Raw genomic sequence first — 103,522 nt, 5'->3', positions numbered from 1 at the left:
AAGATGCAGTTCTTCGCAGAAGTTTGTTGGTTTGGAGGTGCAATCCAGTAACTGAAATAAAATGATCGTTGTGAATTCCTTTAAGTTTCACAGGATCTCAGAAGGATCCTGGGTCACTGAAGTGTCAGACAGTGCAGAACATGATTAAGAGAACGAACACTCAGCATGCCACACTGTCTAGTGGGTCTTTATGTATCTCAACTATTTCATGCACTTGGCTTCTGTGGAGCAAGAAAGCCAAAAAAAGAACTAAACTTCCTGGGGGAGAGGCACTGAAGTTGACTTCAGTGGAGCCCCACCAAAGCACAAGGAACAGCAAGGAGTCAGGGCTGTCCCAAGAGGGGCACAGAAACAGGCTTACAAGCAGGGGAACCAATGCAGCCAGTATCTCGTTCGTATGCCTGAAGGACATACCACATGGATTTTCTCATGTAAAAGACTGAGTAAATACCAGAGCCTTTCTGTTATGGATGTCTCACCTCCAAGCAGCTTTTTTTTTTTTTTTTTTTTTGCTTACTTTTAACAATTATGATTCCTTCCTTTGTGTCATATTGTTTCAGTTGCTTGATGAGTTCAAAAGTTTTCAGATGAGAGTCAGATAGAGGCATAACCCAAGCTCACTAACCACTTCTTTAAGACAATAACCAACAAAGCTAGAAAAAGAATTGTTCTTGGTATAGCACTCACCCTTGAGATAGCAACCCGCCAAAGGAGGCTGTTACTGAGAGGAATTCTTTTTACTCTGTAGTCTGAAGAGACTGATCAGGCAAGCAAACAAAAACAATCACAAGACTGGTTTTAAGAAACAAAAAATACTGTAGGAACAAACACAGGATCATTATAAGTTTGACAACAAATTACCACTGCTATTTTCTCATTAATTAATATGGAACTGGCATAGTTGCCAAGCCACTCTCCATGATATTTGAGAAGTCGTGGCAGTCAGGTGAAGTCCCCAGTGACTGAAAAAATTGAAGCATTGCACCTATTTGTAAAGGTAGAAAGGAGGACCCTGTGAACTACCAACCTGTCAGCCTCAACTCCGCGCCTGGGAAGTTCATGGAACAGACCCTCCTGGAAGCTTGGCTAAGGCACACGGAGGACAGGGAGGTGATTTGAGACAGCCAGCGTAACTCTACCAAGGGCAAGTCTTGCCTGCCCAACCTAGCGGCCTTCTATAATGGAGTGACTACATCAGTGGACGAGGGAAGAGCAATGGATGTCACCTGCGTGGTCTTCTGTCAGGCCTTTGATGCAGCCCCCCCCAACATTGTTCTCTCTGTAAATTGCAGAGACGGATTTGATGGGTGGGCTGTTCAGTGGATGAAGAATTGGCTGGATGCTTGCATCCAGAGGGTAGCGGTCAACAGCTCAATGTCTAGATGGAGATCAGTGTCAAGCGGTGTCCCTCAGTGGTCTGTACCGGAAACAGTGCTGTTTCATATCTTCAATGACACAGCAGGCTCTAGTACACACTCAGCAAGTTTGCAGGTGACTAAGTGGTGCAGTTGACACAGCTGAGGGAGGGGATGCCACCCAGAGGGACCTGGGCAAGCTCTAGAGAAGTAAGCCCATGTGAACCTCCTATTTAGCAGTGCAATTGTTTTAAACTAAGAGGGTAGATTCAGAGTAGATTTTTCCCAGTGAGGGTGGTGAAACACTGGAACAGGCTGCCCAGAGAGGTGGTAGATGCCCCACCCTTGGAAACATTCAGGACCAGGTTGATCTAGTTGAAGATGTCCCTGCTGTTTGTAGGAGGGTTGGACTAGGTGTCCTTTAAAGGTCCCTTCCAACCCAAACTATTCTGTGAGTCAAGACTAGGTCTAGTGTGGCTCATGTTTGACCCACTGTTGCATTTAGCTAGCAAAAAGAGAGGATGCACACTAACTGCTTCAGAGTACCGAAGAGGCTGTTTTTAAAGTCAATTAAAATATCTTGGGGATTAAAGTTTTATTCTTTAATTAAGCAGCCAGGAAGATAGGTCATTTCAACCCTACTTTCACCTCATTTTAACAAGAGTGGGCTAGCAGCAGTTGTTGAAAGTGTATTAGTGGCAGAAGAACAAACCACCACCCAAGAGTGAGGGAGTGAAGATGAAATAAATAATGTAACTGAAATTAAAAAAAAACAAACAACAACAAAAGGCTAAAGCACAAGTGAAGCTTTAATTGACAGTCAGCTGAGGAAGACTGAAATACATGCTTCACCTTTTTGAACTATGTTCAGGTGGCATTCAAGGGAACAGGCACCATCTCTAACCTCAAGTGGCTGCATGTATGCAAACTCGCACTAGAACACGAGTTGGGGATTTGAAGAAAACAATTATCAAGAGAGGGAGCTCTGGACTCCCAAATTCTGCTTAGAATTACGAATAAAAATAATTTACAGTTACATAAGCTTCTGAATAGCAAATATCAGCAGCAAAGCGTGTCATGGCATTTTGTAGTCTGACACATTTCCAACAAAAACTGAAAGGAAGGAAAAGCAACACAATCCTGTCTGTTTTCCATATGCAAGCTTGAAAATAGCATAATAGTTCGGGCTTTACACTTTGAGAACACTACTTTTCGCTTGTTGCATAAACCACTTCTGAGCATTACCAAGCATCATTTACAGTATGTTTACCTATTTTTAGTGCAAGTTCCTTAAAAAGCTACATTTGGCATCAGTACTTGAGATGCATGTCAAGCAATCACTTGAGTTTTCTCTGACTACCTTGGAAATTACCTATATTGTAACAGACAGGCATGATTGACAGTTTCCAAACCAAAAAACTAGCATTTCCAGAGTTAATCTGTCAGCCACCAGTGACTACTACTACGTGCAGTTTAATCTTCTATCATCTCTGTAAAACGCGTGACTATTCCTAGATAATGTCATTCAAAAAAGGCTTGTGAACTTCAAAGCTAGAAAGAAATCGCAGTTGTATGCCACTTCATAAGGTCTGTGTACTGTCTCTATAAAGTATTTCGGGTTTTTGTCCCTCCTGTTCTTAAGCATTCCTTTCCTTATTGGATCTTATTTTGTACCACAAATATTTTTATGCTTTTCTAAAAGTACAAAGTACACTAATGATTTTTTTTTTTTTTTTTTTTTTTTTTTTTGCAAAGTCAAGATCAGTAGCAGACTTCCAGGCTTAGGTTTGTAAAATCAGTAACTCAGTTTTACCATTTTGACATTAGTTTAAATAAAGTGGACGCATCTGCAGGAAGCAGAACTCATAATTGAGATTAATCCTATTTTACCTAACATGAACAACAAAATGTGGCCAGCAGATGCACAGACTAATAAATGAAGAAAGTAGGTGCATTCAAAATTGCTGCCATCACAAGCAACCACTCCAGGCGAGACAGTCTCTGAATAACATAAAATATCAAAGCAGCTTTAACTAGTAAGTACTTCCCACAAACAGCCATTTTTATTTGCAGATAAAAAGCATTCTTCTCAATAAAGTTAAAAAAAAAATAAATCCAAGTTTTGCTCAGGTAAAATTTTAATGTTTCTATTACACAAATGATGGACTTCATATTGGGAAAGATATCAAAAGCATCTATCTAAAAAAAAGTTTTAGAAAAATCTAGAATTATAAATGATCATAACGTAAGAAGTTAACTATGACTAACAAAACATCAGACTTGGAAAATAAGATTTGATTTGAACTACCAGCATTAGCAAAGATCACACTTTCTCTCCTTGTGTATTCATTCATCTGCTTCCTTACTCAGAAATGCTGAAAGATTCATTCTTGTTTTTTCAAGTGCCAATGTTTTTGCTCGTCTTGAAGGCCTTGAACTTGATATTGGGACCGCTTGTGGAATTTCATCACCACTGAAATGTGAAATATTTTAAAGTAAGGACAAAAAGTCTAAGCAAACCGAAGAATTTTTATATTAACAAACTTGAAACATGGTCTTATAGAGCAGAAGTACTACTTAGTAATTACAAGCTCTTTATTTTTTGAGAAGACTATATTAATGTTTTCTAAGTGACAAAGCAGTATCAGTAAAGATAACCAAGTGCTAGCAGTTGCAAAATAAGCAAAACTCCCGAAAGATTAAGTGGTATCAAAATAAACAGACCAAATGGGCAAATAGGAATGATTGACTCTGGTGACCCTGAAGTCCATGAATTACTTGCTTCAGAAAGAGTGAGCACAGCTGAAAATTACAGAGATAATGTCGTTTTAATGCTTGTATCCTATAAGATCATAATGGAAGGAATGCATTGTGTATACTCATCAGTCATTTCCAGAAGCTTATGAACTACATCTTGAAAAACAAGCCACAAAAACGTGGAGGGGGACGGGGAAAAAGTTTATATAAAAAAATTGATTCCTCCACAGAACAGCTGTTAAAAAAGCAGGTGACTGGAAGAAGAGTAATAATGCAAGCCAAAAAAAAAAAAAAAAAAAAAAAAAAAGGAAAAAACTAATCTGTTGGCTAGAAAGTATGTTAACTCTACACACAAAAGGTATGTTAAAAAAAATCCTCAGGCTCTTAGGCAACAATAACAAAATGTGAAGCTGTCAAACCTGCGAGGGTTTCAAAAGTACCAGTTCAAAGAAGATTTTTTCTCAAATATTTATCTGTGTATTAGGAATAGAGGATATTGAAGATACAGGTTTTGGGAAATAAAAACACTTGAATTACATGTCCTGGCTAGAACAAACATTATGGTTTTGATGGTGGAGAGAAAAGGATTTACCTTTCACTACCGCATTTTACAGTTGTGCCAGTTTTTCTTCTGCTCACAGACCTCACTTCTGCTGCTGCTTTCCGTTGTCCTAAGTATAAGCAAAAATCTCTTTTTTATATCATGGCACCATTTCTTTTCTTAAACTAGTTTTGTATCTCTTCAGTGTTTGATATTGGATTGAAACAGATAAATATGCAGTCACCACAGACACAATGTGGTGACAAAACAGAACCAACAACAAAAACCCACAATGTACCTGCCACTTCTTCCATAAACACCTGTACATTACCATAAATGACTGGCCAAATCACCTTGAAATCCTGCAGTCTGACTTTTTTTTCTTTTTTAAAACTGTGTTGTTGGGAGAGGCTAACAGCCTCTAAAAATTTCCACAAAACAGACTATTTTAACCTTTTAACAAAATTTTTTAAAACTATAAAGGAGCATGAGGACTGAATGGTTTTTGTATCTATATGTTCACAAGAGGTTAGCATGAAATTATTTTGTTAAAAACAACTAGTATTGTAGCCAGAAAAAGCTAATGCATACCTTTCCCAGCTCTGCTTCTGGTAGATCTCAGTTTTGCAGTTGATTTACTATTGTCTTCATTAACTGGAGTTTGAAAAGCATCTTTATTATTTTTTTAAACAGAATAGCACATGCAGAAGTCATAGATAATTAACTCTTAATTTATCTTAAGTCCTAATATTTTGAGGTTTTGCTGTTACATTAAAAAGCCACATAATTTTAACCCCCCATTTTCCTTAGACTAGAAATTAGATAATGAGGCTAGAAGGAAGCCTAAAATGTCAATCAGCTACAACCCTGCCCCAGCATAGGTCAATCACATCTAAATTATTCCTGACAATTGTTTAGCACCTTCCATTGTGTCAGAAGTCAAGCAGGCGGGGCAGAGACCAGTTTGGCTAAACAGGGAACTCCTCGTGGAGCTCAAAAGGAAAAAGAAATGGTACGATCTCTGGAAGCAAGGTCAGACTTCAGAGGAAGATTACAGAGCTGTGGTTCATATATGCAGGGAGAAGACCACAAATGCCAAAAAGCTCAGAGTTGAAACTGACCAGTGCTGTGGCAGATAGCAAGAAAGGCCTTTTCAAAGTGTGTTAAAAGCAAGACGAAGTCTAAAGAAAGCATTTGACCAATACTTGTTGAAGTGGTCACCTGACTAACAGGGATGAAGGGAAGCAGAGGCATTCAATGCTTTTTTGCCTCAGCCTTTAACAATACTGATAGACCTCGGGCCGCCCAGTGTCCTGAGTTGGAGGACCACGGGTGTGGGAGCAGTGACTTTCCATTTGAGGACACTGAACCTGCAAGGGACCAGCTGTATCAGGTGAATATGAGCATTAGGAAGCATTTCTTTGCTGAGAGGGTGGTCGAACACTGGAACAGGCTTCCTAGAGAGGCAGTCAATGCCCCAAGCCTGTCAGTGTTTGAGGCGTTTGGGCAATGCCCTTAACAACATGCTTTAACTTTTGCTCAGCCCTGAAATGGTCAGGCAGCTGGACTAGGTGATCATTGTAGATCATTTCCAACTGCAATATTCTAGTCTAGTCTTAACATTTCTAACAATTTTAGGAATTCTCTTTCTTCAGCAGTCTCTCTTATCGCTGGGAAGCTTGTTTCCTAACATCAAATCTAAATCTCCTTTGCAGCAATTGAAATAGAAAAATAGTATCTGCTGCCCTTTCTGCTCACAGCTATTATTTACAAATTTGTAGTAAATGCTGCTTTATTTTTAATGATCCCAAATGGATCATTGGGGAGGGATGGGAGAGGGAAAGGGAAAAATGCATTTCTCCTACAGCCTGCTTTCATAAAGTGTTCAAAAATCCTCCTTCATGAGAAATTCATACCAAAAAGTATTATCAGATGCTAGCAGAAAACAGTATAATTATTTTCTCAAAGCATACTTCCAACTTTCCATCCAATAAATATTTGGAGACATAAACATAGAAGATACGAGAAATTGAAGTATTTGACATTTCCAGAAACAACAGATTAAAGCCTGGAAATAATCCACTAGAAAAGATAAATAATTAAAAGGAATGCTGAAAGAAAGCATGATCTGCTGAAAACAGTTTCACGTCAGTATCTTTGCTTTACTGCTGCAAGCAAACCTAAACAAGTTTCATCCAATTGCTTTTCTGCTGAAAAATGTTAGACTTTTTGTGCCACCAGCACAATCTACCCTGCTAAAGCACATGCAGCTGCATAAGCTGTGCAGGTGGTGGAAAGTCTTCCGGCTTCTTCCACTTCAAGCTCTTAAATAGCCATAAAACCAAATCTGGCTCCAACATGTGAGCTCATAACAAGGACCGATGTGAACACCAAAGATATCAGCTATACACTGCTACAATACAGCCTGCAAGAAGCACAGGCATGGTAACTCCAGAATCTAAAAACTCCACAAAGCACTTGTTTCTCTCTCCAAGTTAGCAAGTCACATTCTAAAGATGAGTTAGTCAGGTATTTAGTAGACTCATGGGTGTGCCAAACAGTGGGGGGGTGGGGGGAAAGCACCTCATTTTATTACTGTCTTTGTTGGGAAGAATGAGCTACAGGGCGAGCTTGACACTCAAAATACAGCACTAGTTATACTGGAGTAATACTGAGAATAAGAAAATAAGAGTCTGATCAAAAAGCAACAAAAAAGGAAAAATACTTCAGTACAAATATTTTAAACTGTATACACATTTACTAGATGTTACCTTTTCCCATTTTTCAAGATTAATTTAATGGAGGAAAACTAAAACTTATTTTCATAACATCTAAAGAAGTCACTCTTCAAACACCTGTTACTAAACTACACCTCTCCTGAATTACCTTCTTCACTTTGAATAGTATTTTCAGGTAATGTGATGTCAGTTTCCTGTGCCCTTTCAGAGAGGCCCATCTCCTCAGTCCTTTCACAGTGGTCTTTGCTCACATTAGGATCTTTGGTCAAGTTCACCTTGATCTTCTGAATAGCTTTTTGACACCATTTATCTTTCACTTTCTGGAAAAGAGAAATTTAATGTTTAAATGCTACTTAATTTTACAACTATTTATTTTATTAATTAAATTTACCCACTAACAGGATTAGTTAAACTTACTGCACTACGATACAACGTGTGACATGAAGATAATCAAATTGAAAGGAGAAACACTTTCTCCATCAACACCAGGCACTGAAACCCCAAAATACTTTTTTGTTTGCTTGCTTTAAGGAAACCTAAAAATATTAAAGTGACTGGACCTTTCCAGCTGAGTCCTGGAACACAGCTACCATTGGATGACATGCCCATAGTGGATCAGCATTCTTTTCAGCATTTCTGTATACAACATTTTCTTCCTCTGTCACACTCAAATTTTACTTTATTTTTCCATATTAATAAAAGCAGCAAGGTAAAAACTTTCACATCAGTCTTGTAATCTGTTCCCACTTCACCTTAAATCAGGCACCCTTTTCATGTTGCCTAATGATCTTACAGTTACATCATAACTTTAGGTGTAACATTTCAACTGTTAATTATTAAACTAAAGGATAAACCACCCAAACTGTGAAAAAAAAAAACAATCCAACTTTGTTTAAATAAAATCCAGTATTAAGAAGTTAATTACACCATAGTTATCAAAATAACTTACTGTACTAAATGTATCAAGTTGGGCACACTTTCACACTGGTTTTACTATCTACAGTAGCTGAAATGTGTAAATTATGCAGTGATATCAGCTCAGATTTTTGTAAATGACTTACCAAAAGAATTTTCAAAGACTGGTTAAAAAGAGAAAATCTAATCGTATTGTCATAGTAAACAAAAGGTACTTTATTTTTAAATGATCAGATTATTAGATTGCTAATGATTACAAAAGTAAGAACCATATAACTTATGTACTACCTCTAGAATCTCATTGAGCAGAACCAGAAAATTCTCTGTGAAAGAACTACTGAGTTCTAGTGAACATAAAGCTTTTGCATGAAGACGAACATCTGGCGCAGTTGGGTCCATCAAGATTTCATTGCAAATTTTCATTGCTAAACTATCATGCACCGTTAAATCCTGTAAAGGAAAGAAATTAGGCATCAGAAATTTTGCTGGGGACTATTTACAAAAGACAGCAGTGAGATTCTGATTTAAGCTGCTAATGACTAATTTTACAGAGTGAACATTCCTAAAATGCAGTATTTTGAGTACATACACCAACTGGGTTTTTTATGAATCTTTTTCCCCAATATAGCCAACTAGCCACGGTGCAAGTTCCTATTAGCATTTTTTTAATTGTAAGAGTGAGGGGAAACTGGAGGGGGGGGGGGGGAGGGGGGGCAGGGAAGGGCATCAAGCTAAAAGATTTAATTAGCTGAACAGTTACTCATTTAATGTAGTTGCAGACACCAGGAATCTCAACGAAGTCCAGACAGCCCCAAGTGAAGGGGGTCAGTTCTTAAATCTCTAGATACAAAGACACTTTTTCTCCAGTTTAGCCACACTGTACCTGATAGTCCTGAGACTTTTTAGACTGAGCCATCAGTCCGCTTGGTCTGGTCAGGTCCACGAACAGTTCAGATACATTACTGATATCTATTTCAGCCAAGGGTGAAGTTGCAGGCGCATTTAACAGTGTTTGCAGAGTTGGAAGATAAGCTTCTTCAAAGCATTCCTGGTTAAACCTGTTTCAATTGAGTCAAACATTAGCAGTGTAATGAGAAAAATCAAACCTTAATTCACCCCTATATTTTCTCTTCTGTGATAAAAGTTCACAGACCCATTACAATGTATCAGTCAAAGTGAGAGCAGCCAAGCTCCGTAGACATCCAGCAGGATCAAGATATCAAAACTGCTTCACAGAACCAATTTCTTTTAAGTTTTTAGCACATGGTATTTTCAAGCAATTTTTAAGTAATACTTCCTGCCCCTGAACAGTTTGAAAGTTCATCCATACTACTGAAAACCTGATACATACAGAAATATTCTCACTTAAGGGACAGAAAAATTTAAAGATTTAGAGAAATGTGTATTTAGAGTAACCTGTCCCTGCTCATTCCTTCTTCCTGCTAGCAGTTTCCTTTGGGAATACTCATTGCATAAGAAAGCAAGAAAGCCTGGCAAAAAAATGCAGTGGTTAGCAAGATTTTTGGGAAAAATACTTGTGCTTTCTCTTCTCAGAAGGATTAGGAACTCCTGCCAAGTAAACCTAAAAATCATCTTGCACTTGGTTCTGCAGCAAGTTGTCTAAAAGCGTAGTTCCACGAGACAGGTCAAAACAATTTAAAGGTAAGGTGTCCAAAAGTACAAGGTATTAGTTGAAGTGAAACCCTTTTTGTTTCCAATACTTGTTAACCTACTATTTGAACCCAAATAACTACAGAAGAAAACTAAGAAAGTAAATAATTTTTAAAAAGCAGATTGTCTGCTGTTGGATTATTGAGCCAAATCAGCTGACAAAAAGATCTTTTGAGCTGCCAGAGGGTTCATTACTCTTTAGAAAATATTCCATGAATAAGAATTGTTCACTGGTTACAGTATCTTGTCCCTGTTGTAAGCATGCCATGCCACTCTATTGACATGACAGAATATCTGTAGATGGCAGCATCAACTTTTCTCTTCCTCACAGAAAGTTCAAATATTTAAATTCAAAAAAGTAAGTCTCTTGATTATATCTGTGACCAGATGGGGAGGTTAAGAGCAGCACCCAAAACCAAATCAAATTTTAAAGTTTAGTGCAAGATCAGTACCAAAATCAGGCATGAATCTCAGCCAAATCTCATTCGTTACCTGAGTTTTCCTTTTCTGCATGGCAATTTTGCCAACAGTTCTGAATTACATATGGTTAATTAGTATTTTTTTCCTAAAGATACAGTATTGGTAAGCAAAGACACTCCATTATTCATCTTAAAATGAATCATCTGAGATCCAGAGTGCAGATAATGTATTGAGACAGAAAGTTAATGAGGTTTCCTAACTAAACAGAGGTTCCAAATCAATGAGCCTGACTAAGATTTAGGAATTTTTCTCCACTTATTTTTCCAGTTTTTGCTTAAAGCATACACCATGTTTTCAAGAAAAAGATCATCTATGAGGTGTGTCATTTGCAAATGGCTTTGAAACACATAAAATTACTCAGGTGGGCAATCATTAGGACTCATTTCAAAGAAAACTAAAACATTGACACGGTCAGAAGACAACATTCACAGGTAAAATATTATCAATATTAACAGCTTAAATTCATTAGTCGGTATCAGAGATACTGGAAGCATATGGAATTAGGTTTTCCTGTTACCTTTTTTCAAAAGAATTGAAGTAGGGGAAATCCCATTCTGGGGAACACTAGGCATTTTTTCCTCTTTTTTTTGCTGACAACAGCAAAAATAAATTTGTTTGGATTGTTTTCCTCTCCAAACCAACTCCCCTTTATACTACTCTTAATGTGACAATTTATAGACCACAAAAATTTTGATTCAGTTTGGTTTGGGAAAATAGATAAGGTAATACACAGTATGCCCCGATTAAATCTTAACCATAACTGGGGAAAAAAAAAAAAAAAAAAAAAGGCAGCTAAAACCTCAGCTAGTTCAGACTGGCTAAAACCACTAGCAGCAACTGAAAAGTATTTTTTTCTTGGAGCAAAGAGATGAGAATTACTATTTAAGCTCCAACCTCCTTACATAAGCTCTCTACCTCCTTTGTCTACTACCAAAATAAACAGGAGATTTTGAATCTGCTGTGAATTTAGACTGGGATATTCTTTGGTTAAAAAACAAAACAAAAACAAAACCCAAACTACAACCAACCAGACTGCTGCTTTGATATCTGCTGGGCACCAATTATTACGCATTCCTGCTAGCTACTTTTTAGACACTTCAAAGTCTACCTGTAGTGCTCAACAGCATAAATAAGTAAAGTGCATCTTTTGAAATTAATCTTTTATTCAGTATCTTGAAGAACAGTTTCAATTACAGGCTTAGGAAAGAAAAAAAACAAATGGAAAGCCACAGGGGTAAAAGGGAATTAATGGAAGGTCTTCAGAATAGTCATAGGTTTGAGATTATGTATGTTCAGAAGTAATATGCATAGGAGGCTGAACTAGACCTTAAGGTCTAATTTGCATTTGTGCAAGATCAAAAGATTCCTAAAGCTGCTAGACCAATGTATTTAACAATGTAAGTAACAATTTACAAAGGCCATACCTATTTGCATACGCAAATAAAGGGAAGAACACTCCTAGACAGTGTCTAAGCTGAGTATCCTCTTCAGTCACAGGATTATACCACAACAAAATAAGACGAGAAAGAAGCTTGGCACTAACCAGCCTCCCAGAGAACATCAGTTTGGCTATGCCTTCTGCAGCTTCTGTCCTAAGTTCTGAAAACTGAAGAAAGAACTGATCATACACACAATACACCAACCACAGCAGTTTTCACTAATACTTTATAGTAATAGTCTACATCCTATTTTTCCAATCAATTTTTTACATCCACATATTTGCACCTGCACAAAATTCAAAGCTAGCTCAAGAGTAACATTAGTCTGTATCAGTGACAAAGTTGTGGTCGTTTTCTAGGACAACTATTACACATTAGACCATTCATTTCAATTATACATCATGTAACATTCACATGCAACCTAATGGCATTTTCTGCAAAAGTAATTTTAAAACAAAACTAAGGCAAATTTTATAGTATTTCTTACCTCACTGTCTAAGAAACCAGAAAGAAGTTGCAGGAGGCTCTGAACTGTAGCAGCCTTCTCCTCCTCCTCTGTTGTTTCACCTTCTCCCTCACAATTTTCAGTTCTAATGTTTGCATCTTCATTTTGAGAGTCATTGCCTCTTCTAGCTTTAAATGGCTCAATCCCAAACAGCATTAGTTGATCAAAGAGCACCTTTAAAGCACTGAGCTTTACCTTTATATTGTCTACTTGTAAAACCTAGGTTTAGTAAGGAAAATACATACATTATCTTACAGTAGACCACCAATGTTAACTTTTTTTTTACCTTAATAAGATTATTTACTTTGGGAAACTTTTTATAATACTTGGGACATATTTCAGGCTTTAGGAACATGTGATACAAATTTAAACCTGAATTTATAACACAACCTGGGAAATAAATTATCAAGTCACCTATGCAACTTCCATTACATAAAATCAATTTAATTTCATTCACTGAGTGAGCATGCATGTGTGAGATTTAATTTTACTGTTCAACTCTTAAAAAGGCACTGGACAAACAGACAGTCTATTTGCCTATAGTAGCTCCATAGTGTTAGGCTCTACAGAAAAAACAGCTTAATTAAAATAAACACTATGTAAAAGGACAGCATGAAGCAAGATGGTAATAAAAGTCCAGGTACTATAGTTCAAATTAACATTCAGATAAAACCATGTATCATGGGTTAGCCTAGAGATCCTAGCTCTGTTTAGCCAAATGCCCTGCTTTTGATGGCAGCCTACACAAAGAATATGGGCTTTAGTACCTACAGAAATTAATGATTTAGATCTAAAGTCTAAGTTGCTAAAACAACTAAATATCATTTTATTTGTTTAAGGAGGATTTAAATGAGACATACTCAGATTAAAAACAATAATATATGCTAACTTTTTAGGAACCCAAAGTTCTCCTACTATGGTGACAGAAGCTCTATCATCTTGTCTGAGCTGAGCATATCATCTCAACGCCTGCCTTAAGTGTGTACATGAACACACTCTTAATAAAGCGCTATGCCCACCTACACTTCTCAAAGCCAGGGTCTGAAAAGTTAACAGTAGTGTCACATGTTATATAAATTAGCTCAGCATCAGAACATTTACCACAAAGGAAGGAGATTTGGGTATTACGGCATCCAACAAGTTTCATAACCATAGATGTTTCACCGTGCTATCATTTGTTGGTTTGATTATTGCTTTATCTTCTAACAACTCTTCCTTAATCCATATAAAATTAATAATTCAGAAATTATATCAGATATCCAAGGTCACAGGTAAGTATGTAACAGAAATGTAAAAACACACACAGTCACATTTTCAGTTTGGTTTCCCAAGGAAGGAAGGCTTGCAGAATCCTACGGCTTCTCTTTTCTATATTGTAATAACATAAGTACATGACAGAGTTCATCCAGATTCAGAAAATAAAGTGAGATCTTCTAGATGAAGAATCCCTACAAATTTCAAGACAACAGATGCCCTTACAAAGGAACGGCATGCTACTACCAAGATACAACATAAGCTTGAATATTACTAGACGTCAGAAAAATCTACATGAAACCATGCTCTCCAGTTCCAAATCTTCAGGAAATCAGGAATTCCTGGTTCTCAAGTAACGTAATTATGTAGAACAGCTTTTTATAGCTAGAATACTACATTTGTTTACTAAATCACATAGCCCATCATTCCATTTCCCACCATTTTACCTGTAACAGCAATGCAAGCTGTTGTTGGGCAAATTCTTTGTTCTGAAGGGTACAGCAACCCAAACACAGAACTGCCATATTTCTCACAGCTGGATGGACATTAGTTATGCCAGGAAGTATCTGGAAACAATAACATTAGACTTTTCATTGAAATGCTTAAATTGAAGATAAAAAACCTGACTACTAAAACATGCTTACTATGAAACTCAAAATAATTCAGTCTGTATACCCTGTTTATCTAGGTATAAACAAACAGAAGCAGATCGAGTATGCTGTTTGAAATCAGCAATAAAATAATGGCAAAAATCACTTGGGTTTTGCTTTGTGTTTGTTTTTAGTAATATTTGTTCTCAAACAAAATTGACTTGACTACTCATTGTGAACAAAAACCAAAAAAACAAACCCACACACAACAACAAACCTACACCTTTCTTCATAAAAGACATGAGTATTCTTGCAGGGAAACAATATCTACTTCCAAGCTGCAAGACACAGATGCCACTTACACATACTTGCAATAGTTTAAAACTATAATGGTAAAAAAACACACAAAAAACCCCCAGACTAGATACAGGGTGAACGCTACAATGGCATCATTTCACATTTTTGGATTTACTAAAAAGTTCAAGTTTAAACAACAACAACAAGATATCCCAAATCATGTAATATGTGAAAATCTAGCAGGAACAATACAAAAGCAGGATCTTGAAGAAAGAAAAGTGGAATACACAAATGTGAAAATAAAAGAAAGACCTAATGAAAAATAAAAGGTTTCTGAGGGGCATATCAACACTAACTAGGATTTCTAAGAATACTTCTATACATTTGAAAGAAATCAGATGTGGTTCCACTCATTTAAGCTAATCTAAATTGTTTTTGCAATTGTCTTTGTAGTTTGAGTTCTAAGAATGCCCATACTGAGTCAGGTCATCTAGCCCATTGCCTCATTTTCAAAAAAAGATGAAAAGCAAATTCCTATAAAGTATTACATGAACAGACTAAGTAGATACTTCCAAGAATTCTTGTCAAGGTCCCAACAATTTGCAGCAGAGAGACACCAGAGCTGGCTGGCTGCTCCTATCTACCTAATATTTTTCTTGAACTTGCTCAGTCTTCCTTGAAATTTATGCAAGTGTTCACCATGCATACATCCTGCAACAACGAATTCCACAGATTACATGTTACGTGAAGAATGAACTCATTGCATTTGTTTTGAGCTTGCTAGTTGCCAGCTTTATGGGGCGGTCAACCAACCCTTATTCACTTTCTCCACGACGTGTCTTACAACTCATGTCTTACGACTTCCACCCTCTCTCAGACTACTGCTAAATCCTCCCTTCCAAGTTTCAAAGAGGTAACTTATTTAATCATTCTTCACACAGAAGCGACTCCATACTTTTCCTTGCCCTTCTCTTGACCACTTCCAATTCAAATATAAACCTTCTAGACAGATGGGATAAGAGTTGCCCAGAGTATTTAGATGCGGGTGCACCACCCATACAATGACCTATTACTGGTTTTCCATTTTGTTTGCACACTCAGTAGCAGTTAAGTCTGTGATTCCTAGAAACGTTAATCTTAAAAACTATACTTTCACAAAGAAAACTAGAAAGTATATCTTGTAGACTATAAGAGGCCTGTAATGCCACTGCCTTATTTCTCAATACAGAAATATTTTGCTCTTCAAAAGGTACTAAGAAAACAGAGGGGGGTGAGCGGGGAAATTCCCCCCAAACATCTTTCCTTATACATGGAAGGAATGAAAGAAAGTTTTACACAAGTTTAAGTCTTTCCTGACTAGGGAACAAAACAAACCAACCAGCCTTAAAAGTTCTCTATTAGAGATCTCATAACTTTGGCTGATAGAAAATCCAAGTAATTAAAGTACCAGCAAGGGTAGTAAACAGATGCTTAAGTACCACACTTGGCACAGTATAACTCAGCACTGTCTAACACTGTTATGTTACTCAAATATTTAGCGTATTCCTGTTTTATTTTAGTATGACTCTGCCACAACAAGTCCTGGCAGAGGAGCTCAGAACAGTGTTATCTGGACTGCACCTCCAAGACACTAGGTTCTGGGAAAGCTCAGAAGCACCACACACAGCATGACAGATACAGCAAAGTGATTGTGAAATAATCACAAACCATCCTGCCAGCATGTAAAGGCCAGCTATGATGCATCCATTTTTATTATAACGTAAACAGTATTTAATCCTACATACCAGAGATTCAATGATTTCATTAATGGTTGGATCAATTCCTTTAGAAAGGGACATGATCTTCAGAAGCTCATAACACATCATCAGACACTTCAACAGTGTTTCAGGATCATTCTTCAATTGGATCAGGGAAAAGAAAAAAACATTAATACAAATGGTGGCTGTGACAAGGAGTATGGGGACATTAAACAATTTTTCCCTACCCAAATAAGTATTTCCTGTCCACGTTTGTTGTGCAAGAATATTAACCAAAATCTGTCTATAAATGATAAGAGATTCAGGTTCATGTTTTCAGTAAGTTAAGAGTAAAAGCAATGAAAACTAGACCTTTTTCAGAATTCTTTAATTAGTCAAGGATAAAAGAGCAGTTTAACTGCACTTCTTTGTTTGCTAGAGCATATCATCAGCTTCTACACATGCAGGAGAATACTAATACCCTAAGTGTACCTTTCCAATTTAAAAAATTTACATGATACAAGGCCAAACTACACTTTCTTTTAAAGCTATGTATAAACATCAAAACATAAACAGCACTTGGGAATACGGGAAAGGAAGAGACCTTCTTCACATGCATTTCTTTAATTTCAGGTTGATCTGCTTCTTTTATCAGATCATTTTTAATGTGTTCCAACTCAGTTATTTTCTCTTTTAATACTGATGCTCTATTAAAATCTTGCAGACTAATGCATTCTTCCAAAGCTGCTTTTGCTTCAAAAAGTTTCACTTTTACTTCAGCCAACTGAAATACAAAATAAAAAGAAAATTAATGTAATACTATCACCTTTGTGGTATTAGCCAACAATACACTACTGACATGAGCCAATAACACACTACTATATAAAACTCTTAATAGATAACAAGAAAAATATTTCAAGCTCATTTAACTACAGTCTTGCTTACCTTAAGCTCCCGCTTTCTTATTTCAGCAGCATCAACAGGCTGGCTGACTGTAATAATTGGTTCATGAACTTCTGATACTATTTCTGCGATCTATTGTTACAAACAGTACATTAATGCCATTAATTTTAGCTCAAATGTCAGACACTAAGCATATAACTTTTCCAAATTTAAAATAGCCATCCTTCTGAAAAAGTATTGAACAGCTGCATAGTTCCCCTTAACAGCGAATTCACTGCAAATAAATCCTCATTTTGACAACAGTCTAAGCATGAAAGTCTACTGTTTCCTACCATTTACCTGGGCAAGCAAGAAAGCAGAAGACTGTATATGCATGAATAAGTTAAGCAGTTTCTATGCCAACAGTTAACAGGCACCATCTCCTCCACATCTGAACACATGCTTTAAAAAGAATTAGTGGTAACGAGAGTAAGGTTTTTCATCTGTTACTACTTCAAGCAAAATACAACTAAGAACACTCATTTAAAGATCTATAAACCACCATATGTAGTATAAGAAGCCACGTAAGCAATTTAATTTCAAGCCAAATACATCCATAGAACTAGAAGCAGAACTAGGCTAAGAGTTTTTCAGTTCGTTAGGCATTTCCTTTAAAGTCAGACCTATTATCTTAAAAACTGAAATGAAGCATGAGGAAAAACTTAAGACTGAATGAGATGGGACAGTCTTAATTTGATTTATCTTGTATCAGATGACCTCAGTTTAACTTCCTCTCAAGCTGTACCAAAATCAACAGGATGTACTGAATCAGTGTATTTCACTAAAATAACAGAAATGCACCCACTTACTATTACTGCTGCACTACAGTGTTACGATTACCATAGTTCTTCCATTGCAATTGTGTAACAAACCATATCCTAGCTTTACCCACTGGATTGAGGTAAATCCAGGGTTCATTTGAAATATTTGAGCAAAACCAAGAATCTATTTTTTAGGAGTCAATTTAAAATAATTATGCTATATATAAAGACTTTGGCATATAAAATACAACTTTTTTTAGTACTCATCCCAGCTAGAAGGAGGGAAGAGAAATTTGAATCCTCACTTTGAATGTTTTACTTAAAACTGTTTGGATCTAATATGATAAAGGATTCTGCAACAGGCTGTCAAATCCTAATTTAAGGATTACATTTACAACACCAGTCAAATCTTTTAAAGATAAAGATCTTTGAACAACCACTAAACACAACCACGCAAAGAAAAAAGTGGGGGGAGAACATACGTGTTTTCCCAAATTAAAAATATTTTAACTCCTGATATTTCTGTAACAATGCTTCATAAAGGCCATTTTATATACAGGAAAGTTAGAGCCTAGAAAACAGTAAGCCTTTAGAATTACTTACAACTTGAATCCTTCTGTCATCATCCTCAACAATAATGAGTAACCTTTCCACAAGCAGGGATATAAGAGCTGTTGAAGTTGCAGGTAGAATGAGAATTTTTTGTAAAGTTGCCAACAGATGATTTCTGCATCAAGGAGAAAAAAAACCAAAACCAATCTGTTTGCTTATTCAAGAAAATGGACGACATAAGAGTTAATATTCTACTCTGAGTTAGTGTGTTGAAGACTTCGTAATAGAAATTTCTCTATAGCTATATTAACTGCTGAACATATTTTCTCACTTAGCAATGTTTGTCTTTTCCTGATTTTGCCTAATTTCTCTCGATTAGAAAACGCTAAATTTTTTAATCAGGTATCACTACTGTCCAATGAAAGGTCATACCAGCAGAAAATAGTCAGAGTATCAATACTGTAGAATGTTTTCATAGAAATTACCTGGCTGGAAACTAGGGGGAAAAAAAATAATAAATTACAAGTTATACTATTTTGCCAGTCTGGCATACGTATAATAGATTACACAGAGAGTTTGGAATTATTGCTGTTTGTACTATCATAACTGCAATTTTTCATAAAATGCCTGTGATGGCATGAACTTCCAAATTTATTCACTTATTACTTCACATCAAAAGGCTGTTCAAATTATAGGAATGACTCAGTTAACACACTCCAATTCAGCTTGGCATTGAGAACATCTGTAACCTTTTAGGCATTAGTAGATTGGGCTTAAAAACATAAGAAACACATAGGCTACTTACTGTCATCTGCTGAGAAGCAATGCATTTGTCTCCTTTAATTTTTTATACTATGTTCCAAATGAACATTCTTGTAACTTCAGAATCTCAAGAATATGTTATGAAAACAACTGAATTTCTCTCCCCAAACAATGCTATATCTGTATTAAAACTCATTTTTACAGAAGAGTAACCAGACTGCATTTGGCACACTTTTGGAAACAATTCCATTAGAGCCCGGGCCTTTTTTCCAGCTAGCATTACAGCAGACTCTATGCCTGTCTACAGGCGTAAGTACCATAAGCTTAATAAGACAGATTTTATATTTAAGCTTACCTTCCTCCCTCCTCCATGATATCCATGCAGCCTATGATAAGAATCAGTTGCTGGCCTACAAATTCTTTTGTCATCAGGTTTTCAAAAGAAGTAAAGTCTTCTCTTTGTTCTTCACTAAGAACTGGCATATTTTGAAGGTAACTGAATCCAAATAGAAACAGACATAATTACATTCAGAATCACTGTTGGAAAGTTAAGAAAAAACCCAACAAAAACCAAACCCAAAAACCCAAACACAAACCACCTCCCCTCCAGAAAAAACAAAACCCCACCACTTTCCTGTCCTGTATAAACAAACAGCTACCTTAGTTACAAACCTTAAAAATTCATATTTGTGTCCTCCTTTTCACAGATTAATTTTAAAATACATTATATGGTATAAACTTTCTGAAACTATTAATGCACTTCATTAAGAAAATCCCTCAGTTGAGAATGCAAAATAGTGAGAAACAGAAAATGACAAGTTATATTTGTACATGTGATTTCAGTTCTGTACCCCTGCATAAAGACAACATCTTAGGAATAAATGTGTGTACCATTTTTCATGTATACAGCTATTACTTTTCTGCATATTTAGGTAGTCTGTATTCTCCTACATGTTCAGAAATATTTATGTTGCCTACAAGACAAAATACAAGAAAAAAATCACTAAAGTGTGGAGTGAATTTTAAGTTCTTTATCTGATCAAATATGCCATCACGGAAGAACAACAATGTTGTCAGATACACTCAGCCACATAGCATGGAAAGTGTAATCAGTTTGTTCTGTTTCTTTATTTTTCTAGAGTCATTGTCCTTTTATCAAAGTTTTTTCCATCAATTAGAGCATGCATGTTCAGAAAATCTGGAGTGAAACATATAATGTACAAAATTCAATACTGAATATAATGTAATACATAAAATTCAAATACTGGTAAGAGCTGTGAAAAAGCTTACTTTTACTACAGCTTTGCAGATACTTTTCAGCAACAGCTCATTAAATTTAGCAAATTTAAAAAATGTCTTCAAAGTTAGGACAGAAACTTTGCATGTAGCCACTACTTAAGGACATCTGAAATTACAACAATGTAGGCAGCTTTCTGATCATGTTACAATAATATTACCTGCACCACATAATAGTGAAGTATCTAAATAAAGCATAGAAACCTTCATCTTTTTCTTAAGTACTAATGACTTGCAGTTCCTTGCTCCTAACTAATACTTTCACAGTGCAAATAAAGACTTGGATTGTACAATTGCAAATCTACATGAAACAACTGGTGACACAGCTCACCAATGAGCAGTTTAACAGTTGATACTACAGACAAATACTAGTCTAGTTAATCTTACTCAGCCTCTTCCTGGACGGGAAGATAACTGAAGGCATTTTGAGTAAAATTAGATGGAAAAAAGGGAAAACCTTTTTCTGGAGAATAAATTATTTATGGGCTGTTAAATTAATTATGAATAAAAAAAATTTACATTCACCAAACAATCCACATTTCAAAATCAAGGAAGCACAGACACTTCATTTATTAAATGTTTATGAAATATGTTAGCACATTCCACATTGAAAAGTAGCAACAACTTCTATAAGTACTACTAGTATACTACACCCACTGATGTGAGAAAAGAATATGCATATTTTTAATTGGAAACATCTATCAAAACAATGCATTTTTCAGCAGATCCAACTTATAAGCATTCCAGGAAGCTTCACTCTACATTTTGCAAGTACAATACCTCAGTTAAGATTTCTCAGCATTCTCCATGCCTACAAACAAATTCTATTCGAATTTTATGTTAAGACTAGAGTAGCGATGCTAAGACAAAAATATAATTTACCTTTCTTCACTTTGGTAAAAAGATGGCCCTAAAACATTCCTTTTTCCCCTCCTAACTAAATATTCTGTAATTGGCTCACTTAGAAGCATTGTCCCTGCCTTCAAACATAAGTTTGAGTAGGGGAAGAAAAAAGGGAATGAACGCTCAGCTTCAAAAACCCTTCCCTTGAGTACAGCAGCCAAACTGTATTTTATTTTCACAAGTATTGGTTTCTGCAAGCTCTAAAAACCTCCTTCCACAAGCTTCTTGCAAACACAGCCACCTACATAACAGATGAACAAAGGATAGCTACGTATTACCGAACAATTATTCTATTATTTAAATGCTATTATTATTTAAATTATGCTATTGATCTAGCAGTCCATCTTGCCAATAATTCATAAGAAAGGACATTCCAAAAATTGTTTTCAAGTTATAAATCTGCTTTTCACAGTTTATTTTGTAAAAAAAGTAAATCCTCTCCAAAGTCTTCTAAAAAAAAAAAACACCAAAACTTTTAAAAATCACTGTTCAAGCACAACTTTGGCTTTAAGGAAACCTGAATAGCTGAATAAAAGAAATATTCTCCACTTTAAAAAATATATACATATATTTTAGTGGTAAGAGATTAATTTTTAAATGCAATGTACCTTAATAAATAATCTGCATATACAGCTGTTTCTGGCAACATCTGTTCTAGTAAATCTTCACATTCTTCACCTTTTGATTTTAGATATTCACAAAGACATCTCCAATATAACACATTCTCAGGTGTTAAGTCTTCCAGTGGAATCAGTTTTCTAAACAAAAATAAATACACAGGGATAAATAAAATAGGGTCAAAGACAACAAATGAACAGAAAAAAATTACTTCCTAAAATGAAAATAAAATCCTGTCAAAGGTATTTGCCACAGAAATACTTTAAGACTGACAAAAATAACTTCTTAGGTGAGGACACAGAGCTCCATCTCCACGAGCCTCTCGCTACACTGCCCTTCTCAGTATTTTAAATCAAGGCTGTTCATATCAGTTTGCAGGAATATTCTGCTCAGTCCTTCTGTCCTACTAGAGCAACCACCCAAGTACTATGAAACGTTGTTATCACTGTACAAGTCTGCAAAACTAAACTATTAATTATATTATTTTTTCAGCTTCTGTTCATGAAGACCTTCACAGTATTTGAGTAGCAATCATAGTATGTCAAATTCAAAAAGTAATAGAATTGCCTCTCAGCATCTCTGAAAGCTCATCCTGTTTACTAGCCATAGGACCCCCACTCCTTTTTATAAGCATAGTGTTTTCTATACTAAGCATGGCATATAATCTTTGTTTTCAGAAGCAGTACATTAAGTTGTGCATCAATTCTACCTCAAAACAGAAAAGACAGTGTCACTGTCAGTGGTATTTTTCACTCCCTTGAATCTCATTTTGCCTGCAAACTATGGATAACAACTTTGTTGTTCTTTTAGGCCACACATACAAATAAAAAAATCCACCAAAAAAACCCAACAACATGTTGATGAAAACTGACCATTTGATGGCTTCCCTTTAATCTGATAAGTGTCTTTATTTAAAAGTAAATTCAACAAAAAGTCAGACTTCAAAAATCTAAGCCTTTATCATATTGATACTGCATCAATCAAGCGGTACTCAGAAACATCATACAAGAAAAAGCCTAATATTTTCCATAAGTCAAATAATCTCATTACAAGCTGAATAATTTCACTCGCTTTCCAAAATGTCATTAGTCTACCTGATCTACTTAAAAAAATTCTCAGTTAGCCCAGTTTTTTAGAATGGAAGCCTTGTTTTGTACAGGATCAAAGTCAGACTGACAAGTCCATAACTACATAATTTTTTCCTTTGAACCTCTTAAGACATTGGCACGTTTCCAGAGGCTGTAAGAAAGTTATCTCATCATTATTGATGCTTTTTAAAGCTAGATAGGCCCACTTCTGTTGCTTTGGAGTGCAATGCATGTAGCTTCAGCTGATTTCAAAGCATCCGTCATAAGCTACTACTATAACGCAAGACACTTCATATGATGACATTACACATTTTCCCCCAAAAAGATGGAGTACAATTTTTGTTACCACTTTTTAATCAGTGACAATTTGCCATTTGATCATACGAGATTAGATTCCTATCACTGTTAATAATCATTCCACTCTGGTTGCCTCAACTCAAGCCTTTCTTCTCACCGCTTTTTGCCTCCCTTAGAAATTTCTTACAACTTCTTATTTCTTGTTTTCTTCACACATTCATTTTTGCTTTATGGATCTTAACATTCATCATGCCACCCTCTTCATAGCTTAGGAACTCGCTTAGTCAAATGCTACCAAACTTTAACACAGGAAAACAAGCCTCTAAGATACCAACTTCTGTCAAGCTCTGCTAATACAAATCAATACCTCCAAAAGAACACTGAAATACAAGCCAAATAATTCCATTCTGATTGATCCTCCAAACAGTTCATGGATAACTGAACCAGCCCCAAATTGTGCTGCCTCTAGCTCAGCAGAAAGGATGAAGGGAAACCAAAGAGGACAAGAAAAATCTGTGAGAAAGACCAGGAGAAAGACAGAGAGCGTAGGAACAGAAAAAGAGCTTTTAAGTACCACAGGTTAAAAGACGAGAGGAAATTACAGTTGTGGAGGTAAATTGGAGCATTGCCTTTGTTTTATTTCCTGTACTGTTTGTACAGCTTACCATAAATTAGACTAAGAAATACGAATACATAGAAAAACATGTTTAGTTGATTAATTTGCTGCCTCCTCTTAAATTCTAAGAGTGTGATTTTTGGGGTGTTCAGAAAGCAAGTAGTAAAAGACATTTTTCATCTTTTCCTCTTGCTTATCTGGCATAATCATTTTCAGCTGATGAACAGGGATATTTTAAAAAAGAAAAAAGCATACATACCCAAAAGACTTCAGTACACAAACACTGGAGAGACATCATGGCTTACAACCAGAATATCAGTCTTTTATCACAGGTAATAGTCTGCTCCTCATTTAGTTAACACCTGTAATTTAATATTCTTATACAAAATAGTCAACTTTTGGGAATGAAAATTGCATACCTGCTGTCAAGGTTTTTAAAGTTCTGAACAAAGTCATGAAGTGGAGATAATGAAAAAATAGCCTTTAGTGCTGAGATGGCCACTTCTGCGCAGTTTTCCACATCCAGTCGATGAAGCAATTCTAAAACATCCCCATCAGTAAATCGTAACCAGGCTTGAAGCAGCTTCTTCTTCATTACCTCCTTAACAGCATCTAATAATACAGGAATTTTAATGTTTTAAACCATTTAAGGTCAAAAAATATCAAGTTTTCCATATATTTTCACAAAACTTTTTTCTATAGAAGGCTTTCTGGAAAAAAGTTGTTACACAGTTGAACTTAGTGTTACCTCAAAAAAAAGAAAAAAGCCTAACAGTTAAGCAAGAACTACTTATGAAGCACTACTACACCTTTGACGCAACACATTTTCTCCCCCCACAGGGAATAAAAAAACCCACCTCTATCCAAAAACTGTTACATCTAAAGACAGCACCTCAACCCAGAAAATCTACAAACCCCAAACTCCTGTAGAGCAAGGAAATATTCTGGTGAACCAATGTTATACACTTGCCCTGTTTCATGCATTTCAGAATGGGCCACTTTTGGAAGCAGGATACTACTGTACAGACATTTAGGTCTGAGCTGCCACACAGAATTCTTGTGTTGAATAATTGAATGAATTGGATTATGACATTTACATAAAGATACTTTAAGTCCCTCCTTCCCATTGCCACAGTGAACAGAGTTTCTGGATCAGCAGAGTCCTATTTAATCAAGGAAAAAAGTATTTATGGGAACATCTAGAATGCATAAATCATTAATATGTACACACAGATTTAAGCAGGGAAGTAGAAAGGCTAATAGTCTGATGGAAGTAAAAACATAATAACCAGGGATCAATACAAGTATGCTCTTAGGACCTTTTAGAAAACAGTATCTAATGTAAGGGAAATTAAGTCCACACACACCGACAATACTCATTTTTCCTCTTAAACGTACCTTTACGATAACAGAAGACAGCACTTAAATATAGTTAAGATTTCAAAAAGAGCTGTAAAAAGGCCTTGAAAGAGCTAAATTAATGTTCTAAGAAAGAGAAATCTCTCCAAGAAGGTGAAAAGCATAAACTAGTAGAATGTGGCAGAATGAAAGAAAATGAGTGGAGAATTGACAGCTGAATGCACCCTGAAAAACAGAACAAAGCAGAATCTAGATTGTTTTCTAGGTCTTGTTTAATTATAAACCCTTGCTCTGAAGCAAATACAGGAAAACATCCAAAATTTCAACCCAGCAATCTTGAGCAAGCAAGTTCCTCTCCTGTTAGCTTAGAAGTTACTCAAATAAGCAAATTTGATAAAGCTATATATATATTTGAGATAATAGAATTTACAAAACAGATCAAAATGAGGGAATACTAGTGGACGTATATACAAATGCAGCCAGTTTGGAACATAAACTTCTTCTGCCCAGCAAAAAGCATTTGACGGTAATGGTATCAGTCACACTACATAGCCTAGCAGATACTTTCCCTTGTGATTCTAGATATCAAGAAAAAGAGCAAGTCCTCAATAGCTGGGATGAAGAATCATCCTAAGGAAGATACAGACACCAACAGAGAAAGTATCTGCTCTAGATCATAAAAGATAGCAGTTCTTTATGTTGAACATCTCAATGTCACTGAAATATAGGCTGTGTAGAAACACTGTACCTTCCCAGTGAGGGAATGTAACAAATCCTTGTTCCTGACAAATGAAGGATCACAGGAAAAAATAGCGAAGGTAGTTTCCCTCCCAGTTTTGAGAAATTACTACATCAAAAACTCATTTACCCTGAGTCAAAAGAAAGCATTACTGGGAGGGAAGGGGGAGGACAGCCAGCAGACAAGAAGCAGCTAGTTAGGTCAAACATCAAACTAGTATCCTGATAAACAGTAATTCACAACATGGATTTTTCAGTGCTGGACTTCAAAACCAAAACCTGACAAACTTCATTATGCTACTATAGAACAATTCAGGGTAGGTGGGGAAAAAATGCTTATTAAAGCTTATTATACAGGAGGAGGACTTCTTTTTAAGTGTAGTTCTATACAGCATAACAAAGCAGTCAGCTGATCCTCTCTTCCTTTGCTGTCAAGAACATAATAACATGGTCCCCAACTAGCCAAGGAAAAAGGTAAACCAATAAAAACATGCATTCATAACACACCTTTAAGAGCTCCAGTTACCAAGGGACACAGTACTTTTGTTCTTTAAGTTAATATCTATATAGGTCATTTCTCACCATTCACAAGCAACACTAATAAAGGAAATTTCTCAGAGTAAAATTCAACAGGGTTTAGTACAGACTTTCCAAACAAAGTACACTGATAACACAGTAGCACTTACTAAAACTAGCAGCTTTTATCCTCAAAGTCATGTATGTAATTGCCATTGTTGCAAAGAAAAAAAAAAAAAAAAAGAAAAAAGGCAAAAACCCCTGTGTTCTACATAGACTGGCCAAAATTGTCACGCTCTGATGCATGTTACCTTTTGATCTTTTGCAACACCACCACACACAATTATAGGTACGTTCTGAATGGCTCTTTATATAAAAATAATACAATACAGAAGACATCAAAAAGAATAAAGCTGCTTCATGATGAAATGAATGAGGGTCAATCAAAAGTTCATTAAAAAATATTAAAGCTAGTTAAATAGAAAATAACCAGTTGAGAAGATTTCTCTCGAAAAGCACATAGGAAATATTTCCAACAATTATCAATCTGATATTAATGTTTACATTTCAATTCTTTAATGTATTTGTTACAAAAATATCTGTAACGAAACATATTTCAAAATACACTGAATTAAATAATTACATTTTTCTACTTCTGTGCTTAATCACACTTGTTTTTTCATTTTAATAGCATTTGGTCCTATTTTAGAGCCCAGTGGCTTTCAAGTTCTTTTGAAAGTACAGTCCTTTTCTGCTTTGTCCACTATAAAGGGACTGGAAAACCAAAGCAGCAAGCAGAATTTCTTGTGCTTAAACATTTCCTGGTACCTCATGACTCCCTTTGCACTCATTATTATTGATATCACAGCTTCCACATGAATCATTCATAAAAGATTAGAAAGTATTCTTTCTTAAACATGTATTAAGATGTTGAAAAAGATAATCTCTTACCAGATCTGTCATTAAGTCCTTGTTGCAACAATTTTACTCTCTGTGCTATTGACAGAGCTCTCATGTGAACTTTTTCTGCCAAAACCTTAAAAAAATTAAGACATTAAAATGTATTTCTACAAATAAAAACTGAATTCATTAACTACCTGTGGGTTTCAACTCTGTCTTATCCATTCACAGAAATCATAAGTCAATAAAAGCCTGTAATACCTATGCCATCAGCATCGTACCAGTGCATTAACAAGCAGATTCTTGTGCATGGAAGAAAATGTAAAATAAAATAAGTTAAGAAATAGGTTAACAAATGGCTTTGAAGCTTGGCAGCTCCACTTAAATACAACACCAGGACACAAAAACTACTCTCTCTCCTTAAAGCTCTAAAAGCAATGAATATCTGCAATGGAATAACTGAAGCATGTACTTTTCTGAAGGCCTACTAACATAGGGATTCAGCTAAAAAACAGAATTTAATCTGATTGAGAAAGAGCAGAAAATGGTTCTGTATGAAAAAATTGAACATTTTACTTGAAGCTCTTGCATAAGGTGCCTACATAAGAAACACACATGGTAGCATACCTTCCCGCCCTTACCTCCACATGTAAACCTAAATAATGGTTGATAGTTCTCAAGTGTAATATCAAAATATGTAATTTTTTTACACTAGTATTGCTGTGAACCCAACTTTAATTAATTATCTATTATGTAATAACAGAAAAGAAAAATTGCTTCACAAACATCACAAAATGCATACATACAAAGTAAGAATACAATCTGTTGTTTTCTACTTTTACTGTCTGATCCTCAAAAGCCGAGTTCTATCAAGCAAGTTCTGCAATCAAGTTCAAGGGTTTTATGGGTTTTAACTTGAAAACTCACATTAAATCACTCCTCCTCATAATCTGGGTAAAGGAAAATAAATTATTTAACTGTTCTGAGTGTTTAACCAGTCAAATATAATAAACAATTTAAAGCTTTTCTCTGAAGTCAGTCTTTGAAATTAAAGCGATCTAATTCACCTCGTATGCCAGCTTCCTGACAGATTCCTTTACATCCATAGTGCGGCCTACAATTTTTGGCAAAGTCCTTGCTGATGGAGCAATACATGACAGCACTGCACGCCTCACTTCTGAATTTGAATCATTTTCAAGCAATGTGTTGTAGACTGGAAGTGAAACAGTCATAATAAGCTTTTCAGAAGAATTTGAAACGTCACAGGAAAACAGAGAATACCAAAAATAAATTTAAAAAATCAGCAGCTGTTATTAAAACACCTCCATCACCCCTGCCCAGCTCACACAAATTTAGGGAATAGTTTACAGTCCCAGCCCTAAGATTTTATGCATTCACATGCTGAACTATGACCTCAAAAGGAATTAATCTATGAAAATAATATTTGCAGTCATAAGTAGGATCTCCAGTTACTAACTCTGAAAATTGCTATTCTAGATCCCACCTACAAAAAAACCCCACTTTTTAATTTACGGGACAACAAAAAAAAAAATCCCACCATGCTTCCAAATGTTGGCTACTTATGACCTCTAGTCACTAGCTATACATCCTCATTTACCTTTGAGGTGGATCCTCAAATTTTCCTGTGAGTGGAAAACTTCAATATCCATTAAGTCTAATAAACTCTAACAGTATAACTCTCACATAATGCTTTTTGTTATATTCTTGACCATTCTTTAACATTGAAAGCAATGACAAAAGTAATTTACTCAGAGAACACTGAAATTAATCTTGCTCTGTGAGATGATTGACTATGAAATTTGTGAGCTCCTAAATAAGCAACTTGTAAACAAACACTTAGAAAATACCACTTCAGAAAAGATACCTTAATAACAAACAAACCCCAACTAACAAACTTACTCTTCACAAAAAACAATAGCCAAGTTTAATCAGGGCACAATTTACATAACAACTGTGCTGGTACAAACCTACAGTCCCTCTACCTTAAGGCAATGGAAGCAGAGGCTTAAGTGAAGAAAAAGAAACACACAGACACACAAAAACAGCATTAAGAAACCTGGGTTCCAGGGGTGGTGATCTCTTAAAGGAAGCGATCCATACATGAGACCAGATTCACACACACACAGAGACAAAAAAAAAGCAACTAAAAAAAGCATAGGTAAGCAATGTCAGTTACCAGTTAGCCACAACTTCAGACAAAATTAAGTTTTTCAATTATCTCTACAGCTACATTCAGTTCACAGAAGACCCTGAGCCCAATATGGTTTGTCTGTCATCTAATCCACAGTGGATCTCTCCTTCAAGCTGCTCTGTCTTTTCCCCTCGAACACACACAACTCTCCCGTCTACAACCTCCTCCAGCAGAGAGCTGCGCATTTTACAAATTATTACAAGAATACCCTCTAAGATTTGTTTACTTAAAAAAATGCTTTAAAATGTTTCAAAGTAATGTCAATCAACAAGTGTTCTTAAACAAAGGAAAAATCCCAGTAGTACTTACTATTAACAACAGGGCAGTTTTCATCCTTAGGATCTTGAAGTCTCGACAGGGCCAAGGCAGCTTGAATTCTAACACTTGAAAATTTATCTTTAAGTCTAATCAGCATAGCTTTGTTAATTTTATCAAATAAGTCATCATCAATCTGGGCATTTTCTGGCATAGTGCCCAAAATCTTATTAACAAGTTGACACGTTCGAAACCTAACCGCATGGCTGTTTGCACTGTGAGACTTAGGGAAGAAAAAAAAAAAAAAGTAGTACTCATAATCACACATTTCTTATTTCCAACAATATGCACATGCAAGTAGTTAATATTCTATACAGCACATGAAAGATGCACTTCTGTATTCCAAAAGCTTTTCCTATTTATTTTTAATAAGATTAAAAAGTCACAGAACTAGAAAACAATTATGATCCATCACCTGTATCAGTGGCACTTTACATAATTAGCAATTCACAAAGGAAGAAACATGCATACCACTCAATACAGACTACAGTACATGAGCTAATATACTGCTCTGTCTCCATAAAACATTATTAGGAAAAAAAATATTAGCAATGATGACTAGCGATCTTGGTCTGATTTTCCATGTCAAAACACTAGTTTAAGAAAATATGACAGTATTTGTGTTTGCATGCAGTTGGAACTGTTGATCTCTCTACATAAAAACTTGCAATAAGCAGAAAGGAATAATACGTATTCCAACCATACTTGTATGAAAGATATTTCAATATTTTTACTTATACTTACCAAAGCAACAGTATAATTTCGTTTCCATAACACATACACAATTTCACACTTAATGATGCACCTATAATAAGGCCTATCATGACACATCTAACAACAAATTAAGAAAACAGTTCTTATTTTCTCATGGCCCTAACGTTTGAAATCCAGTTTTTGGGTTATCCAGGGAGGAGAGGTTACTCAAAAGCACTAGCTTTGCCTTGCTTTCAGTTTTTTAGTTCTAGTTTGTAGGTGACATCTCAAGTGCCAGCAAGTTTTTTTCCCCCACTGCATTAAGTTTCCATTTGTTATGTTAAAGATTTAATAATAAGCGTTACTATACCTCAAGCAGAAAGTCAAACACATAATTCATAAGTAAATTATCTTCTTCTGCCTCCTCACTACCGTCCCCTTCCTCCATTTGATAAAATGAAGTAACAAATTTAGCCACAAAATCGATCACTTGTTCCACTGCTGGTTCCCGTCTGTAGATTATCATAGCATACTTAAGGAAATGAATGAATTTTTCATTAAAATCTTCCTTGTCTTTCGACTGAAAACAAACAAAAAAAAATATGAAACCACAACAGAAGGTAACTACCCAGTTCATCTTTCAAAAGCAGTATCAGAGAAAAATAAAATAAACGGGTTTATAATTGACAGCTTCCATTTAAATTTTTTAAGCGCCAAAGCCAGCAGTTGGGGCACACCCGCTTACATGCCCTCTTGGCTATTTTGCTTTTAACTCCACAGCAGGCATATGTCTGGACCCCGAGCTCCATTCTGGAGTTGAGGTTTACCTGCTAACAGGTTTCAGAACGGCAATACTCATTCAACGACACCCCAGTCCATTATTACACAGTCACACCTACTACTCGGGTATCCAAATACCTCTCAGCAACATCATTAATAAATAACAATACCTGCCGCGGGCGGCTCTCACAGCCATGTTCGCAGGAGACAACTGTGTACAACAGTTTAGTATGTGGCTTGTTTTGCGTTATTTGAGTTTTTTTTAATTCTTAGGGCTCTTCTTAGGCATACTGGCCGCAATGCTTGTTTTAGGGGAAAGGCGGCCGACAAGGGTCCCTGCCCCCTGACGGAGAAGCAAAGCAGCTTTTTCCTTCAGCCTAACAGGTCACCGCTCCGCCCAGCCGCCGGCACGCCCGAGGGCAGGCATACCTGATCGTAGGTGCTCTTCAATGCCACAACAAGTTTCTCACGGTTCTGATACGGCTTCTGGGCCAGCTGAAACGCTTCGTTGATTTGCAGAAGCTTCTTTTCCGCGCCCATGGCTGCAGAGAAAGGAGACGGTCACGGAGCGACTCCCTTGCCCCGGGCTCCCTTAGCGCAGCGCGGCTCCAGGAAGGCAGAGAGCTGGTCTACCCGCGCAGGCCCCGCAACGGCAAGGCCGCTCCTAACGGCGCAAGGAGCGCCCACCGCAAGCGGACCGAGGCTGCGGACCGAGGGTCCCGACCAACGGCCCGGCCCAGCCGCTAGGCCGCCACCGGAGACCGGCGCCGCGCGCGCACCAGCAACGGTAGCGGCGCCCGCGCCCCCAGCTTCAAACTCGGCGCGAGTACCGCTCCTAATCTCGCGAGAAGCTCAGTGGGCGGCCGGGGAGGCGCGTGCTCGTCTGCGCGCGCCGGAGGCAGGGCGGGGCCTGGCCGGGGCGGGGCTGTGCCGCGCAGCGCCGCGCCGTGTCGCCGAGGGGGCGGGCAACGGCGGGCGGCCTAGCGGAGCGGCCGTTGGTCGGGGAGCGCGCGCTCGCGCCGCCATCTTCTGGGGCGGGCTGGGAGGGAGAGGGGAGCGGCTGGGGCGGTGCGGCGCTGCGGCCGCCTTCGGCTGCGCCTTCCTGGCGGGCGCTGACGGTGGGAGCGGCTGTTTCAAAGCAGGCTGGGTAGCAGCTGTGCAGCGGCTGAGGAGAAGCGTCGGGTAAGAGGATTTCCAGTACGTATGTTGGTGCAGAATAGTTGAATAAACCTGACAAACTGGTGCAGCCCTCAGCCACTCTCCCAAAGGCCCCTCTGGACGTGATCATCTGGAAAAATGTGTATAGTTGTGTTTTGTAATGGGAGTCTTACACCGGAAGCACTTGGGGTACCAAATGAAGAAAGCTCGGCCTGCGTCGAAAAGTAATGAAAGCCCTTTAGCGAACGGCCATCCAATGAGACAAAAATTGCTCAGCTACTGTAGCTGAAGCAAGATATGTTTGCCTATTGTAACGATCGGTTTTGCCTATTATAAATATTTAGGTGACAACGGGGATTAAGTTCAGTAGGTAACCAGTTAAGTAGCTATTACCTGGTTCTCTCGGTGGACTACCTAAGCTGAATCCAACTTGCAGACGTGTGTTTCTTATTGAAACATACTTCTCTCTTATATCAGCTGTAAGGAGGATTGCCAAGATAGATAGCATGGATAACTGACTTGTTGGAACACATATTTGCATTCCTTTTGGATGGAATATTTTACTAGTGGAAATTTTCCCAAAATCAAGCATTTCAAGTGTTTGTTGTGAAGCTGATGTTTTCCCAGAAATCGTTTAACTTGAGAATAGTAGTAAATTCTGTATCTCATTAAAAACAGGAAAGATAATTAAGCTCAAACTCCAGAGACATGTTACAGGTTACAGAACATACTGTTAAGACAGGGACTGATACTAATGAGAAGGAAGGCAGGGGCAGGGAATGAGTAGCTGAGGGGAAAAAATCTGAGCATGTATTAATTACAGAGCTACAGAAGGCATTAAAAATGCGAACAGAAGTAGTTGATTGTAGACTCTCGGGAGTTAAGGTATATATAAGCTTAAAAAAAAATGTCTGATTACCTCGAATGATGAGTTACTCAGTAAGGACAGGTGACATACCAACAAATGACAGTTGGTCCAGTATGCAGAACCTGTCCTGAAGAAGGGTAATTTTTGGCCAAGAAAAAAACCCACCTAACAAATAAAAAAAATAAGCACTAGGGGTCAGTCTTGTTCCAGATCTGAGTTCTCCCAGTGTTTTCTTTAAGAAGCCGATTTTATCAACGAAGTAATGCAATTATTTTCGCTTTACAGTAGTGCCAAGGATTATGGAACAAGGCTGTATATGAATAATGAACAGAAACAGCAAGAGAAAAAGTGTTCTATAGATAAAAATAAATTTAAAAATCATTTATACACATAGCAGTTTTTTCCCTGACATATTGTAGTACTATACATTTGTGTGTGTTTAAAATGGATACCTGCTTTTTCTAAAGGTGAGTCGTTTGGATTTTGTATTAACGTTTAAAACATACAGATCTGGTCTATGCTTCTAGAAAGCAGGAAAGAGATTCTATATGCACAATAGTAACAAAGAATCTTATATGTAAACTTTATTTCTGAAAGTTTTTATTTTATGTTGGAGAAATAGTCACTCTACAAAAACCTATAATCAGCAAATCCTCAATGAGTTTTTTGTAAGGTTATGCTTTCTAGGGGAATATAATGTGTAACCATCTTTATGTTTAAGATACTTTTATTGTACAATTAGCTTCATGTAGTTTTTTTCTGCTACAGGAGTCTGTGGAGAAAAGGATGGAAATGGGAAGAGAAGAGCAGGTAAAACTTTGTGATTCTTGTGGCTTTAAAACACAGGATTTTTATTTTAAGTGAAACTAATAATGCAAACTGGATTATTTTTGATTCACATATGTTTGGCAGCCCATTTGTGCCTGCCTGCATCTCAGATCTACAGATGAGGATTTTCTCTGGTGTATACCTTGCAGTCCCTTATGATGGGTTTCATCTAGGATGTAAGATTTATTTCTTCCAGTCTCCTTTAAATATTTCTGCTAGGCTTTGTATTTCTAGGTAGAAATAGAAATCAGGCTTCTGTTATGGAAAACTGAAGTCTAACCCAGTTAGCCATACAGATCCAGATTCCCAGTATCCCAGCATATTGGTATTTCATGTGTAGGTGGTATATAACATGCTGAAGTAGGATCACAAATGTTGGCCATTTAGACATTGCTCCACATAAAGTATGTCTCCCTGTGATACCAGATACTTTGTTCAACTGATAGAGTTGTTTGCTGTCTATTTTTTACAAGTTACGTTTCAGGGCCTTGACTGTATTAATTAGCCTTAATGGCCCCTGACCAGCCACACCTGGGGCCTCCAGCCACACCCCTTGCCACACACCTTGCCCATGAGCCCAGGAACCCCGTGTCAGCTCAGCCTTGGGCCTTAGGTCCTTTTCTGAGCTAACTCTCAGAGCTCAGTAAAGGCTAGCTGCTTTCTGAGGAATGGCTACAAGGACTGACTGGGAGGCCAAGGGCCTCACCAGTAGCACAGGCCTAGAGGTTGTGGCTGGTGTGTTGCACAGTTCTATCAGAAAAAACAAAGGACTAATGAAAGTCAGAACCTTGGCTGGTGCTCCAGGCTCTGGAGGGAAGTGTGCTCTAATAATTCAAGCTTTTTTCCTTGTCCTTTGAAATGCTGACCTTACCTGCTATGGTCTATGTCTGGTTGTCTCTCTGCTTCTGACTCACTGTTCTAGGTCCTTTCTCTTCCCTTTGTTAAACCTGTTGTGTTGGCAAAGACGGAGTGCCACAGGGTAAGTCAAACTTGCTGCATACTGGTTACTTTGTTGTAATTTTAGATGTAGGTCACTGGGTAAAAAAAGGTTTTAAAAGGGAAGTTGTTGCTGTCCTCTTTAGTAGGTGTTCAGTGGCCTTTATAACAGATGCATCTGGTTGGTTCCAGTTTCTGTATTAAAAACATAAGCAGAATAGTATTTCATCCATAATTGGGCCATCATTATGCAGTAGTAATCAGAGGTTCTGTTCACCACATTCCTCCAAAATGTGTGTATGTAAATTGGCTATAAAATTGTATATACATTTTTTTAAAGTTACTGTTTTCAGTCAATAAGGCAATCAGTATCACTTCCGGTGGTTTTTGAATTGGACTGTCAAATCCTGTTTGCTTTATGAGGTGGGAAGAAGTAGAAATTATAAAGTAGTTCTATATAATACTATATATATATATATAGTATTGTCCAAGAGGTACCAGTAGCAGAACCACTTTATACTTGTTCTTTTTCTTACATTCAATCCCCAAACAAGCTTTATTTGAAGTAGGATAGCTCTTCTTGTGAGTCTTCTGACCTCTATCCTTACTTCCCTTTTTTTTCTTTTCTTATAAGAAGGAAGGAACAGTCCCTGAATTCTGTATTCTGCGTCAAAAAGCTACTCAGAGACCCAAATGAATTTAAGTGGAGATCAATAATGAGGATAGTGATTTATTAATTAAATTAGAATCTCACTTAGGGTTGCAGCTTCATTTGTTGAGACACTAACTTTAGAAGTTTTAAATCCATTTTTTATATGGCTTTGTCATTTGAAACATAACATGACAATGACTAGCTGTATTATTCTACCATTCTCAAGTACAAATTTTATTGGACTGCAAAACAGCAGTAGAGTGTAATGTGGGGGATCAGTTTAACTGTGTCCTCATGTATTAAAAAATAAATCACACTGACTTCAGTAGTACTGGTATTCAGACAAAGAGTGGAAGAATTGGGTTCTGTATTAATTGGGTTTTGGGAAAGCTGTTTGTAATATGTTAAACAAAGGTGCAAATTTATATATTAAATATTTGATATGGAAATATCTTCTTTATGTCTTAGAATTTATAGTAGCTAGTCTGAAAATCGAAGCTATACAGTCTGTGTATTCAACAAGCAGGAGGTACCAAAAATGCAAGGCTTATAGTCTTTTACTCATAGATGATTTGGGTTTTATGATAAAAAGGAAATCAGTTAATGAGTCTGAGCAGTAAAGGTACAAACATGTGTAGTTACTCATAGACTTACAAAGACTGTAGTGACCTTCTTCTCATAATTTACTTAAAATGAATGCTTCCATAATAATTCAAGCAGAAGTGTGTGTATGTGTTTTCTGTTGAGACTTGAAATTTTATTTAAACTGTGTGCCATATACTTCCCCAAGTTCATGAACATTCTGTAATCTACTTATGTGTTCCATGGGGTTCTCACAAAACCCACATATGTATAGTACACACTTGAATTATGCTTTGTGACATCCTTGCTTTGCTGCCTTGTCTGTAGGTGCTGTCTAGATCAATTAGAAGAAAAAAATAGGTGAAATTCTTGTTGAAAAGCTCTGGCATTATCTAGTGAAATCCTGTTATTGAAACAAAGTGGGGTTTTTTGAGTAGTGGAGCTAATTGACTTGAGTCACCTATGAATTTGTTCTGTAGTTGCATTTTCTGGTACATGATAACTGACTGAAGCTTTTCGAGTGTTACGTCTTCTGTGGACTCAGAATACTTTACCAGTGACAAATTATGTTTTGCTAAAACACCATCTTGTACCAAAGCCTCAAGTTTTTCCTTCTAACCCCCAAAGTACATACACAGCCTGCTTGAAAATACCACAGTGGTTTATTCCCTTCCCAGTGTACCTGAAGGTCTGTGCTCCTCTGCTCTCACTGTGCTTATCTAAGTGTCAAGTCTCTGTCCAGCCGTGCATTCAGGTGCAGTGTGTTCTCTGCTGTTCAATAGAAAAAGTACGAATGTTACCATCTGTCTAGTAGCGCAATAACACAGGTAACTTATTGTAAGTAGTTGTAAAACCTTTTGCAGTTTTCATGGAATTATAGAGTGGTTTGGTTTGGAAAGGACTTAAAAGATCACCTAGTTCCACCCCCCCTGCCATGGGCAGGGGCACCTTCCACTAGACCAGGCTGCTCAAAGCCCCATCCAGCCTGGCCTTGAGCACTTCCAGGGATGGGGCATCCACAGCTTCTCTGGGCAACCTGTGCCAGTGTCTCACCATCCTCACAGTGAAGAATTTCTTCCTAATACCCAATTTAAATGTACCCCTTTTACTTTAAAGCCAGTAGCCCTTGTCCTATCACTACGGGCCCTTGTAAAAAGCCCCTCTCCAGCTTTCTGGTAGGCCCCCTTTAGGTACTGGAAAACTGCTGTCTCCCCAGAGCCTTCTTATCTTCAGGCTGAACAACCCCAACTCTCTCAGCCTCTCTTCATAGCACAGGTGCTCCAGCCCTCTGATCATCTTTGTGGCCCTCCTCTGGACTTGGTCCAACAGGTCCGTGACCTTCTGCTGGGGGCCCCAGAGCTGAACGCAGCACTCCAGGTAGGGGTCTCATGAGAGTGGAGGGTGAGAATCACCTCCCTTAGTCTGGTGGCCGGGCTTCTTTTGATGCAGCCCAGGATATGGTTGACTTTCTGGGCTGCAGGCACGGATTACTGGGTCATGTTGAGCTTCTCATCCATCAGCACCTCAAGTCTTTTTCCTCAGGGTGGATCTCAATCCGTTCTCTGCCCAGCCTGTATTCGTGCTTGGGATTGTCCTGACCCAGGTGTAGAACCTTGCACTTGGCCTTGTTGAACATTGAGGTGTGCATGGGCCCACCTCTCAAGCCTGTCAAGGCCCCTCTGGATGGCATCCCTTCCCTCTAGTGTGTTGACTGCACCACACAGCTTGGTATAGTCAGCAAACTTGCTGAGGGTGCGCTTAGTCCCACTGCCCCATCACCAACACAGATGTTAAACAGCACCAGTCCTAGTACTGACCTGAGGAATGCCACACATCACATTTTTCTTAATTTGCTTTCTATTTTCACTAAGTTTTTTTCTTTTTTTGGGGAAAAATGTGCTAGGAAATTGCTTTTGCCCTTTGTGTTCTCTTGATTGTCCTAATAAGCTTGTCAATTTTATCATAAATGTACATATAATTAAGTTCCTACACTTTTTTCTCAAATTGATGACTGCGTAGAGGAGATGTTATAGCCATATCAACTAAGTTAGTGTGAGTACATGCCTTATTAGATACAGTTGACAATGGCACGTCCTTATGCCCTAGCCATAGAAAAAGTTTCAGTCACAGACAGCAGCATCTTTGACATTAACGACAGTGGATGGGGAAACCGTACTTAGTCACTCCTGGGTGCAAGGCTCTTTTCTTACTTTTTCTTAGTAATGTTCTGTCTGAACTCAACTATTCTCTGCTTAGCATCTCCTAACAGCTGTGATCATCTTCGTTTTCCTTTCTGCCCTTTCCCTTCTCCCATGCATCGTTTCTCTGTCAGTGTTCATTGCCTTTCACTCTGGAGTGAAGATTCTTTCTGTCTCTGCACATTTAAAGTCCCTCCTTTTCTCCTAGCAATTACAGGGTTTGGTTTCTCTGTCCCAAGGTCTTATCTTCTTATGCCTTCTCTTCGTGTATCTTCTCACTCCTACTTCTCCCCGCTGTCCGAAGGCATTCTTCTTCTCTTAGAGGGTCTGTTCTTAACGGTGCTTTGTGTCTTTTTGCCCTCACCAAGGATTTCCCTTTCTCACTGAGATTTTCCCTTTTCCTTTTGCCTTACCCTTAGTTGTCACTGGGTAAATCCTCCTTCCCATTTCTGATAGTCCTGAGGAAGCCCTTTTTCAAACCTACCACTAGCAAGTGGAAACTTCTTGCCCAAGACAAATGGAAAGCACTGCCAGGAGGTGTGATGGGAAGGTACCTTACCTGCATAGGGCAGGGGGAAAGCAGCCTCATGTCCCCTCTGGCTGGCTACAAGCCAGCACAAGCAGAGTGGGGCCCTCTTGTACCACCATGGGGTCTCTTGTACTAGCTGCAGTACAAATCAAACTATATCAAAGGGGTGTTGAGCAGCTTTCAGCTTCTCTTCCCTGTTCTTCCTCCCTTTTCTGCACCTCTGACTTCACCCTACTTTGCTGCCTTCTCCTTTCCTTTATTCTAGACTTGTTTAAACATGTCCACTGTTTTCCTTTTGCATAACATTTTACAGAAAAATTCTTCTTTAAAAATCACATTGTCTTGATAGCTGTCTTTATGCCCTTTCCCCTAATTTTTCTGTCCTCTTATTTATTTTTACATGCACAAGCCTGGTCTCTTTGAAGAGAGGGAAGGCTTGCAGATGAAAAAAAAATGACCTGTGATAGTGTCAGTTTTCTTCTGGCACCTTTCCAGTGCCTTTCGTGTAAGGGAGGGGAACTGATCAGTCTCTTTGGATAAGCCAAGTGGACCAGATTCGGGACGTGGCTCCTGGGCTCAGCAGTGCTCAAGTGTGCCTCATAGCTGGAAGAACTCCATTCAGCTTTCAGGACAGCACCAAAAACTGAGCAAGGTTTTCTTCATCACTTTATTGGTCTATCCGGAGTTAGGGAGGATCGCAAAATTAACTGAGATTATGAAAGATGCCAACACCATCTTCTATAACCACCTCTGCAATCCTTTGGCAGCTCAGGAAGGCAACATGATTTAATAGTCAGACGATCTCTGTAACAGATCCCCAGCAACGTCTGTGATGCTGCCTGTATGGCTGGCTCAGTGTCTCCTATGGGGAATGTGTAGCATCCAGCCGCTGGCATCTTCTCCTGGCGGAAGCTCAACCATTTGAAGAGAAGGGGAGGGAAAAAAAAAAACCAAGCAGGATGTTTGCACATGCTGTTCTCTGCCTTCTCGCCTGGGTGTTTTGCTGAAGGATTGGGACATCTGCACAGAAAGGGAGAGCAGCGGTGGCTGGAGGCTGCCCTGTTTGGGGCTGAAGTTCCTCCGGCGCTGTGGGGGTTTGAGCGCATGCAGCGCGCCGGGGGAGGCCAGCAGCAGGGACAGGATCTCACTACCCGGCGCGTACAGACAGACCTGATTAAAATTCAAGCCTGATGGCCTCTGGCATAAACAAGATTCATCAGCCCGGGACTTGCGATGGATCTAAAGCAGCTCGCAGTAGCTCGGCAGAGGAATGCAATTGGGAAATGCACGTGAAAATGTGCAAGAAGATTGCCCAGCTCACTAAGGTAAGTCGCTGTTGCAACCTTCCCAGGGAGGTGAGGTTCCCCTCGCCGGGGTGGCGGGGCTGATTCGGAGCTGCCTGCGATGGCCCCTGCCTAAGAGGAGGGAAGGGAAACCGGTCCTCTCTCGTAAGGGGGTTGTTGAAAACATCGGTGTGCACAAACTTCCTAACAATTTCCCCGCGGGTGCTACGGACCAAGCGTAGCGGGTTGCTTTTGTGGCTGACGGTCGACATCTCGCACTTAATTGCTCTAATTAGCATGCAACAACAGCGAGAACTCAAGCTCTGCGAACAGGGTCTCTCTGTGTGCTGCGCGGAGGGATTGAAGGTATCAGCTTTTTTTATTGAATGACAAAGCTGGCAATTAATTTGCATTTTATAGGTTCTCGACTAATATTGTTGTAAAGCTGCAGCCGAACTGTGGTACTAAAGTACAGTATTACTTGTTGTCTTGCACTTAATTGTTCCTGATGTGCATAAGTAGAGATGCTTTAAATGACATTCGTAAAAGACAGGAGTTGGAGGAGAGACAGGACTAAATTACGTAGTATAGTGTACTTGAACTTTTAGTCAATACTGAGCTACACTATGAAATGTTTTGAACAATTTCCACACCATATTAAGAAATAAGAGAAAATTTGTAGGAGGTGGGAGTTCTCTTTTAAGCTATTTTTTGTTGCATGTTTGTCAGTGAGAAAAACCTATTTCCTACCCTTGTTTACTCATCCAGCTTTTACATGCTCTGTAACCTCACTGCAATTGGTTTAGACATTTTAGCAATGAAAAAACGCTGACAATGAAAAACCACTGACTCAAAATGCAGGTGAAACAATAGGCAGTCGTTATGATGTTAAACTTAGAATGGGTTACTAATTACAGTGCCATTATTGTCATCTGATGATGACTGTATGTGATAATGTACATTATGTGTGTGAATATATACACAAGTGCTACCTAAATTTACACATATACTTGCTGTATTATACCTACTGTACTATATCAATATTTACTTTACCAGTGCTTTGATTGTGATCCTTACTTTTTGCCCATGAATGCACATCTTACTCTTCAAGGTACATTTTTATTCTGTAGTGATTTAAGAAAACCTACACAAATCAATTTTTGTTATTGTTTTGAACACATATGTTTGAGGAATGAGGGCTGTAAAACTACTTAAAGATAAGCACTTTCTGTTTATTGATAACATTCCTGATTGCTCAATCACATGAAAGTTGACTGCAAATTACATTAAGATGGGCTGAGGTGGTCCATTGTTTTCTGTCTGCTAGTCACTTGGGGACAAAAAGTCTTTTATCACTTTTGCACACTAAGTAAAATTTGTCTGTAAGTATAAAAAAAAAAATCACAGTATTACCTTTTCTAGTAGAAAAGCTATAGGTGGATCTCTTAATTGATAGCTTATACTTCACAGTAACAAGAGTTGGGGAATCCCCAGCTCCCTTTCTTGTTGATCTGTTTCTCAACAGCAGACAGAGCATATTGAGATCTGTGCAAAGAAACACGTGTTCAAAATTTTCAGCTCTCAAGCTAAACTCATTTTCTGTAGAGATTTCTGTGCCTTCCTTTTTACAGAATAAATGATTTTTTTTTAAGTCTCTCTAATCTCAACTAAATTTTAAGGGGAAAAAATATCATTCCTTTCTGAAAACTCTTATTACGTATATAAAGTTTGTCTTTGGGTTGGGGAAGAAAGTTCTGCTACTTCAGCAGAAAAAAGGGGGGGGAAGATCACCCCCTTGCAAAGGATCGTGGCAAAATTTCATTGCACTGTTTTTTTCAGAGCTTTGGTTAAATTTCTACTGTTAAAATGTGGGTGGGTGATTTCTTTACTTTTAATAGAATTTCCCCTCCAAATGCTTTTCAGTCATCCGAAATAAAAATGATTTATGCCTGAAGCTGAAAAAAGTACTTCTGAAAAGCATGTCATTCTGTTTTGGAATGTGGCCATTCCAAAATGGCCACAATAATAAGAACAATTTTTCTTTGCAATAACACTAGACTTACAGAGAACTCATGGCAGAATTGGAATTTTAATCATATGTTTTCCATTCTAAATTCTGGGTAGACTAACGCTGTACCAACAACAAGCATCTGAGAAGAAAAATCTGAGACAGGTTGGATGAGTAATGGCTGTATGGAAAATTTGTTGTCGTTTTTGGCCTGGGAACTTTGAGAGCTTTCTTTTGACTCACTGTTTTCTTGACTATATTACAGTCAGGATAATTATAATAAAATCCCTCCTAACTTTAAATTGCCTGTAGTGCTTTCGTTTCCTTTTTCTAACCTAGTGTGCAGTACTGCTGTCTGTTGTTACACAGCTGCAACTCCTTGTCCCAGTGATGTTAATTTTTCATTGATGGGGAGATAATGATATAATTACTCATCTACTCCTCATTGTGCCAGGAGAAATGAATTCAAGATGTTTAAATTAGGTGTAGGATACAGAGCTTGATTTACATTCTGTTCCTTTGTTACATGGTCAGTAATGGTCTCCTGCTCTCAAAGGCAAAGGAGGGGTGTATGAAGGCATCAACAGCAGAACTAAGCTGGGTGAGGTGGTGGAGTTTCCATCATTGCATGAAGAGCTGATTACGTTGTAAGAGATGAGTTGGTACAGGAATCCCCATAGGTGACCAGGAGTCCTGAAAGCTGCTCCCATTCTACTGTCCTGCTACTTCTGCTTTCAGAGAGGTACAATATAGTAAGTTTTTATACCTTCAGTGGTGCATTTATGTGTTCTGCACCTTTTTGGCTGTAGCAAAAAAAAATACAAACCTTTAGAAACATTCTGTTTGCTCTAGGCAGCAAACCAAGGTTTTTTGTACCCTATTTATCAGTATTTTTAGATTCCTGGCCCTTCTTACAAAGATTGACTTTTTTCACTGTTGATGTGTAGAAAATACATTGGTTTTCCACATCAAGCTATTACAATGAACAAAGCCAATGAGCGTATTTGTAAGCTCAGTCAGGCTCCCTGTTCAGTTCTCTGCCCTCTCTTTCCACAAAAGTAAGGTGGCCTTTGCATTTCAAGGCAGAATTGGCCCCATCCTTGTTTACCATTAGACATCTTTCTGCCCACATTTGAAGTACACTAATGAAAATATGGCAGAGGTTTATTATTAATTGTATGGTTTAGGTTTTGCATTTTAAAACCTCAGCTCACAGCACTAAATGAATATGTGGGACAACCAGATTTTGTTTGGAAAAAAATATATTAAAAAAGGAGTATATTAAAAAGTTCAAACTGAATTTTTTTGTTCCCATGGTGCAGGTAAAAAGTTTAAAAGCTCTGGTAAGATTAGTGAGTTTGGATGAGAGCTCCAAATAACATTGCAGCTATTTCCAAATAAGTTATGCTTTGATTTATGAACTTACAGCAATTAAAACAGAAACAGTGCTTGCAAATGGGAATGGCCATCTGTATTTGTCATTCACTTCTACAAATCACACCGTTGGTAGGTAGTTCATTCAAATTAATAGGGAATTGAAGTTAGTGTATTCTTAAGATTGTAGCAGTATGCACAACTCTGTACCAGTAATTAAGTTTAGACTTTTCCATTAGGCGCTGGACCCTTGACATGCTGTTTTGTGCTTGCTGGTTCTTTGTATTTCTGATCTGTTTAGCAACAACATGGAGGTTAAAATGCATGGTGACTTTTATAAGACACTTCAGGTGTCACTCCCTGCTGCCTCAAGCTACAGATTTCTAAAATCCCTTGGCTATTACAGGATTTTCATGTGCTTATGGATTCTCAGAACAGCCCTTTTTATTTGGGATAGGCTGAGAAATGCAAATGAACTCCTGAAGATGAGTGTTGAGGAAAGTGGATCAGCTTTCATTGAAAAGGCAGCTTGGGCAGGGCTGGCAAGGACTAGACTAGGTATACTGCTGATATCTGTGCTATTCGGGCTTCTTTTCAAACATCTGCTGGTGGGGCTCAAACCAAATTTGCTGTTCTGGACTGCAGCCTAATATGAATAAGTAGGATGGTGACATTACCTGGTGATCAGAGAGCCACAAAACAGTTCTGCTTCCTTCTTAGTGACAAATTTCGAGATACCGATGAAGAAGTATTTTTATTGAGAGTAGATACCCTCAAACTCATTTTCCCTAGGGGTTCATCTGACACTATATTGAGAATTTGGGAGTCTTGTTATAAGAAGCACGTTTTAAATTCCAGTATTTCTGGTCAAGTAGATTGTTAGTCAAAAAATCAAGCAGTCTAGCAAGAATTTTGTGTATGTATGATTGGATACTGTCTTGACAGAGGAAGAGAGTGCCATTGCAAGGAAAAATTAATTGCTGATAAAACACAATTATGAACCCTTTTTTTCCTTCAGGGGAAAGAAATGTTGAAGCAGAGCAAGTGTGCCTAGGCAGATGTTCCTTAATGACTATGTGGAACAGTTGAAAATGTTAAACATACTGGCTACTTACCACCATCAGTCACCAGGAAGTTTATTGCCCCTCAGATCAATCAGCAGGGTAGAAAATATGAACATTATTAAATAAGCTTCAGTGGAAAATCAGCCAGATAAGCAACACCCACTTTGATTTATGACTTGAGAAAGGGTGTCTGACTTTTGCACAGAAGTGTGTGCTCATATTTATTTCTATTATTTTAATTCTGCAGGTGGAAATTTACAGAAGAATTAGCAAGTGGCCTGGTCTGTGTGTGAGGGTATAGACAGTTTACACCACTCCAGTGTCTTTTGGGATGGCTATATATTAGATCTTTTAACCTCTCCTGGTTTATTTACTGTTTTAAAAAATGGCTGATATGTTTAGGAATGAAATGGGATCAAATTCTGATGGCTTATTCTGGAAGCACCTAACAGCTGAGCAACCGTAACAGAGCACTCCTGTTGTCTACTCATGTTCCTAATTGAAATAAGTTGCCTTTTCCACATTGTTTAAGCTAAGTTTATTGACCTTATTTATTGTGATGTGTTAACAGTACTCAGTAACCAATGCTTACAGTGGCTCAGATGATGTGCAGTTAGTTGTTATGCTGCCAGAGCTCTCCTGTGTGCTTGAGGCTTTTTGATCTCAGTTCTCTAGAGAGGTATTCAATATTCTACAGAAATGAAGCAAAATGGAACAGCATAAAAACTAGGATCGTGGTTTTGGAGCAACAGTGTTTTTCCTTTGGGCGAGGAATATAAAAACTGGTTTCCATGTAGGCAAAGAGAGAGAACCTTTTTATAAAGCTTTGTATAAAGCTGCTTAAATTATGTACTAACAAGACTAACAGTCAACTATCAGTATCCCCATCTACTTTATGTTGTATTTGTTTTCATGATTTTTTGGTAAGATTTTGTATCAGGATTTCAAAGTTAGCATTGTTTTTGCCTACCAGCTGACAAAAATGTGTGAACTAAGATTTCTTGTAATCACCATGTTTTCCTTACAGAACTATAAAAGGGAATTCCAGGATCATAAAATATGTGTGCAATGTCATATAATTGTGTTGTTCAACTAGTTGAAAGCAGTATTAAAGCCACTATTTCTAACCGCAAGGAATCTAGCATCTTATTATTTGGATGGCTAGAAATTGTCATTTAAATTAATTCAAGGGATGAAAATGACATCTGTGTATTGGAATTACCTTGTTACCATGAGAATTTACCATTGACTATACCAAGTTTGCAGATAATCTGATGGCTTTATTAACTGACAGCTACTTTTATAATGGAAACTGCATACTAAATTCACATCACTGTTTCAAGGAACCCTAGTAAATGTTTATATACAAAATATTGTGCATTTTATTAGTATGCACATTACAGACAATAGGTAATAGGACTATCTAGCAATCCATTAATTGCACAAAAGAAAATTGCAAGGTTATAATTTTTTCATGTCCTATCTTTTCTTCATGGGTAATGTATAAAACTACCCTTTTCAGTGACACTGTAACTGCATCTCTCTCCTAACATTTTCTTCAAGCAGTAAGCAGATGCCGTTATTTTACAATTAAGAAAATTATACCTGAGTTAGAAGTCAATGCCAACTCAGCTTGAGTTGTTCTTCCTTAAATATTATAAAGCTGTGTATTTAGGCTTTTGAGCACTTCAGCATTGTGTATGGTATATAAAATACTTTTTTAATGTGAAGTATCTTTTTTTCTTCCCCAAAGTCACGTACATCTTCATTAGGTAAAAGAGTGTTTGTGTTTTATTAAAACAGCTGTTACATTAAGGTAGAACTACCTCTGTTGCCACCTCTACAGTCAGATCTTAAGCACATTAGCTATCTCACTGTAACCATTCACTTGTTTTTCCTGCTTTTACACAACCAGACTGTCTCTGTGTGTGGTGCTAAAGACCACTTTGTGCTTTTAGTAGGAACAGATAGGCATGTGAGCTCGTCTTGCATAAAGCCATCCAGCACCGGCACTGACTTAATTTATCCTGCCTCCCAGTGGGGCACAGTAGCTCAGGCTTGGCTGTGCTGGTTCAGACTTGACATTTTACTTAATGTATATTCATTTGTCTTCCAAAGGTCTCGGAAGCAACAAAACACATATAACCCAATTACTGAGGAAATACTGCCTTTATTCATAAAGAAATTACAAACTGATTGTTTTCAAATAGGGATTTTTTTCTCAATGTTCTTGGTGAAATTCATCTGAAGTAAGATTGTACCTTTTTAATGTAGTTGTCATTCAGAACTTTGTATGACTTGGCCTTTAGGCACTTAAACACAGTTTTAACTTAAATCAGGTTACTGCCAGAGAAGTCTTCTGTTTTAATTATGTTTGGAAGCTACAGCATTTGGTTGTGACTATGCACTGACATTTAGAAGGTTCTATAAGAGCTACTTTGAGATGTAAATATAAGATTACATAATATTCTGCTTTTTTCATGCAGGAAGAGAGAACTACTAGAATCTGTTAACAGGGCTGTTAAGAACTATAGCTGGTACTTTTAAACGTTTTTACAGTGTTTAAATGTTGTTACTAGGATGATGATATAACTTAGTATTTCATGAGAATAGTAAACTGTCTCAAAACTACATGACTTTGCAATGTGTCTGCAGTGCATTGCCACTACACTCTTGGCAATACACCTTACAGTCCTTGTCCCCTCGTTTTTGGGGTGAGGCATGTGTATTGGAGAACAGCACAGCTCCCTGCCCACTTGTGCACCCAGAGGTGTGAATTCAGGCAACGTGTGGCCCAGGGAGTATAGTCAAGTGAGAGTAGTGACAGGTGCCTCTTCGCTATCCAGTGCACTCATTGTTCATGATATAAACACGATGCTGTCGGTTTTGTGGGGCTTAAAGCTTTAAACTCCAATGCTTAAAAATTTAACATTAAAACAATTAAAAATTAATGTAAGCATTAATATTTGGACTAGAATTATCATGGAATTATAGAATGGTTTGGGTTGGAAGAGACCTTTAAAGGCCATCTAGTCCAATACCCCTGCAATCAGTAGGGACATCTTCAGCTAAATTTGGTTGCTCAGAGACCTGCTGTGTTTTTTCAGACCAGTTTAAATTTTGCATACTGTTTCCACTTGTTCTGTCAATCAATGGTAGTTAAATTTTCTTGGTATTGTGATCGTCAGTGCAATCTCAGGAGGTGTCCAGTATGTGCTTAATATGCGTATTGATTCACAGGTCCAAAACCAGATTTTAGTGACTAAATATTCTTTATTGTCGGCGCCGGGTGTACAGGGGATCCTTCCACCAATCGTACACACCCAGAGGGGCAGATTATCTTATATTTATATAATGAAACAATGAATATTCAATTAACGCCTATACATATTCATTACCTGAACCTGCCTACCGTCACTTCATATGCTAATTAGCTTCACGCTTGCGCAGATTCTTCCAAAAATTGTGGGCCGGGGTCTTTAGAATGTGGGCAGTGGTCTATGGGAGGAAGGCCGTAGGTCTTCCTCATGGTGTACTTTTCACCTTAGGTCTCAAAAGTGATGAGTTGGCAGACTTGTAGAAATCTTTCCCAGGGTTTTACAATACCCCTCGTAATTTTACTCAAGGCCATCCTGCTGTCCCGTTATCTCCTTGGTAGGGCAGCTTGCTTTGCAGATAAGGAGGACAGCTCCCCTTGCAGAGATTTGCAACTTTCTTGCCAGAACAGTCTATATGATCTTTCAGACATTTTAACCCCTTTGTCGCTATACAATTACAAGCTTATTTATGCATTAAAATGAATATTGGTTTATGAATACAAACTTGACCATATTATTTACAGCTTATTCACATCAGTATGCTTAATGGAAGTGTGAGTAGTCGCTGTATTCAGTCTACCTCCATTTTGCTGTGATGAGTATTTGGGTAAAAATTACATGGGTACATGAGTAATAGTGTAGTGTTATGATGTGTATTATTATATAGCCCTTTACAGAATAATATGTTGATTCTGGCTCCTGCAATACTACTTTGAAAGGGAGGAGGGAAACTGCAAGAAAAATATCTTTGAAAAACCACTGTATGCTGAGGTCCGCCTGAGCCAGTAGCTTGTCTCTGGTGGTGCCCAGAGAGTTAGAGGAATATGCCGTGCCTCTAGTGCACTTGTGTAAAGTGCCACCTCCAAGCTGTTTTGTAGTTCATATGTTGGAAAAGGTGATGCGTGATCATTTGCTATTTGCCCTCCTCATTATACTTTTGACTGTAGGGATGTCACAGAGGAGATTCAGTTTGCGATTAAGATACTTTACCATTCACGTGTACTGTATGTCCAAGCTGCCAATGTAATCAGTAGAGCCTAGAGAGTAATTTAGTAGACCAACCATTAGGGGTTGAACTCAGTTTTATGACCTAGCTAAAAGTAGTGTCATTTGAGAACTGAGCATCATCTGCCTAGTTGCAGAAAAGCACAGTTATCCTGCAAAGCCTGTGGCATATTTGTAAACTCCTGTGTGGATGTTTATGTGCCTGTGGCATCCCAAAGGGCACCAGATCTCTGACATTAGGCAAGTGAGTCAGGACCTAGGTGTCTACCTCAGTGAGCTGAATCACTCTTTGGTCTCTGCAGCTTTACTGACTGGATCTCCGTTGATGGACTATAATGGGAGTTTACTTAAATGGAACACCAGTGAACACCTAAATCCCAGTATTTTAATCTCTAACAAAGTTACGTTCCCTTCTTAGCTGTGTCTCTTTCAGAGCTGGAGAGTCATGCTTTGTTGTGTTACTTCCATGCAAGAAGCTTTTATCATGGTTGATTATTCTTGTTGCTTTTTGGTATACCTTTTTTAAGTTCAATTAGACTCTGCTTAAGGGTGGGGGACAACCATAACTGCATGCTATATATGAAGTATGAATGAATTGTAGACTTACAGTTGTGATATAGGGAGGTTTTTTTTATTTGTTCTGCATTTCTTGCTTAGAAGTCCTATTACCTAGCTGAGTTCTGTCTTCATTGTCTGTTTTATAGCTTCAAAATTTCTTTTCTGAGCAGATTTAGATTCTGCCAGTGTGTATGGAAAATATAGATTTGCTCTGTTAAAGTACATTATATTACCTTAATCTGCACTGAAATTTATCTGTCTATCATGTATGTGCTTGTGAGGTTCTTCTGCAATTCCTGTAGTCAACTACCACTTTGATACTAAATTCTTTCTCAAAATTTCAGTGGATGTATTCAGTAGGATAGCTGCTAGTACAGCAGAGACTCTTTCCACAATCTCTGTTCTAAAAACAGACTACTCTCTCAAAGTAGACAATATCTTTTGTCATAACAAAGCAAGAGTATGAACTGCATACTGTTAGAATGAGAAAGGCAACTGAAATCTCCACAGCCCCTAGAATACTGTGCTTTTCTTTTTCTAAAGTGTATGCATAATAAACTGAGAAGAAAAAAATAACAACCCTTTTGTTAACAGAGTAGTGGCAGAGGCTCTGTGAAACTTTCATATATATTCCCACTGTTGAATTTGCTTACAGCAGCAAAGAACTTTAAATGTTGGTGCCTGCAGTAGTAGAAACTGGTATTATTAATTCATGGATACCTGAGGGGTTTGATAGCTTCTTTTCTTAATTAGCAAAGTATGTAGAACACGTAAAGACATCTTTTTACAGTTTAAAAAATCCTCTATCAGAATTTCACCTGTGAACTACTAGAAAGTAAGAAATTGATCCAATCTGTATAATGCTTTAGCCTGGCTTAGGAAGAAACAGAGCTCATTTTATCTATGCTTGTCACAGATCTACATGGAGGGGAAAACCTGCAGTAAACATTGTTTTTTAAAAATAATTTATAATATTTGTCTCCACAAAAAGATGTATGATGTATTTGGTCGGGAAAATCTGTTTAACCCTGGGCTGTAATTAATTGAACAGTTCTACAGCTTATATTTGCAAGATTACCAAATTCTACTGTATTTAAAGTAAGGAAATACTTTAATAAGAATCAAGTGAGAACTTGCTTTACAAATTTTTTTACTGCATTTATTGTAAAATAGGACAATGTTGCTTTGTCATAATCTGTAACAAGAATTTAAAAGATGTTTTGGCAGGATAAAGTTTCAGATAAATATCATTAGACACAAAGCAACTCTTTGATAGCCCTGAACATATGTCTGCATTTTAGACTCCGTAAAGATCTTTAAAAATCTGGGATGTAATGAAACATTTTCACAAACCTGAGTATTAATTTGGCAAATTCCATCACAACTGTATGTAGATCTGGTTAATGAGACTCATTAGCTCATATTTTTGAAGCACAATAGAGATCAAGCTTCTGGGATATAAACCTATAAAGGTCTTCTATCAAGTTCTTGATCTGTAACAAAAATCAGACAGCTAAATTACCAGTGAATTACATGGAAATAAAGACTTTTTATTCCTTCTATTGACACAGAATTGTTGACTTCACTGTCAGACAGACAGAGGGCATAGATATGAATGTGGCTTGTGTCAAACTTCTGTTTCTTGCATGTTATCTTATCTGAAACGGCTTCATAAGATGGAGTTGAACTCATCCAGGACTGTAAAAGCCTAAGAGATTTGTGGCGGTATTTGAGATCTTAAGGAGTTATGCAATAATTTTGCCAAGACATAGATTAGAAAAGGTGAACAGAAAGGACTCTAAAATCAAACAATTTGGTCTTTCTGATTGTCTACATATGTGTGTGTGTTGATGTACATTGACTTATCAATGAATAAGCATCATCTTTTAAAGTGTTTTCATCTAGTTCTGTGGGGTTTGACAGACATTTTACTTAATTTAACTTTTACTGAAAAGTAATGTGATTCTCACTGACAGCATTTGAATACAGCTTAACCTGATAAATACACTCAGGATGAATTTGATTGACCTCAGGGAGAACTAGAACTAGAAATGTATTTCGTGTAAATGTCATGCTGACTGATTTTATTTATTCTAGTTTTTAATTGCATACAAAATCTACAAAAAATAATAGTGCTTTTGCTATTAAAGCTTTGCAAAATTATGTCAAAGCTATGTAGAAAATGGTTTTGACAGATAAGATACAAAATGAGTAACTGTAAAAAAAGTTTGTAACATCATATTGTAGGGAGGCAGATACTACAAAGATCTGAGCTAGTTTGCATTATTTCATATGTTAATTAATGACCTAGAAGTAAAAAGAAACAACATATTAAAATTAACAGGTGATACTAATTTAGAGAGAGTCATAAGCACCTAAATAAGATGGAATGAAAAAAGGAATATAGATGGATGACAAAATAAACTGCATTCAGTTTGGAAAAAAGCTTGTTTTTCCAAAATCATGCATCAAAGCAGATGTGCATGGTATATGTGTGTTCAATATCTGTTTTGGTTTGTAAAGTGTTGGTAAAACAACATGAAGTGTGTATGCAGAAATGAAGTTGATGTGAAGTGAGACATTAGGGCAGGATGGAGAGAAACCCCAGAGAACATAGAAACAGAAGACAATGAATCTGTTTTGGCCTTTGAGAATTGAAACTTTTCTCTTCCCTTTGTACGGGACTCTGTCCCGGCTCTATAGAAAAAGGAAGAGCTGGGAAGTCAGGAAGGAACAATAACAAAACAACTGAACACCTGAAGCAATTCACTTCTATTACCTGCATTGCAAAGGGAAACGTTATCTTTTGGAGGCACCTGTCTCGCTCCTTTGGCTAACCTGTATTAGATGTGTAATGATTAAATGGATGATGTTAGGTGAGATGAATCCTGATTCTTGCATGCAGGAAAAGATTCTTCTGAGAATGAAATGCATAGGGGTTTTCTCATTGTTTCCTTGCAGTAATTACTAGTGGCCTCCTCTGCCCTTCCTCTGTTGTAGCTGTGTTTCAGAACAACCTTATTTCTCTCAGAGTGACCATGTCAGACTGGAGGAATCTTTAATCTTTCCATGACTGTCTAAGAAGACCTATTTCTTGAGGTGCTGAGGAGGCACTGCTTACAACCAGAGTCACAGCAGGTGGATTTGTGACCAGTGTAAAGAGAAGGGATTACTGAAATTTCTTCTGGAACTATTTTTAATAAACTGCATGTTAGTTTCCCAGCAGAGGAGTCTCTATCTAGAATTACCTTTTGTGATTCTACAGTATTTTTTTGCTTTGCTGAAATTTTTGAGATGTGGTATTCATGCCTTTTTTAGCACCTGCTCTGCTTGTTGGAAACGTTCTTGCAATATACTTTTATTTTCCTAATTCTTAAGTTGCCTGGCAATTATTCTTCTTAGCTTATTAGAAACTATAAAATACAAATGAGGGAGACCTGGATGTCTCTTTAGCAAAATTTAGGCCAGGGCTAAATTTATGTTTGATTGCACTTGAGAGATCAAGTGCAATACATAGGCGACTAAACTAAGGTTTTCTATGCTCAGTGTTGCACCCTACTAGACAGAAAAAAAATGAAGTAAAAAATGGGAACAAATAAATGTGCCTGTGGAATTTATTGCATAGAATTTAAACTAAAAGGGTGAAAAAACCCCGGAGAGGCAGAAAAAGGAAACAAAACACGCCCAAAGAGTTAAGAAAGATGTAGACATTTTATGCTGGTAGTTTCTTGATACATTTTAGTATCTCAGTGTAGTTTTTTGACTGACAGTAATACATGGTACATGTAGGAAAAAGGGCAATACATTCAAATTTTAAGAATGTAATATCAACTTTCCCTCTTCTGGTCTGAATCTCTAGATAAGGAAAACCACAAGTATTATGGATACTGCGGGACATTCAGGAGAGTGAGACATTGCACAGTGAGCTTCTGCCCAAAAGACATCAGATTTCATATGGAGCGCCCCCCACCCACCCCTCCAGAATCTGAAAGGCTTTATTACCATGGTTGGAGCAGTGGATGAAAGCATTTAGATTAACCCTGCACTAAAAGAGAATCTCCTGAAGCAAAGTCCTTTTTTAGTATAGTAATTAGGATTCATTCTGGTGCAGGGCACAAGTGATGCAGCTCTTCTGAAGCCTAAAGAGCTGTGGAAACCACCTTGGGTTGTTGTGGCCAACATAGGTGAGAGCTGGTGGCTGAACTCGAGCTAAGGCAATGTCAAGCCAGTTGCATATGTTTGCAGCATGACGCTGGGATATCTGGTCTGGCTTTTCATGGAAATTGCATCCTCAAAGCTCCTTAGTTTCCGAGTATAGCTTCCAGAGCTAAAAGCAGACATACTGTTTCCAGTCAGAGGCTGGCACTTTGAGCTGTAGCTGGATTCTCAGCTCTTACTTTGAGCTCATCAAGTCCACTGAACGTAAGTTGGCCCTGAAGTCTTTGCAGCTCTGACTCTTAATTTGTTGTCCATGCCCAGTCCACATGAATAGACAGAAGTTTGAGGGTTGGGAAATACTGGAAAAATACTTTTAATCACTTGACAGTGAAAGGCTTGAAAAAAGGTGTTTTTATTGTTTTGTAAATGAAAGTCAACACTGTTATGGTCTGTGTTGAGTCAAGGTAATTTTAATGTACTGCCACAGTTAGTGGATAAATGAACCATGAACTGTGTGTATTTCTTATAAAAAGAAATGTATTTCATAGCATTTTTCTAAAGAGTTGGATGGTAGTAAGCTATGTAATCAGAAAGCTCACAAAACAAACATTTGTTATTTCTCTCCACAAATCCAGCTTTGAAAACAAACTTATTCCAGCTGAAGCTGACCTTTCATTTGAGTGGAAAATAAATTACTTCAGCTTGTGTTTTTGCAAGATGCTGAAGTCAACTAAAAAATCATAAGGCAAATTAAAAAACACCCTTAAAAATATAAACAAAATTCCTTGTGTTTTAAAGATATTTTTGTAATTTTAGGTTCTGAAACACTTCTGGATGTTTGGAGTGCCGATTGTTTTAAATCTTCTCTCGTACTACACATTTATGTGTTAACTATTTCTGCAACTGTTTGGATGCGTCAAATTATTTGTGTGGTTTCAGGAAGCCACAGAGGACACAAGGAGAGATTTGAGACTTAGTTCATGAGTTCCCTGGTCATATGTTACAGCAGTATCATTCAGCTGCGTAGTGGGTTTGCATGGTAAGGTTTCAGTAGCAAGGGGGCTACAGGAGTGGCTTCTGTGAGAAGATGCCAGAAGTTTCTTCCATGTCCAATGGAGCCAATGTCAGCCAGTTCCCAGGCGGACCCACCACTGGCCAAGGCTGAGCTAAGTAGCAGCGGTGGTAGCACCTTGGGGGTAACATATTAAGAAGGTGTGAGGAAGGGGGGAACTGCAGCGGAAGAAAGGAGTGAGAATATGTGAGAGCAACAACTGCAGACACCCAGGTCAGTGCAGGAGGGGCTCCAGGCATCAGAGCCGAGATTCCCCGGCAGCCCATGGTGAAGCCCACAGTGAGACAGGCTGTGCCCCTCAGCCCTTGGAGGGTAACAGTGGAGCAGGTCCCCACCTGCAGCCCATGGAGGACCCCACACTGGAGCAGGTGGATGCCTGAAGGAGGCTGTGACCCTGTGGGTGGTCTGTGCTTGGAGCAGCCTCCTGGCACGACCTGTGGGGAGAGGAGCCCACACTGGAGCAGGTTTGCTGGCAGGACCTGTGACCCCACGGGGGAGCCAGGCTGGAGTAGTGTGTGGACTGCAGCTAGTGGTAAGGACTCACAGTGGAGAAATTCATGGAGAACTGCCTCCCATGGGAGGCACCCCACACGGGAGCAGGGAAGGAGTGTGAGGAGGAAGGAGCAGCAGAAACAACATGTGATGAACTGACCACAACCCCCATTCCCTGTTCCCCTGCGCCACTCAGGGGAAGGAGGTAGAGAAATTGGGAGTGGAGTTAAGCCTGGGAAGAAGGGAGGGGTGGGGGGAAGGTGTTTTTTTCTGATTTGAATGGTAATAAATTAAACTAATTTCCCCAAGTTGAGCCTGTTTGACCATGACAGTAATTACTGAGTGATCTCCCTGTCCTTATCTTGACCCACGAGCCTTTTGTTATATTTTCTCTCCCCTGTCTGGGTGAGGAGGAGAGTGAAAGAGCAGTTTCAGTGGACACCTGGCATTCAGCCAGGGTCAAACCACCACAAGCTGAAATCAGCATAGATGTAAAATTGGATCAGCACTGTAGATAGTCATAGCCTAGCAGAAAAGGCCTTACTCTGTGTAAGCACTGCTCAGCAGTAATGAAGACATGCCTGCGTTATCAAGTTTCCAGCACAAATCCAAAACGTAGCCCCATACTAGCTGCTAAGAAGAAAATTGACTCTCTCCCAGCCAAAACTAGTGCAGAGAATGAATGAATAAATTGTGGGAGTTTGTTTTATTTTCTAACCTGTATAGTTAATGACTAGAGAAGGCTAAGGGATAGAGAGCCATTTCTTTCAATAACTGAACTTACTTTTAATAATTTAGCTGTCCTTTGCTTTAAATTGGAGTCCCTTTCGAGGCTGACATGTTTGGATACCTCACTCTGCTTTGGTCTGCTTGGGAAGTAGACAAGACAGAGTTCATAGAAACAAATTCACCTTCTAGTGAAGGTAAGATACTACTGCTAGTGAGAAGGAGATGGTGCTGTCACCTGGCATCAGTGAGCCTCTGGCAAGTTAATTAGCAATGGAAATTTGTCTCCTTCCCTGCTTTGTTGAGGGTGCTGCCAGGAGTACCCTATTTGGCACTCCTTCCAGGGCCTTTTCTCATTCTTAAGTTTCTTTTTTTTATCTTCTTTTAGCCCTTTCTCTCTCAGGAGGGATTTGTGTCCACTATCTTGGGCCCGATGGAAGAACTCTTATAATCTTTTGATTTTCTCTGATTCTTCTTACCATCCTCACTCTTCATCTTCCATACCAAACTGTCTCACTTCTTATTCAGCTAGTATAGCAACCTGCTAGAAACATTTTTTTCATTATCTTAGTCAGGTTCCTACAAGAGTAGTGTTTAACACTACTGTAGGAAAACAGAACAGTCTTTTTTGGTTTGAATGCTTTAGCTTTGTCTTCACTGAGGAGGTGCATGTTTTCTGTTATTTTACATCACCATGAAGAAAGAAAACGCCATTTAGATTTACAGCATCTGGAGGATAAAATAGGACTAATAAGATGTATTCATATTCACTGCACTGTAAATGTTCAAGTATACGTTTGTAATAGTGTCTTATAACTCTCAGTTGCTTTAAATTCGGTACAGCATATCCCAGTACATGCAGTTTTGGAGAGCTGTAAGGAGGCAGTAGCCATTGGTATTATGTTGGTAACTAAGAGTAATGTATTGCTCTCTTCATTTGAAAGCAATTTTTTCTGTACTGTCAAACTGATCCATTTTAGAGCTGCTTTTAAAAAGCTGTTTATCAACACAACTGTTAAGAGGTTTATACCACAGTAGTCAGCAGTGTGTACACTCACAAGGTACAGATGCTGAAATAATTTTCCAGTATTTTTCCTTCAAGCACATAAAAGTCCCAGATTCATCTCACATAACTCCAGTATCTTAAATGAGGTATCTGGAATAGGAATATAGTAGCTCTATTTGGTAGGGAGTGAAAGGCATGTGTGAGGGGCTCAAGTACAGAGCAGCAGCCCTCTAAAAATTAAATCTCTTAAGAAGGTTAAGATACTGAGGAATCAATTTCAGCATTCGAAGATTGAATTTAAGGGCATACATTTTCAAGTCAAAATTCTTCATTGTGGTTCTAGCCACTATTGAAGAGAAGTGTAGGAATAATAGCGCAGGGAGGTCAGTTTCTTCCATTCTTTTAGATAACTCAGGATGTTGGTGATGCTGTAATGCTCAGCGGAATTTGGGAAATCTCTATGATTTATGAAGTCAGACTTCAGAGGAACCCAAATTCCACCATCAGCGTGAACACACCATAATATGAGACAGGCAGTGCTGATTTACCACATAAATTAATCATTAAGAGTGGAAGTCTGTAAGTCACAAAGGCCAGATGTTCATCTCTGTTTTGCTGGTGGAATGAAACAGAAATGTGATCATCAACATCTAATCTAGTTAATTGAAGAGTTGCCCAAACTAATTCTGGTCATTCTAAACCCATGGGCAAAATTGATCTTCTCCTTGTATTTTTTAAGTCTGTCTCCTGAATGATTAAGAGAGGTTCATAGAATGAGTTTAGTTAGTGGGAAGAGGGAATCTGCTTGGTATGCTGCAATTATTTCTGTTTCAAAGGAAAAATGGTTAAAAAATAACAAAGAATTAACAGCATGTAATCTAAAGCCCAAAAACGTACATATCTAAATGTAGACAGTGAGTTCTTGTCTGCTTTTCTTCTGGAATATGATGTTGTTGTTTTCTTTTGTCACATATTTATCCAGAAAAGTATCCAGACCATGTTTTGCATTTGTGATGTTTTAAGGCTTCTATACTTAATTCATTACTGCCAGGGAGGAAGTTGACTACACACAAGATGTATTTTTGTGTTTGCTTTCATTTATGGATGACTGCAATTCAATATGTTACTCATATACAGATAGCCCAAAAAAATGGTTAGACATAGCAAAGCAAATTGAATAATCCTGGAGACATCCTCAAGGTTTATGTAGCACAGACTACAGACTTGTGACACTTACTGTGGTCAAGGTGCCTTACTGGTCTCTCGGTTGAAGCTTTCCCTGAAGCAGGATTGAAGATTACAGGGCCAAAATTCTAGTATAAGAAAAGAATTAGTTGTGATCTTGTTTCTGTATTTATTTATGCACTCAGGACTATAATTTTTTTGAACATTATCTAGGAATCTTTTTCTTAACCACTATGGGCTCAGGCCAGACTGAAAGTTATCTGTCATAACTCATATACAAATTCCAAACCTAGCTTTGTAGAGCCGTAAGTTCTCTAAAAAACCACCAGCCAACCAAACAAGTGGAAAACCTTCACACATATTAATAGGTAATATATGGTTCTCCTTGAGTTAGATAGGTATGTCCAGTAGAAACTGGATTAGCCCCCATGTGTCCTAATGAGGGCCTGAAAAGACAAGCAGTCAAGTAATACCAATTTTGAAATGCTGACCAAGCTAACTTGCCAGGCATATGGCTTCCAGGAGTGCATCTTCAGTGGTGTTTTATTTTGAGTCAGGAGTGCAAAATTTAATCCTCCTTACAAACTTTTCTTTTGTTTACATCGCAGAGTGATTTTGGTCCACGTGAACTGCATGTCAGGACTTCAGGTTTCACTCTACAGATCTGCTACTACTGGTTTTTAGCACTTGCTAATGCTAAAGAGCATGTGAGAGGCAGTCCTCATGCACTGAAGGCTAGTTGAACTGGACTACAAATATTGAGTCAGTTACTAGAGAAGGTGCCCTATTTAATTTTTTGTGTTAGAGATCAAACTAGGGGCATGAATAACTTGCCAAGAGTAAAAAAGGAAATTTCTGACAAAAAGTGAAAAATAAATACTGTTTCTCACAGTATTGTCTTCCTTCCCTATAACACTTTGCAGTTTATAATTGTCCCTTCTGTTCCTAGAAAAAAACCAACAAAAAAAAAACCAAACAAAAAAAACCCCTAACACAAAGAAACAAGAGTATTAAACTGTAGCAGTAATTCTCTTACAGCATTTAACACCTTGATAAATATAGTAACTGAATTCATGGCAACCATTCATCAGATAATTTAATTTCCTATTATTTTTCTTGTTCAACAGGTGATATATGCCCTCAACACTAAGAATGATGAACATGAGGCTAGTATACAGGCTCTGAGAGAGGCTCATGAAGAAGAAATTCAGCACGTTCTTGCTGAGACAAGGGAAACGATTCTCCAGTGTAAAAGCAAAGCTGAAGAAGAACAATTGCTGAGGAAACACATTCAGGCCCTTGAAATTGCAGTAGAACACCACAGGAGACTAAAGGAAAAAGCCTTGGCAGAGTTAACGCTCTGCAAGAAGCAGGTGGAAGGGAGGGAGCCGAGAGCAGAAGCAAACCAAGCACAGACAGTCCTTTCTACAGACACAGTAGATACCAATGCAGACTTTGAAAACAAGCTTCTACATTTAAATCAGGAGTCTGGTGGACTGCTAAATGAATGCAAAGCATCTGGGAGAGAAAATCTAGATAAAAAAGTAAATTTAGATGAAAAATACAGTGTGGAAGGACAGGCTCTAATAAATAAGATGGAAGACCTGAAGAGTGAGAACCAGAGAGCAACTGAAGAATATACACTGAAAACAAGCAAACTGCAAGCCTCTTATGAGAGGGAAAAAGAGACTTTGAAAAGAGCTATGCACCAATCTATAACAGAAACAAACAATTATCAGCAAAGAGAAATGGAGCAAAGGAAGAGCTCAGAGGCTGAGGAAGGTTTTTTGCTGCAGCACGTAAAGAAGCTGGAGGCAGACCTCGAGGAGAAAAGCCAGAAGATAAATGAGAGGAAGAAGCATTCCCAGAAAATGAAGGAAAGAATACAGGTAGAGTATGAGACTGTGACCCCTACCTCTGCCTATAAAGGTGCAAATTATAATTCTTCAGGGGAAGAAAGGTCTTTTAAATTTCACACAGATTCAAATGCTTTGTAAGCAATAAAGCAGTTTCAGAGGCTTAGAAGACAAATAGGATGGACATAGTGCTGAAAGTTCTAGAGGAGGAGTTAAGATAATTAGTAACTCATTTGGTGAACTCTTTGAACACTAGACTTTGTATTCCCTGAGGGAGGACAGAGGTAAAATTTGCCTATTGACTGAACAGAGATTTACCTAACAGGGTTAGATGAGAGACCTGAGCTAGCAAGTTGGGAATCAAGTGGCTTTTATTGTCTGACTCTTGCAACAGTGTCTTGTACCAAGTGACATTTAATGAAGTGTTCTTTACAGCTGTGAAGTTTTATGTGCTGTACCATGAGACTTTCACCATCAGTTTTCACTTCACACTTTGCCTGTCTACCCTAGCTGGTGTATGTCTCACACATCTGCAGCACAGCTCTGCAGCCCCTTTCTGCTTAACTGCATCATGTATCAGATGCAGTTTCAGAGGTTATAGAATCATAGAATCATTTAGGTTGGAAAAGACCTTTGAGATCATAAAGTCCAACCATTAACCCACAACTTCCAAGTCCATCACTAAACCATGCCTCTAAGCACCGTATCTACACGTTTTTTGAACACCTCAAGGGATGGTAATTCCACCACCTCCCTGGGCAATGTTCCAATGCTTGACTGCCTTTTCAGTGAAGAAATATTTCCTAATATCCAATCTAAACTTCCCCTGGCATAACTTGAGGCCGTTTTGTCTTGTCCTATCGCTTGTTACTTGGGAGAAGACACTGGCCTCCACCTCGCTGCAACCTCCTTTCAGGTAGTTGTAGAGAGCAATAAGGTCTCCCCTGAGCCTCCTCCTCTCCAGGCTAAACAACCCCACTTCCTCAGCTGCTCCTCATAAGACTTTTGCTCCAGACCCTTCACCAGCCCCGTTGCCCTTCTCTGGACATGCTTCAGCACCTCAATGTCTTTCTTGGAGTGAGGGGCCCAAAACTGAGCAGAGGATTCAATGTGCGGTCTCACCAGTGCCGAGTACAAGGGAACAATCACTTCCCTTATCCTGCTGGCCACACTGTTTCTGATACAAGCCAGGATGTTGGTGGCCTCCTTGGCCCCCTGGGCACACCACTGGCTCATGTTCAGCTGGCTGTCAACCAGCACTCCTAGGTCCTTTTTCACTGGGCGGCTTTTCAGCCACTCTTCCCCAAGCCTGTAGTGCTGCGTGGGGTTGTTGTGACCCAGGTGCAGGCCCTGGCACTTCTTGTTGAACCTCATAAAATTGGCCTCAGCCCATCAGTCCAGGCTGGCACATCATGGGCATCAGGGAAATCCATAATACCTGTTTCAATAAGGAAAAGTGTCCTGGCTCTGTAGAAGTTAGAAGCGATAGAGGGGAAGAGGGAAAGTAAGATCCTGATTTCTTGTGGGTACTTGAAGTAACATTCAGGAGAAATGAAGAATGGTAACATGAAAATTTATGCACATGGTTTACTGTTCTGTTTTATCATATAAAAAATCCAGTCTTTTAGGAATAAATAATGTAAACCATGATAGGAACTAGAAAGAAGAAGGTGGTGTCATTAGCAATTTGATTTATAAATTCAGTGTCATCTGGATAAAAGTGAAGTATTTTCTGAGTGACATGCTCAACTTGTACATTTCAGATCCTCTAAGTCTCTGGAATGAGGCTGATTTACACACCACTGGAGAATATTGCCTTCTTGAATGTTAAAAGGGAGAGCCTCAGACTAGCATAAATCTGGAAGAAGGAAAATGGACACAATGTTATTTTCTGTTTCTCTTAAATAAAGTAGAAGTTTCTCCTTTCTAAATTGGCTACTTCTGATGCCCCCATTAAATACTACATTGGTTTCAGAATCCTGTGGACAATGGCAGACTGGGAAACAGAGATGTTTCATTAATCAGTAGTACCTCTGATCATTAGTAAATACTAGCGAGAATAGCTATTATAAGGCTTGAAAGATAAAACGACTGATGTTTAAGCAAGATGACTTTTCTGTTTTCCCCTTAGCGTATGCCAAGAGGTTCGAGATCTTTAGATGAAAGGTATCACATTAGTGCACATATGCAAAGATACAAAAGATGACAAGTTATTAAGTCTCATCTGTTCAGTCTGCTTTTGGAAGAATTTTGGCATATGCCAGAGGTGAAAGGATCAAGCTTACCTTTTAAGTTTTCAACTGTAGAGAGTGTTAAGTACAAGTTAGCTTTAACCCATGAGATTTTACTCAACATTCATATAGGAACAAATGGCAATTTTGTCCAAGTGAATATTGTAACATAACAGCATTATGTTAGACATCTGGCAACCAAGACTAGAACCTTCAGAAACAGAACATTAAATATGTTTCAAATTTTTGCTGTTAGTTATGGACAGACAATTCTCAGCAAAGTCTGTAGGAGCCAATTTTTCTGGTTTTAGGCATCTGTATTGTGGATTATGTTAACAAACTATTGTACTTCAGCAACTAGAAAAAAAATCAAACTAATATTCATTAACTTGTAGCGCAAGTTCTTGGGAAATTAATGGAAATATATCCTATTCCAAGTTCCGGATCATCTTGGACATCTGAGATTATCATATGGATTGTCTTAGTTACAGATGGTAACTCTTGATGAGCATTCGCTTTACAATGATACCTACTACATCTGAGGAAATGGCTCCACATTACAAATATTTTGGCAGCAGAGACATTTTAAGAGTATGGAAGAGCCAAAAATGCATTTCATCCAGCTCTGTAGGTGAAAGATTTATATCATGGAACTACACCAAGAGAAAAAATGACCATTTATTTCAGATGAGAAAAAAAGAACATATGTAATAAACATAGAAGTAATGTCATGTATATTTTAGGATTTGGAAGTGTAGCTTAAGGGAACACAAGAAAAAATTCTGGGATCAAAAGGTATAGTGAAAAAAGTGGAGGAAGATCTAAGTGTAGTCAAAGAGAACTTCAAGTTCTCTTCACGCACTTCAAGAGAAGGAAATAGTGGAAAAAAAGGTAGTGCGATGCTCATTAATGTCATTCTGAAGTATTTCCCTTGCTAGTAGTCACTCATGTTCGAAATTCCACAAGTTATGCTATTTGAAATGTAAATGTTGATACCACAGAAGATATGGAAACTATGTTGAATTCCCAAAACAAAGCTGTTAATGAAGTAGATGAACTGAAGCATCAAATAACACAACTGCAGCAAATGACTTGTACCAAACAGAGCCAGAACAGGAGTGGCTCTGAAGATGTGCAAAAGCTTAAACAGGTAGTTTGCTCTCAAATATGCTTCTGTAATGAAAACCTTAAAGAGAACAAGGTCCAAGACAGACTTCCTCTGTTGAGGTCAAGCTGGAATACTGATTTATGTTTTTTTTAAATATAGAAAACAGTTCTGAAAATCTATGCAGAAATAATACCAGGAATAAACTCAGTACAATGAGGAATGTATGTATCCTCAGAGTTCCCTCTGTGCAATTGTTCTGCTTAAACAGGTGTGCAGCCCTGAATCTTTTTTTGTATTTTTTTAGTTCTACTAGAATATTGTTATGCTAGCTTTCTGGGAGATTAGGCCTGGTATCAGAGACATAAAGGAAAACCAAACTGTCCTTTGTACTTTTTCACAGCACTAAGGTGGCCATTGAGGAAGTCTGTATACTTTTTCGTAGAACTAAGGTGGCTCTTGAGGAAGTCTGTATGGTTAGAAGTGTTACACATCCAAACTCAAACCAGAACAGCGAAAACCCCACATTCCTAGACTACAGAAGAGGCATACAGCCCTGAATCACTACCATTCTACATTGTTAACTAAAATAAAGCCAGTATTCTTCAATGGAGCATATCCACCTAAATAGCATATTCAGTACAAAATAGACTACTGTGACCCGAGAATCGTACCCTGGTTTTGTCATCTTATATAGGTAGTGTGTTTTATAGACTATGGGAACTGTAGCTATTTAAAAAGAGAGCATGAACAAGAGACACTTGCTTTGTAAAGGCAAGCATCAGTCCATAAGGAAAAGACTTGTCTGAAGGAATAGCTGTTCAAAGGGCTGGAAGATCTTGTAATGAAGCATACAGAGGAAATCGAGCCAGTCTAAAACCTCATGGAAGCTGAAAGAAAAAAAATGTGGAAGGTAGGAATGTTCTTCTAATTATAGATGCTTTAATTCATCTGGTTTTAATCTTATTGGTGACAGTGACATCATTTGAATTATCCTCACTGGAGGCACTTTGAATTAACATAAAATGCAAGGGATTTTCTCGCTATGGTCTTACTGAAAAAGAAAAAAAAAAGGAGAAAAAGTCAAACTGATGTATTTCTGTGAAAAGCTCCACAGGCAGGAAAGTGAATTTATCCTTGATGTGATAAACCGCCGCCTTAGCAACACTTATCCTTGCATGATTTGCATGTTAGAGTTGGAGTGATTAATGTAAGGCCTCTCTTGAAGAAAAATGTATTGTAGGTGTATTCCAATTTCTGGCTTAAATTTCCATGGATTACTGCTGTGAAAGATTCAGATACATTAATTTAATCAAAAGTTTGCATTGTTTAGGCAGAGGTTCTAATTCTGCACAGTGTTGGTAAATGGATTCAGAGTGCAGCTGTTATGATGACTAGTTACAGACAAATACATGCAAATATATGTCCTGTTGCGACGGAGGGAAGACACAGTCACTCAATATGAGCAGACTTCGTTTATTGTCCCTTACAGTCACCTTTTATGCCTTGTTATAATTAGCTCATACATATTACAAAAGTTAAGCTCATTATTGGTTAGTTGCCTAAATACCAAGCCTGCCCCTAGTTTCTCTTCTGTAGTTATCTGTTCCCACCTGCAACATTCTTTTCCCACCGCAATCTTCCTGTTATATTTTTGCTTTACTTCAGATAAGCTGAGAGCGATGTGCATTTTTGTCCAGCCAGCTGGACTATGTCTATGTGACCCTTTTCAGCTAGCCAGTTATCCACAATGTCCTTCTTTCAGCCAGAAAGAATGCTCATCTTGTGGACCCAGAGAAGTTACCTGAACAATACCTTTTCTCAATGTGTTTTAAGTGGCTAAGATGTAATTTTTGTTGTTAGTATGCTTTAGCAGTGATTGGCTTAAGGGATTCTTCAAAGAATTTGTTTCATGAGAACTGCTGTCTGTGGCTTCACAGACAAAATCCTTTGGCTTCAAGAAATTTGCAGTCTGTAATGTTTCTGTGCAGTAGCAACCTAAATGTTATAAGCACATGCTTTAATGCCTAGTGAAGCTTACAACTCACTGCATGCCCAAGTGGTTTGCCAAATTTGGGCATAAACTAAGGATTAATTTAGTTTCTGTCTCCTAATGTACTTGTGTGTTTGTCAGACATCTTGTAGACAGAAAAAAAAAATCTGTTAGGGTCTGTAGAATTGGACAATCAGACTACTAGTCAAGTGTTCTTTAGACCCTTCTTGGCACTAAGAACTTCTACCCAGTTTACCCAGTTTTAATGCTCCTATACCTTTCTGTGTTCAACATTTACTTGAGCATAGTCAAATCACTTGCTGACAAGTTGCGAAGTCATAAAAGGCGTGCATCTCCTATCGCTAAATGTTGAACTTCATAGTACCTTCTAGGTTTTGGAGACTAGGAATTGTGTTAAGTGCTCATCAGAAGAATTCATTTCTGCCTATGAAACTGCTGGAATTTATACTTTTATGCAATCTCATTTCTCAGAAAGGAACCTGTGTGAGTAAATTATTTTATCTGATTGTGAAAGTGCTCACATTTGATCAGTATGTGAAGATGCAGTGCTTCAAGATACGCAGTTAGGCTATGAAGTATAAGCCTTACGAAAAGAATCTTGCCTTTTATATTGTGTATTCTTTAATGTGAGTTTGTACAGGTGTACTTAAAATGATGCCAGGCTGAAACTCTTCATGTGAGTCAGATCAAATTTAAGTATTAAACATGAAAAAAGGCATTATAGTAGGCATTTATTGCTTATTGGCAATAAATATTATTGCTTATAACCATCTCTTCTTAGAGATTCATATTAATTAAATCAGAAGAATCTTGAGTTGTCAAAAAATACAATTACAATATTTTTCATTACTGCTATTTATATCCTCTGATGTAATTAAGGCCTGTAACAGCTGTTTGAAAATTATTATATTTATTTTCCAGACAGAAAAATTAAGATATAGAGAAGGAACCAGTTGGCAGCATTGCAGTGGGAATGGTGCAACACCTGATCTTCAGGTTTTAATCAGAAAGACCACTATATCCTCTCCTTTTCATATAGGCAGAACTAAAGCTAATTTCTCCTTTGCAATATTAATGTCTCTGTGTTTGATTCCATCCTCTTAATATCTACCTAACAGTACCTAAACTGTGAAATGCTAATGTATTCTCCTTGATTCAACTATGAATTGCAAGGAATATGTCACTATTTCCTGTGCTTCTGCTTACTAATATCATGGTATCCTCCCAATGATTATCACTTTCTTAGTTTTTAGGTACTTTCTCTGTCATATTGAATTCTGAAGTCATTGTGCTATAAAAATGGGGGTGGGGAGGGGCTGTGAGAAGGGGCTGTAGAGGATAGGACAGATGTTAAATTGCTATTTTTAATCTTCCTCCATTTGTAGTGTATGAAAATATGGTAGAATATTTTTTGAGTCAGCAAATCGGCAGAAATAGGAAGAGCAAGCACACTAATTAAAGTTTTTAATATATATTACTTCAGGACATTTCTAGAAGTTCCACATTCAGTCTTTCTACAGTAAATGCTCACATTTGCCACAAATGATTGCTACAAGCTCTTGGTCACTGTCCTGCATGCAGTATTACCACTGCTTTTTCAAAAACTATTTCAGCAATAAATGATTATGTAGTTTTCAGGGGGTTATTTTATTTTATTTTTACTTCCTCACTAGGATTTTCTTTATGGATGCTGTAAGATAGTAATCCCTTTGATTCCCTTTTCCAGTAATTGCCCATTAGTTAGTCATCTCATTAGGCATATGGTCAGTGTATATCTGTGTTTTTTCAGATCTTGTGGGTGATTCTTGCACAGTAAATTATTTTAGAACTCTTAACACCACTCAAGGGAAAACAATCTCACACTTCATGCTGTAGTTTTCCACCTCAGGGAAACTTTCCTTGAAAGATTGGGATTATGTGAGCTGTGTTGTCTAACACTAGTATTAACAATTTGGTTTGGTTCATTCTAATATTTGATTGAATAATACAGAATAAGACGGTAGCATGTATTAGTGTGTAACCTGCTCTATTATCTAGGTTGATGTAGAAGAAATGGTCTTTCTTTTTCATGCTGCATGTTTTGTCCCAGCTATTGCATGCTGCTCTTTTTCTTGTTTTTTTCTTTTTTTTTTCCTCTTTTTTTCTCTTTTTTTTTTTTTTTTTTACTTTAGGAGCTCCAGATGCAGCTGGAGGAATTTAAAAGAAAATCTGAGTGTGAACTAAAGCAACTAGAGAAAGAGAAAGATGTCCTAACTGGGAAACTTCAAAACTCTTCACTTGAGGTAAACTGGCCATAAATGTAACCCAGTAATAAAAAGGCTTTTCATTTTTCCTCTCATCTGACGATTTCTTGATTAGATTTTAATCGTATTTGCTGTGACTATAATTCAAGAAAATATGCGAGGACTTTAGATAGAAATAACAGAAATTACTGCTCCTGAACATCTATGAATATTTTGACAAGCCTATTTGTTTTGATAAATTTCATTTGTTTGCCAGAACAAAAGCAGAATGCCTACAAGGCAGTTATATACACAAGTAAACAATGCACCTTTAAAATTTCTGACAAATGTGAATACATGTTTTCTCCCTCTCAAGTGTTCCCCTTTTGTGTTGTTCAGTTCTTTTCAGCAAATGCTGGCTGCTTTAAAATGTTGTGCAGGATATTTCCTTTTCTTCAGTTTGATCATGTGAAGTTTTTGCCTATGAACATTTTGATACTTTATCTTGTGGATAAGTTACAAAAAACCCCACTTTAACAGAACTGAAATCAGTGCCCTAGTGAAAAGTTCTGATGATGCTCAGTGCTGCATTTATTTTTCTACCCCAAGTATAGCATTACATTTGGTACCTTTTTCAGAAAAACAATGAAATGATTTGTGATTGTCCATTCTGGGAGATTATGGATGAATGGACTTGTTTTCACCATGAGAATTTGTCATCCATTTCATTGGATTATTTCCGGTCAATCCAGGTTTTGAGGGTCCAAGATTTGGTTAAGCAAAAGGAGGATATTCACAAATATACAAAATGTCTTCAGTCTAGTTCAAGAAAAAATAATGAACAACAGGAACTAAGTAGCTTACATTGTGGAACTACTGATTTACAGATAGCCACTGTTGTTCTAAGTGACTGTATAATTTTGATTGCTTTGAATCCCTACTGATTCTAAACAGTTTCACTTCCAGCAAGTTCAGTGGGAGCTTGCATGGCAACAGCTCTGCAAAAGTTGAAGACCTAGATCTTTCTCAGCTGGCATTTGTAGACTGTAAGTGGCCATAATAAGCTCTCTTTGAGTGTTCAAAGACAGAAAAAGGACAGATAGGCTCATCAGGGGGCTAACAAGATGTTGGCCCCCCTCTCCTGCCTACTTCCGCTTTCCCACATGCCATTATTTCTGGTTGGTGCAGTGTGTTCCAGCAATCAGGGCATGTGTTGCGGTCATTTTCTCTCTCACACCTGCTCTTTCTCCCATTCATGCTATACTAGCTGTACAGGTTCTGAGCGCAGCGTGGTCTTTTTCCTTTCATAGCTCCTGTAAAATAGATTTGTACATTCTGGTACCAAACAGTTGCATTCTGACATTCTATCCATTTCCAAGTCTTAGAAGTACAGAATTTAAGTGTAGTTCTTAATGTTCTTAAAGTTCTGGCTAAATCCTGTTTTTAGGATTCATTACACATTTCTGCATGCCACTGTTTTTTACAGGTTCTTCTCTGAGAGAATTTCAGGTCAATCCAACCTGTCTTGAGCTATCCAGAGTGACTTCTTTGCATCTAATGCAAAATATGGGTTCTCAGTAATTAGTCGTCTTTATTCTTTTCCAAATTACCCTAAATGTACCTTTTCCTAAAAAAAATCTTAGTGCATTCAAATCTGAAATTTACTGTGATATTCTGGCATCCCTGGGTAATGCCTGAAATACTGTTTTTGACGTGTGAGGGGGAGAGATGGAAGGAAGGAGTAGTGGCACTGTCCAATCTCATAGTATTGTGTATTTGCATGCAGGTTGTGTATTCCACTGAAAGGTCTCAAAGAAGTCAAAAGGCTTATGACATGAAGCAATTATTCTTCAGATTTTGCAAATGGAAGAAGTAAGGCAGTGAGTCATCAAATTACTTTCCTTGAAGTCACACATTCAGGACAGAAAAATAGGAAAGAAGCCTGTGTTTCCTAACAGCTAGTCCTTTCATATCATGAGATCATGGTAAATACAGATAGTGGTGGGCAATTATTGCAACTGTAAATATAAACATAAGTAATTATGAAGTAGTATATATCATGCCATAAGTTATGTTTACAACACCATAGTAGGTATGAACAGATACATTAAGAAACATTTTGGTGTATCTTGGAATCTAACAGTGCTCCCAAAAAGGAGGAAATGCTCCCTCTGAAGAGAAATTTTGTATTTTAATTGGTAGTCTAAAAGTTACTTTCTGAACACCAATTACTTAGCAGTATTTCCAGGGAAGTGAAATAATACCAACTTATAATACTTTCCTTCTATAAATATGTGAATATTTACAGCCAAGTAACCACTATTTACTATGCAACATTATGTTTCACAGAGAGTATGATTCCTGGCTGGGAACCTTTGCAATGGCTCAGCCCAGATCTTCTGCTTCAGAGGTTAGGCAGTGTGCTGTCACTAATCCAGTTCTAACCTGGATACAATTTCAGATCTAAAAATAGCTTCCTTGGCTGCATAAGACACATTTTTGGTTGGGCTGACATAGACAGAGCACTATGCAGAGTAGGCGGAATCATGATAATTTCATATCTCTGGGGATGCACATCAAAGTGGCAGTATTTCTGTATTAATGAGTTTTTTCTGGATAGAGAAATCATACTCACACCTGTTTGGTCCTTTGGAAGGAAGAATGTGAGATCCTGTGTGGGTTGAATGCTAATTCATTAGAGTCCTCCAGTTCCTTGCTTTTACACTGTAAGATCTCTTCAGCATGTTAAAGGGGCTATTCTGAAATTGGAAGGTATGTAAAATGGAAGTGCAGGCATCACATTGTCATGATACATCTTTGAACAATGCCAGCACAGGAATGCCCAGGGCTTTGATGGATCTTGGAGGTACCACGTAGCAGCAGTAGAGGTGTGCATGATGTGTTCCTACCTGTCCCTCTGGTCAGGAATTGCCGTAAATTAGGAAGGCAGTTAACTCTGAACTTAACTGACGTAACTGTGAAATAAGCCTAAAGACAACAGTAAAATATAATCTCATTATTATGTTGTTACTTCTTATACCATGTTACTGTTTTGATGACATCATAGTATGTATAAAACCCTGTAGCATTTAGGTGCCTTATTTTGACTCTGAACAAATTCTCAATTGTTGTGACTCTTCTATAATACATCAAAAGTCACTTTAAAGTCTTTTATATAAATTCAACCCCTAGCAATGCATTGAGAAACTCAGATCTTTCTACTTAAAAGATATAGGAAGTCAAAATATTCTCTCTGATTCCAACTTTAGATGTTGCCTTTCAGATTTCACAGTTCTTACATACAATAAATAAAAGGAAAGAGCAGGCATAAGATAGACTTCAGGTATTCAAAATGCTTGCAAGCACAGTGAATTAAAATAATCAAAGTAGAAGTCAAATGGGGAAGCCAGCTGTGATGGCATGCACAGCCTTATACTTGCCCAGTATTTTTACCCATGGGCTGTCATAATCTGAGAGGTACTTCTTCAAAAGAATCAAGCCATCCTTCCCAGGAGAAAGACAGTAATTATGGTTAGAAAAGAATGAAACTTGAAAGACTTTTGAAATATTTCAAAACTTACCTGTCATCTTTTAGTAATAGTTGTTCACATTTTCTTTACTTGGAAGACAGTGGGAGGCAAAATCAGCTGTCATGAGAAAGGGCAAGTGCAAACATAACCCTGAAATTTGGAAAGAATTCAACAGAGCCTAGAAAAATACTGTTGCCTAGAGCTTACACTGAGGATTGCTATTGGTTGCATCTTTAAGACCACTTTATGCAATTCTGGTGGATAAAAATGAATTAGTAATGGTATCAGAGGTACAGGTTTTTTAAGAGGTTTTATTTTGCAGCAGGGAGACATTCTAAAACACAAAATTACACAAAGTTGCTGGTTTGCTAATAGTAAAAGATGCCAAATAGATTTTGGACTGATGTGAATTGGTATAGATTCATTAGCTTAAATGTTGCTTTACCAATTTAAACAAATTGAGGGTCTGGCTATCTGTTTTGAAGTAATGAAACAGAATAAAATGCCTAGGCACTGCAAAATAGTCCAGAGAAGGATTTGCAGTGGTGGATTTGAAAGCCCTTTTAATAGAAAGACTGGAGGAGGAAACATGATGGGATGGAAATGCTTGTTTCTTAACCTCTAGTATGTTAGAAATAGCAGGATTCTTGAGAAATTTGTGTTTGTATACCTAATATATTTATGTAGGTCTTTTTCCCTAAATCACTGAAAAATAATTTTTTAGAAATACTTTTCCATCTGATTTCTTACTACTATATATTCTCTGTTGCTACCAATTTACTGCTTAGCCTATTTGCAGTCAGTATGGTCTTATGTTTTATGTTAGTAGTGCTTTGAACCAATAATTGCCTATGAAGACAGTCTGAAAGGTTAATAATGTGAACACAGCTGAAGTTTATATATACCGCTTTTCATCTTTCCTGCCTGGATGAATATTAAATTTGCAAAAGAAATACTCCAAGCGACATTTTTCCCATTTCCAATTTTTCTATTAGAAAATATACTTGCTGCTCTTCTGGCACATCCTTTTCACTCATTGGCTTACTTTCAGGAAGCCCAGAAAAAAAATGCATGCCTGAGTGTAGTAATGCTAATGCATATTACACCAGCCAATACAGGGGACTGCATTAAGTGTTTAAAATCAAAGGTTAGTTTTATAAGGAACTACAGTACCTAAAAACTTCGGTATTTCCTTTCTTTATATAGGAAAACATTGGCTTGAGTTCAATAGGTGTTAAGACAAAGTACAGAAGCCAAAGAGCCCCTTTGGTTAGATCTTATGATTCACCACTTATTTTTCAAAAAAATAATAAAAATTGCAGCAGCTCTGGAAACAAAAGTATGGTTGGCAAGTGGCACTGGCATCTGCCTGTTCTTGGAGTGTATATAGGCCACAGATAGATCCAATCACACAGACACGATAAAGACAATTAATGTTTTTCATTAAGAATAATATTTAGCAACTATTCTTGACTAGTTTGTTCAGACAAATTTCTTTGTGTTTAATTGGATGACACAACAGAAGCCAGGAAACAACTGGATGGCTAGTTAAACTCAGTCTGGGGCAGCTGAAGCTAGGTGCTCTTTCAAATTTACTACTCAGATCAATTTGGTTGGATAGCATCAGTGAAATTAAAATGTGCCATGTTGGTCTGAAATTGTTTAAGGAGTGGTAAAACTAATCATTCATTTTCTGGCCCTTAAAAGAGAATAAAATAAAAAAACTGCTTGATTCACAAAACACTAGGTGAAGGAATGTTTGTTTTCTTATCTGCCAACCTAGCATTCCCATGATGTGTGGGAGACCTGGGCTTGATTTGGTTTTGGTTTTGGGGTTTTTTTTTTCTGTCAGCTTTCTCACTATTTAAAGAGCCTCCTTGTCACTGGGTTGTAGGATAAAACAAGGTGAGCTGCAGCGTGTCACCTGTTGCCACTTCTTCACTTGTATATTAAGTTGTCATTGGACAACCTAGGCCTTCATCACTTGGGTAACTGCCCTAGTTGCCTTTGTATGCACATGGACGTACTGTCTTGTTTTCTCAGGTTTTCTGTGCCTCCATGCTTCCTTTCTCTCTCACACACACAAAGTAGAACCACTGCTGCCACCTCATCTTCTCCAGTGTTCTGTGAATAAAGCCATTTGTCTTCTTGCAAATGATGAAATAATTTAAGTTTTAAAAACATTGAATTCAGTCTGGAGGAAATATTTTAATTTTTCATCTTGGTGTGTACATTCAAAAATATTTCCTTTGGATTATTTGACTAGAAGTTTTATTGATTGCTTGGTTTGGCCACCAGATAGGAGGAAGTCAACTGCCCAAGCTGGTAGCTTTGCTGAAGAGATTTTTAACAAAATTCACCTCTGCTTGCAGATTTCTGTCATGTCTAAATACAGTTCTAGATCTTAGAACATGGGAAATATCATTAATAAAGCTGAGGATCTTCGGAGTTCAAACATAGCACACTGTACCCCATCTAGTAAAGGAAATCCATGTTAATTGTCATAGTAGTATGGCCCTTTGTAAGCAAGCCATTGGAAGGGCTTCAGAGGGAAACTGAAGTACAAGATCAGTGATGATCAGTAATGACCTCCACCAATTAATTGGAGAAAAGGAACCTGACTTGTGGATTTGAAGTGAAGGACAAACTCTGGAGGGAGCACAGTAGTTCTGCAACCATAAGTCTACTAAAAAATGGAACTGGTTCTTTCTTGTAGCTGCTTACAAGGTACAGAAATCAGATTTAGTAAAGGAAGTTATGTAGTTCTCATGATATATGTGTATGTTCGAGTAACAGGTTTTGAGTTATCTCCACAGCACATGAAGTCCACGAACATTTGTGTTTCATATGAATAGTGTTTACACAGAAACAAATCATCTCCTGCTGACTTACTTTTCTGGAAGGTGGCTCAGCTGAAGCAAATACTAGACCAACAAGCAAATGATTTCAAGGAGTCACTGAAGAAACATAATGTACAGTCCAACAAGGAAAAAGAGAAGCTTTTGCAGGATCTTCAAAGCACCATTAAAGAAAACCAGAATGTTAAACTGCAGCTGGAGGCATCGCATCAAAAAGTCTTAAAAATGTTGGAGAAAAGCAAAAATCAGGAACTAAAGGTCAGTTTATGATATACTAGTGTAAAAACATATTTGTGGGATAAACCATATTAGCTAGAGCTGATTATCAAAACTCAGTTATCTCCAGTTATCTTAATGATGGGTTGCCATTGTTGCACATAATGAATTAATTCTGTGATTCTGAAACCTCATAATCTTCAGGTAGTTGGTTTATTTTTTAATTTCAACATTTGAACTTAGAACACAATGTGAATGAAGTAGTTTCACAAAATAATATAGCCTACCATCTACAGATAGGCTGCAATGAATACAAGCTCCTCTAGCTGTGTTTTTGTTTCAGAAATACAAGGGGATTCTTAAGTGTATTATTAACAAGACTTAGTTGTATTTTTTTCATCCATTTTTAATTTATACATAAACACTTCAAAAGAAGTATAATAGACATGTATAATGATATGTATTGCCTTACATACCTTCAAGAAGTCAGTTCTGTAAGTGGAAAACCAAAGCTTTTAAAGGTTCAAGTAGATTTATTTCAGTGACAAAATGTTAATGCAATACATTGAGGTTCTACAGAATGTTGTTGTTTGAGGGGGAAAAAAAACCACCTTAAAAAATGTACATGTGATTGTGACATGGAGTTCTGATATTCCTATTGATATCGCACACCTTAGAGGAAAACTGCTTATAAAACATAAGTGAACCCACTCTAAGTAGAGTTAAATATCTTGTTTATATATTCAGAATAAAATCCCAGCTTTAACAAAACCCAGCTGAAGTTAGTAAACTGGTAAAAATGAAACTAACCGTAGGAGTTTGCTTTCAGAGCAACTGCTCTGTCATTTTCAGTGTATCAGCAGCACTTCTAATGAAATGGAAGTTTTAACTAAGAACAATACAAGGAAAGAGAGAAGCCTTTGTCTGACACACTGTGATAAATAATTACATACAGGTCAGATCTGGGGGGCTTTGTATGTTTAATAATAAAATACCATTCTACTGTCAAATAGTGCAAAGATGTCAATGTTATTATTTCATGATGTACAACAAATCTAATAGATGGTATCTTGATAATTTCTCTTGTACCTATCAAGTGTTATTTTTTAACTTCAGCTCATTCTTGTGTTGATGAAATGTCATTCGAAGTGGTGATGCAAATAAAAGTTCTACAATGAAAGACCAGATTCACCCTGACATTACAAGTGAAACAAGAAGGTGATAAAGAGGCTCCAACTACTCTGGTGTTTTTTTTTGGGGGGGTACTCTTGCTTACAGGAGGCAGAAGAACGTTTGAAAAAGGAATTTAATGAGACTTTCAAGATCCAACATCAGTCTCATAAGCTGGAAATACAAACCTTGGAAGAGAAAGCAAAGAAAGAATTACATGGTGAACTTGAGCAGATACAGAAGCAGCAAAACCTGTTGCTAGGTATAATTGCTCATAACACACAGCTCCTACTGCTTGATTAGATCCTGAGAAGCACTGACTTTCCTCCCATTCACTGTCTTTCCCATCTTCTGGAAACTGGGGTCTTTGTGAATCTCCTTATCCATACCCTTCAGTTTCAGCAATGCAGACTTAATATTTGTTGTTAACCTAGCTCTCAACAGAATGTTGTTGGGAGAGTACTCTGGTGTACAACATTCAAGTATGCATTATCAGGTATATTAAATTGCAATATTGTAGTTAGTGTATATGACTTCCCTCTTTCTTTCTCTGATGCAAAGAGTTGCTGTATGTAGTTCAAGTCTGTTCTGTTGAGTCCAGTTGCTTCATATGTATTGTTCAGTCAGGTTAGAAAGTTCCCTGAACTGCCAAGAACTAAACAGAACACTGCATTACAAGGACCAGTAATATCTCCAGGTTTGAACTCAGCTTATTAAAACTTATGTATAAAAGGCTTTTTAATTAAAATAATAATAAATTGAAAGTACTTTTAAGTACAAACTGGATTTTCTTCTCGGGTTTTTTTCCAGTAATTCAAATTTGCTAGAAAGATCTGTTGCTCTTTAAAGTTTATATATTCAATAGATAAACTCAGTTCTTCAAGAAAAATTATAAGAACACAATAGAGAGTACTTTTCTCCTTGTACTTGATCCATCCCAAAACTTGTACCCGATATAAACAAAAACTGCAGTATATAATAGGTTTGCTTACGTAAGTGTTGTACTCTTAACACAACCAGAGCTCTCCTCCATCTGTCTTACGGCCCTTCATAAAACACCAATGGACTTAACAGGGAAGCTTAGGGTGCTCCAGTGAAGTTCAAGGTTAGAAGAAGCAACTATAGTGATTTAGTCTACAAAACAACTGCCACAGAATTACCTCTCTGGTTCTGACATTGAATAATTGCTATTGTAGCTCCATATCTTCCTACTATGGCTCAACTGAGTTACTTCTTTAATAGGAGGCCATTATTCTTAATGGCAAAGGAATTGAGGAACAAGGCAAACTGTAATTATTAAAGTTTTAATATATATTGTCTATATCTACTTTCCCCATCCAGCTGGCTTCTGACTGCCTTAATGATTGTCTGTCTGATTGTTACTAGGATCTCTAAGGGTGGAACTCTCTGAGCAACAAACATTGTGCAGTAATCTCAAGAAACAAATAGATGAACTCCAAATGGAGCTGAGGAGTGTGAGGACACTGAAGAAGCAACAGGCAAGATTGCAGTTCCTACTCCATTGCCATGTTGTGTTTTGCGAAAGCAATAGTATGAGATTCTGTCTTCAGAGACTGTAAAATTGTAGTCTCTTACAGAAATGGAATGGGTTTCCTTCCCTTATGTCCCACTTTAAAATGTTTGCATTGTTTATCATCTTTTCCCTATGGGCAGGCTTTTTTTCCATTTAAAGATTAGAATGTACAACATGAGTAAATGAATGTTACAAGAAAATAAATTTTGTAGAGATTATAAAATATGTTCAGGAAGTTTTGATCGCAGATTTTGTCTTCCGCGTAGGATTGCACATATAATTGAAAAATCAGTTCACAAAAATTCAATGCACACAATACCAGTGAGATCTTCATGTTAAATGATAAGAGGCTGTGAATAACTAAATTTGACCTTTTTCTTAGGAAGGAAGTAGCCAGAGCCAGATCAGATCTCTTCATGATGAACTGGAAAAATGTCAGAGTGAAATTTCCAAACTCAAGAAAGAGAATTTACTTTTGAAGGACACAATGGAGCTGCTCAGTGCTGAATTGGAGTTGCAGAAGCAAGAAGCTGCACAGCTTCAGGACAGGGAGAAACCGCACAGAAGGTTTGCTTTAAATTCTCACTTTATAGTGCTGCCTAGAGATTCAGTAAGAATGCCAGCATCAGAGGTGTTCTGAATGTGATGAGTGTCAGAATCTCTCCTTTCTAAAGCACTAATTTTAGAGGTTGGGAGTTTTGTGAAAGCTGTAGTTCATTTCACATTTCTCTCCAACCATAATAAAAGCATTTGAACTAATTGTTCGTTACATGACACAGAGAAATAGGTCCAGTGTAGCCCCACAGGAGTGACTTGAGAAAATCTGTGTAATGTCAGCCTTTGAAAGGCGCAGGAAGGCATAACTCCCAAACTCACCAGAGAGCTATTAAAAAAATACAGAAGTCTGAGAATAAATACAAGTTTTTTATACATACTTTTGGTAGGTGAAACCAACGGGTTGTTAACTCTAAAGGGGATACTTGAGAATTCTGTGTGTACTCTCCAAGACTTTTTTTTTTTGTTGTAATAGCCAGCTTTGCACTGGGGGAATAAGGGAGTGGTAGAGGACACTGACAGTGCCTCTGGGCTGATGGCAGCCTAGAGCTGTAATGTGCTGTCAGGGCACAGCTGACTGTCGTCTTGGCTGTCTTGTAGCAGGTGGGCCACATCCTTGTAGTGTAGCCACAGGCTTGGAACACATGTTGCATTGCAGAAATAACAGTCTTCCCATGTGCTTACACAAAAAAGTGCAGGACTTAACGTTTTTTACGTGGGAGACAAGGCTGGGGTTCACTGTCCAGTGCTGTTGAATCCTTTGAAATTGCTGGATGATCGTACTTAACACATTGGCTTTGCAAAGAGATTGAGGGATCTGGCGTGTGGGTATCTTTCAATTCATTTCTGCAATGTGTAGATGTAGAATGTATGCCCCTAACTACTCAAGCTGTATATATAAAAGGATTTCTGAGGAGTATACCCTTAAAGGAATCTTATGTCCTATATAGTCTAAAGAAAAGCACTCAGGGGATAGTGTCTTTTGGCAGGCTGTCAGAGTGGCCAGAGTAATTGTTGCTATCTACTAGTCAGCAGAGATTAAAGAATGAGAAAGAAACTTGTTTTTTTTCCTTTGCACTCTTTGGAGACTTACTTGAAAGTGACTTTCATTTCAAGGTTTTGAAACAAGATCAATAGAAAAAAATTGCAAACCAGAGTTTCATCAGTGCCGTCCAACTGCCTTGAAGGAATTTAGGGCCTCTGTTCATGAAGAGAATTATTCACATGTCAGTGATGAGGTCTAAAAAGCCTCAAATGATAAAGCTGCTGGGCTGGAGGATAATCTTTACAGGGGATAAATGGTGTAGCTCTACTACAGTAAGCATTTGAGAAGGAAGCATTAATGGAAATTATGTAAGGAGCAATCCTTCAAATAACAGGAGGTAGAACCAAAGAGGTCAAATTGTCCTAGGCACCTGATACAGGCTGCTCTGAAATTAACCCATGGAAGGTCTGGAACATTAACTTGCAGCTCCTGTTTTGCTTTTGCACAACCAATAATTTGTGTAGAGGAATAGTTAAATTGGTGAGTGCATATAAATAACAGCTTTTTTACTGTTACTTTAGCAACAGTGACCTTGTCTTATGCTATATAATTGTTTCTGATTTGAAAGCTGGTAGTGGGTTGTTACTTGCATGTATATGCATTTTATAACCAATTTTTTGAAATTACTATTCCTACTGTTGCCAAGCAAGTGAAAGGAATAATGTGCTTGAAGTAATTTCCATTTCCATTCTCTTGGATTGTGTGAATTCCACCATGAGTGGAATCCCTTTGCAAGGATTAGGGTGACAGCAGACAAAATTCTTTTTATGGGAAGAGAGGACAAGTCCAAAAATGTCTGCTCTAAAGAAGAGTTTATAATTCTACCCCTGGAGATCCATTTCAGGGATTCTGTGCCATTTTTACTCTTATTCTGCTTCTTATTTTCTGCCAAGTGTCAAATCAATGACTCCCATGGTTGTGCTCTAACTTCAAGGGCAGAAGCATTTCATGGGCCTTCTGGCCTTTTCTGAAGGATTTCACAAAAAAAGGGAAAGGGGCTTAGAAATACATTAAGAAGAAGGGGGAAAAAAAGGTCAACTGAATGTTTTGTGAAAATTATAATTGTTTACCTGCTGAGTTTGACATACTTGTTTAAATCAGTAAACAACAGAACAAAGGCTCTTCATTGAGTTAAGGAAAAAGTTTCTCCAAGGTTTAACAAAACAGCAAACAAAAGGCAACAAGCTAACAACAGTTCCTCAATATATGTCTCTTGATTTTGGGGTTGGTATCAGGAAGGAATGTTATGGCTAGGCTTGAAAAAATGTTAGGCACTTTTTAGTTTTCAGTTGATGGGGTTAATCAAATAGCAGTATCTTTCAAAATACATTGTCTGTTGAAGACAAATGTAGTTAAAGCCATTGTTACAATGTTTCTTACCTTCAATTTTTTTTAAAAAAAATATTTTTAGGATTCTGATAGGCACTATTAAATGTTTCTGATGCCATGGCATGATGAAATATGGCATCAAAGCCTCATGTTAAAATCCCAGAGATTTCAAAATAACTGTGGGGTTAAGTAGTTCTGTGGTGCTGCAGATTGTACAGGAGAGGCCCCTCAGAAATAATCCTTGTAATAATATATATCCCTTGAAGTCCTTTTCTCTTATCCCAACTGCATGCATAGGTCCAGAAGAGAGACCTTCTTGCATGTAAGCAGGTCTGAAACCATTCAGATGTTAAGATTTATCTTTATCTAAACTCTAAGATACACTAAATTAAGAGTGTAAGATTGAGGGGAGGGGTCCTCTCAAAAACGTTTACCCTTAACCAAAAAACCCCCACAAAAATGGTGGTTTGTATTCTGTAATACATTTCTCAGTATAGCAGGTGAACTTCATAGTACTCAGTTTCTCATGCAGCAAAATTAATTAACCTGGCTGATGAAATAATTTGTTTTCTCATGGGTCAATCAAATGTTGCCACACCATCTGTAAGACAGTGTAAGTTCTCATTTGAGTCTTTTCCCCTGACTAAGGCATTTAAAGAGCTGAACTCACACTACAAGATTAGATTTAGCATGTGTATCTAAGCCTCTCTTTTTGTGAAAGTTAGAGGAATTGAGTATTTCTGAGGCCTCTGTCAAATATGGTTGGAATTAGCCTGTGGATTCTGAAGTTACTGGGTCACAAAAGAGAACAAATAGGTGAATACAGACATGCATAGATACTGTGACAAACATTTTTTTCTTTAGGAAACTAGACTAGCAGTGTGGTGTGCAAGCTTGTTAGTATTTTACACCAGTAGTTGTATTTTACACTGGACAGGTGTAGTGGGTGGAACCCTGGTGGCGATTTATTTTGGAAATCCACATTATATACTTACGTCTAATCCATGTACAGATGCCAATTTTTTAAAAATGCTGTTATATCAGAAAGGCCTGACTATGTCCCTGTATTTTAGGTTTGGAATTTAGGGCAGAGTACAGCCCAGGTATCTCCTGAACCTGACTGGTCTGAGGAATGTTTTCTGGTCTGGATTTTTTTGGTACAGACTTAAAGAATTAGAAGAAAAATCAAGAAAGCGGGAGTCCAGATCACAAGATACACACCTTATAGGCTGCCTGCAAGATAAATTAAGCGGGAGAGAAGAGATTATCAAGCAGCTGGCAGTAAGATTTCCTTTTATATGTACATATACATTTTGAAATCTGTTGGAAGGCTCTGTTCAGTGTTTCACACATTGCTTCACACTGATTCTTTCTTTCTGTTCTGGAATACTTTGACAGATACATGTTTCCATGCACATAACTTTCTTTCCCCTCAGGAAGGAAGAAAATGTCAGTATTCACTTTTAGCCAGCACTCAAACTTACAGGACTCGATCATTTTCTTTCAACCCTAATACAGGATGCTTGACTCCTTCCGTGAAGGTAAGATGTGCAATGCAATTTAAATCACAAATGATGTTTTATTGCTATTTGAATCATTCAGATGGTCAGGACAATAAAGGTCCTATTAATTTTTTATGGTAGTTATTCAGTAGAATTTTTTCTAGTAAGTCAACTACAGTCAGGTGCTGATTATAACATAAATTCTGTGGAAGTATAAGCGCACACAGACACAGGCGTTCAACCAAATATAAACCACTAGAACCCCAAAGACATCGGTCTTCCACTGGCATAAGCAAAGCCATTGCTTGCAGATTTAGGAGCTGCTTGCAGATTTGGGAGTTGCTATCTGGGACATTGGATGCATCGAGGAAAATTATGAATCGTGTTTGGGCTGCTCAGGATTTGCCCTTTTGTCTTTCCAGCCCCTCTGTATGATAATTGTCTATAAATAGTCAGGGAAAGAAGGGAGGACAAGTTGGTGGCAAGCACCTGAGTTCTGCAAAACTGTTGGCTTTGATGTATCCAAAACATCAAAATCAAATACAGTTGTTTTAATTGGACTACTTAATCCATGGATCTTCACAGCATACCCTGAGAATTTATTTTAAATGCCTATAGAAAAAGAATTTTTCATTTTTTGGGTGCTCCTCACAAGGTATCTGGGAATGAGGTATTGTTGAGGTTTTATGGTATAAAGCGTAAAAAAAAAAAATACTTGTGTGTAATGAAGTTCTCTGTTACAATAAAAAGCAGCAGAAGAAAACGGTTCAGGTGCCCAGTCGTGTTGTCAGTGTTCCGAACTTAGCTTCCTACGCAAAGAGCTTTCTGAGCTGTGACTTGAGATCAAAAGGAAGTGCTCCTCAAATAACAAAATCTACAAGCTTAGACCGGAGTCCTGGCTGCCTCAGGGTGGGCTCTCCATCAGCACAGTCCTCAGACAGCAGTGCTGCCACAAGGTATTTGTCCATTTTGCAGTGACTTGTGAGATAAATGAATTGGTGTTCAGAATCTTGTAGGCAATTCAAACATGTTAGACATTTGGAAGTAAACAATGACATAACGTTCCTGTTGTGCAGTGAGCTCCATGTGTTCAATTCTCTGCAGATAGGTCCCAGACTTTACTGCAGAAGTAGGCTGTGATCACTGCCTAGCAGAGCTTATGCTTGCAACCCTTTCTGGTACAAAAAAAAGGAAGGAGTTGCAAGTATTTCACCAAGAATGTAATTAACAGTGAACATGGCCGTTTAAAACTTTGGGCAATGTGTTTTCCTTCTTAGTTGTGTCCCCTTGCTTTGCACTTGGTAGATGTAGATGGCATACTTTTATTTAGGAGATATCTGAATGCATCTAGGCTAATCATTTGGCAAACGGTTAAGAGACAAAAATTGATCTGCAGATACTTTACTAACAGCTTCTTAAATTGATGTTTTTTCTCTGGAAACCTTGAATTTTTCTTCAAACTTATGAGTTGTTATTTAAACATTTAGTGGTTTACAAACATCACTGAACTCTTGCTTCAAGGAATAGTTAAAAATGTATGTAGTTAACATTATACAGTTATAATGATAAATACTAAAAAGATGATCCTACCACTGTACTTCAGAACAAAAGCCAGCCTTCTCACCTGTCTCCCAGTGGAGATGTGTTATCCTGTGAACTGTGTGCTAGCGAGTTCTTTCCTTGAAGGCAGGTGGTGCTGACTGCTGCCAAAGACAATAACCCAGGACACAGGCGTGGATCCAGTTTGGCAATTACTACATCTTAAAAGCATTGTGTCATGCCAGATGACTGCCAAAGCAAATCAGATTTGTATCTTAAAGGGAAACATACAGGGAGACTGAGGGTAGGTTGGCTGCTCCTTACTTTTCTAAATTAATAAGTGAAGTTATATTTGCTACTAAAAGCTAACCAAAACCAATATACATGTTAAAAAAGCATCCTGAATGCTGAAAAATCAAGTGTAATAAGATTGCCAGTCAATATTCCCATCAGTCTTTCAGTTCCAGTTTTACCCAGCATTTTTAACAAATAAATTGTATTTCATATTTTTAAGAGTGAATTGCAGCTGCCATTCTCTGATTTTCAAGACTTCATATTCTTGAAGCATCTTTTTTTATTTTTTAGATGTCAAGAATTATGTTCAAACATTTCTACCTAGCTGTTTAGCTCTCCTTCAAGCTTCCCTTTGTGTTACTACTAGTGCTGTTAGCCCAGTTACCAGGCTAGCACACAGCGCACTAGAAATTGTAGCTGGCACCTTTTGGCCTCATCCAGTTCAAGTGAGCACAGATCCATTCATAAGATCATATGTTTTCACAGGACAAAAAAGTATTAAATATTGGTAAGATTGTAAGTGATGCTAATGCTTATTTGTTTGCACAGGACACATGGCAATGAACCACCGCAAACCAAAGATGACCAAAACCAAGACCCTCAGCATCAGGAATGGTTTACTAAATATTTTTCATTTTAAATTATACTATTTCCATGCTTCTCAGAATTACTAGAAAAGCCGTTCCTGTTTTCTTTTAGGGAATGATAATCCAATATATGATTCAGGGGAAAAAAAAATAATATGTAATTTCACAGTAAATAATTAGGAATGACTGCACTCTCCTAATTTAATAAATATGGAGTTATAGGCATGGATTTAAGAAAAATGCAATTTTTTTAACAAACGGTAAAAAATGAAGTAAAAAGCAAAATTCTGGATACTGTTATGTGAAGACACTTTTAAATCTAGAGACTGTACCACTCCACAATTATGTTACATATGCAATTTTATCTCCGATATGTCCTGTCAGTCTGGCTTCAGCTGAAAAAAGATCTTACTTCTGTAGGTGATTTCTGTAAGTTTGCTTCATCAGCTGCTTAGAATAATTTCTGCATACAATAATGTAATTTTTTAAGTTTTTAATAGGTTTTTGCTAAACTTCTTTTAAGCTGTACAGCATGCAGAATACCTACAAGAATAGCATGTTTATAGCAGGCTCGTTTAGAAAGACTTTCTGGTTTGCTTAATAAACTGTTCTGTATAGTCAGTGCTGCAATGTAATATTCCTGTTGCACTTCAATACATATTTCAACCTGATAAATTAGGATAATATGTAAGTATGAACATTAAAACTTGCTTGTAAATCATCCATTTCTGTTTTGCAAAATAGTGCTAAGTTACGGTGAAGTGTGGAGTCAAGACTGATGCACTCGAGTTCCAGGTAACTGTGTACTTGTATGTTTTATCTCAATATTGTTCCTATGCCTATGCAAAGTGGGCATATGACTACGTTTATCAGATCATGCTAGCTAACTCATTACTGGGAGGAAAGACACCCATGAGAAGTTAGCCCTCAGGGAATTGGGCCACCAGCAGTCTATAGAGTTTAAGATAGGATAGTTCATCTTCAGCTGCTGGACAATTTGAATCCCCATTTAATTTCAACCAGCAGAGCCCAGCTATGTAACAAATTCTGCGTGTGTGAAGAGGCACATCTCCAGCCTAACCTCCTCTTAAACAGCAAGAACTGTGCCAACAAATGCAAGAACTTAACTATAAAACACCACTCACAGGTGGTAAAAAGATGACAGAAGGGGCAGACTGCTTCTACAGACCAATACTTTCATCCCAGCCATCTAGTGTATTTTTCCTAGATGAATTGCTTGCTTTGGAAGATTCTGACATCAGATTTGCCAAAAAGATTCTTTTTATACATGTAATCAAGAAGGGGATAAAATGGTATACAGTGAGTAACACGAGTATCCATGAGAGGATCAGAAACGTATAGGGCTAAGTTTTTTGTTAAAGAGTTTTTATCCACTCTTGCCCCAAAAACTTTGAACCACGCTAGAAAGTTCAGTACACAATTACTAATTCTGATCTCCAGGGTTACAGTATTCTGATTAGTTAACTCCATCCCCTAAAAGATGTCCCTAGAAAGTAGCTTTCCTGGCTATATGGATGAATTAAGCTCATTGCCTAGTAATACAGAGACAGGACTCCTTTGCTATTTCTACCTCCAAAATCTTTTTTTTTTTTTCTACATTTAAATTACTAAATAGCGTACCCCACTACAAGCTAATTCTCTAGACTGGACAGTGCTGATGACCCAACATGTACACTAAGCGGTCTTTATTTTGGGGGTAGGTATGTTGGACAATCTCTACACTAGCCTGACAGAACACCACTAACATTGGGCCTGCAGTACCTAACCCCCAAGGGTGCATTTTGCAGTTTCATTTCATCCTACAAGAATCAAATTCTTATATCCCAAGACCCCTTCATAAAGTGAGCAAAACCCCAGTAGAGATGGACAATTCCCTTCAAAAAAACATACACTCTTGATCTGACCTAGATACAGACAAATCTAAAAGTGTTTCTACAGTGGTACTTATTGATAATTACTGGATCAGAAAACATTTAAATCTTCCAGCAAAATCAAACAGTAATCTTTGCAAGTATTTTCATCATACCAGCAAAGATATAGTTTGGGGAAAGCTAGGGCCACCCTTTCTGGAAGGAACAGGATGCATTCTGGAAAACACACTTCTACCAGAAAGCATCCTGAATAGCAACTCTGTATATTTTCCACTGAAGAATAAAACCAATCCATGTGTCTGGGGAAAGCAAAAAAAACCCGAAAAAAGGGTAATTTATTTTGCTTAACTATCTTAACTATTTATATTTGTAGTACAAATTACATTATACAAAAAGCATACAAAGTAAAAAGAACATCACTGCTTTGCATTGTTGAAAATACTCAGCTATGTAAAACCAAAGATCATGTTTGCTTCATTGGAGCAGGAATATTAGCAGATGCTTGTTCTAGGTAAGCTAATGGACCCTGAGGCATTTCTGCAGGCTTTTTGTGCTGTACACTGATATCTTCCAGGACCTGTTGCCATTGTCGCAATTTACTCAAATGCTTCTGAATTAATGCTTCTTTTCTCTGCAATTCATTTCTTAATTCTGAAACATCCTACGGATCAAAAAATCTGTATTAGTAAACAGACAATATTCATAAGAACAACCATCTCACATGAAGAGCATATAATTTTTTTTAGCTTGAGTTTTCAAACTGATCTTATAAGGATTCTAATACTGGAAAATTATCTAATGAAACAGAGGAAAAGCACTGCGAGTACACCAGTTCCATTCCCCTATGTCACATATTTCAGAAATCGTTACTTCCAGTAAAATTTGACTAACTAGTTTGTTTCTTCCAATGAAACTACCGTCTGTGTTCCAATACTCCACAGAGCAGCAGGCAACCAGCTTCTCCAGGTTCATGGTGAGAGCTATGTTAACAGTCAAGTTCTACCAACTTAAGATCAGCATCATGTTGAGAAACCCAAAATTAGCATGAATAAGGTGATCAGCTGCACTGGTACAGCTTATCTGATCTAGAACAACCGAGGTAAATTAATTTAAACGTACCTCTTTAATTACTTGCTCTGGTTTCTGGACTGACAGCTGCAGTCTTTTTTGTAGAAAAAAGCACTCTGTTTGTCTTGCAACATCCAGAAACTTCTGGATGCACTGATCAACACCTAAACATAAAATAACAAAACAGAAAAAATAGATTCCAAAGAACAAGCTGTCAGGCTGATACTGGTCTGAAAGAAAATCTTCAGATTTACTAAAATGATGTCTTTGTAAAACAAGGATGTGCAATAAAATGTTGCTTGGCAAACTTTCAGAACTTCTTTTAAAGATGCAAGACAACAACTCTTTTCCCCAAGTTTTATTACATTTTTTACTATGAAAAAGAGTGGTAAAATAAATTTGTGGAACTTGGTTGAACAGAGAAAACATTTCACTGCACACCCAAGCAACAAACTCAGTGTAAGATTCTAAAATATGGGCATATTTAGGAGAATATTCTGTGTTCGCCTATTATGCACTACTGTTTTGATAACAAAAACTGTCCCATTCCAGTATATGAATATGACCCAATATCCAGATAGCTGTTTTCAAAATAGCACTTAAGAATCAACTTCAAAAAATTTTCAGAGAAAAGTACACTTCTGAACAGTAGTCAATGGCTATTTTTTAACTTCCCGTTCAGTGTGAGTTACACCTCCCACAGAGGTGCCTGTCATACAAGTCTTAAAACTTCACTACTAAACCATCTAGGCTTTCCATTCCCACCATTTATTATTGGTTCATATAGCTTCCTAATGTATCACATTAGCTTCCTACTTTTTGAACCATTTATTTCACTGCACGTTAACGTAATCCCACACAACCCCAGGAGCCTGCTGGCACTCAGGCCTTTCCACAAGACCCTGATCATTCCTGGGTGGTTTTCCTTCCATGGGAGCCTCCCACTACTGTGAACAGTGTTCCACCTGGGAATCACGGAATGATAAAATCATTTAAGTTGGAAAAGACCCTTAGGATAGTCTAGTCCAACCATACACCCAACACTGCTAAACCTACCACTAAACCATGTCTGTTAAGTGTCACATCTACATGGCTTTCAAGTATCTCCCAGGATGGTGACTCAAGCACTTCCCTGGGCAGCCTGTTCCAGTGCTTGACTGCCCTTTCAGTGAAGAAATTTTTCCTAATATCCAATCTAAACCTCCCCTGGCGTGACTTGAGGCCACTTCCCCTTGTTCTACCACTTGTTACTTGGGAAAAGAGACCAAACCCTACCTTTCAGGAAGCTGCAGAGAGCAATGAAGTCTCCCCTGTGCCTCCTCCTCTCCAGGCTAAACCCCCATTCCCTCACCCGCTCCTCATCAGACTTGTGCTCCAGACCCTTCACCAGCTTCGCTGCCCTCCTCTGGACACGCTCCAGCACCTCCATGTCTTTCTTCTAGTGAGCGACCCAAAACTGAGCACAGTATTCAAGGTGCAAGCGACACCAAGTTATGCCAGAGTCATTATTCAAAGACCCTGAAGTAGTTTCTAAACCTCATTTGGCCTCAAATGACAAGGCACATACACCCCTGGCAAAGCCCAAATGCATCTGCAACACAAGTTTTACGGGAAGCAGAGCCCCCGATCTGCCACCCCAGCCGAGCCCCGCAGCACTCGAGGCCTGCAGAAAAAATGCGTGGCGCATGCAGGGCTCCGGGGAAAGCCGAGCCGCAGCACTGCCGAGCGGTCGGGCGAGCCCGGCACCCCCCGGGGCCTCACCGGTGCGGATCTCCTCCTGGTCCGTGCCGTTCACGTAGTCCTGGCTCACCAGCGAGGCGAAGCAGGCCTGCGAGAGAGGGCAGCGCGGCGGTCAGAGGGCCGCGGGGGCCGGCGCCGTGAGGGCAGCGCCCACCCGCGGCCTCCCCCGCCCCGGCCCGCGCACCTCGAACGACGCCTCCAGCTCGTCCACGAGCGTGTTGTTGGGGTTGCGCGGCCCTGTCGGAGGCGGGATGAGGCCAGGCGGGCCAGGCCCGCCGGGAGGCCCCGGCGGCGGCGGCGGCCCCGGAGGCTGGTTAGTGAACATGCCGCTCAGCGCGCCCGCCATGGCGTGCCCTGCCGGCCGAGCCGCGGCCGCGCCTGCGCCGGGAACCGAGGGCGGGAACCGAGGGCGGGAACCGAGGGCGGGAACCGAGGGCGGGCCCGCCCCCGCCGCCTCAGCGCCAGCCGCCCGCCCCGCCCGCCGCCGGCCGGTCCCTCAGCCTGCCGGGCAGCGCCTCCGCCCGAAGCGGCAAGGAGGCGCGGCGGGGCGAGCAGAGCCACCCTCTCCCGCCCGGGCCTCGCCGGTTTCCAGCCCTCCAGCCTGGGAAAGCACCGGCTCCGCAGCGTCGGTTACACAGCCGCCTTTAACACACCCACCCGCGGGCCTGGGTCCCCACCCTCTCCAGAAAACATCACCCCATGGCGTGTTAAATCTGTTTGACGTTCGAACTGATTCAGGGCCACATGTCCCTGCCTGGAGCCTGACAGCCGCACACCAGGAAAGGGGGGAAAGCAGCAGGGTGACAAATGATGGGAGATAGTGGCAGGTTCCCCCTCAAAAACCCACCAAACGCCGAATTCCCTTCATTAGTTTTTGTAAAACAGTTACAGATACACTCTTGCTGGCCCTTGTTGAAGACGCACTATGTAACATAGTGCTGAAGCCATGCTAATCGTACTAATTGCAACAGCTGAGAGAGTCTGATGGCACATCATTTCTACCCTGATACCAACAGCCATCTTACTTTTTCTAAGGAAAAATTTTAAAATGGTATTTTTATAAACAACATTGCCGAGTTACCTTTCACGTCACCTACAATTCATGCAAACCCAAGGCACAGCTGTGATCTCCATCTACCGTCAATACTCTGTCAATCAACACACACACCCAAGTAAGATTTATTGTCTGCAATAATTATACTTACTTTACATATAAAATAGAAGCTCAGATGTTTTCCATCATCGTGTTTTGGTACTAAGTATCTTAATAGTTGAAACAGAATATTTTTTATTTTAAATTGCATAATATGAGGTGACAAATCTCAAAGGTGAAATATTCTTACCGAGGTAATGATTTATAAAATGCATTTGGTAGTTCATTGCCATAGTGAAAATATGCTTGGGGCATTCATTTACAGATAGTACTTTAAGAATTTTTTTTCTTAAGGCAGAGTGGGTGATTTTAGAGTAAGTGTTTAATTTGGTATTGTGACTTTCTTGACTTAATCGAGCTGCAAACTCTACTAGTGTTCTTGTAGGCTGCCCTGCCATGCCTTTTCGAAGATAGGGCACCTCATCTTTATTCGACATCACACCAGCTATATCTAAATGAGCCCAGTGAGAGGCATTCACAAATTCCTTCAGGAATGCAGCAGCTGTGCATGCTCCTCCAGCTCTGTGGGAAGCAGAAAAATTGTATTGTTTCTAAAGCAACACCAACAGTGCAAACATTAAATAAATGCACTGAAAGAAAGGGGCACATGAAGGATACTGGCACACCTTACCTGCTATACTTTCCAATGTTACTCAGATCTGCAAGAGGACAGTCTGTTACTTGTTTTGCGTAATGTTCAAAGAGAGGCATTCTCCAAACTCTGTCTCCTGTCAAAATGCTGACCTGAAAAAGAAACATCAAAGAGATTTCTACAGGAGCTGTCCTTTTTTACTTGGTGCCCAAGCAACCCAAACACAGAATAATCTGTAGCGGGAGTAAACTCCTCCTCCTGTCATGCCCTTTATATGGGAATACTTTTATACAAGCAAATGATCTTAAAATCAGCTTCCCTTCTGTTTATTGAAACATTTGATCAGTATAAAACATATCAGTGTTTGAACTGGTAAAACAGATGGAACATAATTTAAAGCACTACTAGAGAAAATATAGAAAGCTAATTATTTTGTTTAGCATATTCATTAAGCAACACAGTGGACTCCTGTCGGAACTACTCTTCCATGTTTCTTCTCATTTCAGCTAGTGACTTCACCCATGACAGCTTGTTACTGCGGTTCATGAGATGCATACACAAGGCTGCTGGTTTTAAATTTAAAATTATAACCTCATTCATATACAACTGTAGAGATGAAACAATTGAAGCACATTTTATTATGCCTGAAAGTATGCAAACTGCACATAAAATAAAGAGATACTTCAGTCAAACAAACTCTTAGGAAGATGATAATGACTCTATTACCTAGTTTCAGGGAGACCTAAGTTAGCTCACATAACGGAAGAACTGGTGCTGGCTAGGTCAGAGCTCAGGCAGTCCAGAAGCCATTCACAAAGAAACTACTTTGGCTCCAGCACGGCCATTGCCATATGGACTTGGTAGGATACTTCCACAACCATGCCAGCATCTCTGCATCACTTAGCCCTGGGAGTTGGGAGGGCTTAGCTCAGAAATGGAAGCACTGGGAAGATCTGCAGAAACATCTGCAGGAAGTCTCTGTAGGTTTTCCTGCTCTTTTAGGTTCCAGCTCAGCTGGGCTGGCCCAACTTCGTTGACACTGCTGTACCCTGCATGCAATACCCTCCCTTGTCCTATAGACACAGTGCAGCTGTACAAGTTATTAGAGCATAAACTGTGCTACCTGTTGTCCCGCAACATGTAAAATCATCTCAGCCACTATTCAGGTTGGCTTTCGAAACAAAGTGCAACTAATCCACAGCCCAATTAATGACAGCAACAAAGAACTGACTTGCAAAGTGAGCTAGGGGGGAGACTGCTTACCTGTTAACGTTGCAGCATTCACAGTAGCCCTTGCATTAAAATTGTGGGCATAACAGAGAGCATCAGCTAACAGCAGTCTTCCTTCTGCATCTGTGTTATCTACCTTCAGGTGCAAAACCAGTAAAAACAGATTAACTACTCAAAATATCCCTTTCACTGACTAATTTCTTACTTACTATTTTAAATAGCTGTCAGGTTGTAAATGCATTGCCACAGGCCCTAGGAACTTCAAGTAATCAAATTTACTCAAACTACAAAAAAAAAAGGAAAAAAAGAAAAAAAGAAAGATACTGATATACAGTTACATTTATAAAATAAAATTTGTAACTGAGGTCAAGTCATCTTTCACCACTGCAACCTCCTCTGTATGCTGGGCCTCTGCACTGCTGACTCCTCAGAAGAGCCTGGAGGCTGGAGATGTGCCCCAGTGGAGCTCCAAATCTCCCAATTGGAGATTGTTACCCCAATGGAGTAACCATGCCCAGAGGGCCGGTTACCATTCCCAGCAAAGCCCCGGGAATCTCAGGGGTGGGTACTGAGCAAGCACAGTGATCTGGCAAATGGAAACTGCAAAGAAGGAGAGAGTTGTCTTACCAATGTCTACAAATATATTAAGGGCAAGTGTCAAGAGGATGGGGCCAGGCTCTTTTCAGCAGGCTCAGTGACAGGACAAGGGGCAACGGGCACAAACTGCAATGCAGATGGTGCCATCTGAATGTGAGGAGAAACTTCTTTGAGGGTGACAGAGCACTGGAACTGGCAGCCCAGAGAGGTTGTGGGGTCTCCTCCTCTGGAGACATTCAAAACCTGCCTGGATGGAATTCTGTGCAACCTGCTCTAGGAGAACCTGCTTTAGGGGGGGGATTGGACTAGATGATCCCCAGAAATCCCTTCCAACTCTGCCCATTCTGTGATTCTGTGCCACAAAGAAACACAGACGCAAGCCTGGAAACGGTTCTTTGTTGTACTGCTTTCTCTTTGGACCTTGAAACTTATTTCCTAAAAAAAAAAAATAATTAAAAAAAAATCAATAGCCTCTTTGCTGCTTTCCCCATTCAGGGAAAGCTCAGGATAAATTCTGCAAGATTAATTGCATGATGTGCTCTGAGCTACTAGCACCGTCTTGCTAATTTCTTCCTGGTGGGGGGATGTGTGCCCAGTCTTTTCCCTCAAAGCAGAGGGTGACTGAACTCAGTTTTGGGAGAAGAACCTCAAGGAACTAGAAGGCTCCGCAAGTCAAAGGTGGCAGAACCACAGAAATCCAGACAGACTGAAATATTATGCCATCTACTTCTGCACAAAATCAGTCATCTACAGCACAGTGACTTTCAGTACCATTTAATCTATTATATGAATATGGAACAGTTTGGATTAAATATTAAATATGTATTTTGGATACTGATTTGGAAAGCTCCTTTGAACCAACAGCCCCTATGACTCAGACCTGATCGTACAGAGCAGCTTGGCAGTGTAAAGCCCTTGGTTACGTCAGCGGGAAACTAATACTCTTATGTCTTACTCCAGATAGCGGGGAAGTGTCCTGAAGGGTCTGCTGGAAGCAATTAGTAAGCTACTCATTCTGACTGAGGATCTGTGTTTATAAGCATTGTAACCACCACTTGTGCTAAAACAAAGGCTGTCTAGCATGTTCAGTAAATGCTCATACTTTTCAGCTTTTCCTAGCAATTTATAAAACATGTCTAATCTCTTCAATCTATATTTATATTTGAAAGAATCTTATGATAGGAATTTCTAATTAATAACATACTTATATATATATATTTAAACTGCATTTGCACTGCTTATCTTTTTAAAGGGTCTTTTCAAACATGTATTCTGACTGCAGCCTTATAACTTGATTGATTAAACCAATTAACTACAAGTATTCAAAATCCAGGTTTCACATACATACCTGTATTGGTTTTCCATTCTTGGCTCTAACTACATCCCCAGGCTCGTTTGCCTTGCTGCTGGGCATATTTTCACAGAGGGATGCCAAACCTGAGAAAGAAAAAGTGCAGTATTAGTTTCTTTCTCAGAGAAGGTGTAGAACCAATACTTAGAGAAAAACCAAACACCTCCCTAAGAAAACAGTACTATTCTCATCTTGAATTTATGCTGAAAATCCAACACAGTCACTGAAAGATACATGGTCCAATTTTTAATCAGGAAAATTCCTCTGCATGTTGTACCGCCACATACTCCCACCTACACCATTTTAGGCTTTTACCATTTACCACTGCGATTTAATTCTACTTTATGCCCAGACAACTGAGATAAGAGGAGCAATAAATATTATCCTTATGTCTTCCATATAAGAATAATTAGTCACATGTAAAGGGATTTCTTTCTTTCTGAAGATAAAAACTTCTCAAATTAACACCCTGAGCCAGTCAAGCTCATGCTCATTGTAAATAAACATTGTTTAATGTCAAGAGGGGTCCAAGGACTTGCCATAGGACTCCAACCATAACAAGAGCAAATAGAGATGAGCCAAAAAACCAAGAGGGTCAGTTTTAAAAACTCTTAACTATGAATGGGATAATAGGATGAAAGGCACTCACCATTCCTAGGAAAAGCCTGCTCCTGGCACAAGGAATAAATGAATTGTGGACAACGTTTTTTCAGTGGAATTACGCACACAGACTTGCTCCTCAGGTTCTGCCCTTCCCATCCTCTACTTTTAAGGTAAGCTGTGGTGCGGCGGTGTGCTTTGCTGCCCTCTACTGGCTGAAGCGTAGAAGTGACATAGAAGTTCTCAAACTTATCCTAGAAAAGCTCAAACACAAGAAGGAAGTTTGTGGGATGTGGGAGAAGGGACAGGCCGCTAGGGAGGAATGTAGGAACATTATCAGAATATGCAGGGAGGTGACAAAGAAGGCTAAGGTCCATTTGGATTTAAATCTGACAAGGGATGTCAAGGACAAGAATGGCTTCTTCCGACATAGGTAGCAAAAGGATGACTAGGGAAAAAGTGGGCCTGCTGCTGAATAAGGTGGGTGCCCTGGTGATGAAGGATACAGAGAAAGCAGAGTTACTGAACGCCTTCTTTGCTTCAGTCTTCACTGCCCAGGCCACCCCTCGGGTTTCCCAGACCCTGAAGGCAAGAGAGAAAGTGAGGAGAAAGAAAAACTTTCCCTTGGTTGAGGAGCATTACATTATATATCATTTTAGCCAACTTGACACCCAAAAATCTACAGGCCCCGATGGGATGCACCCCCGGGTGCTGAGGGAGCTGGCAGATGTTACTACGAAGCCACTCTCCATCATCTTTGAAAGGTCATGGAGAACAGGAGAGGTGCCTGAGGACTGGAGGAAAGCCGATGTCACTCCAGTCTGTTACAAGGGTATGAAGGAAGACCCAGGAAAGTACAGACTGGTCAGCCTCACCTCCATCCCTGGACAGGTGATGGAACAGCTCATCCTGGATGCCAGTCTCTAAGTGTGGAAGAAAAGAAGGTTATCAGGAGTAGTCAACATGTATTCACCAAGGGGAAATCATGCCCGACCAACCTAATAGCTTTCTATGATGCAATGACTGATTGGGTAGAGGACGGGGTAGCAGTGGATGTTGTCTACCTTGACTTCAGCAATGCTTTTGACACAGCCTCCCACAACACCCTCACAGGGAAGCTCAGGCAGCGTGGGTTAGATGGGTGGACAGTGAGGTGGATTGAGAACTGGCTGAATGGCAGAGCTCAGAGGGTTGTGGTCAACAGCGCAGAGTCCAGCTGGAGGCCTGTAGCTCCAGCAGTGTTCCCCAGGGTCAGTACTGGGTCCCGTCCTGTTCAACTTATCCATCGGTGACCTGGATGAAGGGACAGAGTGTGCCCTCAGCAAGTTTGCTGATGACACTAAACTAGGAGGAGTGGATGACACACCAGGAGGCTGCGCTGCCATTCAGTGAGACCTGGACAGGCCAGAAAGTGTGGTCTGCTGCCCTGCTTTGCCAAAGTCAGGGTCAGGATACGCAGTGGGAAAATAGATTTCCAGGCCCCCTTAGCTTAATGTGCATGTACCATCTGGGTCTAGAAACTTCTGTCGCAAATTTAGGTAAAAGAAAATAAAATAACACTATACAATTTGTATTACTGATGGTGTAGTTGGGTGCACAGGACGAATTTCTTTAACACCGTCAGGTGAGACTGTAGTTATAAATTGCATCTTAGCTACAACATGTTGAATCAAATGTATAAAACATGGAATGATACATGGTAAAAACATCAGCATGGCAAGACCATGTAACAAATAAAATAGGATTCGCTTAACCCATGGACGACCAGGGAACCAGGAGAACATGTCAATATCCCAGCCTTTCCACATCTGGACAGGAACATGGGCCAGCTTTTGTATTCCTGCAGTAATCTGTTCAATAATTTTGCTGCCATCATCAATTTTTAAGCAGCAATTAGAATAATTTAGTTTACCACAAACACCTCCTTCTTTGGCTAGCAGGTAATTGAGAACCATGCCATGCTGCAATATTGCTGTTCAGCATTTGTGTAGCCTGATCTGCCAATAGGTCAAGGGCATGTGCTGTCTCATTAGTAATGATCTCCAGGACAGCTTGCAACCAAATAATGCAATTTGGATTATAGATAGGTTCTTTAGCACCGCTGAGCCACTCACTGGGGTTCCAGGTGGCAGGTCCATAATGTTTTGGGATACGTTGAGGGGTCCACTTCTCTTGGCCCAGGTTTTATTGCTACCACCTGTTATAGAAGTGTCAATGGACCACCGATATCGATTAAGGTCATCATATATCATAACTCCCAAACTGTCTCCATTTTCCCCTGGTAGCAGGAAATAGAAGAGGCGTATATAACCCACATAACATGTTCCACTCCAATTATTTGGTAAATTTCGATAAGCACGATGACCACAAATCCAATAATGACCTTTTAGGGCCCAAGTTCCATTTATAAATGGTCCATCCCCTTTGTGCCTTCAAATTGGAATTACAAGGATTTTCAAAATAAGTGGTGTTTTTTAAGTCCAAAGGGTGCTTAATTTGATTATTTGCCTTTTTCCCTTTAATCCAAAGATCACATTTCCATGCTTCTACTGGACTACTATAGTTACACTTAATGGTTACTGTTTGGTTAGTTATGCCACTGATGGCACAAGTCAAAGGGTCAGATTCCCTCAATACCTTAGCTCCAGTATAGATTGCTACTAGACCAAAAGTTAATAAATAGTTTTTTTATGTCCAGTTTCATTGACCCATGCCCAACTTAGCCTGCGAGGGATAAGTTTTTCATTGGTGGTGTTGTTATACAAACACCATAACATGTCACCCTAAGCATGAAGAGAGTGGTTATAAGTTGAACAATTAATAGGTCAACAGTCTGGAATAATACAATGATTTCCATATTTAAATGTCCAATTAGACACAGTGACCCACAAAAACTCCATTGCTGCTGTTCCGATTCAAACAGTATTCTCCTTTTTCTGGAACTTGGATTTTCCATGGGTTTATCTCTTCATTCCAATAGAATGAGTTATTACCAACGGTTATGTCACTCAAATTACTCACGAGCCATTTTGGGGATAGTGGTTTTGATGTCCATGGCCAGTCTTTAAATCCTAAAGGACTCCCACATATCCAACAATTAGTCAGATTAAAAGCATCAGCCACCTGCTGGCCTAAAGCTGTAAATCCATCTTGCCACCCTCTGAGAGTGAGGGAGGCACAGGAGCTTCCCTGGATATTAAACATGGTGACAATGGTCGACCAAAACAATGTCTGCAGTGGTATGCCGAACATCCTAAAAATATTAATAAGGCGAATACTGATGAAGCCACACAGACAATCAGCGGCTTCATATGGCTGTTTCTTTTTTTCAGGCAGGCTCCAGAGTCCTCACCTGGAAAAGGAAAACCAGACTCGGTTCCTTCAAAGGAACCAGAAGTAAATTGTTATTAGAAGGGTGGAGTAATCCACCTGGTGTTGATTTTATTCTTTTCCATGAGCATCTTTGCCTTTCCAAGCATATTTATTAAGAGTTTCAGCGAGCATGAGAGGAACAGCTGCAATGGCTGGCATTTCTACTCACACAGGCTGTCCAGGACAAAAAACTTGCTCTCCGGGAGTACTGAGAGTCTGAGACTTTGGGGTCAAAGTCGGGGGTTTAGGACAAAAGGCATTCAGTCGGGGACATCCATTTATTCCCCAGCGATCATTAACTCGGGGAACTGCATCCCAAAGGCATTTCACCCGATGTGGCTTGTGAGGTTTCAGAAATCGTTTTAAGAGTCCATTAGTTCCTTCTACTATCCCGTTAGCTTGGGGGTAATATGAGGTGTGGAATACCCACTTGATTCCCTCTTCCCTCGCCCGCTCCTGCACTTTGGCAGCAGTAAAATGTCTGCCATTGTCTGACTGAATGGAATCAGGTTTTGGGAGGAAACTAAGCTAAATTTTCAGGGCTCACACGGTATTTTCCCCAGTCGCTCGTGGAAACGCTTCAGTTTGAACTAGGCTAGAAATCACTTCCACGCCTGCTAATGCGTACTGCTTCCCTTCTGGCTTTGTAATCTATCTGCCAAGTTTCCCAGAGAGGCTTTTTATCTCTCAAATGAATGGGGGAATCTTCCATGGGGTGTCGCTCTAGTCCAAGTCTACATTGTTCACAAGCTGAAATACAGGTTTTGCTAGATTCCCGAGTGACAGGCCAGCCTCTGGCATGTGCCTCTTTGTATAAATCATTAGACCCTGAGTGGCCACGCTTAACGTGTAACCATTCCAAAAGTCTGTCCCAGTTTTCCCCGGTTTGATTTTCCTGCTGCAAAGGAACAATTCTGGCCAGTTCATCTGCCCTATTATTCCATTCACCTGCCAGTGCCCCTTTCCTGGTGAGACGGTACCCACGCTACCGCAAAATCCCCATGTTTGGCAATATCTAAGATTTTTTGCCACTTCTCCTTTTGCCACACTGGCACTCGGTTTACTTCCCAGTTATTCTGTTCCCAAAAAGGGAGCCATTCCGTGCATCCTTTGAACACTGCAAACGAGTCAGTGGAAATGTACACCGGAGTCTTAGCCCCTTCTGAGCTATTAAACACACTCCACACTGCCCCTAACTCTCCCACTTGGGCACTGCCCTCAACCTCGGTAATGATTTCCCTGTTACCATCTACATTAATAGCTGCAGCTCGGTATCTCCATTGTTTACCCTCTCTCTTAGCAGAGGCATCTGTAATCCACACATTCTGCAACTCCTCCGATTTTTACCACAGAAGGGGGAGAGGTATCCCCCTCCAGGGATTTTGTTACTTCCTCTTGGATATTTAACTGTTCAGGGGTGCCTTCAGTGACAGTAAAGGCACTACAATAATGTTCGATCTTAGCATACCATTTTCTCACAGTATCTCTTTGGGCCACCCTGTCGTGGCGGGAGAAGGTGGTGGTGGTGGTGGGAGTTCCTGCTAACACAGGTTTAATTACCTTAAAAGGTACCCTTAAAATTAGAGGCTGTTGGCATATGGTTCGCTCTGCTTCTCTGAGAGCAACACTCACTACAAACAATCCTTTTTCCCAATTAGAGTATGGTTTCTCAGCATCCTTAAAGCTCCTGGAGTAAAATCCGATCGGGCGGGTAGGACCTTCTGGTCCTTTTGGCCAAAAATGAATTGACAATCCTGAGTGTGCAAACCTCCACTCAATCTGGACAGGGCCAGTGGGGTGAATAGGACCCAAAGCCTGGTGGGTGCTTGCTTCAAACACCAAAAGCTGTAAAAAAAAAAAAAAAAAAAAAAAAAAAAGCTTCATCATGGGCTGGAGCCCATTCCAAGCTGCTCCTTTTTGCAGCAGGTCATAGAAGGGCCGTGCAATTATTGCAAAATCTGGGATGTGTTTTCTTCAAAAGGCCAATAAGCCTAAGGCATGCTGCAGCTCCTTTTTATTTTCTGGAATTCTTACCTGCTCTAGGGTTCAGGGTGTGTCCTGAGAAATACAGGCTGAACCTCCTCTCCACCATATCCCTAAAAATTTCACTTCATTTGCAGCAGTTTATATCTTTTCCTCTGGTATCTGGAGTCCCAGAGACTCTAAGTGCTGTATAATCGTTCCCTGTGTCACCTGTACTGGAATAATTTGATGCCCTCCTATCAAAACATCATCGATGTATTGAGAAACTCTAACTCCCGGTTCTGGGAGAATTTAGGTTAATTCTTGTGCCAAAGCATGGTGTGCTAGGGTGGGAGAACGTTTATATCCCTGAGGGAGTCGAGTAAAGGTATACTGTTATCCCTCCCATGTGAAAGCAAAACGATCACGGTCCTCCTCCTGCAGGGGAACCATGACAAACGTCTTTCACATCAATTGTGGCCATCACCGGATGAGCCTGTTCCTGAATGAGTGAGATTAGCTCAGCTAAATTAGGCACTGCTGCTGTCAAGGGACCACTGTTTGCATTAAATCGACGATAATCTCCACTTTCCATTTGATTTACGAACTGGGGAATTGTATGGGGAGTGAGTGAATGTTAAAAAGCCCTGTTGTTTAAGATCCTCAATGACAGGAGCTATCCCCTCCCGGTCCCCTAATGGCAAGGGACAGGGTTTCACATTAGTCATCCTGGAAAGGGGGAGGGTCGGTGCTGCTTGCAACAGGCGCACCTGCTTGCCCAGGACGTTTCAGCTAATTCTCTGACCTGAGGAATGCCAAAGGACCATGAATTCCCCTGGGTATCATACTGACGTACGGAATTAGACTCTATAACTCGAAAGTTATAAAGTAGGTATGTTTATTGCGCGCAGATGCACGGGGGATCGCTCCTCCACAAGCGTGCATGCCCAAAGTGACGAACCATCTCACATTTATACAATAAAACAAATGAATATTCAATTAACGCCTATACATATTCGTTACCTAAACCGGTTTACTCTCGCTTCGTATGTTAATTAGCTTATCAGTCCTTTGCCTGGAATGTGGTGGTCTTGCAGGTTTGTAGGTGATTCATGTTCTTGTGACCATCCGATCTTCTCCAGCAAGGAGACTTAGCACTCCCTCCCTCTAGATAGCATTGGAATATCTCTCATCCTTTTCTTATTCTTTTTTAAATAGCCCCTTTGTTAGAGGAAGAAGGGCAGGCGTCTCCTCGAAACTGTAGTTGTCTCCTCAAAGCTGTGTGCCTGTGACCAGACACCGCACCCATGACTAGTCACCATACCCACATTCCTGGGCAGACATATACAATCACAATCGATGTCCATTGTCCCCATTTCACACTATTTCTCCATATCAATACCACTGTCTGCTCTTCAATATTTCTATGCCCAAAAGATTTGTTGGAAAAGAGTCTATTGCAACCTTGGTGTTAACTGGTTCTTCCTCCCCAGGCAACCATAATGTTACCAAGGCCACAGGTACTGATTGTGTTTTCCCTACAGCATTTAAGACAATTAGGTTTTTAGACAAAGTCAAAATTCCACATTGCTCCGCCTCACTCTGCATCAGTGCAGTGACTTGTGCTCCTGTGTCAATTAAAAAGGTTACTGTTTTTATCTGTGTTCCTACAGCCACTGGAATCATTTAATCTCCTCTCAAATTTAAGGTGAGTTGCCTAATAAACATCCACCCTCCGTTCCCACCCCCACTTTCGGGGGACGGAGGATCTAGTTTCCCGTTGCCCTCTTTACTTCATCAGCTTTTTCCCCGATGCCTATTGATGGTGAGGCACTAGGGGTTGGCTCAAAACTAACTTTGTGCCCTGACCATGTCTGCACAAGTTGCTCCAATTTCTGGGTCGGAAGCCCATCCGTTAGATCCCGGGGAATACCTCTCTGGAGCCCCAACTGCCACCATTCCTGTCCGCTTAGGGGTCTCCCTCCCCCAGGATCAGTAAATCGGACCGATTTAGAATTCTGACTTCCCTGAGGCTGTGCTAACCATCCCTCAGCTTTTCCCACAGTTCATATGGCTCTTGTTTCGGGTCTTTGCCAGGGTCCACCAATGGGACCGTATTTTCTCCCAAAGTTAATTAGCTCTTGGGCAACTTCCCACCATGTAACTCTGTCTGATATGGGGTATTTTGTATCTTCCCTTGAAGCTGGATCCCAATGGGTTTTAAAGAATCAGGAAGTCCTCGAATTAGAGGAGTCATCCGTGCTGGGTCCACAGGCACCACCATGGGAGAGCCCTGGCGAGATTCAAGCCTTCTGTCATACATCATCTGCAGACAAGCTGCCTTTTGTACACTTTCTACCAGCTGATCCATCGTACCGTGATGGCTGGGGGGGTCTTCCCTCTCCAAAGGGTTCAGTCCCCCAGCCCAGTCCGCTGCCCTCTGTGTTAATGACCTTGGAGCTCGATGATTGCCAGTAGTTAAAAACACACCTGGACCCCAGTACCCTTCTGCTTCCTTCTCTGACAACAAAATCCTATCTCCTCCTGACAAGGACACTTTCTAAACATTCTGTTTCGGATTCCTTTGGAGTCCTTGCTAACTCAGTCGCTGTAAACGGAACCTCTTTAGTAACAATTTGGTGACAATTTGGGGACAAATGTTGTCTGTTCATATAAATACTCGGTCTTAACTAGGGGATACATGTGAGGAGGGTTTTCTGCTGCCTTTTTTGCTCTATGTAAATCCCCCTGGGGATATACTTGTCTAATCCCTTTCTCTGTTAACTTCGACTCCACCTCCCCAAATGAGTCACTTTTATTTCCACAATTCTTCTCTTAATGTGTCTTTTAACAAAGCATTCTGGTTTCTCTCCTGCTCTAATAGCTGTTTTGTCTCCTCTAACTGCTCTCTCAGTGTTTCAATCGCCATCCTCAAGGAATCTATCACAGCATCATTTTGACACAATCTTTGCCTCCTACCTTCCATGGCTGCTGCCAAACTTGCTCCTAAAACTGCACAAATTACGGATTTTCCCTTCCCAGGCCTAACTTCAGCCTCCTTCTGCAATATCATGATCCTATCCACTATACTCTGCGGTTGGAACCAGTGATTTTTTGCCCATTCTCACCCTTGGGGAGCTGGGTGAACATGATAGGTTCCCAAAAATTCATCCAGTTTGTATAAATCTCTGCCCCATGCTTCAGTGGAGGAAACATCACAAACATCTCTAGAAGTGTGGGCACCCATTTCACAAAGAGAGGTTATTCGTCCTGAGAGGGCCTTACTGTAAATTCTCTACTACTACCCATCCCCTTCACTCTCAGGAGGTCACACCTTTAAACTTCTTTAGAGACTCATCTCTTGTTCAGTTGTATTGCTTCGTCCTTCTCCGGCTGTTTTCCCTGTGGACAAACAGAACCGCGGATCTGGACTCTGCACTCACTTCATACCAAGGTATGTCTCAGGCACACACACACACACACGAGTCTCTCATAAAGAACCTGGAACTTTCTGTTTCACCGAGAATCCTCCGTGATGCCAATTAAAATGTCACATGCTGGTCTGAGACCAGAGTGTGGTTCTGTTTGTATTCTCGGGAACAGAATTAAGACTCAAAACAGAGTCAACAACCAAGGAACTTTATTTCCCCAACAATAAATCTGCGAATGCAAAGGGAGAGAGAGGGCGAGAGATAAATAGAGAAGAGAAGGAAAGAAAGAAGGAAAGAAAAGGAAAGAGTTCAAAGCAATAGC

At 38.9% G+C, this 103,522-nt stretch overlaps 4 protein-coding genes, 1 long non-coding RNA gene and 1 pseudogene across 11 annotated transcripts; 1 reads left to right on the top strand and 5 right to left on the bottom strand.

Annotated features, from left to right (window-relative positions):
* Positions 1–2,146: 2,146 nt before the first annotated feature.
* Positions 2,147–32,494, bottom strand: NCAPG (non-SMC condensin I complex subunit G). Its single transcript, XM_056348509.1, has 22 exons — positions 32,355–32,494; positions 32,056–32,168; positions 31,217–31,426; positions 30,148–30,376; positions 28,694–28,839; positions 27,678–27,762; positions 24,533–24,725; positions 22,103–22,252; positions 19,651–19,791; positions 18,585–18,708; positions 17,224–17,313; positions 16,883–17,062; positions 16,327–16,437; positions 14,102–14,221; positions 12,384–12,620; positions 11,882–12,063; positions 9,190–9,364; positions 8,595–8,756; positions 7,540–7,711; positions 5,245–5,307; positions 4,705–4,783; positions 2,147–3,828 (listed from the first exon to the last, which is right to left on the bottom strand). Exons 2-22 carry the CDS (start codon positions 32,164–32,166, stop codon positions 3,702–3,704), a joined length of 3,087 nt encoding a protein of 1,028 aa, XP_056204484.1. The 5' UTR covers positions 32,167–32,168; positions 32,355–32,494; the 3' UTR covers positions 2,147–3,701.
* A 148-nt stretch (positions 32,495–32,642) lies between these two features.
* FAM184B (family with sequence similarity 184 member B) lies at positions 32,643–84,580 on the top strand. Of its 7 annotated transcripts, none has more exons than XM_056348371.1 (13): positions 32,643–32,808; positions 34,421–34,462; positions 59,753–60,514; positions 66,753–66,827; positions 68,003–68,113; positions 74,487–74,699; positions 75,936–76,089; positions 77,214–77,326; positions 77,744–77,928; positions 81,454–81,571; positions 81,727–81,831; positions 82,543–82,748; positions 84,175–84,580. In XM_056348371.1, exons 2-13 carry the CDS (start codon positions 34,439–34,441, stop codon positions 84,263–84,265), a joined length of 2,157 nt encoding a protein of 718 aa, XP_056204346.1. In that variant the 5' UTR covers positions 32,643–32,808; positions 34,421–34,438; the 3' UTR covers positions 84,266–84,580. The 7 variants fall into 7 exon arrangements, 6 of the variants coding, with proteins under 6 accessions (XP_056204346.1, XP_056204325.1, XP_056204316.1 ...); XR_008823408.1 differs by lacking the exons at positions 32,643–32,808; positions 34,421–34,462 and adding exons at positions 38,654–40,702; positions 83,479–83,635 and having other exon boundaries at positions 84,175–84,293; XM_056348350.1 differs by lacking the exons at positions 32,643–32,808; positions 34,421–34,462 and adding an exon at positions 38,654–40,702 and having other exon boundaries at positions 83,479–84,580.
* Positions 84,581–86,403: 1,823 nt separating this feature from the next.
* Positions 86,404–89,290, bottom strand: MED28 (mediator complex subunit 28). Its single transcript, XM_056348390.1, has 4 exons — positions 89,097–89,290; positions 88,934–89,000; positions 87,224–87,336; positions 86,404–86,765 (listed from the first exon to the last, which is right to left on the bottom strand). Exons 1-4 carry the CDS (start codon positions 89,256–89,258, stop codon positions 86,568–86,570), a joined length of 540 nt encoding a protein of 179 aa, XP_056204365.1. The 5' UTR covers positions 89,259–89,290; the 3' UTR covers positions 86,404–86,567.
* A 768-nt stretch (positions 89,291–90,058) lies between these two features.
* On the bottom strand, positions 90,059–90,812 carry LOC130153509 (cytosol aminopeptidase-like). Its single transcript, XM_056348403.1, has 2 exons — positions 90,697–90,812; positions 90,059–90,587 (listed from the first exon to the last, which is right to left on the bottom strand). The coding sequence occupies exons 1-2, from the start codon at positions 90,774–90,776 to the stop codon at positions 90,206–90,208; spliced, it is 462 nt and encodes a 153-aa protein (XP_056204378.1). The 5' UTR covers positions 90,777–90,812; the 3' UTR covers positions 90,059–90,205.
* Positions 90,813–90,834: 22 nt separating this feature from the next.
* Positions 90,835–94,587, bottom strand: LOC130153511 (uncharacterized). The gene is made up of 3 exons (XR_008823420.1): positions 94,485–94,587; positions 93,833–93,921; positions 90,835–92,023 (listed from the first exon to the last, which is right to left on the bottom strand). It is a non-coding gene; the product is annotated as an uncharacterized LOC130153511 (long non-coding RNA).
* Positions 94,588–99,103: 4,516 nt separating this feature from the next.
* Positions 99,104–102,842, bottom strand: LOC130144046 (uncharacterized; annotated as a pseudogene).
* Positions 102,843–103,522: the final 680 nt, after the last annotated feature.

The sequence above is a fragment of the Falco biarmicus genome, chromosome 1 (genome assembly GCF_023638135.1).
Source record: "Falco biarmicus isolate bFalBia1 chromosome 1, bFalBia1.pri, whole genome shotgun sequence".
NCBI lineage: Eukaryota > Metazoa > Chordata > Aves > Falconiformes > Falconidae > Falco > Falco biarmicus.
This window is presented reverse-complemented; position numbering and strand designations above follow the sequence as displayed.

Excerpts from the sequence above, each read along its gene's own strand:
- LOC130153509 (XM_056348403.1), bottom strand. The coding sequence starts at position 90,776 with ATGCCTCTCTTTGAACATTACGCAAAACAAGTAACAGACTGTCCTCTT. Across the intron at positions 90,588-90,696 it reads AACATTGGAAAGTATAGCAG|AGCTGGAGGAGCATGCACAG; the intron begins GTAAGGTGTGCC and ends TGCTTCCCACAG.
- FAM184B (XM_056348333.1), top strand. The coding sequence starts at position 40,568 with ATGGCCTCTGGCATAAACAAGATTCATCAGCCCGGGACTTGCGATGGA. Across the intron at positions 40,703-59,752 it reads AGATTGCCCAGCTCACTAAG|GTGATATATGCCCTCAACAC; the intron begins GTAAGTCGCTGT and ends CTTGTTCAACAG. Across the intron at positions 68,114-74,486 it reads TTCAAAACTCTTCACTTGAG|GTGGCTCAGCTGAAGCAAAT; the intron begins GTAAACTGGCCA and ends CTTTTCTGGAAG.
- MED28 (XM_056348390.1), bottom strand. The coding sequence starts at position 89,258 with ATGGCGGGCGCGCTGAGCGGCATGTTCACTAACCAGCCTCCGGGGCCG. Across the intron at positions 89,001-89,096 it reads AGCTGGAGGCGTCGTTCGAG|GCCTGCTTCGCCTCGCTGGT; the intron begins GTGCGCGGGCCG and ends CCTCTCTCGCAG. Across the intron at positions 87,337-88,933 it reads CCAGGAGGAGATCCGCACCG|GTGTTGATCAGTGCATCCAG; the intron begins GTGAGGCCCCGG and ends TTTTATGTTTAG.
- NCAPG (XM_056348509.1), bottom strand. The coding sequence starts at position 32,166 with ATGGGCGCGGAAAAGAAGCTTCTGCAAATCAACGAAGCGTTTCAGCTG. Across the intron at positions 17,063-17,223 it reads TAAGAAAGCGGGAGCTTAAG|TTGGCTGAAGTAAAAGTGAA; the intron begins GTAAGCAAGACT and ends TTTGTATTTCAG. Across the intron at positions 8,757-9,189 it reads AAAAGTCTCAGGACTATCAG|GATTTAACGGTGCATGATAG; the intron begins GTACAGTGTGGC and ends TTTCCTTTACAG.